At 39.6% G+C, this 144179-nt stretch overlaps 1 pseudogene; it reads left to right on the forward strand.

The window, feature by feature from the left end:
• The first annotated feature begins 10321 nt into the window (after positions 1-10321).
• LOC149227929 (putative disease resistance protein At4g10780) lies at positions 10322-100846 on the forward strand (annotated as a pseudogene).
• The last annotated feature ends 43333 nt before the right edge of the window (positions 100847-144179 follow it).

Below are 144179 nucleotides of genomic sequence, written 5' to 3' on the forward strand. Positions count from 1 at the left end.
GTTTTATATGAGTTGGATTATATATATTTAATGACTTGTTGACTTTATATGGTTAATAACCATTTTTAAATAGTTTTGTTTTTATATAAGATTTATTTAATATTTTTTTTTTTTCTTCTTGCAGGGATAAGAGTGAATGATGGACTTCCATGTGTTATTGGCTAATTGGCTAGTCAACTACTATGTATGTTTTAAGGGTTTCACTTTTATGCTTTAACTTGTGAACTTTTGATTATGATAAGTTAGATATACAAACACAGATTTGGGTGTCGTTTGTGCCACCAGATTCAAAATGACAAGATCTATGACTTGGACTTGATTTCACTAAGAGTAGAAGATTTTGATTTTTGAGCCTCTCTAGAGCCACTTGGATCAGCAATACAAATGGGTGGTGCTAATGTTGTATCAGGGGGCCAATGGTTACAATCATTGGGAACAATGACCTTTATTTTTTAAAATCTCTTCATAAGATTTACCTCAAAAGGAAAGGAAATTGATCTTAGAGGCATCCAAGGGAAATCCTCTAAATTTATAATCTCTAATGGAATAAAAAAACTACTCAAAAGGGGAAGTAGGGTGTAATAACACAATTATGTTCACTAAATGTTCAAACATCAATATCATCTATGTCAGGGAATATCCATAATGTTGTTAACAATCATCCCAAGGTATTTGGATTAATGCCTAAGGGTCTTCCACCTAATCAAGATCATAACCATGTTATTCATTTGTACTTGGGAAGTATACCAAAGATAAAATAAAGAAGGGAAAATCATACTAGAAGTAGAAACAATCCTTGAAATAAGGACTAAGCAACAATGTAACCTAGCAATTATAGACTACATCATCATCAATTATAGACTAAACCAGCACAAATTATAATATTGATATTGATTTTGGATCATTCCTTAAGGCTTGGACTGCCATGGGTGCTTTTGAGATACAAAAAACAGTTGCTTAGGTTCATCGACTTCCTAATACACATCTTTCAATCTAGGTAAAGACAGACACTTTCATGTGGCATGCTCCTGGCTACAAATCACACAAACCTCAATGTGATCTTGTAGGAATTCCTTCAATGGGCGATTTCTCCTAGACATTGGGAAAAATATTTCCAAATCCAACTCTTCTCCTTCCTTATTCTTATTCAATTGTAGCATGTCCAATGGAGAATTTAGTGCATTAAGTATAATATTCTTGAATTATTATAGCATGTTCCCAATCTTAGCTCTAGTTATTTCATTACCAACACCTCTATTAATTTCTTCCATTATATTGCCCATGGGTCTTTAAATTGATGGTGAATGGGTGCATTTTTAAGACACTCCTAAAAATATCATTGATTCAAATCCCACGTGGGTGTTACTGTAACAAAACAAAATAATAATAAGCCCCCTCATGAGGGAGGTCACTTAGCAAGCCTATGAAAATGTAAAGGAAATGTGAGTACAAGGTCCCATGTTTAAATCCTTAGTTTCTTACCTATGGCCATATGTTGCGGGGTGGCATGGTTCATCTAGGGGGTTATAATGGTAGTGGTTGGAATCGACTCCATGTCATGTAAGCATGAGACTAGCTCAATTGTCGATTCCTTTAGACATAAAAGAAAATTAATAATAATAATAATAATAATAATCCAATATATCTCTTGGTACTTTCCTATTATTTGATGTCCTGTTGTGGTCACCAACAACCCCCCTCTTCGTTTGATATTAGTAATAACATCAAGAAAAGGGGGACCCTTAGCCAAAAAATCCAAAAAAAAATTTTTGTTTGAAAATTCTTTTGTATCAGCTCCCTAAAAGCTATATCACGTCGCAACGGAAAAAGGAGCGCTTGCCCAAAGCGCATAAATACACTAAAAAGGAGCGACGCGAGAACCCATCGCATTGCGCGCATTAAGAGCGTTTGAAAAAGGAGAACCTAAAGAAACGCCGACAGCCGATATGCGACGTCGCACGTCGCAATGCCACACGAGCAGCACAAAATGACAAAGTGAAAACCTTGCGATGTTGCGATCTGCGATCTGCGACAATGCAAAGTTGCGATCTGTGATATTAGCGATATGCGATCTGCGATATTTGCGATCTGCGATATCTGCGATCTACGATAACACTTAATAACATCGCAGCCATCGATATTGTGATACCAATCGCAGAAAAAACTCATTGCAAGAATTCTCCGACATAAACGGTAGATCCAAAAATGAAAGCGCGCCTTAAGGGAAATTAATGACCGCATGCTCGAATATCCAAAACTGATTGCATCGCATTTATCGAAGAGTCAAGTTATGATGAATGTCATTAATTTCGCATTCATTAGAATTTAATGCTTTCATGTCAATCTTTTCGTCATTTCCCTTCTTTACGTAAACTGCAAGACATGCGACTTATAAAAATCTATATGCAGGAAACATCTAAGGAGAAGGGAAGAGCGCCAATAAGACAACAGAGAGAAGATGCCTCCGCAATTGGATGCCGCATGCAGCAGAACCGCGGATTCCAGAGTATCGCCCAACAGGCACTGATGAAAATAGACTGTCCAAGACTCAGAGTCAAAGGCGCACAAAAGCAGCGTGTTTAAAAAAGATCCTGAAGCTCAGACTTGGTAAAGCAGAGAAAGAAGCGCAAGAGAAGAAAGACGCTCCAGAAAAGCCTAGAACAAAGAACGGAAACAGTTCTCGAAACAGGGGATTGTCCATACAGCGCAGCTTCTAACTCACTGAGTCATTCGCACGACCGAAAACCGAAATAACAACAACAAAATCAGTTCGAAAAGAAACTGGGTTGTACTAAGTGTGCAAACAGCGAATACACCCAGCTAGAGAAAGGTTTTCGAAAATATCTTCTAATCTAACAGAAAGAGGTGTCAGCGCTTGTTGTTTCTAATTTTCAAGCTCGAACAAAAGGAAAGGACAACCAGCCGACTCTTTCAGGGCGAACAACGCATTGCTTACAGCACTAAGGAGCAGATACAGAAACGGTTAGAAATTAGATTCAGTTTTTAGAAATAATTTTTTTTTTAGTAAAAGGGCGGTCATTTGAAGCCGTTCCCTGAATTTGTGTAAAGTAAAATTAGTCGGTTACTAGTATTTAACCCTTCTCGTTGCATTGGAGAAGGGTCCGAAATTTTGTCAAAAAACTTGTCCTTAGAACATGCACTTTTGCACCCTCGGAGGGGGCTTTTGATGAATGGACGGATCAAAATTTATTTATGTTTGCATTTTAATACCTCCTACTGATGTTGCACTTCTGTACTCTTAGTAGGCATTAGAAGCAAGTAGAAATAGATCATTATTGCTTAAGGTCTGTAAGTTTAAAATCAATCATAAATGGTACTTTTATCTCTTGACTAGTTTCTGCTTGCATTCTTAGAGTAATATACAGCTGATGTTATTTATATGTTAACGTATGAATGAGTGGACTACCATTTGGCACTTTTGTACGGTGGAGTCATTAATTTGTGCTTAATCCATGAATAGTTGATTATGCAATATGCTGTTCACAACCGTTTTGCTTAACTTCTTACGCAAGATGGTTCATCTTAATTGATTTATATTCTCATAATAGCTGAATAATCTTCATTACCAGTTATTCTATGAAATCTTTCTAGATTGCATAATGGAAAAATTCTGTCCCGGGTTAGTGTAGATTAGATGTATTGTTTTTTTGTTAGATTAAAGTAGTATAAAGTCATTTCAGAATTTAGAATTAGATTAGTTAAGGAATAATTACAGATTTTCTACTATCATTTTCCACACACACACATCACCATTTTCTACACACACACACACCCCTTAGAACGGGAAGCTGGTCCCGTCATCCCCAGTCGGACCCGCTACACCAAACGGGCACGGAGCGGCCAACCAGGTTCCCGACCGGGTGGGTATCCCCCTTGTTGTTGACCCGATTTCGGGGCCCTCAACATGTCCCTTTAGAACATTTTTGACACAATTCAAGAATGACATCATAATACTACTAGGATACATATCCCCACCCGTCACGTTCAAGAGATCAATACAATCGTCATTAATTTTGCACAACAACAAGACACGTAGTGTTTCTAGAGCCAATTTTCCTTGTCTTTATTACTCTAGGTTGTGATTGAATCATTCAATATAGTATTCCATGAATTCATATTCATTTTGAGTCATTCTAAAGACTTCCTCCATCCAATCATTGTCCTTATAATAATATTGATATTTTCTAGGAACTTCCCTTCATTTATGCCCAAGTGTGGATACTATCTCTACCAAGACGCATGAACTAAGTTGCAATGCATCATTCTTGAGAACAGAAAGAAAAAATTTCAACTTTTTGGCATCTTATGCATAATCGTAGCACCTACAAAGAACATTGAGCTCAAAGAGGAAGGTGTTTGGATCTTCTTTATATAAACCATGGAAGTTGGGCAAGGTTGAATGCAATATATTCTTTATCATAGTTCCTTCTTATGATTCTCAAATTGGAAATTCAAAAGTGGATGCCTCCTCCTTAATAGGATCCTCATGAGCCAATGAAAATTTCCCTCTTCCACTAAAGTTTCTTTGGGAGAGTTAGGAAGGATCGAATCTTTGGAATGGAATTATTATTCTATCTATCCTTTAGGGGAAAATATCTCTATATAGAAGATGAGACTTACATGATCGCAGGCCCCTCAACAAAAGATTCAAACTTATTTTTGGCAAGAGAGCTAGCTATGGGAGTTAAATAGTTAAGCCGAGTGTGCCCTTTTTCCTCTTGTGATTGTCATACACTAGTACTTTTGTGGGCATTTTTAATAGAGCTAACAAATCTACCTTGTTGATCTATAATTTTTTCCATGGGAATTTAAAGAGACATGCTTTCTAAAACAAACCAACTTAAAGAAAAAATTGAATAAAAACACATCACACCAAGCTTATAAAAGGAATACACTTGGTTGAATCAAGCCAAGCAAAAAAATACTATTGTATTATTAACTAATCCTTGGAAATGACACCAAAAGTGACAGGTTTTTCACTTACCTTCTATTTCCTTAGTAGATAAATGAGAAACTATACATTTAATTGTCATTATGGTGTTTATTTGGAACTTGCAAACTATTGTGCACTATATATACTAATACAATCTTGTAAGTATTGATGAAGTTGCAGTATTGGTTAAGTATTATAGAGTTAGACATTAATGTTCTTTATCAATCCATCAGGAAAAATGAATTGCACACTTGAAGGAATTGAAATATTCACATTTGCAAGAATTGAAATGTTAAATACAACACTCTTGTAGAAAGGAATCAAATTTTGTTGAAAGGAAATAAAACACACTTGTTGAAAGGAAACACAATGGCAGAAAAGGAAATCACACTTTACAAAAAGGAAACACACTTTGTAGGAAATGAAATCAACCTTTCATTGAAATAAACACACTAGTAGGAAATTAAAATGTTGACTTAATCAAGTTGTTTTTTCAATCCTTGACTCTATAACATAAAAACATGTGGTGAAATGGATTGAATAGACACTATAATACTAGAAAATTGTTGGTTGGAATTACAATAGGAAATCCAAATTAATGAGTTAAAATAGAAGTAAAATTGTAGAATTAGAAAATGGAGTAAATCTATAATCAACGCAATCAATAAGCCAGACCACCAATTAAGAATTAGAAAATAGAGTGACTTATTAACAACTTCTTGTGGTTGATACAACAACACCCAAATTTTGGGCTCCCTCTGCTTTTCAAGGTTTAACAGGTGTGCTTATGTCTTGAATTGGTCAAAGTCCTTAATTGACCTAGCTATCATCAAATCCTATGGTTTCTCATGCCTGCACAATGCATATTGTATATATTTGCCTTGATTGATCTTATATCGTGATCTTATTGATGCATTAGGGTTTAGGGAAGTTGCTTCTCTAATGATGCATTTTAAGCCCCATGACCCTCAAGGTTTATGTCTACATGACATGCATTGAAATTCACAAAGCATGAATTTATATTGCATAAGTGAAGATGATGTCCTTTCTTCACCTTGGCTCTTATTCTGTTGAACATGTTAGGTTTTGGAAAATTATTTTTTTACTCATGCACATTTAAATTCCTAGACTATCATGATTATGAATGAAGATCCCAACCATGTTTTAACTTGATCCTCATCCTCTAAGGTGCATCTTCAGGCTTAAATATTCATGAGAATTTCATGGCATTATTACTCAAGTTAATTGCATAATCATTGTGAAGGTTGGATTGTACATTCATTCCATTAAGCTAGTTCTTGGACTTGGATATTGGATTATTTTCAAGCTATTGGATTGGTTTCGAGCCTGAGATTTTATTTCCAAATCTCCAACACTTTATTCTTAACTATTGCATATCATTTTGTTTTAAAGGGATTCAGTGATGGTGCAAGATTTAATTCTCATAAGTCTACTTAATTATGAATAGAGAATAGGATTTGAATATATGTATTGTCATATTCAAGAGTTAATCTTCAATTTTCACACTATGCATCTAATTGGTTTTCAAGTAAATACATAAGAGGCAAAATGATTTCCTTCTCTTTATTTGTGCATTGGGTTGTTACTTACTTTTCTCTTTAGCTCTCATGTTTTGTTTATTGTTTATGCAAGTTGAACAAGGAAAAGAGATGAAAACCCTCAATGAGCCATCAATCACTTCATTTTTATTATTATTTTCACCCATAAACATTTCTTTACATATTTGCAATTGCAGTTGGTCCAAAGTTGGAGTGTTAGGGTTAACAATGTGCAATATCCAACATTCATATTCATTGTTGATAAGTGATTTTTAACAAAGAATTCAATGCTTGACGAATGTAGTGGTTTTTGTAGCAGCCCATGGGCCACAGGCCTTACTTCTTTTTACCTGCAACCATATTTCTAGACAAAGAAAGAGAGCAAAGAGACCTCACCTTCCAGCTGGGTTCTCTCCTGAAAGGGTTTCCCAAAGCATATTTTGTGTCTTATGTGTGTGTGTGTGAGTTTATTTTGTCATTCTCTATTTTTCTACATAATTTCCATTCACATGCATGCACTAATTATAGTTAAATATACATATCTTAAAGTTTAATAAAACTGTAAGTGTAGAATTTCATATTTCTAATATAATAATATTAGATCTATTGTGACAAAATGTCAAGTGGAATATTCATGACAATTTACGGATCATATTGGTATCAGAGACAAGTTTCTTTGGGTATTTTGTGGAGTTTATAGGGGATCTAGGTCGACGGGGTAAAAAATCATAAAACCCTAATCATGGCCAACAAATCTATAAATGACCCTTGTGATCCCACAGAAGTGTGGTTTTTGCGGCTAGAACAACAAGTTGCAGACATAAATTGCAATGTAAACCTCATCAAGAAGCCCTGAGCAATAAGCTTGGGATATTTGGAGAAGATGGGGGTTCGAATGCAGAGGAAAAATTAGAAGTGTGATTGGGAGATCAAGAAGACACGAATAACCAACCGAAGAAAAAACCCCGAAAATATCAACCTGGTTCAAGTGCTATGAATCAATCCCTATTTAAAATGGAAGAAAAAGTCGATATCAAGTTATACCATGACGAGATCGACGCTCTAAAGCTGAACAATTGGTTGCAGCAACTGGAAGTTTATTTTAACATCCATCATATCGAGGAAGGGAAAAATATCTCATTTGCGCGGCTAAAATTAGAGGGTCATGCACTGACTTGGTGGGAGAGCCACATGGAAACCCTAAGGTTGGAGGGAGAACCTCCAGTGTCTAAGTGGGAGAATTTCAAAACCCTCATTAAGTCACAATTTTATCTCATCAGGTACGTAGAGGACCATTGGATCCAGTGGCACTACTTGAGGAAAAATCTGGGCCAAAGCGAGCAGGAGTACACCACATAATTCAGAAAGATGGCCATAATGTTGGGTATCTTTCCAAAGAACCCAAATGTACTCCTTAAGTATTTGGGGGGTCTGCACTGCCATCTGCATGAGAAAGTGATGTTGTTTAAGCCCAAATCGGTGGACCAGACTTGTATACATGCACAATACCTTGAAAACATAGGCCTGAAGAGAGTGAATTAAGTGGGTCGAAGTAGAATGAGCAACATGATGCTTCTAAGGAGGGAAAGAAGAAGAAAAAAGGGGGAAAAGATAAAAAGACAACAACCACAACATACCAGTGCAAAGATCCCAACAACCACTACAACCATTAAAACATTGATGGCCATACAGAGGAGAAGTGTTAGAAGTTGCATCCAAAGCTAAACCCAAAGAATAAGAAGAAATATAATAATAAGAATCCCATGGCCATTGATTCGAGCAACCATGTTGAAAGCAATGTGGATGTTGATGAGAAGATCGTATGTAGATCAGTGCAGAAGGAGGTGAATCTAAGTAGCCTCCATCAACAGGAAGATAAATAAATGACCAAACTCTTCCATATAAAGATACAGGTCAAGAAGACAAAGGTTGATGCTCTGTTTGGCTCGAGATCATAGGAGAATCTCATTGCAGAAGAGCTGGTCAAGAAGTTGGGGCTAGAAGTTTGTGATTATCCAAACCCATATCCATTGGGATGGGTAAATAAGGATGCAGAGTTGAAGGTAACTAAACAGTGCAAAATCAGATTTTCTATCAGTGCTGATTTTATTGATGAAGTAGATCTAGATGTGGTTCCCCTTGATGTATGTGGAGTCATGTTTGGGATTCCATACATGTACATGCGAGATGCAATATTTGTGCGTAGAGCCAACAAATACTGGCTCATCAAGGATGGAAAATCGTTTATCATCAATGCGCACAAAGGCAAGTAAAAAATTTCACTGGTAAGTTCCAACCAAGCCAAGAAATTGATCAGTTCCAACAAGAAATATGTTTTATTGTTTTTAAGAGAAATTCAATCCAAAGAGGAGTTAATAAGAGGCAAGGCATCCCTGGAGGGGTGTAATAAGAAACATAAACAATAATTAGAGGAGTTGTTACAGACATACAAGGATGTGTTCTGAGAGCCTAAAGGGTTACCACCTAAGAGAGAAGTAGAGCACGAGATCCAACTATTTCCAAACTCCCCATTATTGAATATTGTGTTGTACATGAAATCGGTTATAAAAGAAAATGAGGTGAAGAAACATTTGCAACAGCTACTGGAAGAGGGTGTCATTCGACCGAGTACATCACCATGTGGGTCACCCATCATAATTTTGCCAAAGAAGGATGGGACTTGGCAGATGTCTATAGATTATAGGGTGTTGAACAAAATCATGCTCAACAAAATATACCCCTTTCCCAAGATATATGATTTGTTGGATCAGTTGCAACAAGAAAAATATTTCACCGGGCTAGACTTGAAGTCTGGATATCACTAGGTTTGAGTCAAAGAAGAAGATATATGGAAGACCATCTTCAAAACCAGGCAAGGTTTGTATGAGTGGTTAGTCATGCCATTTGGCCTATGTAATGCACAACTACATTTATGATATTAATGAATGATGTATTGCACCCTTTTATAGATTCATTTTTTATTATCTATCTGGATGATATACTGGTATATAGTGCTACCTGGGAGGAGAATATTTCACATTTGACGCAGGTGATGGAAACATTGAAGAAGCATCAACTGCTAGCAAATCTAAAGAAGTGTGAGTTTGTGTAACAATCCTTGGTGTATCTGGGGTATGTGATAGGTGGAGGAGAGTTGAATATATATCCTTCCAAGATGGAGGCCATCATGAAATGGTCAGTTCCTACTAATGTTTATGAGGTCAGGAGTTTCATTGGGAAAACACAATACCTGAGGAAATTCATAGCCTCATTTTCAGTGGTAGCAGCACCGCTCCACGCCATAACAACAAATGAGAAGAGTTTCCAGTGGGGAAAATGTTAGGAGAGGGCTTTCGAGGAGTTAAAGAAGAATATCAATCAAGCACTTGTTATGACATTACCAAACTTGCAATGGCCCTTTTAAGTGGAGACAGGTGTGAGTGGGTATGCTATGGGAGTTGTCTTGATGCAGGGAGGAAGGTCTATATGCTACCATTATGAAGTATTTCATGGGGAAGTCCTTAACTACCCTACCTACAACAAGGAGCTCTATGCCATGGTGCAAGCTGTGAAGAAGTGGAAGCAATATCTGATGGAAAAGGAGACACTAATCCACATAGATCACTAGCAGTTATAGTACTTGTAGGCCCAAAGTAAGCTACAACAGACTAGGCATTACAAGTAGATGGGGTTTTTACAACAGTTTCATTTGGTGATCAAGTATAAGAAGCGAAGCACAAACAAGTTGGTTGACATTCTTTCAAGGTCACCCACATAAAATATTACAGCTTTGGAGACTCTTATGCGCATGGATCCATTCACCCATGATGCATATAGAGAGGCCTATTCAGAGAATGAGGGCTTCAAGGAGGTGTATCAGCAATTGCTTCAAGGAGGTGTTCCTAAAGGTGAGAAATTGTAGATGATGGGCTATGTGTTCCTTAGGAAAGCATTTCCATGGACTTTGTGGGAGGTTTACCGACAACCAGGAAGGGACAAGACTACCTATTCATGGTATTTGACAGGTTCATCAAGATGTGTATTCTTATGCCCTGTAAAAAGACCATCAACAAGAAAGAAACAACAAATGTGTTATTTGGACAGGCCTGGTTGCACTTTGGGATACCAAGGAGCATCCTTTCGGACAAGGATACAAGATTTCTCAGTGCATTCTAGACTACATTATGGGAGAAGATGGACATGAAGTTGAAGAGGTCTACAACATTCCATCTATAAACAAATGGGCAAATAGAAATAGTCAACAAGACTTTGGTGCAGCTTCTGATGGGGTACAACCAGAAGCATCCGAAGACCTAGATGAAAATATGGTATATATACAACATTCTTACAATAGAGAAGTCCACACTTCTATAGGAAAGTCCCCCTTTGAAATTTGTTTTGGATATTTGTTGCCTTCACCATTGGACATTGCATATGGGCAACAAGGAGGATTGAGGGAATATCTTATAGGAGATGCTTTGAGGGCTGAAAAAATTATAGAGAAGATCAGGTAAATCCATCTACAGGTACAAGAAACAATGTAGAAGTCATAGAAGAGGTATAAGGCGAGGCATGATCAACACAGAACAAAGAAATCATTCAAGGTGGGAGACAAAGTATGGTTACAGTTGAACAAGGAGAGGCTGCAGGGGCCTAATAAGAAAATCAAGGCTCTGAGGTATGGTCCCTTTGAGATACTATAAAATGTGGGTGATAGTGCCTATCGACTTAGTTTACCACCATATATGCGCATTTACTCAGTTTTGAATGTAGAGAATTTGAAATTCTATGAGCCTTCCATGCTAGATCAAGAAGAGGAACATGTCCTACCTTCTGTGGAGGATTTGGTACCAGATGCTCAGGCAGAGTTAACAGAAGATACAATTTTGTAGAAGAGGTCCAAAACTACAAGATAGGGGTAGCATGACCTTTTAAGGTAGATTGGGTTGAAGGGACAGCTTCCAGGCAAAGCTAAATGGTACACTAGAGAGAAGGTGGAGGAAAAAATTCCTCACCTCATTCAGTAGAAGCTTTTGGGGACCAAAATCCTCCCAAAATGGGGAGGTGTGATCCAGATTGGATCATTATATTGTTTCTCATCCATCTCGATGCATTCAGAGTGGAAAAAGTCCATGAGTTAGCTCATAGGACCATTTTTACCAAAGGGACCCAAATTGGTGAAACAAGGTTTGAAACCTTCCGGGAGCATTTTGAGGCTCAAACAATGTTTTTTGGAGGCAAAAAATTGTCATTTTAATGCGACACCTCTTCATGTTGCTTTACACACAAAGATATTTCCAATGAAATAAGAAGTGCGTCAATCAATGTTTGTATGTAAAATTTATGCCACTCAGAAGTTGACCTTCCTGTTTTCACACCTATAATTCGGGAGGATGACGCGTTAGCCCCCCATTATTCATGGAAAAGGGGCTAGCCATGTGTTTGTGATGTAAAAGACTCTAGAATAGTCTAAATTGTAACTCTAGTTAAGAGTTGATGTAGTCAAATTTAACCACTAGTAGGTTATCGGGTTGTGTTATAACTGAGCCACTAGAAGGACGAGGCATTCCATTCTTTCAAGAGAATTTTGTTCCATAGTTGAGGAAAGATAGCCAAGAGGGATAGGAGGTAGAGCACACAGGGAGGATTTGTGCACTGTAGTAGCCCACAGGCCACATGCCTTACTTCTTTGTACCTGCAACCATATTTCCAGACAGAGAAAGAGAGCAAAGCACCCTCACCTTCTAGTTGGGTTTTCTCCCGAAATGGTTTCACAGAGCATATTTTGTGTCTTATGTGTGTGTGTGAGCTTATTTTTTCATTCTCTGTTTTCTGCATAATTTCCATTCACATGCATGCACTAATTATAGTTAAATCTACAGATCTTAAAGTTTAATAAAACTATAATAATGTAGAATTTCATATTTCTAATATAATATTATTAGATCTATTGTGACAAACTGTCCAGTGGAATATCCACGATAATTTATGGATCATCTTGTGTGGGAGAGAAAATGCCACACTCACTAATTACGTGGCTTGGGGGTCGTTACTCCTAGAGTTAATACATTATGGCTGAAGCATATGAGAGTGATGGAAACTATATAACTAAGGAGGAATAAAGAGAACAATTGCATTTGAATGATATGAGCAATGGGTCTCATGTGAGAGAGAGCATGCCACACTCACTAATTAGGTGGCTTTGGGGTTGTTACTCTTGAAGGGGAAACACTGAACATGTGTATTTATCTCATGATATTAATTTATAGCATGCATATTTAACCACCTCTAGATCTAGATCCCACTAACTCATTAGTGGATAATGAAAACACTTCATCAATAGATAAGGATGAAAAAATAATAAGAAGGTGATATCTAACATTGATATTATCCAAGTACTCAGAGTCTAATATTCCCACCCAAACTCAATCACAAGTTTGAAAAATTATACATGACAACATGAACTAATGCATAAACTGGTATTACTTCAATCTTCCATCTAAAAAATTTGAACTAAGCTTCAATATATATTTTGAAAAATTTCAGCATGGATGTTGAATGGTTCATTTGAAATGAATATTGAAATAGAGTATAAATTATAAAAGTGAACAACCGTCATGTCTAAACATTCTCATAGTAATTGGTGAACAAATAGGAACACCATTCTATTAGCAGTGAACAAATATGATCACCAAAGTGCTCTTTGAATTTAGATGAAATTAGTTGTCAAATAACATCCTTATCAATAATTGAAGATAAATTAGAGGATTCTATATTCCATGTTAGATATTCCCAAATATGTTGATTTGAACATATTAATTGAGGTTGATTTCATTGTAGATATCTTGTTGAGAAGACTAGTTTTAATTTTGGAATTCCCAAATTCTAATTGAATTTTGATTGATAAGACTTTGAATCTTGAAGATTGGTTGCAATCATTAATATTCCCCTCTATCATGTGCAATGTGATAAGATTATTGTAGGGATCCAAGCTTGACCTTTTGGATTTTTTGTCTCCTTTATGGTTCATCATTGTTATCTAGTGGATTTGTTGATTGATCACTAACCATTTTGACTTGATTAATTAATGTGATAATTTTTTACCATTAACCATTTTTATTTCATCAATGCACTCCCTCATTTAGTGCAAGAATTACCTTTCTCTTTGACTCATGTTTCAATTTAAAATACATATAGAGTTGGGCCTAATCATGCCTGAAATATTCATTTGGAAAAACAATTTGAAATCCTTCAAAGAGAATTAGCTTTCTCTTTGACTCATGTTTCAATTTTTTGTGTAAGATATGTCTTTCTTCGTAGAATGATCATGTTTTAATGACCTAGTGAACTTGAAAATCAAGTTTGAAAATTAAGCACAATATCCATAATGAAGCATTGTTATAGACATTTTTGTGCCTCATAGCATGGAGCATGAAATGTCAATAATCTGAGGGATCCAAAGTCCCCAAACATGTTGTTCTTACCCTTAGAGGAACAAGGTCAGCAAACCACAACTCTGCAAATCAGTCTTCCACTGAAAAAGCACTCAAAACAGGTCAATTTTGGATCAAAGCAGCTGCTCCAAAGGGTACCTGCGTTGCATAGCAGGTGCAACAAAGGCTACCTGCGTTGCAAAGCAGGTAGGACAAAGGCTACCTGCGTTGGGCGTAACTGGACATGTGGAGGAATCTTTTTCTCAAAGTGCCAGTGCCCAGGAAGCTTCCAGAAAGGCATGTGATCAAAAGATTCGCCTAATAATGAGTTAAGAGCTTCTAGAACTCCAAGTGGAAGGTAGAAACTCCAAGTGAAGGACTGAAGAACAACTGGAGTTGAAGAGCACAGCAAGTCACACATCAACATGACTTGCCTTCACTCCAAAACTCTATATAAGGATCTCATCCCATGGGATCTGGAGGGCAGAATTCAGTGCAAAGAATCGCTGTTGGTTTGCAGTTGAGAGTATTGGGTGATTGCTTGAGGGAGGTGAAGAAGAGATTTCTCTCCATCGGGAAGGTGATGCTGGATTGGACCTCTCGTGGTTGTATCACCGCCTGAACCTTACTTCCATATATTAATAAAGCATTTGAGGTTCTTCTATTCGCATGTGTTTCAATGATGAATTGTCTTACTTGCGTCTTTGATTTATGCTAATCCTTAGATCGATTATGAATGAATGCTTCTTGTAGTTTCCTTTTCTTGTCTTATTTGCAGGATCTCGTGTAGCTGGGCCCGTGAAAAGACTTGGATCTGGGAGCAAGCGGCAAACAAAGGAGATAGGATCGACCATTTGCGCAAGACATCGGTAAGTGGATCTATCCTTTTTATCTCTTGCATGTCATAAAGAAGAAACTTTAGATAGCTTTGCTTTCAGCTGTTGCTAAGGAACTGTCACCCTTAGAGTGGGTTAGGGTCATTCCGAGTTGGATACTTTCCCCCACAACAGACTGGCGACTCCGCTGGGGATCGTGTCTTGTTGGTAGCTTGTGTTTCTTGCTATTCATTTCTTAAACAAAAGAGTACCGAATCGAACTGCATGCGAGTCCTTCGAATGCAAAGTAGAGGGCAGCTACTCTAGCCTAGTGCTGGGCATGTTTATGATTTGAAGAGCTGATCCACAAGGACTCTTTTAGCTCTTTGTGATAGTGTTCATCTTCCTTTAATCATCCTCTAGAGTATACTTGACTGATAGCAACTGATTTGGCCAAAAACCGTTCATTTTTGAGCAAACTGTGAGCCGGAATCTGAGAGAGACGAGAGTTGTCTCATCAGTGCAGCTGCAACAAAGGCTACCTGCACTGACATCGCAGGTCCCGAAGGGGCTACCTACGCTGCATCGCAGTTTGACAGTGCAACACCTGCGCTAATCCAGTTTTGCCTTGTGCAACTGGGATTCCCCACTGTCTGTTGCCCAGTTTTCAGTATTGTTTTTGCAGCCTATTGTCAACCTGTATACCCAGCTGAAACCACTTCTCTTTGCCTTCATTCCCCCCTCAGTTGTATGAAGAAATCGTGATTGTTCTTATTGTATTTCTTGCTGTCATTCACTGTTTCCCGTAGCAAAAGTGAACTAGTCTTGCTATGACCTCTTGGATCTAGACTTGTGAGAAAGTGTCGTTGTGATTCTAAGAGCTAGTTTATTGCTGTTCATAGCTGCTTGAGCATTTACTTTCGTTATATGGTTCGAATTTCAGTATTTCTTGTGTTGAAACGAGTGAATCTTAAGGTGTTCTTTTGATTATTGGACCAAACTTGTTTGCTTACGCTTGAAATCAAATTCGAAATTATACAACAGCTTTCTTTTTGTACATCAACATTAAGGAAGAAGAAAAGAAATACTTGCATTGTGCATGTGCATTTTGACAGTTTGCATGTCGATTTAGGAAAAGTGCATCAGTGTGTGCTCTATGATCTGTTCGAAAAGATGATGTCTTTCTTTTCCTTTAGTAGTTAAGGTTTTCATAAGTTGAAAGAATTGAAAAAAGCTTGCTTATCATTCTTAGACTGCATTTAGGAGTTGTATCATACATCACGTGGTGATCCATAAAGGCAAACTGCTAAGCAAGATCAACCTAAAAAGGACTGAATTTATCTAACAATGCTTTGAAACATAACGAAACACAATAGAGGTCTAGGTAGAGACGTGAACCGGCGTCGTTAAACATAGTGACTGTCGATCTCTACGAATGTGGGTGATTCCTCCTGAGGGACGATAGCACTAATACGGACTTGTGCCCCCGCGTACCGTCGCGTATATTGGGGGACCCCTATAGGAATAAAGCCTTTATCCATAGGAAGCCGTGTCGGTCGCCCTACTGATCGCGATGCAGTGAACACAGCATTCACGAAGATCGACCACTTGTACCGTAAAACGTATTCTGTGGTTTCGCGAAAGGTTTGGCACACCCTCTGCCTAGAACTCCAGAGTAGTTTCTTTTGGCCTTTTTCAAACTCTATAACTGAAAAAGTCCATCCGAGCATTTGTCACTTCGGGCTCGTTAATACATCGAAGGAGACTAGAGTCATCTTTAGCTTTTTCTCGACTCTTAAAAAGTGAAAAAGCAAGTTGTGTCTAAAGCGTCGACATAATAAAATTCATTTTAAACGGAACATAATCACCTCCTATTCCTGCGTTGATCTTCGAAGTTAGTCTTTTGGCATCGTAAGTTCTTGTAGAATCGCTAAAATCTTTTGGATAGACTAGATATGTCTGAACAACCGTCGACATCTAGGACTGTGTCGTCTGACACAGCTACAGCAGAACCTCCTGCTGCTACTCCAACGATGTTCGCTGGTATACCATCTGTCCCGGCAAATTGTCAACAACAAGCCGGAGTCCCATCAGGGACGACAATATGGTTAGTTCCTATTTCTTCATCCGGATTATCATCTGGTACTTCTTATGTTGAAACTCAACAAATTGATCCAATGTGTCTTCAAGGACCAATTTGCCCTTTAAGTACTGGATTTCCACCATGTGGAGGGCAGTATGCTCTTTCATTGTTCCCTCCTAGAGAACAACCATATGAGAGTTTGCAAAAAGGATCAGGTCAAACTGGAATTACATCTGGCAGTTGGGTACCAATACTGCCTCAATGATCAGGAGTTGCATATTCAGTGCGACCAGTACACCCTGTGTCGAATATTACCACCACACCTGCTATGGCGAATGCGTCGCAAGTACAAGCGCTACCTGTTGTAATACAACAACCTCTTGTCTCAGCGGCTCAATCACAACCTCAGGGTAGTGCCTCCTTATCTGGAGCGACTCAGGCTCAAACAAGTACTGTGACTCCTCATCTTGGTCAATCATCCAGTATTGGTCAACAGCAAATGGTCCAACAACCACAGCTGGTTCAATCTCAACAACCGCCATTCCAGCAATCATATCAAGGACCTGAGCAACAAGTCTTTGTAAGTAATGGGCAACCATGCTATAATGGTTATGCCCATCAACCTTGTCAAAGTTGTCAGCATTATGCTGGTCTGCAAAGACCCATTGCTCAGGCGATACCATCTTATCCCGGATATGCTTCGCCTAACCTGAACCAACAGTTGCCCTTTATAGCAACTCTAGAATTACCAGATCTAAACCGGCTGACTAATGATCCAATTGCTTATGCCTCTTGGTGGCCAGCGATTCCGCATAAACTTCCATCGGACATTCCTAAATTCAATGGAAATCCAGGTGAAGATCCGTCGAATCATGTGATGACATTCCACCTATGGTGTTCATCAAACACCCTGAATGATGATTCGATAAGACTTCGCCTCTTCCAGAGGACATTGACAGGTCCAGCGGCTAAATGGTACATTGAATTGCCAAGAGCCTCTTTTGACAATTTCAGCTCCTTAGCCACGACTTTCTTAACCCATTTTCAATTACCGATAAGGTATGAAACAGGAACAGAACTCCTTACCAACTTCAAACAGACAACGGCCACTCACATATCTGATCATATACATGAGTGGCGACGTCGTCGTAGGATGGTGAAAACTTACGTTCCCGATCAGCTGTTAGCTGAATGGTTTATAAAGTCGTTACTTCTGGTTATAACGGAAGATGTGGCCAAGGGAGGAGTCGTAACAGAGGAGCAAGTCATTACTCGTGCTCAATACTTAGACTTAGTATATACTCAGTCGCGCACGCTCTACGACAAAATACCTGACGCCCCTAGACCTGCATTTTCAATTCCTCCCCCTCCTGAATCAAATACTAACTCTCACGCCAGTAATGGCGTGACTGGCAAACGCAAAATTTCTAGTCAGAATGCAAATGAGGAACTTCTTGCCTCAGAAGTAAATGCCATGTCGACCGACAAGGGCAAACAACTGAAGCAACCAGGGGGCAAGAAGAAAAAGAAAAGGAAAGGGAGACCCCCGACAGGGTGTCATATATGCAATGAGGATCATTGGACGAAAGATTGTCCACATATACCTGAAGTTAAGAAACTCTTCAAGAGTTCAAAAACCCCAGCAGTATTGACTGATCCGTTCCCTAATCCAAGCCAAAATCTGGTTGCTAATCAAAATGCTTCCCGATCCCAAGTGCTTATGTTGTCCACCTCAAAGCAGCAGAATAATGCTTTGACAAGGAATAAAGGTTACCGGAATCCACAGCGGTCGAATAACAAGGCTGATAAACAACCTAGCAGTTCGACAACAACTTTGAACGAAGTTGTGCCACCCATCGTTCCTAAACCAATGATAAAGTCGCCAAAGGGAGTAGTACACAAGTCTACATTTAATCCTCGTGAAAAAATAACACAGGATTATAATATAATAGAGGACCTGACCCAATCGTCGTCCGCTATGTCGACACTTGAGGTAGCACAAAATTGCACCTCCCAAGAGCAAGCTTTATTATCAGCTATAGGTGGGATTGGCCCAATGGATTCCAATCTTGTGGCCTTTGATCATAAAGGATATGACCCTAAGTTACCAGCTCAACAAGCTTTCCTTATTAAAGTGAAAGCCCTCAACAAAACTGTTCATCGAACAATTATTGATGAGGGGGCATCTACATGTCTTATTTCGATGAGTTGCTGGAAAAATTTAGGCTCACCACCCTTGTCGAAATCGTCAACGACGTTAAAAGCATTTGATGGACGATCATACACTCCATACGGGATTTTAAGTAACTTGCAAGTTGAACTGGGGGGCAAAACAATAGAAGTTGATGTGGAAGTAATCGACGGAAACCTCGATTACAACATCCTACTGGGAAGGCCTTGGATATATGCCATGGCTGCAGTTGTGTCGACCTACTACAGGAGAATTGTATTTGCTTTTCAAGGAAAAATTACAATCGTCGACCAACAAACATTTCTCCCCAACAGTTCTCAAGTTACGGGAAGCAGCACAATGATCCATGAAAGTAATCAATCACTCCAAAATATCGGAGTAGGTCTCCTAAAAGACCCTGCCTTAATGGGTACTTTTGCCCTATCGCCGGCAAGTAATCTGGCGGAAGTAGCCACAGTGGAAACCTACAATATGAAATCTTCTATATCCAACGGATTCAGAAGATTCCTAAATATTTTTTCAGCATGGATCGTCGCCCTAATGGAAATACTGTAAATATAGTGGGCCCCGAGGACGGTTCTTATCTCGTGTCAACCTCGTTAAAAAATGAAACAAGGAATCATGAGGATAGTTCTTTTACTGTGTCAACCTCATTAAAAAATGAAACAAATCCCCTTTTCAAAATTCAAAGGTAAACCTTCATTCCAACCACCAAGTTGAATGCAATGAAGCTTGGGGGGCACCCTCCTTTGACATGCGTTATTATGATGCTGGGGGCATGCAGAACCGAGCAGTTTTAGCACATAGTTCATGCTCGTTAAAAAATAAACATAAGATTGAGCAGTGTTTTGGCGCATTCAAGCTCGTTAAAAAATGAACCCATCTCAGTAAATAACCATTAAGTATGTAACCTGATCAACCATAAAAGCCTTGGTCGTGTCTTGCACCTGCCACCTCCACTTTCATTTGGCCGATCGTTCACCTCCATATGATTGTTTACCCATTTTGAGGAACAGCTGCGAAGAGTGATTTCACCTAGCCATCCTTGTGACACTGCCGTGATTGGAAAATTCCAACCCGTACCTGGAATCTGTAGCTATCCCTGTTTATCACTCGTTCCTCAAAAGACGAGTCTTCTTTAAGCTCTTTTCAACTGACTCGTAAAATATGAAAAGATTGCCGAGTTTTGGCCTTCCAGCTCGTTAAAAAGACCGGAAGAGCTATCCCTCCTCTAGATTTTAATCTTTTTGGACCTGAGGGATTATTGCACAAAAAGATCGAGCGCTTGTCTAGTTCGGCTCGATAAAGCTATCGAACATTCATCCCTTCTGTATTGTTTTATACTTTTTCGGACTTAAGGGATTAGATGACGAAAAAGGACCCCTGGAGTCCACTTTATGTACCCTTTTCAGACTCTCTAAAAATGAAAAGGACCGAGCTGTCTTTGTCGCTGGGCTCGTTAAAAGGGGTGATAAAGCGACAAACTTGTCTGTAGACGAGAACGAGTTTCCCTATCGCTAGGCTCATTAAAAACATAGCGATGGGCTTGCCCGAAGGGCAGGTTATAGAACAAGCATATGTTATCCTCCTCAAGCTTGACAAAAATAAAGAGGTACTGGTCAGAAATGACTGGGGAAAAATTGGGAGAACCTCAAAGCTTAATGGTAGCAGGTCGCTCTTGAACATGACACTTTTGCCTCCGTAAATATCGGGTTGGGTTATTATCATTCACCGGTCCCTTCACCATGGTGTCGCCATACCATCCATACATGGGGTAATGCTACCGATCCATCACATCAGTGTCGTTATATGTTCAAGAGATGTCATTCAGAAAGTGTCAACCGGGTCCCATCCACTACCATATATCATCTTTCGTCCTTCCATGACCGCCACCCTGAATCATATTTCACAGATCGTTTTCACCATCATCACTAGCTCCGTTCCGTGTCACTGATGTGGGATTCGTTAAGGCCCTCCTTTGACGGATCGCTTCTTGTCGACATCAGCTCACTATCCAAGAAGTTGATCTAGGAACACCCCCTCAGTACTTTGAAGCTTGCATGCCTCAATGGCAAGTTTCTCACTTCCGGCGATAGGTATACATTAATGACCTTCGACCAGGAGACTTTGTGTTGTGTTCGACGTCAGATCCTATATTCACGCCACGTGAATTGTGCTGCAGTACCTTGAGGGTCATCATCATTATCGGTGATTCCTCTCGCGCTTGTTAACAGTTTACATTATTGACTGGTAATCAAGCGATGTCTTTCCATGTTCGACTTCAAGAAATTCTCACATGGATCGACTTGTACTTAGTGTAAAGATCGGAAGTTTGAAGACCCCGGATCTAGTTTCATCCATCCGGGCTACGATATATATTCAGGAGATAAAAACATAGACATGTGCAGCAGATGATCATCCTACTAAAAGGATGATAATTAAAAGCAGAGAATTATCAGTCTACTATCAGACGATCGTCTGTTTATGTACAGCAAATGTATTTATAAAGCTGAGCATGGGAAATGCCCGCCTCAGCTAGATCATGAAAAGAAAGTATGAAAAATGATGTATTGTATTGTATTTTGTTACAGGTCACCTCCCGACGATTGAATGAACTTCGGATCCTCCTAATAAAGCATTTCACCCGATAAACGACCTCATACTTTAGGGGGCAACTGTTATAGACATTTTTGTGCCTCACAGCATGGAGCATGAAATGTCAATAATCTGAGGGATCCAAAGTCCCCAAACATGTTGTTCTTACCCTTAGAGGAACAAGGTCAGCAAACCACAGCTCTGCAAATAAGTCTTCCACTGAAAAAACACTCAAAACAGGTCAATTTTGGATCAAAGCAGCTGCTCCAAAGGGTACCTGCGTTGCATAGCAGGTGCAACAAAGGCTACCTGCGTTGCAAAGCAGGTAGGACAAAGGCTACCTGTGTTGGGCGTAACTGGACATGTGGAGGAATCTTTTTCTCAAAGTGCCAGTGCCCAGGAAGCTTCCAGAAAGGCATGTGATCAAAAGATTCGCCTAATAATGAGTTAAGAGCTTCTAGAACTCCAAGTGGAAGGTAGAAACTCCAAGTGAAGGACTGAAGAACAACTGGAGTTGAAGAGCACAGCAAGTCACACATCAACATGACTTGCCTTCACTCCAAAACTCTATATAAGGATCTCATCCCATGGGATTTGGAGGGCGGAATTCAGTGCAAAGAATCGTTGTTGGTTTGCAGTTGAGAGTATTGGGTGATTGCTTGAGGGAGGTGAAGAAGAGATTTCTCTCCGTCGGGAAGGTGATGCTGGATTGGACCTCTCGTGGTTGTATCACCGCCTGAACCTTACTTCCATATATTAATAAAGCATTTGAGGTTCTTCTATTCGCATGTGTTTCAATGATGAATTGTCTTACTTGCGTCTTTGATTTATGCTAATCCTTAGATCGATTATGAATGAATGCTTCTTGTAGTTTCCTTTTCTTGTCTTATTTGCAGGATCTCGTGTAGCTGGGCCCGTGAAAAGACTTGGATCTGGGAGCAAGCGGCAAACAAAGGAGATAGGATCGACCATTTGCGCAAGACATCGGTAAGTGGATCTATCCTTTTTATCTCTTGCATGTCATAAAGAAGAAACTTTAGATAGCTTTGCTTTCAGCTGTTGCTAAGGAACTGTCACCCTTAGAGTGAGTTAGGGTCATTCCGAGTTGGATACTTTCCCCCACAACAAGCATTCAGAAAAAATACATCCATAAGAATAAACTATCCTTCAACTCCCTTATTGTGACAAGATAATTCTAAAACAAAAGTAAAAGCATTTGATTTTATTATGTGCATGATTTTTGCAATTAAAATGACATGCTCAAATATAATAAGAAAGCTTCATTGATTTCTACATACCAATATCTCTTTCACTTTTCATGCCCACAATTCATATTTTGAAAAGATAAAAATAAAAATGTATCTAATCAATACCCACTCAAAATCTCTTTGTGCTTCAATGAAATCTATTACAAATAATTTTATTCTATGATGGCATGGTTGTTTATATGCAAATTCTCCTTCTTATCCTTCAATGAAATTTGTTATGAACAATTTTATTTTATGAAAGCATGAATATTTATATCTAAAGTCTCCCTTCTCATTCAACAATTTTATTATATAAAAACATAAATATTTATATCTAAATTTGTATTTTAACATTAATTATATATATGTGTGTGTGTGTTTGTATCCAAGTTTATTTCTTTATTTAACAATTTTGTTATATAAAAATATAAATGTTTATATCCAAATATAAATATAAATATAAATATATATATATCTATATATATATATATATATATATATATTAATATAATATATATGTATATTTTTTAAGAATGTTAATTTATACAAAATTACAATACTCTATTTTCAAGAACCTTATTTCATAATTTTCTATAACATATAAAAAAACTTGACAATCAACTCAAAATTACTTATTTTTACTTTGTAGTAAATGTGGGTAGTTGGAACTTTCAATGTGATGGAAAGTGAACGCAAGCTTTTATATATGTTTATATATTTCTTTTGCTAAAAATCCCTTGCCGCGGTAAGACCTCTAATCTAATGCCATTGCCACGTATAGATTAAGAGCTCTCAGTTATAGGAGATTTAATTTTAATCCATTGAAGGTGAGTAAATATAAACATAAAATATATAAATACGAAGAATCGTGTAAATTGTTAATCAATTGGATTTGGTATATATAAAGAGATAATATATAAAGAGAGATAATTCTTTATATGAATAAAGAAAAAAAACCATTAAAATTTTTTAAAATGTTGAATATAAATAAAGGAAAATTAAAAATAATTAGAAATATTTAATTTAAAAATTAAAATTATACAGAATAGCATAATTAGATTGGTGACTTTATTTAATGTTTGTTTGTTTGAATTAAACTTAAACCAATTTTACAAATATGTTGATAAAGGTTACATTTTTTTTATAGGAATATGAAAGATTTTTATTTTATTTTTTTCTTTAGATCTTTCTGTTTATTGATTTAATGGTTCTAGCAAAATGAATTGTCAATCTTTTTTGAACATTTGAGGTTTTGTTATATTGATATAATCATAACTGCAAGGCCATCACCTAAAATTGAACGTGGAACAATAAACTCTTTCATTAGACGTTTTGGAAAAAGTATCTTCATTTACCTTAGTTATAAGGACATTTGCTATATTTGAAGGTAAAACAGTCTTTGTGGAGCTTATCTATCCATGCTTTATTGTAAATCCCATTATGCTTTTCTTATTCTGACATCCTCTTTCTGCCTACACCACAGAGCTGCGAGAGTCGAAGCATAAGATGCCAACGCAAAAAGAAACACGCAAAGCATAAGATGTCAAGAAGATTATGGATGTTGTGGTTTAAACGTGGGGACTCCTACTGCAAGGGTTAGGTGGGGAGGTTTAGTCTCCACAGGCTTAGTGATTCAATCAGATTTGGTGGGGAGGTTTAGTCTCCACAAATTTAGTGATCCAATCAGATTAAGTGGAAAGGTTTAATCTCCACAAGTTTAGGCAAAACTGTGTATGATTGACCGCTGATCAACTTGAAAAAAAGCATAAGATGCTTGACAGCTGCTCAAGGTGAAAAAAAGCATCTTAAAAAAAAATTGCAGTTTCTACATCCACATGCATACAAGTTAGTTGCAAATTTCTTCTTCTTAATCTGCATAAATTTTTGTCTACATAACTTAAAATTTGAGCATGCACACTATATTGTATATTCAAATCAAATAAGGTTACGTATAAATAAATTTAGTGTTGTCTCAAGATAGGTAAACTAATCTTGGACACACAATCACCTGGTTGAGAGAATATCTCAACTACACACCAATCTAGGAACATCTAGATATAACAACCCTAAGGAATAGGAACATACTCCTCCAGATAGAAATAATCACAACTGAGACAAGTAGGAATTACAATTTCCAAGTAACCCCCTTAACGACTACTTATCTATCTAGTTGTGGTCAAGCATAACAAAAGAATATGTTGACGTCCATATAAAGGAACAACCATCCACCGAAATGCATAGGTGCCAACCGCTGCAACCGTCAGTCTACTAGGATGCCCTTCGCATACATGGTTTTTTCAACCATTATAACTGCATACATGTACCTGTACTTGCAAAACCCCTCCATCATCATCATCATGGGTTTTATCGGATTACCCATAACCATGCTCTGGGTTTTATCAAATTACCCTCAACCATGCCAATAAGGGCTCTCAGCCACCAAGGCTCAACTCAACCACCAATGATCAACACAACCACAAAGGCTCAACTCTGCCACCAAGGCACTCAATTCAGCCACAAAGGCTCAACACAACCATGAAGGCTCAATTGTGCCTCCAAGGCACTCAATTCAGCCACCACGGCTCACCACAGACCCAACTTAACTAGGCTCAGGGTTTTCTCAGCTCACCCTTAGACATGCCAAGGGTTTTGTTAGCTCACCCTAAACTGTGCCTACAGGAATCCCTGTCCACTTCACTCTCGCACGTGATTTATGTCTTACCACAAACCAACACTACACAGTGGTTTCCGGCTTACCAAAAACCTACAATTACAAAGTGGTTTTAATATTACCACGAAATTTATGGGGGTACATATGCCTTATCAGGCTTGCATTACACACTCCAATTCTTGGAGTTACCAGGTACATACATTATAAAGACCACTACAAAACGACATAGAATTGCTTACTTGTTAGGATGTGTGACTCATAATACAACATGCTAGTGAGTTTGTCCCACAAACTCACACAAACTTTTACTTAGATGTCCATCATCCTTTGAGGTTGCTTCAACCTGTATTCTCTAATGTCATTTTCACTATTTTTCTGTCATTGTCATACAAATAAACCTTCCTATTGTTGAAATGGCCAATTCCAACGCAGACTTATGACAATAGTTGGCCAGACTAATGTCTCTTCAATAACTATGGCATGACCAATTAACAATTCATAAAACAATATTCAATTAAAATTAATCATTTTTTTTAAATCACTTGGAGCATATTTTCCACCAAGATGAAATAAGCTTGGAAGCTATAGAAGTGGTAGCCTCAACACACCTCCCTTTTGATTAGTAAGATTGCCTGATTTGACTGAAACCCATGGTGTCTGCACATTCCCATTCTTTTCTGTACTTATTCAAGAGTTTCAACAATTTTGTGGATTTTTCCCTTGCGCTCTTGCTACAACCAATCTGAACTAAGGCCAGCAACTTTTGCAAGGCACAAGTCATAGCCAAGGGGGACTTGGGCACCCACTATTCCATGCCCCCCATATAATACATTCTCCTTCTTGTAGAAATGCATGGATCCTCCTTTTCCATGAGAGAACCCATCCTTTCTGCACATCCACTCTGCAAAAACCTCAAACAGAGTCCCTCCACGACCATAAAAGAGGCAATGGTCTTTGTAGGCCATGATAATGCAATATTTCCTCGTGATGGAAACCTCCATACCCATGGAGACGGCCTCCTGCCCGTCGTAAATATGAAATAAACCCCTTATCAACTTCTATTTGTAGAGGGAATCTGCCACGATCTCCATCTACCTCATCATGAACATGTCCGCATAGAATTTCATGAGCTCTACAGGGTTGGTTTCCACGATGCGGGAAAGGGGCTCGCATTGGTGGGTTTTGAATGGAAGATTGGTTTCTATAGAGATGGTGGTTTTGTCGTTGTGTGATTCAATCGATCTGGATCTCACATAGGCCTCCCTCAATGCATTCCATGATGGTTGTTTTGCCGTCATTGCAATTGTGCGTAGGAGATTGGAGAGGGTTGGGACCATGGCTCTCCCCATATTTATCTCTCCACTTCATATGACTCACTCCCTGAACAAAACAACAACCCAATACCTCTTTTTTCTGCTCTTACACAAGCTTAACAACAACCAAGAATGGTCGAGCCTTGTCAGGCCTGTTGGGCTTTGTCACCCTCACTATACCAGGAAGTTGGCGATATTCCCAGCATCTCACTCGCTGTAAGAACCTCATTACATCCCAATAATTCTTCTTCCATAGCTCCTCAACGTACTTATACGCCCTCATATCGACGACAACTCTTCCCACATCGAAACAACCCATAATGCTTCTGCACTACATTCCAATTGCCGAACAACATATCCGCTTTCACAACTGGTCAACTTCTTCAACACGTGGGTTGACGACCCTTCCAAAGTCGCAGAAACACAATCACTTAATCCGATGGAAAAATATAAAGGCAAAATTCCCAATACAAATACATAAACTCTTATTTCCCTTGGACCAGGAGGGGCCAATCCCCCAAGCCCATACGGGCTCTGGTACCAACTTAAAATTTGAGCATGCACATTATATTATATATTCACATCAAATAGAGTTACATATAAATACATTTAGTGTTGTCTCAAGATAGGTAAACTAATCTTGGACACACAATCACCTGGTTGAGAGAATATCTCAAATACACACCAATCTAGAAACATCTAGATATAACAACCCTAAGGAATAGGAACAGACTCCTCTAGATAGAAAGAATCACAATTGAGACAAGTAGGAATTACAATTTCCAAGTATTCATTCTGTTTCATTTTTTCTCTGTTGTGCTTTTGTTTGAAGTTGCAAAAGCCACAGAGGTCGTTTTGACAGGAGCAACGACCAACACAGTTAGCGACATTGTTAGCGTTACTTTTGCTCTGCTCTATCAACTAGTAGATGATGTAATTCATTTGGATCGAAATACTCAGCTTCTAGAAGCTTAGTTAAATCGTATGAAGACCCTCTTGCATGATATCGCCAATCAATTTCAACACGATTAGAGATGTTCACCCGACACTGTCAAAAATTGGTTGTAGAGGCTCCACCATTCTCTTGATGATGTCAAATGTCTCGTGGATCGTGCCCAATAACATAAACGATGTCTACAATGTTTCCTCTGTAGACCAACACTCTTAACACAAGTTAGAGAATGGAATACAAATTTCGATCGACTCTTTGTCGATCTTGAAAATGATTTTTCAATACTTGGCAATGCTGAACGAACTATTTCCTCTGCACCAGATCAGGCTTTGTGGGATCGGGGATCGAAGTTGACCAGATGCGACTACAAAGATGGCTGGACAATGAAGATCATTAGTTTCACATAATTGGTGTTTTCGACATGGGAGGCATCAGAAAAACATCTCTTCTCAAAACCGTCCACAACACCTACAAGAAAGGTAACTTGTTCAAAGTCGTAATTTGGACTGTTTTTTATCAAAATTGTAGCATTTCAGGCTTGCAGGTTGATATTGCAAAGCAAATCAATTTGAATCTTGGGAGAAGTTCTAGTGTTGAGATAACAAAGATGGAGCTCTCTGCATGTCTGAGGGAAAATCAATTTCTTCTCATATTAGATGATTTATGGAGGGAACTTCAACTAGACGAAGAATTGGGCATCCTGTGGATAATGATAAAGGTAGCAGAGTCGTAATCTCTACGTGCAGCTTTGATGTGGTGAGAAGAATAGGGGCAGATGACTTCTCCATAGAAATACAACCGTTGTCCAGGGATGAAGGGTGGAAATTTTTCTACAGAGAAGCTTTCAAAACTAGTAGTGCTCAGACAATGATATAGAGAATGTGGTCACAAAAATTGTTGAAGAGTGTAATGGTCTTCCGTTGGCCATAAAAGTTGTAGTGGCAGCCATGAGGGGTAAAACTAGTGTAAATGACTGGCATCTTGCTTTGTGTCAGATAAAAAATATTGATGTTTTCTAGGATACAACAACATTAATCAAGGTCGCTATTGGCAGTTTAAATGTAGTTACGATTGTTTGCTTGACTCTGTCTTCAAGAATTTCTTTTTATATTGTGATACCATTCCCGAAGATTAGCAGATCACTGTAAATGCCTTGGTGGAAATGTGGATAGGGGAGGGGCTGGTCAATAGCAGAAAGACTAGCTATTTAATGGACTTGGGACTCAAGTACGCAGATTTATTAGTAGAACGATGCTTGTTTCAGAGTGTTTATGATGATTATGGGTATAGGAAGATACAGGTTCACGATGTTGTCCATGACTTGGAAATGTATATTGCTAAGAATGAAGAGCAATGTTTCTTCAGGACACGTGAAAACCTCCAAGATTTTCCAACCACTGAAAAGGGATCCATAATTGCAAAAGAATAGCAATTGTTCTGTTTTGCCAACAGATTTCAACTGCCCCAACCTCCTCACTTTGATGTTGTAGTATAATGAAAGTCTAAGAGAGGTTCCATATGTATTTTTAGTCAATCTCACCTCTCTCGGGGTTTTGGATCTGTCAGCCACCAAAATAGAATCGTTGCCCATGTCATTGTGGCATCTTAGATAGCTCGAGTATCTCAATTTGAGTGAGACCTTAATCAAGGTTGTACCTGAGGACATATGTAATCTTTCTTAGCTTCAGTTTTTGCATCTTAATAGCTGTAAAAATTTGGAGTCATTGCCTCCTAAGCTAAGAGAGCTTGAAAATCTCATGACTTTAGATTTAAACCATTGTTGTAGCTTAACGGGGATTCCCCGAGAGATATCTCAACTTACATTATTGAATACATCAGAGAAAGTGGAAAACAATATAATGAGGTGGAGGAAGTGAAGAGTCTCACAAATTACAGTTTGAAGGATCTCACAAATTGCTCAAATTTAGTGAATCTTTCTATACATGTCAAGGCAGGAATTGAAGTCGAGGGAATATGTTCAGGAATTAAAATGGGTATAATGGGAAGTTGGTTGGAGATGAGGGACCTGACATTGGTATTCGATGTGGAAGACCATGATGTGGTGGAGGATCTCCCTGGAGACATGCAAAGCATGAAGAAGCTACAACGTTTTTGGCTTCAAAATTACCATGGCAGAAGTCTACCCAATTGTATTTGCGAGTTTCTACAATTGGAGAGGCTATATTTGCATTATTGTTTTCAACTCAGGTATCTTCCACCCTTGGAGAGGTTGCCAAATTTAAGGTCAATGACATTAGACAATGTTATGAAACCAGCTCAAGAAAAGATAGAAAAGATAGATCAACGCCTTAGAATTCAGCCTCTTCGAGGGGGCAACCTCCTTTACATTACATAAATGAACAATTCTTGGATGATACAAATGAAAAAACCTCCTTTCTATATATAGGAGTCTAAGGAGTCACAATATAATCCAGCCGACCTAACAATAATAATATAAAGCCACAAAAATAACAATAGAGGGATTCTATGGGGCACAAAAATAACAATATGGGGGTAATAGGGGCACAACAATATAAATAAGGGGTATAACTACAATAGTAATGGGGTAATCACTAGTATTATAGGGACCCAACATGCCCCTCTCCTTCAAAAAAGTGTTGTCCTCAACGCTTGAGTAGTTCTGGATACTTCTGCATAAAATTCTCATCCTCCCATGTGGAATCTTCAGCGGATAAGTTCTTCCACTTGATAAGATACTCTGAAATTGATCGATTTCGTAGCTGTCGAGTTCTTGTTTCTGTGACTGCTTCCAGTTCCAATATAATTTTTCCTTCCTCGTCAAGTTCTGGCAATATTGTTTGAATTGGGAGCTTGTCACCTATAACCTTCTTTAAACATGAAACATGGAAAACTGGGTGCAATCGAGAAGCTGCAGGAAGCTCCAATTTGTATGCCATAGTACCAATCTTTTGCAACACCTTGTACGGACCATAATACTTTGGTGATAATTTATTATCCTTCTTAGCTTGCTTTAGGGACATTTGCTTATATGGTTGTAGCCGTAGGAATACCCAATCACCTACATCAAAACTTCTTTCACTGCGATGTTGATCTGCCTGTTGTTTCATTCTATTTTGTGCCAACACGAGGTTATCCTTTAAGAGTTGGAGGACTTTTTGTTGATGTTCGATGTGATGTTCCACTGCCTGAACCTTAGAATTTTCTCTTAAATATGATGTGATGGATGGTGGTTGATACCCATAAAGTGCCATAAATGGGGTCATTTTTGTTGCTGTATGGAAGGAAGTGTTATACCACCATTCAGCCAGAGGCAACCATTTGACCCATTGTGTCTGTTTATCAGATACAAAGCAACGAAGATATCCTTCCAAACATTTGTTTACTATCTCAGTTTGCCCATCAAATTGAGGATGATAAGATGAGCTATGAGCTAACTGAGTACCAAGACAAGAAAATAATTCTGTCCAAAAATTTCCAGTGAAAATGGAATCTCTGTCACTTACAATAATCTTTGGGTTTCCATGTAGCTTTTGAACTGTTTCCATAAATGCATTAGAAACTGTACTGGCTTTAAATGGATGTGATAATGCACAAAAGTGTGCATACTTGGTAAGTCTGTCAACTACCACCATGATGACACTCTTTCCCTCAGACTTGGGTAAACCTGTGATAAAATCCATTGAAACCTCCTCCCAACGTTGGCTTGGAATGGATAAAGGTTGTAATAGACCTGGTGTCTTAATTGTTTCAACTTTATTTTGCTGGCAAACCAAACATTCCGCCACAAACTTTTGAATATCTGATTTAAGGCCATCCCAAAAAAATTCCTTCTTAACCCTATGGTAAGTTTTTAAAAATCCTAAGTGCCCTCCTAAGGGAGAAGTGTGCAATTCCATAAGAATCTTTTGTTTTAGCTGGGAATTCTTACAGAGGTATAAGCGATCTTTGTACCATAATGAATCATTTTTCCAGCTAAATGTATCAGAAGTACTGGAATCTTGTTGTAGCTTTCGAATAAGTGCCCACACTTCTTCGTCGTTCTTCCATTCCTCCCTTGCTTCTTTTATCCAATCTGGTTGGATAATAGAAATGGCACACAACAATGCTTCCACATCCTCATCCTTTCTTGAGAGTGCATCTGCCACCACATTTTGCTTCCCTTTTTTGTAGATGATTTCAAAGTCATAACCCAACATCTTTGTGACCCACTTTTGTTGCTCTTCAGAGGATAATCTTTGTTCTAAAAAGTATTTAAGGCTATCATGATTCGTTTTTACCTTGAAGTGTCTTCCCATTAGGTAGGGTCGCCATTTCTTAAGTGCATGGAGTATTGCCAACATTTCCTTCTCATAAATAGCTTTGCTTAAAAACTTTCCCTTGATTGGACGACTTTCAAAAGGAATGGGTCTTTCATCTTGCATTAGAACAACACCAATTCCATTTCCTGAAGCATCACATTCCACAATAAAGGTTTTTGTGAAGTTTGGTGTAGCTAAGACCGGTGCTTGGCACATTGCCTCTTTCAGATGTTCAAAGACCTTTGTTGCTTCCGGAGTCCATGAAAATGAATCTTTCTTCAATAATGTTGTTAGAGGTGCTGCTATTCTCCCATAATTCTTAACAAAATTGCGATAATACCCTGTCAACCCAAGAAATCCTCGCAGATGCTTTATGGATGTGGGGATTTTCCATTCCTTAATGGCTTTAATTTTGCTAGGGTCTACCTTAAATCCTTCATGAGATACAATATGACCCAAATATTCCACCTCCTGGACTCCAAAGAAACATTTGGATCTTTTTGCATATAATTGTTTCTCCTCCAATAGTTGTAGCACCCTGTCAACATGTTCAACATGATCCTTCCAAGACTTGCTGTAGATTAGTATATCATCAAAAAATACTAACACAAATTTTCTAAGGAATGGTTTGAAAATTGAATTCATCAAACCTTGAAATGTTGAAGGTGCATTGGTAAGGCCAAAAGGCATGACCAAAAATTCATAATGACCCTCATGAGTTCTAAATGTCGTTTTCGGAATGTCTTCAATCTTCATTCTGATTTGATGATATCCCGAACGAAGATCCAACTTGGTGAAGTAAATTGATCCATGCAATTCATCCAATAATTCATCAATAACAGGAATGGGAAACTTATCTTTAATAGTGAGCTTGTTGAGCTCCCTATAATCCGGACACATGCGCCATGATCCATCCTTCTTGTGCACCAATACTACTGGAGCTGAGAAAGAACTTTGACTTGGTTGAATTATACCAGCCTCTAGCATTTCTGCAACCATACGTTCAATTTAACGTTTTTGGGCATAGGGATATCTGTACGGCCTGATGTTTGGAGGAACACTTCCTGGAATCAGATGAATAGCATGATCATGATCATGCATAGGTGGGAGACCTTTGGGAGTCTCAAATACCTTGGAATGATTGTCCAGGACATTTTGGAGATCTGGAGAAATAGATGATTCCAATGTGGAAACATCTAGCGAACATAATTGTGCAATTACACCTCTTTGCTCCTTTTTAAGAAGCTTAGTCATGCCATTAGAGCTGATTATCTTTCCTGGTTTCCCTGCAATACCCCTTAATTCAACTTCCTTTCCTTCCGTAGAAAATTTGATGAAATGTTCTCGAAAATTAAAAGCTATTGTACCCAAGGATTGTAGCCATTGGACTCCTAGTACAACATCAGCACCTCCCATTGGAATGGAAAGCATTGGGCTAGTCAATACATATTCTCCCATGGATATCTTGATATTATGGCACTTTCCCGAGCGATTTATTGTTCCTCCATTTGCAATCATCACTTGACACTCTCGTGTTGGATATAGGAAGCAATTCAATTCTTTTGCTACCCTACAATGAATAAAATTATGGGTGCTTCCTGAATCAATCAACACTATTACCTTTTTCTTCTTGATTTTTCCTTCTCTCTTGATGGTTTGAGGAGTGGTAATTCCCGCCAATGCATTACAAGATATGGTCGGATTTATTTGTTCTTCATCTGGGCTTTTTTCCTGGAGTATATCTTCTTCTTTTGACCTTTCTTTCTCCTTTTCTTCTTCCTCTTCACAATCTATGTAGAATAATTTCTTCTCAACACACCTATGACCTTTAGTCTATTTTCTATCACAACTGTAACAAATCCCTTTTGCTCTTTTTTCTTCCAATTGTTGTGGTGTCAACCTTATAGGTTGTGGAAGACTAGGGGCAACAACACTTTCGTCTTTATAGTTGTGAGTGGTATGTTTCCTGGTTGCCATAATTTTGCTTTACATTTTTCTTGCTAACCTGAATGCCTTCTCTAATGAATCAGGTTCCCAAAGGCGAACATCATGTTGGATATTATCCTTTAAAGACCCTATGAACACATCAATCCTATGCTCCTCTGGAATATCTTTTACCCTTATGTTCAATTTTTGGAACTCCTCAATGTGCTCCATTACTGAACCCTTTTGTTTGAGACTTATCAATTGACTAAAAAAAGTGTTGCTTTTTGTATCTTCATAATGTGCTATCAATTCTTCCGTAAAAATTGCCCAAGTGATAAATTGTTTACGAGAGCAAAGCCATTGATACCATACAAACTGATTTGGTTCCAAATATACAGTTGCCATACGTACCTTTTGTGTGTTTTGCACATTATTGAGATCGAAGAATTGCTCCATCTGTAATATCCATGTGGCGGGATCCTTGCCATTGTTATAGACATTTTTGTGCCTTACAGAATTGAGCATGAAATGTCCATAATCTAAGGGATCCAAAGTCCCTAAACATGTTGTTCCTACCCCTAGAGGAACAAGGCTAACAAACCACATCAATTCATAGAAGTTCTCCACCAGAAACTGCTAAAAAACAAGTCAATTCAGGATCATTTCAGTGGCTCCACTAGCTGTTTGCGCTGAATGTAAAAGTCAACACTGGCTACCTGCACTGAATGTCAAAGGCAACACTGGCTACCTGCGCTGAGCGAGAGTGGACATGTGGCAAGTTCATTCCACAAGGTGTCAAAACCCAGGAAGCTTCCAAAATGACACTTGCCTCAGGGAATTCGACTGGTGATGAGTAAGAGGTTCTAAATCTCCAAGTGGAAGCAAGAACCTCCAAGTGGAATCAAGAACTGACAGAGGGAGAGGACACTAGTCAGATCTCAAGCTGACTCATCCTCTCTCCAAACATCTATATATGGATCTCTCCTCCATGAGATATAGAGGCTGGAATTTTGTTATTGCAAAGAATTGTTGTTGGTTTGAGATTGGAATCATTGGGTGCTTAATGCTTTGAAGGGGGTGAAGATAGGAATTCCATTTGCTGGGAAGGAGATGCTGGATTGGAGCCCTATGGGTTGTATCTCTTCCTGAACCTTGTTATTCATCAATAAAGCTATCTTGGTTTCTCCTATATACTGATGTATTTTTGATGTATGATTGAATTAGTATGTTTAGTTTACTTCTAATCCTGAACTAGTTATGAATATGAATCCATGTCTTGTGTAGTGTTCTCTTCTTGTGATCTTGCAGAAACCTCTTGAAGCTGGGCGAGCGAGAAGGCAAGTAGCTGGGAACTCTCCAAGAGAAGGGAAACTGGATCGAGGGACAAACGGAAGACACCAGTTAGTCCATCCATCTCTCTTCATTCTTAATTCATAAAGGAAGAATACAAGAATAGTTGTCTCTGTTTGTTGCTAAGGCACTGTCACACCTTAGGTGGATAGGATCATCTTGCATAGGCATTTTTCCCCACAACAAATTGGCGACCATACTGGGGAGATCTGTTTAGTCATTTTATTTGTGTTTCCATCATTGTTTGTTTCATAGACCCGACAGCAACAATCGAACTGCATCTGATATTCCCAGATGCAAAGTAGACAGTTGCTGCTTTGATCCAATCACTGGACTTGTCTATGATCTGAACAATGTACTCACAAATGATTTGATGATCCTTTGTGACAGATCTTAGTACTCCCTCAAAGCATCCCTTTGATTGCACCTTGCTTGTTGCTTTTATTTGGCCTGAAACAGTAGATTAAATAGCAATCTGTGACCCAGAACCAGTGAGAAACGAGAGTTTCTCCTTCAGCGCAGACCCAGTGAAGGGATTCTGCATTTCAACGCAGGTCCCGTGAAGGATACCTGCGCTGAATGTCAAAACCCCTGCGTTGAGGTTGCGCTGAACCAGTTTGCCCTTGTGCAGCTGGGGTTCTCTGCTCTGTTTTGCCTTGTTTTAATCTCTGATTTTTGCAGCCTGTAACCAACATAGGTACCAGTCTGATAACCCCTTTTCTCTGCTTAGATTCCGCCTCCTTTTGTACAAAAAGACTGTGAGTGTTTTTATGTGTTTGTGGCATCATTTGCAGTTTTCCTTTGCATGAGTGAAATAATCATCCTGTAGCCCTTGATTCAGATCTGTTGATTGTGATCTTAGGAGAGAGTTCATTGGCTGTTCACAGTTGATTATACATTGCTTTTGCTTATTGGTTTGAGTTTGTCTCTTTTAAAGTGTCGAAACAAGTTTTCATTTCGAAAATCGTTAAGTGTTCTAATCTCTTCTACCCTCTCTGATTTCGAAAAAAGTAAACTTGTTTGTATTGGTCATTTAAAATCGAATTCAAAGTTGTACAAAAAGCTTTCTGTGTAGGCATCAATACTAAGAAAGCGGAAAACAAACACCTGCATTGTGCATTTGCATTTTGATAGTTTGCATGTTTGATTTAGGAAAAGTGCATTAGAGTGTGCTGGTTTCTCTTTGAGAAAAGATGGTGTCTTTCTTTTCCCTTAGTAGCTAGGATTTTCAAAGTTGAAAAGATATAAATCTTGCTTATCATCTTTAGACTGCATTTAGGAATTGTATCATACAACTCGTGGTGAACATTGAAAGGCAAACTTCTAAAAAGATCAACCTAAAATAAATTGAATGAACTTAACAACGCTTTGCAACATAACGCACAACATAGAGGTCTAGGCTAGAGACGTGTTCCGGCGTCGTAAAACCTGGTGACTGTCGATCTCGTGGATGGTGGGTGATTCCTCCTGAGGGACGATAGCGCTAGTATGGATTGTGCTCCCACGTACCATCGCGTATATATTGGGAGACCCCTATAGGCATAAAACCTTTATCCTTAGGAAGCCGTGTCGGCCACCCTACTGATCGCAATGCATTGAACACAGCATTCAGGAAGATCGACCGCCCGTACCCTAAAAAGTGTTCTGCGATTTTGCGAAAAGTTTGGCACACCCTCTGCCTAGAACTCCAGAGCAGTTCCTTTTGGCCTTTTTCAGACTCTATAATGGAAAAAGTCCATCCGAGCATTTGTCACTTCGGGCTCGTTAAAACATCGAAGGAGACTAGAGTCATCTTTAGCTTTTTCTCGACTCTTTAAAAGTGAAAAAGCAAGTTGTGTCTAAAAGCATCTAAAAAATTCATTTAATTTGGAAACACACTTTCCCCTTTTGTATTTTGGTTGATCGAGTAATCCGCAATCGTGGAAGAAAGTCAATTGAAACCCCGTCGTTCACGGAGGCTTACGAGTCAACCATCTTTGTCTCCGGAATCGAAAATAGTACGGACAAAGCGAACTCGTTTAATCGGCTCGAAATCTCCTATCAAAGTTAGAACAAGTGTTCTGACGACATCGAAGGTTCCGGTTACTCCAAACATTTCTGGAATCCCTGCCTCTATAGAAGAAGTTCAACAGCCACAAAGGGACAGTAACACTGATCCTAGTCTGGGAGCAAATACTTGCGTTACTGAACCAGTTCCATCTGTAACCGGTTCAGAGAGTCTTGCTCCTCAAACAACTGTCGCTGTCGATTCAACCCCTTCTTCGGCACCAGAAATATTTTACGGACCTGACGGTCTTCCCCTTCCACCTGGTTTGATTGCGATAGAGGAAATTGTAGAGGATCCGCAAGCAAGTACTCCAACACATTTTGGAGTATGGGTCACTCTATTTCCTTCTACATCAGAAGTTAGTCTATCACCAGTGGAAGTTCCTGTAGAATCGACAGGCAATCTATTGGATAGACTCAAAATGTCTGAACAAACGTCAACATCTAGGACTGTGTCGAATGACACAGCGACAACAGAAGCTCCTGTCGTCACTCCGACAATGTTTACCGGCATACCATCTGTCCCGACTAGCTCACAACCGCTAGAAGGAGTCCACCCAGGGACTATTTCGACAGTGTGGTCCGTTCCAGTTTGTTCCTCCGGAATAATATCCGACAACTCTTATGTTGAAACTCGCCAGATTGATCCCTTTGGAGGTCAATTTGGGCAATCCAGTCCCCAAGGACAAACAATCCCCTTGAGTTCCGGATTGCTACCGTATGGGGGGCAGTATGCCCTTTCATTACCCCCTCCGGGAGGGTATCTATACGGGAGTTCACAACAATATTCAGGTTATACTGGAGTTACATCAAGTGGTTGGGTACCTATGCTACCTCAACAACCAAGGGTTGTATATTCTATGCAACAGTGTGTACCTATGTCGAACATCTCGACCACACCGGCCATTGTGATAGTGGCGCAAGTTCAAACGTTGCCTGTTGTATGTCAACCTCAGATTTCTTAGGTTGCAATGCAACAGCCCCTTGACCCTGTGACTCAACCACAATCGCCTACTGGTGGGGCGACACAGGTCCAAGTGGGTACAATTACCCCACACCTTGGTCCAACAGTTAGTATAGCGCAACAGAACATGGCTTCACAACCATGGCTGGTGCAATACCAACAACCACTATTCTAGCAAGTGTACCAAGGTTCTGCGCAGCAGATCTTTGCGAACAGTGGACAACCGTATATCCAAAACGGTCAAAACCAACCGCTTTACAGTGGTCAAGTCCACCAACCGTATCAGTCATACCAACATCAATTACATTATGCTGGTATGCAAAGGCCCACTGCTCAAGCAATTCCATCATACCCTGGGTATGCTTCACCTAACCTGAATCAACAGTTACCATTCGTGGCAACTTTAGAGTTACCCGATTTACACTGGTTAACCAACGATCTGATTGCTTACGCCCCTTGGTGGCCAACGATTCCTCACAAACTTCCATCAGACATTCCTAAATTTAATGGAAATCCAGGTGAAGACCCATCGAATCACGTGATGAATTTTCATCTGTGGTGTTCATTAAACACCCTAAACGATGATTCGATAAGGCTTCGAATTTTCCAGAGGACGTTAATGGGTCCAGCGGCAAAATGGTATATCGAATTACATAGATCCTCGTTCGACAATTTCAGCTCCCTAGCCACAACTTTCTTAACCCATTTTCAATTACCGATAAGGTATGAAATGGGAACGAAAATCTTAACCAACTTCAACCAGACAACTAGCAATCATATATCCGATCATATACATGAGTGGCGTCGTCGTCGTAGGATGGTAAAAACGTACGTTCCCGATCAGTTATTAGCTAAATGGTTTATCAAGTCGTTACTTCCTGCCATAACATAAGATGTGGCCAAGGGGGGAGTCGTAACGGAGGAGCAAGTTATTGCTCGTGCACAATATCTAGACTTAGTCTACACTCAGTCTGGCATGCTCTACGACAAAATACCTGACGCCCCTAGACTGGAATTCTCAATTCCTCCTCCTCCTAAATCAAATAGTGACTCTCATGCCGGCGATGGTGTGATTGGCACGGCAAACGCGAAATCGACAAAGGCTTCGTCTAAGAAAGCCCGTAAGAATTCGGATCAAAATGCAAAAGAAGAAATTCTTGCTTCGGAAGTAAATGCCGTATCAACAGATAAAGGAAAAGAAACCAATCAACCAGGAAGCAAGAAGAAGCAAAACAAAGGGAAGAAGAAGAAACAGGGTGAGTCATCCCCTGAAAAAACTTCTTCAAACCCTCCTGGAAATCGGAAACCACCCCCCTCAGGGTGTCAGATATGTGATGAGGATCATTGGACGAGAGAATGTCCATACAAAGCTGAGCTTAAAAGGTTCTTCAAAAGTTCGCAAACCTCAACTGTGTTAACTGATCCGTTTCCCAATCGAGGTCAAAATCTGGTTGATAGTGGAAATGCTTCCCTGTCGCAAGTGCTCATGTTGTCGGTTTCAAAGCAGCAGAATGATGCTTTGATTTCGACAAGGAACAAAGATTACGGGAATCCGCAGCTGTCAAACGGCAAGGATAAAGATCAACCAAGCAGTTCGATAACAACTTTGACAGAAGTTGTACCACCCATCATTCCTGAATTAACAATAAAACCGCCAAAAGGAGTAGTACACAAGTCGACATTTAATCCTCGCGCCAGAGCGGCGCAACATTATAACATAGTGGAAGATTTGGCCCAATCGCCATCCGCTATGTCGACTCTTGAAGTACTACAAAATTTTCCATCCCAAAGGCAGACCTTGTTATCGGCTATTGGTGGGGTTGACCCTAAGGATTCCAATCTTGTATCCTTCGACCACAAAGGATATGATCCTCAGTTACCAGCTCAACTAGCTTTCCTTATTCAAGTGAAAGCCCTCAACAAAACTGTTCACCGAACAAGTATTGATGAGGGGGCATCTACATGTATTATGTCGATGAGTTGCTGGAAAACTTTAGGGTCTTCGACCTTGTCGCGATCTTCGACGACATTGAAAGCATTCGACGGAAGGACCTATACCCCGTGCGGTATCCTTAATAACTTGAAGGTTGAACTGGGGGGGAAAACAGTAGAAATAGATGTTGAAGTCATCGATGGGAATCTTGACTAGAACATCCTACTAGGAAGACCTTGGATCTATGCCATGGCAGCTGTTGTGTCGACTTATTTTAGGAAGATCGCATTCCCTTTTCAAGGAAGGATTACGATCGTCGACCAACAAGACTTCCTCCCTAATGGTTCACAAGTTACAGGAAGCATTCCCATGAACCATGGAAGCAACCATTCGCTTCAAGATATCGGAGTAGGCCTACTGAAAGACCCCACATTAATGGGAACTTTCGCACTTCCACCTCCAATCTATATAGGAGAAGTAGCATTGATAGGAGCCTGCAACATGATATCTTCAACGAAGATCTCAGAAGACGATATCGACATGGATCATGAAATGGTTTTGCCGCCAAGCCCTATAGAAATATTGTAGCAATCAATGTTTCGAGCATGGGAGGCAAACCCAAATCAACGCTCATCAAGCGTTTGGGTAGATAGGTCTAGAGAATATGGTACCCCATTAGATCCTTGGTCGAAAGTACATGGGACTGATGAAGGAATCCTAGAATCAATGTTGATTGAGGGGGCACCATGGAATGATTGCCACCATCGTTCCCTTCTTCCAGAATATGAAGAAGATACTCAGCATGACCTTTATCACCCTTCAGTTTTTAAATTCCTATCAAATACTGTAAATACGATGGATTCCGAGCAGTTTTAGCGCATAGTTCATGCTCGTTAAAAAATAAACATAAGATCGAGCAAGTGTTTCAATCCACGTTTAAGCTCGTTAAAAAATGAACTACCCGGTAAATAACCACAGTGAATGTAATATCATCAGCCATTAAAGCCTTGGTCGTGTTTGCACCGTCACCTCCACTTTTCCATTGGCCGATCGTTCACCTCCATATGTTTGTTTACCCATTTTGAGGAACAGCTGTGAAGAGTGATTTCACCTAGCCATCCTTGTGACACTGCCGTGATTGGAAAATTCCAACCTGTACTTGGAATCAGCTGCTAACCCTGTTTATCACTCGTTCCTCAAAAGACGAGTCTTCTTTAAGCTCTTTTCATCTGACTCGTAAAATATGAAAAGATTGCCGAGTTTTGGCCTTCCAGCTCGTTAAAGTGACCAGAAGAGCTATCCCTCCTCTAGATTTTAATCTTTTTGGACCTGAGGGATTATTGCACAAAAAGATCGAGCGCTTGTTTTGTTCGGCTCGTTAAAACTATCGAAAACTCATCCCTTCTATATTTTTTTATACTTTTTCGGACTTAATGGATTAGATGACGAAAAAGGACTTTTGGAGTTAACTTTATGTACCTTTTCAGACTCTCTAAAAATGAAAAGGACCGAGTTATCCTTGTCATTAGACTCGTTAAAATCATTAAATAGCGACAAACTTGTCTTTAGACGAGAATTAGTTTCACTATCGCTAGGCTCGTTAAAACATAGCGATGGGCTTGCCCGAAGGGCAGGTTATAGAACAAGCATATGTTATCCTCCTCAAGCTTGACAAAAGTAAAGAGGTACTGGTCAGCAATGACTAGGGAAAAATTGGGAGAAACTCAAGAAAACTTTGATGGTAGCAAGTCGCTCTTGAACATGACACTTTTCCTCCGTACCACAATCGGGTTGGGTTGTTTCATTCACCGGTCACATCCATGGTCTCACCATACCATCCATATTTGGGGTAATGCTACCAATCCATCGCATCAGTGTCGCCATATGTTCAAGAGAAGTCGTTCAGAAAAGTCAACCGTGTCCCATCCACTGCCATACATTACCTTTCATCCTTTCATGACCGCCACCCTGAATCATATGTCACAGATCGTTTTCACCTCCATCAAAATCATTAGCTCCGTTCCATGTCACTGATGTGGGATTCATTAAGGCCCTCCTTTGACGGATCGCTTCTTGTCGACATCAGCTCATTATCCAAGAAGTTGATCTAGGAACAACCCCTTCAGTACTTTGAAGCTTGCATGCCTCAATGGCAAGTTTCTCACTTCCGGCGACAGGTATACATCAATGACCTTCGACCGAAAGATTTTGCGTGGTGTTCGACGCCAAGTCCTTTATTCACACCACGTGAATTGTACTGCAGTACCTTGAGGGTCATTATCATTATCGGTGATTCCTCTCGCGCTTGTTAACGGTTTACATCATTGACCGGTAATCAAACAATGTCTTTCCGTGTTCGACTTCAGAACATTTCTCACATGGATCGACTTGTACTTAGAGTGAAGATCGAACGAGTTTGAAGACCCCAGATCTAGTTTCATCCATCCAGGCTGCGATATATATTCAGGAAAGATAAAGACATTGACATGTACATCATTGCAGCAGATAATCATCCTACTCAAAGGATGATAATTTCATCAAAATTATCAGTCTACCATCAGACGATTGTCTGTTCTATGTACATAAAAATGAATTTATAAAGCTGAGCATGGGAATGCTCGCCTCAGCTAGATCATGAAAGCAGTATGAAAAATAATGTATTGTATTGTATCTTATTACAGGTCTCCTCCCAGCATTGGATGAACTTCGGATCCCCCTGATAAAGCATTTCACCCGATAAACGGCCTCATACTTTAGGGGGCAGCTGTTATAGACATTTTTGTGCCTTACAGCATTGAGCATGAAATGTCCATAATCTAAGGGATCCAAAGTCCCTAAACATGTTGTTCATACCCCTAGAGGAACAAGGCTAACAAACCACATCAATTCACAGAAGTTCTCCACCAGAAACTGCTCAAAAACAAGTCAATTCAGGATCATTTCAGTGGCTCCACTAGCTTTTTGCGCTGAATGTCAAAGTCAACACTGGCTACCTGTGCTGAATTTCAAAGGCAACACTGGCTACCTGCGCTGAGCGAGAGTGGACATGTGGCAAGTTCATTCCACAAGGTGTCAAAACCCAGGAAGCTTCCAAAATGACACTTGCCTCAGGAAATTCGACTGGTGATGAGTAAGAGGTTCTAAATCTCCAAGTGGAAGCAAGAACCTCCAAGTGGAATCAAGGACTGACAGAGGGAGAGGACACTAGTCAGATCTCAAGCTGACTCATCCTCTCTCCAAACATCTATATATGGATCTCTCCTCCATGAGATCTAGAGGCTGGAATTTTGTTATTGCAAAGAATTGTTGTTGGTTTGAGATTGGAATCATTGGTTGCTTAATGCTTTGAAGGGGGTGAAGATAGGAATTCCATTTGCTGGGAAGGAGATGCTGGATTGGAGCCCTCTGGGTTGTATCTCTTCCTGAACCTTGTTATTCATCAATAAAGCTATCTTGGTTTCTCCTATATACTGATGTATTTTTGATGTATGATTGCATTAGTATGTTTAGTTTACTTCTAATCCTGAACTAGTTATGAATATGAATCCATGTCTTGTGTAGTGTTCTCTTCTTGTGATCTTGCAGAAACCTCTTGAAGCTGGGCGAGCGAGAAGGCAAGTAGCTGGGAACTCTCCAAGAGAAGGGAAACCGGATCGAGGGACAAACGGAAGACACCGGTTAGTCTATCCATCTCTCTTCATTCTTAATTCATAAAGGAAGAATACTAGAATAGCTGTCTCTGTTTGTTGCTAAGGCACTGTCACACCTTAGGTGGATAGGATCGTCCTGCATAGGCATTTTTCCCCACAACATCCATCAAACTTCCTCATATCGATTTTTAGAATATGGTGATTGTTCGATCCAACATTAGCATCTATGGAATCATGATTAACATTTCTTTTGTTCTCATCATGAGTTTCCTTTACTACCTTTTCACCATTAGTGACCCTTTCTTGTAGCAACTTCTTCAATTCTTCCATGTCTGTCTTCAAATCTATCTTCAAATCTGCCATTGAATCCTCCATCTTAGCTTCCATGCCCTTTATCTTATATTCCACGCCATTTATCTTAGATTCCATGCCACTTATCTTAGCTTCTGTTAGCTTTTGTGAGCGTGACATTTGTTGCACTTGTTCTTGTAATTTTGATATATCATGTTGCGTTTCTTCCTCTTCTTCATGAGTCATGCTAGAGCTTTCAGGTTCCTTACTAGGTGTTTGAATTTTCTTTCCTCGGGGAATCAGTTACCGATAATAATGCTTTACTATGCCCTTTGAATTCCGTTAAACCATGCTTACACAAAAATTAAAAAAAAAACTACACACCTTTTTTCACTTTATAGAAGCCTGATATTGAATCTGACGTATCTCTGTAATTTCAGATCATAAAGTTCTGAAATTACTACCTGTAGTAGCCTTTTGTGTCCTCTTTCCAATGCCACAAGTATGAGCCAAATTGGATTCTCCAAGGAAGAGTTATGTGAAATCTCCCACAGTGACTATCTTTTAGACTGGTTCAGTAGAGTGAACTTGTATGACGTGCCACGAGTCACTGTTTCAACCTTTGAATCTGAAACACACACACAGGAAACTACAGTCAGTTCTCTTTCCGTAACTTCTTACGAAATTTCAATTCGATCCCCAGAGAGAAATATATGACAATGTTCCCCAGGTCACCTGTTTTGAATGTAATTCAGGAATCTGCAAAAAGACCAACTTCCTCAGATCATATCTCCGTAAATGTCGCGCTAAAATCTCCGAAATTTGGACCCAAGGTTCAGCGCAATTTCTTCTCAAATGGGTTTCTTTTGCGACTTCTGAAACGTCACATAAAAAAAGTTATAGCGAAACTGCCACAATGACCTGTTTGGCACAGTGAAACCCTAGAATCCAAAGCTCTGATACCAAATGTTATGAAACCAGCTCAAGAAAAGATAGAAAAGATATATCAACGCCTTAGAATTCAGCCTCTTCGAGGGGGCAACCTCCTTTAAATTACATAAATGAACAATTCTTGGATGACACAAATGACAAAACCTCCTTTCTATATATAGGAGTCTAAGGAGTCACAATATAATCTAGCCGACCTAACAGTAATAATATAAAGCCACAAAAATAACAATAGAGGGATTCTATGGGGCACAGAAATAACAATATGGGGGTAATAGGGGCACAAAAATATAAATAAGGGGTATAACTACAAATTTTCCACAACTGATTACATCTAAATATGGTGGCTAATAAAAAAAAGAAATTGCTCTGAGCGCTTCGAGCCTGCGATTGTGCCTCCGAGCCTGCGATCGTGCTTCAGCATGGATCCTCCGGATCCACCCTGCGGGGATCCGGATCAGCAACGAGCCTTCTCCAACCTTGTGAGTTCCCTCCCTCCGCAGCGACCCAGACCAGCAGCAACAAAATTTGTAAAGAAGCTTGACATATTGCAAGAAGTTCAGCTACCGCCTGCTATCCCACGCATGGCAGCCCTTTCCCTGGCTGAGAAAGGATTAATAGGGCAATTTACAGGACTTTGGCCATCGCCCAGAACAGTTCAAAGGTGGGTCGAACGAAACTGGTCGGACAAGATTCAGGGTAAAATATCCATCAGATTCTGTGGCAGAGGATATTTCACATTTCATTTTGAGACAAAGGAGGACAAAGATCTGATATTCAGGAACGGACCATATTTTATGGACTCCAGGGGTCTCTACCTCAACAAATGGACCCCGGACTTCGATCCAGAACTGGATATTCCGAGTGCTGTTCCAGTATGGGTTCGCCTGCCACACCTTCCCCTTCACTGCTGGGGGGATGATTCAGTTAAGGCAATAGGGAATGCGGTGGGAAAATACATAGATCGCAGCGAACCCAAAGACAACATGCAGGCATGCGCAAGGATCTGTGTGGAAGTTGATCTAGGTCGAGGATTACCAGAAGCGATAAAGCTGAAAGTGGATGACTGGAGCCATATCCAGCAACTGGACTACGAGCAGATACCCTTTAAATGCAAGGTATGCCACGAATACGGACACTTTGCAAATAGATGTACAAAAATTGTCAATGTAGATAATGATGAGCAAGATGGTCACTGGGAATCTGTTAAGAAGAAAAAAACATCTCCTCCCCTCAAATCTGTTATGGAACCTGATGTCCCTGGATCCTCCAATCTGCGCCCTCCCTCCCCATCCCTTTTGATCCCCGATCTGCCTCTTCCCCCCTCTTCCAACCCCTTTGCGATCCTCTCTGAGGCAGAATCTGGCCCTGATCTCCCTTCCGCCGATCCTCCTCCCCACCAATCTCCTCCTCTCCCCTTGCAACCCCCACCTGAACCTCCTTCATCGAGAATTACCAGGAGCTCCTCAAAGGATCATGGAGCGCCCAGTGATGCCCCTAAAAAGCAAGGACCTGGAAGAAAATCAGCTAAACAACAGAGGGACGAAAGCGCTCAAAAAGACATAGCATTGGGCACTCAAACTCCAATAGAAACCTTTATTCTTGGGCATCTGGAAAAAGAAACCAGCAACAAAGGCCAAGAGAGGCGAGCACCTCTCCATATATCCAGTATATCATGATGAAAATCCTATCTTGGAACAGCAGGGGATTAGGGCACCCCTCCAAGTTAGCTGCCCTCAAGGATTTAATCCACAGTGAGAAACCAGAAATCATGCTTATACAGGAAACAAAGCAAGATCAGTGTGAGATGAATAGAATAATTAGCCAACAGAAACATTTCCTTGGAAGCACAAGTGAGGCAAGAGGAGCCTCAGGCGGCATTGTAACCCTATGGGACAACAACAAATGGATGTGCAATTCTACCAATGTTCACCAGAACTGGATCCGAACCGCACTTGAAAATAGAACCGGAGACCAATCAGTAACGGTTTATAACGTTTATGCTCCAAATCAATATAGAGAAAAAGAGATATGCTGGGACACTCTGAAAGCAAGTATAGAGGGGGATCAGAATTCCAATATCATTGTAGCAGGAGATTTTAATCTAGTTCTGCATGCTAATGAAAAAAGAGGAGGTAATTTTATACCAGATCCCTCCAGAGGCCGTTTGGAGACCATTATACAGGAGCAAGATTTAGTGGATGTCATACCCAAAAACCGTAGGTATACCTGGAGCAATAGAAGAATCGGTGCCAGCAACATAATGGAACGGCTTGATAGATTTCTTATCAGCATAGCATACCTCTCTACCTACTCAACAGGCTACTCAAATATCCTCAAATATAACTTGGATTCATGATGTGGAATCTTAGGTTCAAGAAATATAACTTTAATACAATCTTCCAAATCAACCCTTATGCATGTATTACAACTCGGAGGAAGAATAAATCATGGTCATTCAACAAGACATGATTATGCATAAATACTTCCTTCCTTTGCCAACTCAACAACAACATCAATGGAAAATTTATCATAAATATACTATAGCTAGCATTGCCTATAACATGATCATACTCCTACTACCATAGTCAAATGTATTGCTAACATGCATATCTTATGTAGTATGCACAATTATTTAAAATACTTTCATTGGATGAAATTTCCCTCCCCCATGATGCATAATGCATAACTTAGATAACCTGAACCATAAGCTATACAATTTCAAGCCTTAAACATAGTTACCCAATTTACCTAGTTGTCTCAAAAATAATTATTCACTATCTTAAACAAAAGATGGGATAGCACCAATACTGCATAAGATCCACATATTATGTTCCTTTAATAATCTTAACTTGGATTGAATATGCAATGGATGTCACATGCACCCATATATAATCATCTCATGCCCAAAGTTAACACATGCAATTCTACTCATGCATAGTGGTCACATGCACATTATTCAATCAATTCATATGCAAGAAAAACATAAGAAATTTCTCTTAGATGTTTACAAAATTGAAAACATAGAGTAAGGGGTCAACATACAAAACATATCATGCAAACCAAATTATATGAAAGGATGTCACTTGGAAAACTGAGCAACGCAACCCAACCTAGAACTGGCTTTCACCAATTCACCCCCGAGATGAGAGTTCTTGCCATGGATCAACTGCCTCCAGTTGATCTCTTACATGGGTATTTAATACCCCCTTTTATGATATGGTTTCCATTAGCGGTGTCCCACTTTTATGGATCTTTTTATCCATTTGCCTAGGATTTTTCCAAAAAAGCTCACCTTTATCTCCCGCAAGGCTTTTCCTCATAAAATCTTTCCTTTCTTACCACAAGGCTTTTATGTTTTTCTTAACTTAGCATATTTCTTCATCTAAGTATTTTAATGGATATTTATCTCCAATCCATTAAGCTTATCTAGAATTGGATCCAGAAGTCTTATCATGAAATAATTATCACTTCCCATTCACCAATGGGATTTGGAAATAATCTCATATCTTGGTGTCTCACTTTTCCAAGTGATTAAATTATTTTTTATATTTCGTAATAAAGTATTTACTTTTCTTTATTACACATCAGACCTAGCTTTTCTTAGCTTAGGTTAGCAAAGTTTTACATACAATGGAGGGGTGTTACACATCTCCATAGATATATTCCAACCTATTTCATATAATTCTAATCTAAATATCCACCAATCCCTTCATTCTATAACGTAGAAGAGTGTAGTACCAAAGGAGTGTTATAGCTAGAAGGACACACTAAATTAAGAGATTCATCTTTCCAAATATCTTTTAGGTAGCATTTTGAGATCCACGAGAATAAAAATTCTAGATATTTAAACATATAATGAGTAGAATTGTGAAATTAAAAAAGTAAGTCATACTAATTTTTTTTAGTGATGTTATAGCTGATTACTTTAGAGAGTTTGCTTTGGAAATTTTTGATTTCATTTTTGTTTCTTTTTGAGAAACATTTTAGGAAGATCATTTCTTTGCAAGATCATTTCTTTGGATGTGTGAAATAATTTCATTAAAAGCATTAAAATATGTATACAACATGGAAGCGACATAGCCCCAAGGGTTATCTCAACTGGTCGAGTCCATGTTGTTAAGTACCTCGCTGATCGGGAGGTCACAAGGCAATTTCTCCTCAATGCCCTTGGGGTTAGGCCCTGCTAGTATGGCCATAGGGCTTTAAAAGATTCCCTTCGGGGTTGACATGCCTAGATTTTCCATGGACATAGTGGCCCCCGTGTACCACCTCTAAAAAAAAATGGAAGCGACTTATGTGTTTAAGATTTGTGGAGAAGAAATAAGTAAAAAAAAATTAATTTTTTATCATTACATTTAATTTTGACACTTTTAAATTTTCTAGTTAAATTGAATCTATTTGCAAATTACATATATTTCCAAATATATATTCCAACCTCTTTAATATAATGTTAATCTAAATATCCACCAATCCCTTTATTCTATAACCAAGAAAATCGTAGTACCAAAGGACACGCTAAAGGAAGAGACTATTAAGAGAAAGAATGTGCTAAAGAGGAGACTGTGAAAAGAGGAAGAATGTATTAAAGAGTATATTGTGTTAAGGGAGAGAGTGTGAATAGAAAGAAAATATACTTTCAAAAATCTACACATTTAGATGATTTTTTTTTTTTTTTTTTTTTTTAAATCGATAAGAGGAAGAGTGTACTAAAGAGGATTTTGTAGACAAGTACGTAGACCTAAGATGACCCCATTTACTATGTAAATATTTTACCATGGGAGGGAATTAACATGGGTAAGTAAATTATAAGTATTATTCTTGACTTGATAAAAAATAGTCCAAAAGATTGAGTCAAACTTAACAACTTTAGCTTAATTTTCTCATGTGTCAATCCCTTTCACGCATGATTTCCTTCTAAAACACTTCTACGTGTTGATCCTATTGTAACATTGCTTATTCTTTTGTGGTGTTAATGTGAAAAAATCCATCAAAACAGTCAAATCTTCCACAAAATTCTTCCAATTATTTTTACCCAAAATTAGCCTCAGTAGCCCCAATAGACACCAACACTTACTTGTGGCCCATCCTAAGCCACTTAATCCTTCTTCTATTCCAAGCTTCTTCTAGGACTCCATCTTTTGCTTAGTTTCATGATCTTATAATGTACCCTTATCCATCCACCGCTACTGCTTCTTCTAGTGGGCACTATTGCATTTCTACAAATATTTGGATGCCACTTGTTAGCGCATGTAGGTTCAATTCCTTTTGGATATTGTAGCCCACTAAGGTTGGTCAATGTGACCCTACATTTCAAAACTATAACTCAACTATGGGCTATGCACAACATCCTCATGAATTTGAACTAATGTTATTCATGACTTCCTTAATGGTACATATCTATCTGAAAATTGTCTCTATGTTTCCTTGCCTAGAACTGATGTGTTAATATAAATTTCCATAGACTACACAACATCAATCATGACTCTTGAGATCTCGAGTCAAGATTTTATCTAATACTCCCTTCCTTAGTTCTGCGTGAAACTTCCAGTGGTACATTACTCTATAATTACTAACTACTCTAACTCCCTCTCGTGTTGTCTTCCATACTTCATAGAAAGAATAAACAACATAGCTACTTGTTTGTGCTATATAGATGGTTTGATGTTTTGTGAGATAATTTGAGCCATATCCATTTAGAGATGACTTTTTGTGGCATGTGATTTTAACAGAGTAACTACTATTATTGCATGTGCTTCTCCCAATGATTGTCCCACCATCCACAATCACATCTTTGAGGTCTGCTTCCCTGAAGATACCTTATGATTGTGGATAACTCATGAAGTGTGGATGAAATGGATTTTCATTCCCTCTACGGGCATGCCAACCCTTTGATGTGGCTCAAAATTTCATTTCCCTCTACTTCATCATATTCTTGTTCCAGGCCTCTACTCATGCAATTTCACAATTGATTACTTCATCACATGCCTATCCTTGCTCCTCGTTATGCTTGAAAATTGTCTTCCACCTAGACATAATTCTCCCATGCCTGTCCTTGTTCCTCGTTATGCTTGAAAATTGTCTTCCACCTGGCCACAATTCTCCCTAACACTATGTGTTGCACACATCCACAACAAATATGCATGATACACTTCTTCATGTGTAGTATTTTCCTTCACGAAGTGTCTTTAATTCTTGTGACAAAATATACATGTACTATAATACTACCTTTTCCACAACAAAAACAAAAAAACTATTAACTGTACCAATTTATTTATATAGAGAGAAAATTAATTATAGTGCACTTTCTGAGTTGTGCATGGAATATTGACTGTCCCAATATAGTTTCATTTGAATTCCATTCACAAACCCTTCCATAGGTTCACCATTAAGCTTCTCCATTTGCACTGCTCCTACATCTATCACACTTATGAACACAAAGGTTTGTAGCCAATGCATCTAGAACTTCCCTAGATGATTTGAGAATTTGCTGTCATATAGTAGGACTAAGTCTCATGTTTGAAACCTCTTCTATTTGATGCATCTATCATAATAAGCTTTTTCTTGTGATTTCTAAAGATTTTGATGAAAACATGCAAGTGCACGTTATTTTTCCATCTGCAACAACTCTTGAAGCATTTGTTCCACTTCACAAAATTCAATCATTTTTTGTGAAGGCAACAATGCACAAACTTGGTACAAGAAACTCCATAGGAATTACCACTTCTTGTTTATATACTAGCTTGAAAGTTGTCCATCCTGTCAGCCTTTTTCATGTGGTATAATATTCCCAAATTATTACTAGTATCTCAAATCCTGGTCATCCCTATTTATATTACAGACCTTAGTAAAGGTATTCTATAATATCTTACTGAATGCCTCCATAGTTTTAGTAGCTTGGGGATGATAGGATATGGGTTTTTGTTGATATATTTCAAATTCCTTAGTCAAAGTACAATTGTTTTATTTAAAAATGGGTACCTTGATCAGCCATTAAAATTCTAGACATCCAAACCTCGTCAATACATTCTCAAATAGAAACTACCTAGTAGTCTCTGCATTGAAATCTTTCGTATATGCTAGTTTTGCATATCTTGTTAAGTATTATGATGTTGAGAAAATGTATTTGGCTCTAGATATTTTTGTTTGTGGGTTAATGGGACCCACAAAATCTATTTCCCATTTATGAAAGTCCTTAAGTGTAATTTAAGGAACTAGAGGAATTTTATTCCATTTGAAAGGTCTTCCTACTCTTTATCAAACATCAAAACTCTTGCAGAATTCTTTAGAGCCATTATGTAATGTAGTCCACCACAGTCCTGTGCATAGAATATTTTACACAGTAGCTTTTCCTGCATAGTTTCCATCTGTAACTCCTTCAAGAGCTTCTCCTAAAATAATTGGTATTTCATACTGTAATACACATCTACACAATATGCTATTGTCTACCAAGTTGTATAAGAATCTTGCTATTAACTGGTAATTTGCATATTTTATTTCCAACTACTTTTTCTGCATGACAATATACTCTACTAGAGAAAATCTTGTACTCAGAAACTGTGCAATCTACAGGAGGTTAATCCAAGGTAGTGTCAAAATTTTTTCAGAGAATATACCATTACTAGCCCTTCCTTCTTTGTGGTTGTGTACTTTTGTTTGACCATGGGCAAATTTATACTAGTAAAATAAATTTGATTGTCTCTCTCTCAACAACAAAATTATTTGGGGATGGTCTGACCTGAGTTAGTGCATAATGTGCAGCCAAAGAAAACCCACTAGAAACCATCCCTTTCGATATCACCTGACGAACAAATGAAGAATCACCATTAGGGGAATTTTGAGGTCTAAAATGGGCCTCCTAAGGAAATTATAAAATAATAGTGGAAACAATAAAATAAGATTAGATTACATCATCAAATTTTAGAGGGAAAAAAAAAGCTAATTTTTCAACTTATCTCCATATGTATTTACTCAAATTTTGAGTGAGAACACTCGTTGGATGCAAAATTTGATTCCTCATCCAAGGAGTGCCCATGTTGCATACTTTTGATAGACCTTGCTACACGAAAAATGAGAAATACATGAAAAACATTACTGCAATAACAATTTTTCATGTATTTCTCATTTTCATTTAGTAGGGTCCATCAAAATTATGCAACATGGGTACTCCTTGGATGAGGAATTAAATTTTGCATCCAACGAGTACTCCCCCTTGAAATTTGAGTAAAACCTTAAGGAGATAAGTTGAAAATACAAGTTGAAAAATTGGTTTTATTATTTTATTATTTTTTAATATTTTTACTTTTTTACCCCAAAAATTGTGAATCATCCCCCATGGTTAACATCATGATCTTGAATCCTATTGGTTCTTATAAAGTTTATTTCGGTTGTACATTTTTCTTACGAGGTCCATTTTAGACCTCAAAAGTTCTCTAATGCCTAAGGCGCCTATGGGGACTTTGGTAACTAGCATTCTTGTAGTAACTAGGATTCTACTAAGACAAAGGGAAATGGAATCAAATGTTTGGAAACATACTAAAATATTTACCTCACGGTTCTAGGCTAGATCTAGTTGTGGACATTTATACATCCATGACATATATAAAACATTAACCAGTTTGAAAGGGGCACCTAAAATATTCAATGAACTGTAACATACTTAAAGTGTAATATCGCTCCCCTTAATAATAAATAATAAAAATAATAAATAATACAAAAATAATAATTAATAATATAAAGAATAAATAATAATAAATAAATCACTTAATAATAAATAATAAAAATAATAAATCATAAATGTTAAATAATAAATGATATTAAAAATAAAAACAGTAATAACTATACTAAAGCTCTAAATAAGAATAAATAGAAATAAAACAATAAAACTATTAAAAAGAATAAAATAAAAAAAGAAAGCTAAAAATCGAAAGAAAAGTAAAGAAATAAAACAAGAAATCTAAAAATCAAAAGAAAGTTGCATGTAGACACATGGAGTGTGTGCATGTGGTTCCCCTTCCAATGTTTGTTCTATTTAATAGATGGTGAGGAAGACGAGAGGCATTCCTGCATTCCATCTTTCTAAGATTTTATCTTTCATTCTATTGGGAGAATGGTGTTCTAAGACATAGGAGTCACTGGCAGTAGTACGTTGATTGAGGGCTCGGGGGTGGCCAGTTGTAGAAAATCTTTGCATTATGCCTTCATCTAAAGATGGCACCAGAAGGAGCAGAATATGTTGATGCTGGAGCTGAAAGGACTTTAGTCCTTTGTTTGGATGCTCATCTGTTTATGTTAATTCCTAAAGAACCTTAGTGTTGAATTAGGCTTTTCTGAAAATTTTCAAAGGGTGCCTAAAAGAAGGCCTAGGAGGACCATAATAAGTAGATATAGGACAGAAAAAGTGGACTGGTCCAAGACTGTTCAGAGGCATCTTATTTTTGTACCTTTTAAAAGGGCAGTCTAATGTATTTTCTGATTTCAAACTTGAAATATCAAATATAAAGATCTTTCCCATGGACAAAAAATTACACTCCATTGCACAAGAGTTGCCAACATCTGCTACCAATTGCTAAAAACAATCAGAGGTGTGCTGCGTTGTATATGCAGGATCCAGCTAATGAAATAGAGCAGCTAAAAATAGAATTAAATAAGTCTTAAAAAAATTCTTAAGAGCCTGGGGAGAAAAGATGATTGCAAAACAAGAAACTAGCACAAATGGCATGTGGCAAATGACACCAAAATGAAAGTTAAATGATATTTGTTTGTGTGGATGTGAGGATGATGAGGCTTGTGCAAAGCACATCTGATCTGAAAGTAAACCAAACAATTCCATCAACATAATCATTGATTGAGAGGATTAATATCAACTTTGTAAGTTATCCAAATGATAGAGACTGAATTACAAAGAAGAACAACCCCATATCGATTGAGCACCAGCTACACCTTTGGCAATATCTCCAATGTTTCCCAGAAAATTTAGCCCCTGCTTATGGAATGAAATCTGTATTCATAGAATGCATAAATGTGAAATTGCAAATTGTATGCATGCGCTTCATCAAACAGGGAAAACAGAGGGCACGACAGTTTAGTTTCTGCAGCAATTGGTCAGTGACTCAGTAGTGAAAGGGTACCGTAACAACAATTGGAAACAATTTACACTGATTATTTATACCAGAAAAATCTTTAACCCAGGAAACTAAATTATTTCCATCAGAAGATTTCCACTAGAAAATCCTCCGGCCCACTTAGTCCTGCAGAATGTCACCATTAATTAGCTCAATAATGGCTTTTCAGAGGTTAAAAATAAGCACTCATTGCTTTTGACCAAAGAAAGTTCATAGAGAATAAAAATGACATAAGGATGTTAAATTTAGCACAGTCCCGAAATGAAGGTGCCTACTGGAGCACTAGAAAGGATGACCTTCACGCTCCAACCCTTTTAAAAAATTATGATGCCTAAAGGCTTCCAAAATCACAAGGATTACTACTGATGCAATAAGCTGCAATAAAGGATAGAAACCTTCATTACAGAAAAACCTTCAGGTTGACATTTTTTTAGATGCGGTCTAAAATCGAGCAAAATGTGTAGTCTGGTGCAAATCTATATCTCTGTAAATCTAAAACATAAAGTGACGCTTTTACAATAATATTTTATGTGTACAGTTAAATCAGGGGAATTGCAGCTAGACTTCGATGCTGAAATTAAATGAGATAATCCTCACTCGCCAATAGTCACCTCATGCAAGTAATAAATATCAAGAAATAATCAAAATTCTCTACATTAAAATGCCCATAGGCCCTAAGTGTTTGAGCCTTGCTCTGATACCATATGTAACAGTCCAAAAATAAATATCTAATTTAACATTAAATTTAAATGAGAGTGGCACTTACCTAGCCCAATAAACATGTAATTAATAAGACTAAATTCAACTATGAATAGTGCTTACCTGTGGTAGAAGTAGGCTTACCGCAACAAGGTTTTGGGGACGACTCTCCACCCAACCGTAGGCTCAATTGTGCAAAGATTTGTTGCAACTGGCCACCCCCGAGCCCTCAATCAACGTACTACTGCCAGTGACTCCTATGTCTTAGAACACCATTCTCCCAAGAGAATGAAAGACAGAATCTCGGAAAGATGGAATGTAGGAATGCCTCTCATCTTCCTCACCATCTATTAAATAGAACAAACATTGGAAGGGAAACCACATGCACACACTCCATGTGTCTACATGCAACTTTCTTTTGATTTTTAGCTTTCTTGTTTTATTTTATTCTTTTTAATAGTTTTCTTGTTTTATTTCTATTTATTCTTATTTAGAGCTTTAGTATAGTTATTACTATTTTTATTTTTAATATCATTTATTATTTAACATTTATGATTTATTATTTTTATTATTTATTATTAAGTGTTTTATTTATTATTATTTATTCTTTATATTATTAATGATTAATTTTGTATTATTTATTATTTTTATTATTTATTATTAAGGGGAGGGATATTACATAAAGCTATACTACAAATTACTGAAAATAAACATAACCTAATCAATCATGAAACCATCTCATAAAACACATAAATTGGGACAAACCAACAATTTTCTATTAATATTCAAAAGGAATTGAGTGAAATATTACAAAATTGCTCCTTTACCCATGTTTGGTTTACCAACTTATCCAAAATACCATTATAACATTACAACAAAAATCATGCTTAGAACATTTCCCCTACAATCATAACCCACAAATTAGCCAATCCAAATCCTCTCAACTTCCACCTATTTATAGATAGGTATGTAGACCTAATCCGACCCCATTTACCATGGGCATTACTATGGGTAGGTAATTTACAAGTAATATTCTTGACTCGATCAAAATTGGTCCAAAATATTTAGTCAAATAACCACTTTATCTCGACTGCCACAAGCCAACCATTTATGCACATGTTTTCCTTATATGAAAAATCTACGTGTTGATCCTCCTGTAAAATTTTCTATTCTTTTCTGACATTCCTACATGAAACTCCATCAAACTAGTCAAGGCTCCCTCAAAATTCCTCTAATTCCTTTTACCCAAAACTGGCACCAATGTGTACCCTCGAGGCCCATATAGGGAGACCCATCCCTACACTTCTTTCTCCAGAGATCTAGCCTTCCCCAAGGTAGCCCAAGAAGAAGAGCACATGAACCATGACATGCCTAAAGCCGTTGGGGTGCAATAGCTAGAGATGTTTGGTTCTCCCTAGAACTACGACCACAATCATACCGTCGTTGTATCTGAGGAAAAGGAAGGATGAATGTGTTTCATTCCCCTCCCTTTACCGTTTATTTATAGTTTAGGATAATCATTTATTATAATATTTTAATAATATTCCTAAATTTACTTTAGGAATGTTGTAACCATAATAATTATCTGGATTAGGAACCATATCTAGGTACCTTGACAATTGTGGTGCACTCAGAGTTGGGGATATTGTATCAAATTGGTGTATGAGATTTTTTTTTAATATTATTTTTTAATGTTAAAAATCCAATATTTTTTTTATGATTTAAATTATATGTAAATGTTTGTTTTTGTGTGTGCAATTTGCAACTGGGATGTCCTCATACTTGCTTGGTGTCAATTTCATCCATTACCACTGTAACTACAAGGTGCACCATGCCATCCACTATCACTATAACAACTAGGTGCATTGCACTATCCTTAACGTGGACATGGGTAAATAAAGGGATATAACAAAAGGACTTTATGCATTGAGCATGAAATAGAAGAATGGATGAGAAGCCTATTTGAGCAAAAATCTCTTTTCACAATATAGTAAATGCATAATATGAGATGATATCTAAAATTTGGTTTCATTGGTATATATGGGAGACAAATGGTATAATAATATTTAAAGGGTTTAGAAAGACATTAAGGCTTAGTTAACCAATAAGGAAAAATATAATATAACTATAAAAATTCAATAACTCACTATATAGCTCTTAACATAACTCTCCCTTTCAAACATGCATTTCCCTTAATAATTTATTAGATGTGGACATTTTTACATGAAGTAATCATTTTCCTATGTCACCACTTCTACTAGTAGTTTTTTCCACTTGATGATATAGTCAACAATTTCTTGATTCTATACTTAAACCATGTTTTAATGATTATTTCCATTTCTAATATTATTTTTCTTTCTTCATTAATCTTAGGTAAAATATTTTGAACTACGATTTTGTCATGGATTACCTTTTTAAGAAAGAAACATGGAAGGATATATGGACACACGAAGACGAAGAAAAATTCCAATTTGTAAGCCACACTTTCAATCCTTTATAACACATTTTAATTATCATAGTACGTGGGTCATAATTTAGATCATTCTTTTGTTTCTTGAAGGACATCTATTTGTATAGTTATAGCCTTAAAAATATCCAACCCTCACTTCAAATTCCATTTCACTACAATGTTGATTTACTTGTTGTTTCATTCTATTTCATTACATAACCAAATTTCCCTTTAATACTTGGAGAATCTCTTCTTGGTTCTCTATGTGGTGATCTATTGCTTCAACTTTCACTTTTCCTATCATGTTTTGTGTGATGGATGCATGATGATAACCACAGAGTACTATAAATGGGGACATTTTTTTATGAAGTAGGGAAGGATGTGGTGTATCACAATTATATGAAATGAAACCACTTGACTCATTATGTCCTTTTACCAAATAAAACGAAATAAATTTATCATTTTAGACAATTGCTCACAATATAAAATGTCCTGTTAGCTACCTATACCAATAGGTTTCATATTTCATGATTGGCAAAGAAAGGTCCAAATATGCTCTGCTTTGGTGATGCAAAGATCCCATATTTCCAAGAGAAAACAATGTGTGTACATAGCTTGAGGTTGACTAAATTTTGATGGGTGGTCCAACAACCTAATCTGGATCATACCATATTTCAATTTTCTGTTGTAAAATAGAGAAAGAAGTCTGTCCAAACTGTTTAACCTTGGTAGACAAGTAGTTTAGGTAGAGAAGTAAGGTTCCCAACTGCTTAATCTGGGACCTTGGAAGCAATAAGGGTAGTTCTAGATAGAAAATCAAAAGAAAAGAAAAGAAAAGGCACATAAGGGTCTGCAAGTCTAAGTGCACCCTCCAGGAAGTAACAAAAAATGCTAGGAAATAGATGGGTAAGTAAATGGGGTTGCAGAAATCTCATTCCTTTCAAGTGAGTGTTTGATAACATGTTTGCAAAGGAATATCAGTGGATTGAGAAGATTCTCTTCCCCATCATGTTGCAGCAAAACAAAGGAGCATGTCTAACTTCCCATTTTCCCCTTTCACATCCATTTACTAACATCCCTTCATCAGTACAGATTCATGGAAGAATTTAAGGTTTTATGTTGGTTCTTATTCCTTTAAAAAGCCACATTTCTTGTCTAAAATTCTTTTTATTTTGATCTACTTCCTAACTAAGTTTAAGCTCCATAAAGCTTAGTAAACACCATTTCCCATTCTCATTCCCCCCCCAGTACTAAAGACTAACTCTATCTATTCTAAATCCCTTATGTTCCCCTTCCCCCTACTATAATAACACCATGGTGTATAAATCCCAAACAATGTATAGATATCCTCCCCTTTTAGCACTATAGCTAATAAAGTTTGTCTAAGGGAGACATTAGTCCACCAGGGACTATGGTCAACCCTGTCATGGGATTGCCCTGACCTCTGGTTGGAGTAACAACCTCCCCCTAAGCCCTCACTTTTCCTCTGTTCAAAAAATTCCCCAAAGAACCCCCTTACCTTTGCTAAAACCCACTAAAAACTCTTTTTCCTACAGAAAAAACCCAAAAAACCCATCAAAACCCTTAAATCCTAAGTTCCACGCATAAATATTAATTTGAATATTTTAATATGCCGGCGGGACACCCCCCAACATGCACGATCCGTCGGGAGGCCTGCCAGTCGTCCATCATCTGCCACCCCCAATCCAACGGTGGGAGGGTATTTTCAGATTTGGATCTACCGACCTTTAGCGTCCGGGGAACGGTGGTTTTCCGCCCCGTACATGGGACGCGTGGCAGGCGGCGGGGTTGTTCGAAGCCCCCCTCCCCGATACCGCCTTTGCCCAAAGGTGGTGCGGGGAAACCGCTTACCACCATCCCCGTTACCACCTCCCCCTTATGTCATCCATGCGTCATCATGACGTAGCACCATCTCCCGCCCCCACGCCGCGTGGCCCTCCACGTAGCCTTGCCACCTTATCCGCCCGCCACCGTGTCCGGCCACGCTGGCCTACACCTCAGTAGCCACGTCACCCTCCGTACCTGGGCCCGCCATGACGTCATCAGCAGAAAGGCGCCAATTACTCATTTTTTCCGAATTCGTCGTTAAAAGTCACGGTTTGGGCCGTTTTATGTCATTTTCGAGCGAAAAAGACATAGCCGTTGCCGCTGGTTCACTGCCAAATCGCCTCCGGACCTCCAAATTCAAACTTGCGACCGTGCCAACTCATCAACTCAGCTACATTCAGCCTTCACAGTTCGGCCCGCAGGCTTTCTAAGCGATTTTATACAGGTATTCACCATAATTCTCCCATTTCGCCCATGCATACCATTTCTCTGCAAATTCACCATTATAACACCTGTCAAGTTCCACAATTAAGCATTGTCTGCTACTTAAATGAGAGCTAAAGAAACCTGCATTGCCCCAGCACTATAATTCGACATTGAAACAGTCAATTCGCGGACCAAAATTGTAAATTTGTCCTCCAGGTGCCCAGCATTGTTCCCTTTTGCTGGGTGTAGACCAGCTGCAGCTTCTTACCAGAGTAAATCTCACATACCCTCTGCAATTTACCCCTAGCAATTCACAATCCCTGTGAATTTACCAAAAACTGCAGAAACAAGCCTGCCTTTTCCACTGAGAAAAACATTTCAAACATTGTCTACAGTGAGTCTATCACTTAAGCTCTGAGGAACCTTGCAATCCATTGCACTCACCTTGTTCAAAATTAGATTATACAATGGCTGCCCCTGTACCCTCAGCCCTCAGTGTTGCTCCATTAAATCCACCAAATAAAGACCTGGAGTCCTTGCCTCTTGCTGAAAAGGACTACCTCATTGAAGACTTTGTGGGTAACAGGGACTTCTTGCAGACCTTCAGGCAGTTAAGAGATGACTATCTGAATGGCAAGGACACATATGGGATATGGGAATCAAATCTGCCATACTACTGTCTCCCCTCTGTCAATGTTTTTCCGGAGATTATTCGCCTATGTTCTGAGAACTATGATGTGCAGCAAAGAGCTATTAAGTCTCCATCTGGGAGCATCCTCTTTCACATCAATCCTGAAACCATCAATAAGATGCTCCACTTTGATCAAACTGAGCTACTGTTCCCATTTTCCATGAATTACCTGCTGGACAATGGTGCCAAGATGACCAGTGAAGAGATCCAAAGAATCACCAAGACATTTATGAGGCCTGAGTGCCAGCCCACAGGGCCACCTCCCTACCTGGATGTCTGTTTCACTGATGTAGGCAGGCTTTTGCTGGACATGATTGCCTATGTGTTGGGGTATAGAACCAGTGAGCATGTGGATGCAACAATGCTGGTATTGTTAGCTGCTTACAGCCCAGGCCAGCCCCCTGCCCGCAAGTACAACTTTGCTAAGTTCATAGCTAACAAGATCCATGATCAGTTGAGCAAAGTGAACAGACAAGGTGTCTTCAAGTACTCGGCCTATATCTATCACCTTTTCATGTACTATCAGTCTGAGGCTTTTCCATGCTACATCAAAAAGCTAGATTATAGAGGGGAAAGAAGATCTGTTATCTTCTGGACCTCTGTCTATCACAAAGTCTCAAATTCACCATATTCCTATTGTGAATTTGTTGACCAATTTGTATACCCAGTCTCTTGCCTATTGATGAGGTCCCCTCCTCCCAGAATATCAACTGAGATACAGAAAGCTCTGCAGCTTTCCAAAAAATACAAAATAGGTGATTGGTACCTATATGAGAATCATACAGTCATCAGAGTCTATGGCTGTGAGCTCTGTCCATACAGGCTCCCAAAATATGTGCCTATGAGGTTATTTGCCTTGGAGTATTACAGGCAGTTGATTCAGTCCGACCTCACCCACTTCCACAGCTCCAAAAAGAAGGCCCACCTCAAGTTCAAACACCAGTTGGGCCCCTTCATCATGAATAAGAAAGAAGGACGGGAATATGCCGACTTAATCCTCAAAGATAAATACAAGCTGTCATATAGTTTTCGGTGGGTCCCTTATGACCCTCAAGGCTTCATTACTGCTAGAAGAACCAAGTACAGGCTTCTAGGTTATAGGCATCGTCAATACCCACACATTGAAAGATATGCCAACCAGCAAGAATGGCAGCAGGGTACTCTAGTTGAAAAACTAACTGAAGAAGAGACAATGCTAAAGAATGTAAAGGAGCTTGAAAAAACTATTGACCTAGACTCTGTGCAGCAGGTACCTTTCAAACGGCCTTATTCAGCAGGAGAAGGGACCTCGGCCTCAAGGACTGCACCAGTCGCACAGGCACCTTCCACAGCAGCACCAGCTACAGACAAAGGCAAAGGGATAATGGGTGCAGAAGAAGAAACAGTGAAAGAAAAGCCTGCCCCTTCAAAGGAGCAGCAGCAAGAGCCCCAACAAGGGCAGCAAACAGAACAACAACAGGAGCAGACTGCCCCTCCACAAACGGAGCTACTGGCAGCTCCAACAATGCAAACTCCACCTCCACAAACTGAGCCATTGACTACTCCAATTTTGCAGACCCCAGCACATGAGGAAAGGGGTATGAAAAGAGATAGAGAAGAGTCCACTCCTATTAGTGGATCCTCCCAACAACCAGGAGCCAAAAGGCAAAGGGTAGACTCCCCAGAGGTAGAAGACACCACTGAAGAATTCCTGGACAGTGCAAGGAAAGACAGAGAGGGCAGCCAACAGACAGGTACAAGCTCCTTTCAGCAGGAGCAAGGATTACAACTTGGTTTGGAGGTGTCTTCCTCCTCCCAGCAGAGCAAGAAGCCCAAGAGCACTAAGACTTCTTTCAAACAAATAAAGGCTCAGAATGATCTGCTGAGGGCAAAGGTCTACAAACAATTTATAGATGCAACACCAGCCCAGCAAGAAAGGCTAATGTCTGTATATGACATTAAAGAGGAAAAAATCATCCTTAGTCACTTTAAGCCTACAATACCGCAGCCTAAGTCAGCTGCAGATTTTGTGAAGACAAGGGTGGAGGTCATGGCCAAAGACATCCATCCCATGGACCAAATTGAACTCCACAAGCAAGATGGAGAGATGGTCTATGCAACCTTGGTGGAGAGGGCAACCATGGCCCATGAGCTAAAGGAGTCTCTGAAAAATACCAACACACAGTTGGATTTTGAGAGAATGTCCTCCCTGGCCAAAGACAATAGAATAAAGTCACTTGAGGACATCATTATTGATCTAGGACATGATCCTAGTGATCCAAAGGGTGTAAAGGCCCTTCTGAAGAAGAAAGAAGATGACCTAAATGCATTAAAGAAGAGGTTAAAGCTGCTGCCCACAGAGCACCCTCAAACAGCAGAGCTACAAAAGGAAAAATGGGTTGATGACCAACTGGACCTCATAATGTAGCTAAACCAGAGGGTCCTGGATTTGGAGAAAGAGCTGGAAGGAGCATTACAAGATAAACAGGGAGAGTCCACATCCCAAGCTTCTCCAACTACTTCAACAACAGCAACAACTACAGAGGCAGCAGTGGCCCCCACAATAGAAGCAGCAGCAACAACAACAGCTCCAGATGCCAGCACAAGTGTAAAAGAATTGACTAAGGCCATCAAGGAAATGGAGCTCCAGGCAAATGAGATAAAGAAGGCCAAGGAAAAATTGGCAGAACTAGATGCCAAGTATGACTAATCAAAAGTAACTGTAGAAGAGCAGGGTAGAGAAATAAAGGCCCTAAAATACAAGATAAAGGCCTTAGAGAAGGAGCTGAATCTAGATACTGCCATGGCCGACATAAAAAGGATTCTATGGGCCAAAATTGGCCAATCCATCAGTCAACAATGGAGGTCAATCAAAACAATACATGAGCAGATGGACTTAATGGGCCAAGCACAAGCAGAACTCCATAAGGCCAAAACATTACTGGGAGACAGACCTGAACAGGCCAACAGAATGATAGACTTCCTGAACAGGCAAGAAAAGGAGGAACTGGCAGCCATAGGCATTGCCAACAGAACAGAGGCTGTCCTCACTGCCAAGAAGGTACTAACTCTCAGGAATTATGTACGAACAGTGGAGAGGAAGTGCTATGAGATACAGGTTGATGTGGAGGAATATAAACTCAAGATGGCAGTGCTGCAAGCAAAGGGCCTGCCCAGCCTCCTAAGCGGTGCAGGAAGATTGGTCTCCCGAGATCAATTTGCCAACAGAATGGCAACTTTCATTGAAAATCAGATCACTGCATCTGGCAGTACATCTGAGCAAACAGTGCCTCCTACAGGACAGAGCTTATATGACAAACTTGAAGGCCTGTTCTTTATTGAAAATGAGGTAAATCATCTTTTTGAAACTCCTCCTAACTTTTATAGATATACAGAAGCCGATGAGACCTTGATAAAGATTCGGAGACATCAAATGCCTAAGGAGGATTGGTGGCAAGCAATGCTTCAGATTTTGCCATGGTAGCCTCAGTTGTTCGGCCACTGCCATCTCCAGGTCACTACAAAACAAACAGCATGACAAAGTCAGCATTAAAGGCAGCTGAAAGGTGACTCAGTACATGGACAATGACAGCTAGCCTAAGGGATAAGACAATACGCAAATTTTGACAGCGTATCCTCAGCCGACTCCAACAGCGCCAAACCAACTGCTTCTGACTATTTTTGACAGCTAAGGCACTAAAGAGTTATTTCAACATTAACTCTCTCAGCTACAATGCTCCAGGAGTTGGCATAACATAAATGAGCCATTAACTCATTCTCTGATATTTTTCTTATCTAAATTTTGTATATATACCCCTCTTGGCAACGCATTAGGGGTTGGTGATTTTGACTCTAAGGCAAATCTGTTGTATACTTTCAGTTTATCTAATACAAAGGGCCGGACCAGCTCAGTGATTTCCTGAAATATTTGATGTCTGGATGATGCTATGTGTGCTGATGCAGAATTCCTGTGCTGCCTGATGAAATAACAAGTTTTCCTCAATCTCTGTTCTTGTCTTCTTATGTTTATTAAATCATACTCATGTTACACTAAACTAGCAGTAAAGAAAAAGAATAGTGCAGGATTTGTTTTATTACACCTTGCGCTCAATTTTTACTGCTGTAAATGTTTGTCCTCAGAATTAACCATGGACATGAATTCTTAATTGCTCATGTTTCTATTAATTCTATAAGTATGAATGTTATCTAGAAATTCTCCATTGCTTCTAGAATAATATTCTCACTGTTTTTCTTTAGCAGTTTATTGTAAGATTCTTAATTTCCTTGCATAAACCGGATACACCACATTCAATCACCATTTCAAAAAATTGTTTCACAGACACTAATCTGGCTCTGTAGCATCACTTCATTACCACACAGCACATCAAACAAACTAAAGGACCACTGACTCCATGCCCAATGGACTGAGACATGCTAGTAAGCACCTATATATATTGACTGGAATCATCACCAAACACATTCCAAAAACAAAACCTTGAACATCATAGCTAGCCTAAAATACTATCAGAACAGAGACAAATCATAAAGAGAGAGCCCTCTCTGATTACAGTTTGGCTAGAAACTGTAAATCCAAAGATTGGTTAGTGGTTACCCCGGCCGTATTCCCTTGGGAGTCATAGGGAACAACCTGGGTGTTAACATAATTGGCGACTCCACTGGGGACATCTTATTTCTCAACTGTTGTCTGTCTCTAGATAGTGGTTCTAAAAATTTGAGCAGTCCCTTGAAACAGTTCTAAAAATATCCTAAAATATCAAAAAACAAGTTCAGAAGTTGGCTCCTAAAAGGGAAACTAGACATACTAGGTCAAACCCTGACCCCAATCCACCAGCTATTTTTGAAAATCCTAATACCATCCCCAAGATCATTAGGAAGCAGCAGGAACAGGAGACCCTTGCTGACTCAAGTCCTGAGACAGCTCGTCCAAACCCTGTGCCAACTCCAATCAAGGTTTTATTTCGGTCTACCCTTGGTTCCCCCAGCTCACCATCCACAGCTCAAAGCCCTCCTTTCACACCTTCATCCACTGCACATATTCCCTTGACCAACACTCTAGTTTCTACCGGTCCCATCAACCCTGTAGTACCCATCGTCCCTGTTATCCCGTTTATCCCTGTCAATCCCATAAACCCTGCAAATATGGCCAATAGGTATGAACCCTTGCAGTTACCTGCTAATGCTGCAGCTCTACTCCAAGACTACCAATCTAAGATCTCATATTTTGACTCCACTGGCCCCTTCACAGCTATTCAGCATGGCAAAAGGATGCAAGACCATTTTGAGACCTGTGAAATAGATGATGACAGGGTGAGAATGAGGATGTAAGAACTTGGTTTAGATCCCTGAATGCAAATTCCATCACAACTCCTGATGAGCTTTATCAAGCCTTTACTAACAGATGGGAGAAAAAGAAAGATCCTCTGCACATACTTGGTGAATATGACACTATCAAACGAGGTCCTCAAGAGACCGTTCTGGAGTATTGTGCAAGATTCAACAATGTATATAACGCAATCCCACAAAATTTAAGACCTCCTCCTGATTTGGACTTGTACAAATTTCCTGATGGTTTTGACCCTGATATGGCCTATCAGTTGAAGGAGAGAGCTCCTGAAACCCTTGCAGATGCCCAAAAGGTTGTTGTCACAGTGGAAGCTAACCTGATTGCCAAAAGAAACAGAGCAAGGTTGGAAAAGAGAACCACCTTCAAAGAAGAACCCTCAGCCTTTGATCAAAAACTGGATGCAATACTCACTGGTATGAAGAGATTGGGTGATAGAGTGGAATCAGTTGAGACAAAGTCATCATGGGAAGCACCACAAAACAACCTTCCTAGGAATCCAAATTTTAGGAGAACTCGAAATCCAAACGTTGGCAAGGCCAGTTCTGATCCAGACATAAGACCCCATTTCCAAGAGAATTATGCTGAGACTTCCACATCAAGTGAACCCAATGAAGATCCCCACATTAATTTAATGGGTTTGGATGGTGAAAGTCAAGTCTTTTTAACACAAGAAGATCATGAGAATGATGAAATCAAGCTGTTCCGAACCAAATCAGGTGAGTCATTTGACTTTAAACAAGGCTATGACACAGCTGTTTATGAAGTCCATAAACAATACAAGTTAAGGAGTAGAACTGTAAATGTAACACAGCCTGAAAAGATAAAGGATAGCCAGCAGCCCAAAAGAGCCATAGTCACAGAGCCAAATGACACAAGGGAATCACTTGCAAAGGAAGTAACCATTGAAGAAGTCACTGAACCATTTTCTTCAAAATAGCAGCCCATGGCTACATCATCCTTGCACCCTAACCCAAGTGTCACTCCTCAAGAGATGAGCAAGAACGACAAGCCTCAAGATCAAGATAAGAATCAAGAAGAAGAGTTAGTGAACAAGGAAAGAACTGTCATCCACAACCAAAAGACCCAATCTGAAAAACCCTTTGACCTCGAAACTGAAATTGGTAAATTGAAGGTAGCTATTCCTCTTTCAGAACTAGCCAAGCATGACATTTATAAACAACAAATCAAGAAGTCCCTTCAACTTACTAACAACAAAGATGATGTCAATGTGTTGGATGATACCCCAGAATTTCTGTTCGGTCCAGAAGTTGATGGAAAAACAGTAGTCACAGGGATCTTACCTTTTTATGTCAGTTTACATGTTCATGATAAGATATTGCACAATGCAATGTTTGACTCAGGTGCCTCTCACAACCTCATGCCTAAAGCAGTCATGGAAAGATTGAATCTAGATATTACAAGACCATATAAGGACCTATTCTCCTTTGACTCCAGCCAAGTCAAGTGCTTAGGTCTAATAAAAGATCTATGTGTGTCCCTTGTTCAGTACCCAAATAAAACAATTCTAATGGATGTTGTAGTTGCTGATATCCCTCCCAAGTATGGGATGTTGTTATCAAGGTCATGGGGGGCTAAACTTCAAGATTCCCTACAACTGGACATGTCATATGCCACCATCTCTATTTTTGGGCAACCAAAGAGACTGTACAGAGAAACACTAATGAAATACATGGTCAACAGTGAAGAAAGGCCCCAAAATTTTCCCATATATGCTGTCCATTCAGACATAGACTCATACATTCTCTTCAATGATAATACAACTCCCTCAAACAAGGATGTTGAAACCAATACACTCATACAAGAGGAGGACACTGATGAACAAACCGCTACCCAAGAAACAATGGTTAAACCATCTCTAAACAAAGCTGTTGTTCTAGAAATCAAGCTAATTCAATCAAGTGATCAGACTGTCCTAGAAGACAAACCAGGTGAAAAACCAGAACTTCAACTTATGATCCCAGATCACAGGGAAGTTATTAAATCTCCCCTAGAAAAAGAGAACCTATGGTTTCTTGAATTTGATGGGTCATTCAACAAATTAGGGGCGGGAGAAGGGGTTTGGATACATAATAAACAACACAGTCATGCAGAGGGCCGAGCCTATAGGTTAAACTTCAGATGCACCAACAATATGGCAGAATATGAAGCTCTCTTGTTAGGCCTTAAGCTAGTAAAATCCTTACAAGCCATAAAGGTTTCAATTATGGGAGATTCAGACTTGATCATCCAACAAGTAAAGGGAAATTTTGTTACTAATGATAAAAGACTGAGATCTTATAGGTCTGCTGCTGCTGAACTACTACAGTCCTTCACTGAATTCCAGTTTACCAAAATTCCTAGAACCCATAATCTGCATGCCCATAGCTTGGCCACATTTGCAAGTACCTGCAAGCTACCTTTTGAACCCCACCACTGCTTTTCAGCCGAGATAAAACACAGATCATCTGTCCCAAACAATGTAAAGGATTGGCAAGTGTTTGATGATGATACACAAATAAACAATTTCTTGACTTTACAGCAAGAATTTTCAGGACTAAACATTGACACTGAAAGAGCAAGTCAATCACAAATACAGAGTAGACACAATAACAAAGCAATATCACCCAAAACAGCTAACCAAATGCTAAATCCTACAATTTTCAACAAAGACAACATACAAGAAATCCAACAAATTAGTTATGAGGAGACAGCCGAAGATGAAGCTGAAGTGATACAATTGAAGGACAATTTTCTTCCAACAGGCTTAGCTCCTTTAGAAGACATTTTCGACTCCAATGATGTTCCCAACAAACCAAAAATGCAGCCCCTCAACACTGCCATAGAAGAATGTAACATTGGGACTGCTGAACAACCCAAAATAATAAAATTGTCTGCTTCCTTACCACCTGACCAAAAGCCTAAATACATTGACCTTTTTAAAGAGTTCCAGGATGTCTTTGCATGTAGTTATGAGGATTTAAAATCCTATGACACCTCTGTAATTCAACACACTATCCCTCTCAAGCCAGATCAAAAACCCTTTAAACAAAAATTGAGGAGAATCAATCCTATGCTTCTCCCAGCAATGGAACAAGAGGTACAGAAAATGTTTAAGGTAGGCATCATAGCACCAATCAGATTCTCTGATTGGATTTCGAACTTAGTCCCTACAAGAAAGAAAACCGGTGAAATAAGGCTAGGTGTTGACCTAAGGAACTTGAATCAAGTATCCTTGAAAGATAATTATCCCTTACCCAAGATGGATCACATCTTGCAGAGAGTAGTAGGGGCCTCAATAATTTCTCTACTTGATGGATTCTCAGGTTTCAACCAGATCTTAGTTCATCCTGATGATCAGGACAAAACAACATTTACAACCCCATGGGGAACTTTCAAATATGTAAAAATGCCTTTTGGATTGAAGAATGCAGGGGCAACATTTCAAAGAGCAATGGATATTGCTTTTGCCAAAGAGATTCATGACTTCCTTGTCATTTATTTGGATGACCTCACACCTTTCTCAAAATCAGACCAAGAACATTTGAAACATTTGAGACAGATCTTCCTAACATGTAGGAAATATGGAATCTCCTTAAATCCTAAGAAATCCCTGTTTGGTTTGGAGGAAGGTAAACTGTTGGGCCACATCATTTCTAAAGATGGCATTAGGATTGATCCAGACAGAATCCAGGCCATCTTACAAATGCCTCATCCAAGAAATGTAAAGGAATTACAAGCCTTTTTGGGTAAAATCAACTTCCTAAGGAGATTTATCCCAAATCTGGCCGAATTAAGCAGGTTACTAAATAACATGTTAAAAAAGGATTCAAAGGTAAAATGGACGATAGAAGCAAGTCAAGCCTTTGAAGGAATAAAGCTGGCCCTCACCCAAACTCCAGTCCTAACTAATCCAAAATTTGATAGGGAATTTATCATATTTTCCTTTGCTTCCCAACACACAATTGCTGCTGTCTTATTATAGAAAGATGACCGAGGAAATGAGAAACCCATTGCTTTCTTTAGTAAAGCTCTTAGAGATGCACCCCTGAAATACCAGATTATGGAAAAGCAAGCATATGCCTTGGTCAAAGCTATTAAAGACTTTAGGATCTACATCCTATACTCCCATGTTATAGCCTATGTACCAAGCCCAATTGTGAAAGACATGCTTACTCAAGAGAACTTACAGGGCAGAAGAGGAAAATGGATTGCAAATATTTTAGAATTTGACATTGAAATAAAACCTACAAAACTGATAAAAGGACAAGGTCTGGCTAAATTAATGTCTGAAACAAATTTCCAAGCCTTGGACATCAACCAACTGGACAGTGAACCGGAGCTGGCGACTCCAAAGATCAATGTAGCCTTTGAACAATCCCCCTGGTACTCTGATATCGGTTATGTGTTACAAAACCTGTGTGCTCCCCCAGGATTGTCCAGAACTAAGTGTAGGTTCCTGAAAATGAAAGCTTCTAAATTTTGCATTATAAATGGCAATTTGCTTTGGAAAAACCATGAAGGTATACTGTTAAACTGCTTGATTGAGAATGAGACTAACAATGTCACCAAAGAATTTCATGCAGGTGACTGTGGTGGACACTTGTATTGGAAGTCCACTGTGGATAAAATATTGAGGGCTGGTTACTATTGGCCCACTGCTTTCTCTGATGTCAAGAAATTCACCACCTCATGTCATAAATGTCAAGTGTTTGAGGGAAAGAGAAAGTTACTGCCACTTCCTTTGAGGCCTATTGCAACAGAGAGACCGTTTCAACAATGGGGCTTGGATTTCATTGGGGAAATTCATCCCTCATCTTCAAGCCAACATAGATGGATTCTAACAGCTACAGACTACTTTACTAAATGGATTGAAGCTGTTCCATGCAGACAAGCTAATGATTCCACTATCAGTCAGTTCCTTGAGACCAATATTCTTTCTAGATTTGGTTGTCCTGATAAGATAATAATAGACAATGCTGCTGCTTTCAGATCTAAGAAGATGGTGAATTTCTGCCACAAATTTCACATTACCTTGGGCCATTCTACTGCATACTATCCCCAAGGAAATGGCCTTGCTGAGTCATCAAATAAAAGTCTGGTTAACATCATAAAGAAAGTGTTAGAAGAAAATAAAAAGAATTGGCATAAGAAACTTGTGAATGCCTTATGGGCAGATAGACTAACAACCAAGAGATCAATTGGGGTCAGCCCATACGAGTTAGTCTATGGATTAGAAGCTAAATTCCCTTCATCACTAGGGATTCCTGTCATGAAACTTCTTCAAGAAAGTCAAGCTGAACCAAATGACATGCAAAGAAGGATCAATCAAATAATATGTTTGCAGCAAACTAGAGATCAAGTTTACAGCAGGGTTCAAATTTTACAAGAAAAATTAAAGAAAGCTTTTGACAGAAGGACTAAGGCAGAAGATTTCAATATTGGAGACAAAGTCCTCAAGTGGGATTCAAGAAGAGAAGATAAGGGAAAACATGGAAAATTTGACTCCCTTTGGAGAGGGCCTTTTGTCATACAAGAAATACAGGGAAATAATACTTACTTTTTGGAAAATTTGGATGGCACTGACTTAGGTGAAGGTCCTGTGAATGGCAGGATGCTGAAGCACTATTTTGACTACCATCCATGAGTGCAGCCTAATTTTCCTTTGTACATAATCAGCTGTATATATTTTCTTTCAGCAGATAAATAGTTCAGTTTGAGAAGTCACTATAAATAAACAGAAAGGGGGCTTTACATGCCAGAAAGTCCACAAAGGTGATAGCTTCTAGTTTTGAAATACAAAGAGAGAATTTTCAAATTCTGGCAAGAATAGATCAAGGGCCAAGGCATTCTGACCTGTTGTTCTTGGTCTTTCAAGATGAAAAACCATCCCCAAGTGGAGCCACTGTTAGCTACCTATACCAATAGGTTTCATATTTCATGATTGGCAAAGAAAGGTCCAAATATGCTATGCTTTGGTGATGCAAAGATCCCATATTTCCAAGAGAAAACAATGTGTGTACATAGCTTGAGGTTGACTAAATTTTGATGGGTGGTCCAACAGCCTAATCTGGATCATACCATATTTCAATTTTCTGTTGTAAAATAGAGAAAGAAGTCTGTCCAAACTGTTTAACCTTGGTAGACAAGTAGTTTAGGTAGAGAAGTAAGGTTCCCAACTGCTTAATCTGGGACCTTGGAAGCAATAAGGGTAGTTCTAGATAGAAAATCAAAAGAAAAAGCCAAAGAAAAGAAAAGGCACATAAGGGTCTGCAAGTCTAAGTGCACCCTCCAGGAAGTAACAAAAAATGCTAGGAAATAGATGGGTAAGTAAATGGGGTTGCAGAAATCTCATTCCTTTCAAGTGAGTGTTTGATAACATGTTTGCAAAGGAATATCAGTGGATTGAGAAGGTTCTCTTCCCCATCATGTTGCAGCAAAACAAAGGAGCATGTCTAACTTCCCATTTTCCCCTTTCACATCCATTTACTAACATCCCTTCATCAGTACAGATTCATGGAAGAATTTAAGGTTTTATGTTGGTTCTTATTCCTTTAAAAAGCCACATTTCTTGTCTAAAATTCTTTTTATTTTGATCTACTTCCTAACTAAGTTTAAGCTCCATAAAGCTTAGTAAACACCATTTCCCATTCTCATTCCCCTCCCAGTACTAAAGACTAACTCTATCTATTCTAAACCCCTTATGTTCCCCTTCCCCCTACTATAATAACACCATGGTGTATAAATCCCAAACAATGTATAGATATCCTCCCCTTTTAAGCACTATAGCTAATAAAGTTTGTCTAAGGGAGACATTAGTCCACTAGGGACTATGGTCAACCCTGTCATGGGATTGCCCTGACCTCTGGTTGGAGTAACAACCTCCCCCTAAGCCCTCACTTTTCCTCTGTTCAACAAATTCCCCAAAGAACCCCCTTACCTCTGCTAAAACCCACTAAAAACCCTTTTTCCTACAGAAAAAACCCAAAAAACCCATCAAAACCCTTAAATCCTAAGTTCCGCGCATAAATATTAATTTGAATATTTTAATATGCCGGCGGGACCCCCCCAACATGCACGATCCGTCGGGAGGCCCGCCAGCCGTCCATCATCTGCCACCCCCGATCCAACGGTGGGCGGGTATTTTCAGATTTGGATCTGCCGACCTTTAGCGTCCGGGGAACGGTGGTTTTCCGCCCCGTACATGGGACGCGTGGCAGGCGGCGGGGTTGTTCGGAGCCCCCCTCCCCGATACCGCCTTTGCCCAAAGGTGGTGCGGGGAAACCGCTTACCACCATCCCCGTTACCACCTCCCCCTTATGTCATCCATGCGTCATCATGACGTAGCACCATCTCCCGCCCCCGCGCCGCGTGGCCCTCCACGTAGCCCTGCCACCTTATCCGCCCGCCACTGTGTCCGGTCACACTGGCCTACACCTCAGCAGCCGCATCACCCTCCGTACCCGGGCCCGCCATGACGTCATGCTGACGTCATCGGCGGAAAGGCGCCAATTACTAGTTTTTTCTGAATTCGTCGTTAAAAGTCACGGTTTGGGCCGTTTTATGTCATTTTCGAGCGAAAAAGACATAGCCGTTGCTGCTGGTTCACTGCCAAATCACCTCCGGACCTCCAAATTCAAACTTGCGACCATGCCAACTCATCAACTCAGCTACATTCAGCCTTCACAGTTCGGCCCGCAGGCTTTCTAAGCAATTTTATACAGGTATTCACCATAATTCTCCCATTTCGCCCATGCATACCATTTCTCTGCAAATTCACCATTATAACACCTGTCAAGTTCCACAATTAAGCATTGTCTGCTACTTAAATGAGAGCTAAAGAAACCTGCATTGCCCCAGCACTATAATTCGACATTGAAACAGTCAATTCACGGACCAAAATTGTAAATTTTTCCTCCAGGTGCCCAACATTGTTCCCTTTTGCCGGGTGTAGACCAGTTGCAGCTTCTTACCAGAGTAAATCTCACATACCCTCTGCAATTTACCCCTAGCAATTCACAATCCCTGTGAATTTACCAAAAACTGCAGAAACAAGCCTGCCTTTTCCACTGAGAAAAACATTTCAAACATTGTCTACAGTGAGTCTATCACTTAAGCTCTGAGGAACCTTGCAATCCATTGCACTCACCTTGTTCAAAATCAGATTATACAATGGCTGCCCCTGCACCCTCAGCCCTCAGTGTAGCTCCATTAAATCCACCAAATAAAGACCTGGAGTCCTTGCCTCTTGCTGACAAGGACTACCTGATTGAAGACTTTGTGGGTAACAAGGACTTCTTGCAGACCTTCAGGCAGTTAAGAGATGACTATCTGAATGGCAAGGACACATATGGGATATGGGAATCAAATCTGCCATACTACTGTCTCCCCTCTGTCAATGTTTTTCCGGAGATTATTCGCCTATGTTCTGAGAACTATGATGTGCAGCAAAGAGCTATTAAGTCTCCATCTGGGAGCATCCTCTTTCACATCAATCCTGAAACCATCAATAAGATGCTCCACTTTGATCAAACTGAGCTGATGTTCCCATTTTCCATGAATTACCTGCTGGACAATGGTGTCAAGATGACCAGTGAAGAGATCCAAAGAATCACAAAGACATTTATGAGGCCTGAGTGCCAACCCACAGGGCCACCTCCCTACTTGGATGTCTTTTTCACTGATGTAGGCAGGATTTTGCTGGACATGATTGCCTATGTGTTGGGGTACAGAACCAGTGTGCATGTGGATGCAACAATGCTGGTATTGTTAGCTGCTTACAGCCCAGGCCAGCCCCCTGCCCGCAAGTACAACTTTGCTAAGTTCATAGCTAACAAGATCCATGATCAGTTGAGCAAAGTGAACAGACAGGGTGTCTTCAAGTACTCGGCCTATATCTATCACCTTTTCATGTACTATCAGTCTGAGGCTTTTCCATGCTACATCAAAAAGCTGGATTATAGAGGGGAAAGAAGATCTGTTATCTTCTGGACCTCTGTCTATCACAAAGTCTCAAATTCACCCTATTCCTATTGTGAATTTGTTGACCAATTTGTATACCCAGTCTCTTGCCTATTGATGAGGTCCCCTCCTCCCAGAATATCAACTGAGATACAGAAAGCTCTGCAGCTTTCCAAAAAATACAAAATAGGTGATTGGTACCTATATGAGAATCATACAGTCATCAGAGTCTATGGCTGTGAGCTCTGTCCATACAGGCTCCCAAAATATGTGCCTATGAGGTTATTTGCCTTGGAGTATTACAGGTAGTTGATTTAGTCCGACCTCACCCACTTCCACAACTCCAAAAAGAAGGCCCACCTCAAGTTCAAACACCAGTTGGGCCCCTTCATCATGAATAAGAAAGAAGGATGGGAAGATGCCGACCTAATCCTCAAAGATAAATACAAGCTGTCATATAGTTTTCGGTGGGTCCCTTATGACCCTCAAGGCTTCATTACTGCTAGAAGAACCAAGTACAGGCTTCTAGGTTATAGGCATTGTCAATACCCACACATTGAAAGATATGCCAACCAGCAAGAATGGCAGCAGGGTACTCTAGTTGAAAAACTAACTGAAGAAGAGACAATGCTAAAGAATGTAAAGGAGCTTGAAAAAACTATTGACCTAGACTCTGTGCAACAGGTACCTTTCAAACGGCCTTATTCAGTGAGAGAAGGGACCTCGGCCTCAAGGACTGCACCAGTCGCACAGGCACCTTCCACAGAAGCACCAGCTACAGACAAAGGGAAAGGGATAATGGGTGCAGAAGAAGAAACAGTGAAAGAAAAGCCTGCCCCTTCAAAGGAGCAGCAGCAAGAGCCCCAACAAGGGCAGCAAACAGAACAGCAACAGGAGCAGACTGCCCCTCCACAAACGGAGCTACCGACAGCTCCAACAATGCAAACTCCACCTCCACAAACTGAGCCATTGACTACTCCAATTTTGCAGACCCCAGCACATGAGGAAAGGGGTATGAAAAGAGATAGAGAAGAGTCCACTCCTATTAGTGGATCCTCCCAACAACCAGGAGCGAAAAGGCAAAGGGTAGACTCCCCAGAGGTAGAAGACATCACTGAAGAATTCCTGGACAGTGCAAGGAAAGATAGAGAGGGCAGCCAATAGACAAGTACAAGCTCCTTTCAAGAGGAGCAAGGATTACAACTTGGTTTGGAGGTGTCTTCCTCCTCCCAGCAGAGCAAGAAGCCCAAGAGCACTAAGGCTTCTTTCAAACAAATAAAGGCTCAGAATGATCTGCTGAGGGCAAAGGTCTACAAATAATTTATAGATGCAACACCAGCCCAACAAGAAAGGCTAATGTCTGTATATGACATTAAAGAGGAAAAAATCATCCTCAGTCACTTTAAGCCTACAATACCGCAGCCTAAGTCAGCTGCAGATTTTGTGAAGACAAGGGTGGAGGTCATGGCCAAAGACATCCATCCCATGGACCAAATTGAACTCCACAAGCAAGCTGGAGAGATGGTTTATGCAACCTTGGTGGAGAGGGCAACCATGGCCCATGAGCTAAAGGAGTCCCTGAAAAATACCAACACATAGTTGGATTTTGAGAGAATGTCCTCCCTGGCCAAAGACAATAGAATAAAGTCACTTGAGGACATCATTATTGATCTAGGACATGATCCTAGTGATCCAAAGGGTGTAAAGGCCCTTCTGAAGAAGAAAGAAGATGACCTAAATGCATTAAAGAAGAGGTTAAAGCTGCTGCCCACAGAGCACCCTCAAACAGCAGAGCTACAAAAGGAAAAACAGGTTGATGACCAACTGGACCTCATAATGCAGCTAAACCAGAGGGTCCTGGATTTGGAGAAAGAGCTGGAAGGAGCATTACAATATAAACAGGGAGAGTCCACATCCCAAGCTCCTCCAACTACTTCAACAACAACAACAACTACAGAGGCAACAGTGGCCCCAACAACAGAAGCAGCAACAACAACAACAGCTTCAGATGCCAGCACAAGTGTAGAAGAATTGACTAAGGCCATCAAGGAAATGGAGCTCCAGGCAAATGAGATAAAGAAGGCCAAGGAAAAATTGGCAGAACTGGATGCCAAGTATGACAAATCAAAAGTAACTGTAGCAAAGCAGGGCAGAGAAATAAAGGCCCTAAAAAACAAGATAAAGGCCTTAGAGAAGGAGCTGAATCTAGAGACTGCCATGGCCGACATAAAAAGGATTCTATGGGCCAAAATTGGCCAATCCATCAGTCAACAATGGAGGTCAATCAAAACAATACATGAGCAGATGGACTTAATGGGCCAAGCACAAGAAGAACTCCATAAGGCCAAAACATTACTGGGAGACAGACCTGAACAGGCCAACAAAAGATAGACTTCCTGAACAGGCAAGAAAAGGAGGAACTGGCAGCCATAGGCATTGCCAACAGAACAGAGGCTGTCCTCACTGCCAAGAAGGTACTAACTGTCAGGAATTATGTACAAATAGTGGAGAGGAAGTGCTATGAGATACAGGGTGATGTGGAGGAATATAAACTCAAGATGGCAGTGCTGCAAGCAAAGGGCCTGCCCAGCCTCCTAAGCGGTGCAGGAAGATTGGTCTCCCGAGATCAATTTGCCAACAGAATGGCAACTTTCATTGAAAATCAGATCACTGCATCTGGCAGTACATCTGAGCAAACAGGGCCTCCTACAGGACAAAGCTTATATGACAAACTTGAAGGCCTGTTCTTTATTGAAAATGAGGTAAATCATCTTTTTGAAACTCCTCCTAACTTTTATAGATATACAGAAGCCGATGAGACCTTGATAAAGATTCGGAGACATCAAATGCCTAAGGAGGATTGGTGGCAAGCAATGCTTCAGATTTTGCCACGGTAGCCTCAGTTGTTCGGCCACTGCCAGCTCCAGGTCACTACAAAACAAACAGCATGACAAAGTCAGCATTAAAGGCAACTGAAAGGTGACTCAGCACATGGACAATGATAGCTAGCCTAAGGGATAAGACAATACGAAAATTTTGACAGCGTATCCTCAGCCGACTCCAACAGCCGCCAAACCAACTGCTTCTGACTATTTTTGACAGCTAAGGCACTAAAGAGTTATTTCAACATTAACTCTCTCAGCTACAATGCTCCAGGAGTTGGCATAACATAAATGAGCCATTAACTCATTCTCTGATATTTTTCTTATCTAAATTTTGTATATATACCCCCCTTGGCAACGCATTAGGGGTTGGTGATTTTGACTCTAAGGCAAATCTGTTGTATACTTTCAGTTTATCTAATACAAAGGGCCGGACCAGCTCAGTGATTTCCTGAAATATTTGATGTCTAGATGATGCTATGTGTGCTGATGCAGAATTCCTGTGCTGCCTGATGAAATAACAAGTTTTCCTCAATCTCTGTTCTTGTCTTCTTATGTTTATTAAATCATACTCATGTTACACTAAACTAGCAGTAAAGAAAAAGAATAGTGCAGGATTTGTTTTATTACACCTTGCGCTCAATTTTTACTGCTGTAAATGTTTGTCCTCAGAATTAACCATGGACATGAATTCTTAATTGCTCATGTTTCTATTAATTCTATAAGTATGAATGTTATCTAGAAATTCTCCATTGCTTCCAGAATAATATTCTCACTGTTTTTCTTTAGCAGTTTATTGTAAGATTCTTAATTGCCTTGCATAAACCGGATACACCACATTCAATCACCATTTCAAAAAATTGTTTCTCAGACACTAATCTGGCTCTGCAGCATCACTTCATTACCACACAGCACATCAAACAAACTAAAGGACCACTGACTCCATGCCCAATGGACTAAGACATGCTAGTAAGCACCTATATATATTGACTGGAATCATCACCAAACACATTCCAAAAACAAAACCTTGAACATCATAGCTAGCCTAAAATACTATCAGAACAGAGACAAATCATAAAGAGAGAGCCCTCTCTGATTACAGTTTGGCTAGAAACTATAAATCCAAAGATTGGTTAGTGGTTACCCCGGCCGTATTCCCTTGGGAGTCATAGGGAACAACCTGGGTGTTAACATGTCCAATGGATTGAGGCTAATAATAAGATTTGTGGGATAATTTATTAACCAAATAAGAAAATGATTTTGTCGAAAAAATGAAATGAAACCACTTGACCCATTATGTCCTTTACCAAATGAAAAGAAACATATATATCTTTTTATATATTTTCTCACCATATTAATCGTCCAATGGATTGACATTGATAATAGGAGTTGTGAGATAATTTACTAACCAAACAAGAAAATGAATTAGTCCAAAAATCACTAGTGAAAATTTGATCTCTATCACTTACAATAATATTTGATATTCCATGTAGATTTTGAATTGTTTCCATATATCCTATAGCTATTGCACTTTTGTTAAAATGAGGAGAGAGGGAGAGAGAGTGTGCATGTTAGAGAGAGATGGGCATACATTGTCAGTTGATATACCATCACCATGATGTGATTCCCTCCTTTAGGCTTTGGTATACATGTAATAAAATCTATCAAGGCCTCTTTCCAACAATCAATTTGTATGAATAATGATTGTATAATTCTTGTGGTCTTGATTGTCTTTTCCTTATTTTGATGGAAAACAACACATTTAGTCACAAAATTTTGAATATTAGTTTGAATACCTTCCTAAAAAATTCTTTCTTGTTCTTGTGGTAATGTTTTAGGAACCCCAAATTTCCTCCTATAGTAAAAGTGTTGAATTCCAAAAGAATGTTATGTTTGGGTTTTGAATAGGCTTGCAAAATTATAGATGTTATTGTTGCTAGAGTGAATTGTTTGAACATAAATTCATCTAATAACCAATAGCCCTTTTTATTTATTGAGTGATTCTTAATACCTTCTAATATTTCTATCATTTTAACCATGATTCTTTCACCAAACCAAAGGTAGAATGAAACAATACACAATAAACCCTATGTTTCGTATTCCTTGAAAGTGCATCTATTGCTACATTTTGTTTCCCTTTCTTGTAGATAATTTCAAATTCATAAACTAGAATCTTTATAACCCATTTTATTTGTCTCTTTTAAATATAGTTGTTGTTCGACAAGTAATTTAGAAAATTATGATTAACTTTTACCTTAAAGTGTCTTCCTATATGGTAAGGGTGTCGTTTCTTAACTACATGAAATATGGCCAATATTTCCCTTTCATAAATGCTTTTGAATATGATCTTTACTTTAAATTGTTGCTTTCAAAGAAAATGGGCCTTTCATATTGCATTAAAACAACAATAATTCCATGCCCTAAAGCATTACATTGTACAATAATTTTTTTGTGAAGTTAGGCATAAGGAGTACATGAGTTGTACACATAGCCTTAAAATTTTCAAAACCTTTGGTTTCTTGTTGAGTCCAAGAAAATTTCTCCTTCCTAAATAGTTAAATTATAGGTTCCATTACTTGAGCATAAATACTAACTAGCTCATGGACCATGGTAATATCCCATCATGCCTAGGAATCTTCTAGAATTATATAAGATTTTGGCAATTGGTCATTACATTATCACTTTAATTTTGTTAGGGTACATTTCAATACCTTTAAGAGATGCAATATGATCCAATATTTCCACTTCTTGAATCCTAAAGATACACTTTTCAAATATTTAAGAACTTGTCAAAGTGATATATTTTCTTCTTATTGAAAACTAGTATATCATAAAAAATAGTAACATAAATTTTTTAAAGAAGGGTTTGAAAATATGATTTGTTAAGCTTTAAAATGTAGAATGTGCATTAGTAAGGCCAAACTACATCATGAAAAACTCATAATGACCTTCATGTGTTCTAAACACCATTTTGGGGATGTCTTCTTTGATGATATGAAAAATGAAGATCGAAATTGGTAAAGAAAACTACTTTTGTAATTAAATTAATAATTCATCAATTACTTTTTAAAAAGATGCCCGATAGCAAAGAGGGAAGTTATTTAGTAGGTAAGGCCTTGGAGATATTTTCCTACATACAAATACCAAAAACTGTATTTTGGTGAACCAATTCTGGAGTCCCACCCAGAATGACCCGATGTGGAGAACTTGGAAAGGTGCACGAGATTGGATAAACCCGCAAATAACCAATCAATGGAAGCCACTAGAAAGAGAACTCTAGTATAGGAAAATCGCAAAACAGGAAGGCCCTAACATCCTTAGATGGGGTTACACTACCAAAGGAATGTTCAATGTGAGGGAAGCATACAAATTGGAAACTCATGAACTCTAAGACTACCACAATCCTATATGGAGAAAGGTATAGACAGAGCATCTACGGAAAAATGGTGCTCATTTCGTATGGCTGGTTTGTAAAAAAATAATCCTCACATGGTATCTGTAGGAAATAACACTGAGAGGGGGGGTGAATCATTATTATCAAGTCAAATACTTCCTTTTTCAACTCCAAATAATATACGCTACTTCAGTTAATAAAAACCACGTATATACGCAACTACAGATAAAGTAACCCGCGTATGTAGAGCAGACTTATAATTAGATTTATCTTTCAAATGTCAATTATTAATATGTGAATCAGAAGTAAATAAACAGTACCAGAAACAGTGAAATAGAGCATAAGATAGTCACACATAAGAACACAAGATATAAGGAGGAAACCCAATGTGGGTGAAAACCCCCTGCTACAAATCATCTCTATCTTCTTTTTAATTAGAAACTTCTCTTTACAATGTTTTGCATTGGTTCATTCTTTACCAGTACGCAGGCTGCAACCTGCAGAGAGCTACAACTCTCTCTCGTTCTCCAGCTTTCCTGGAAGGGAGCTCCAACCCCCTTAGTTCTTGTACTAGCTTGAGATACTAGTACGCAGGCTTCTACCTACAGAAGGCAGCAACCTTCTCTTCGCTTTCAGGGACCTTGTTTCATTAATTTTCAGATTGGATCCACAGATAACATCAATCAAACATCAAGAATTTCTGCATCAACCAAACTCCTTTTCACCAATCAAAAACTGAATCAAATAAACACTTCTCTGACCGCTGTACCCAGAACACAGTAACTGTAATCAAACACCAATTCTGAACCCAGAACACTGCAGAAATAAAACAGAAGCAACTAGAACAGAAATCAAGATATGTACGCTACTTCACTGTTCAGCAACCTGCGTGTATACGCTTCTGTACCACAACCAACCTCCATATACGCTTCTTTCATTCACAGAAAAAGCATGTATACGCACCTACACTTCACTGAACCTGCGTATAGATCTATACAGGATAATTCATTCTTTTAAACATTCAGTCATTAGTTAACCCAGATTATCAGATTTATAGATCAAGAGTGTGCCACATATAACAGATCAAAATCATACAGAAATATCAATGTTAAAGCCTTGATATTTTGATCCATCAATAGACCTTATCCTTCTTGTGCTCAGGTTCCTCCTTCATTCAGATCTAGATCTGCACCAAAACCCAATCATCAATATTACAAATCTAGCACAATATCAGATATTTAATAAATCAGATCATACTTTTCCACATGATCTCCTTCCCCTTTTATAGTTTTAGGCCTTCCACAACACCACGGTCCAAAACCATAAGAAACCAATACCAAGGACCCAATACCTGGGATCAACACGTCTGACGAGGTGTCACGGTCCAAAATCACAGGTTCAAGTACCAAGGACTAACTACCACAGACCAAAGGTAAGTTCTCCAACATATACGTGTTTTTCCTTGCATGAAAGTGCGTGTACACGCACACGCGCCTTTGAAACGTCTAACCCGCGTGTATACGCGACTTCGACTAGATGAACCTGCGTATATGTCTTTTTCTTCATTCTGAAAGCCTGAACTGAGATCTGTTACCAAAGAGAGTTGCCATCAAGGACAACACCTGAGCCATAGCTCCAAACTTATGCCATAATGCCAAAAATCTCCCCCTTCAGACTTGATGGCAACACAAAATCCTCAAAGTCAATCTCCCCCTTTGTCATCAAGGGCAAAGGGTTGTGCTCCCCCTGAGTACATGCTGAAAGTTATACCTTGCTGTGCTGACCATGCTCCCCCTGACTGTAGGCAAGATCTGCAAAAGATGTTCTTCAAGAAGAACCAAGACATATACATTATGAAAGACCTTCCTATCACCAAAAGACTCAATACATACATCCATCACCCAACCAAGTGGGATACATCAAAATTTACATATGACAACCAAGTTCATTACATGTTCATCCCAGGCATAGTGGGGAAACCAAAATAGGTCGTTACATGACCTTGACACCATAAAGGAGATACCACAAAAAGAGATACATGACATAGAGACAAGACTTATGAAAGTCACAGGCAGCAACATCTGTCCATCATTATTCAGATTAGCAACCAAGATTTCCTTCTGTTCACCTGCTGCCTCTGTTCCACCTAAAACTAACAACAACTTGAGTACTTGAACCAAGGTCTTCTAAGGTAATGCAAACAATGCATTATTAGAAGATTATCTGCTCCCCCTGAACCTGTGCCAGATGGTCTCTGTCAGACCCATAACAGACTCTCTTCAACCAGAGTCTGTCCTTGCTGATTTTCTTCAGAACTCCATATACGCGAGTGCACCGGCATAAATCGGCGTATGTACGCGGATGCCCCTCATCCAACTCACGTACACCATCTTTTCTCTGAAACAAACAAGCTTCAACAGCAGGATGAAGCATCAACTACTCCCAGCTTCTGTCTGAGATATTCAAAAGTTTCCCTGCGCAGTGGTTTGGTAGTATATCAGCAACTTGTTCCTTAGAAGGAACATACTCCAACTTGACTTTTTACTCAAGCACTTGTTCCCAAAGAAAGTGATATTTGATAGGTATGTGCTTGGTCTTTGAATGTATGACAGGATTCTTTGAAATGCTTATTGCACTCGTATTATCACATAAGATAGAGACAGGTGGAGTACAAGTGATTTGAAAATCTTGCAAGGTTTGCATCATCCAAAGAAGTTGAGTGCAACAAGATGCAGCAGCCACATATTCCACTTCAGCTATAGATAAAGCAATCGAACTCTGTTTCTTGCTGAACCAAGATACTAATCTGGAACCCATAAAGAATGCACCCCCACTTGTGCTCTTCCTGTCATCCACGCTTCAGGCCCAATCTACATCTGTAAGCATGAAGTGTGAGATCTGTATCTGTAAGCATGAAGTGTGAGATTCTCTTGACTGCCTGAAGATGAGTTTCCTTCGGATTTTCCTGAAATCTTCCAGCTATTCCCACTGCGTGCATGATGTCTGGTCAGGTACCTATCAAGTAAAGTAGACTTCCAATCATAGATCTATAGGTTGGTTGATGCATTGCTGCTGATTCATCATTTTCACTGAGGCTGCATCCTGTAATCATGGGGGTACATACTGGTTTCAAATCTTCCATGCCATACTTCTTCAGAATCTGCTTGAGGTACTTGGTTTGAGACAAGAAGATTCCGCCTTCATTTTGTTGGATTTGCAATCCAAGAAAGTATGTTAGTTCTCCAGAAAGGACATTTCGAATTCTTTCTGCATCACCAAGGCAAAGCTTTGACTCATAGCTTCTTCATTGCTTCCAAATATAATATCATCTACATACGCAACAAGTATTAGCAATTTGTTATTTTCAATTTTTATATAGAGATTGCTATCTACTGATCCTTTTGAAAAACCTTGTTGATGAAGGTATTTATCCAAACGATAGTACCAAGCCCTTGGAGCTTGTTTAAGCCCATAGAGAGCCTTTTTAAGTCTGCATACAAGATTTGGATCATTCCCAAGGATGAAACCATCTGGTTGCTCAATGTATACTTCTTCTTCTAAGTCTCCATTCAGAAAGGCTGACTTCACGTCCATTTGAAATACTTTGAACTTTTGAAAGCTTGAGAGAGCAAGCAAAATTCAGATGGCTTCAAGTCTAACCACGGGAGCAAACATTTCTTCAAAGTCTATTCCTTCTTGTTGAGCATACCCTTTACAAACAATCCTGGCCTTGTTTCTAATAATTTCCCCATTTTCATTCAACTTGTTCTTGAAGATCCATTTTGTTCCTATGACATTCTTATCTTTTGGTCTAGGAACCAACTACCAAGTGTCGTTCTTTTCGATCTGCTCAAGTTCTTCATCCATTGCCTTGACCCAGTATTCTTCTTTGCACGCTTCTTTTACATTTTGTGGTTCAGTGGAGGAAAGCAATACCAAATAGCTTGAGGCTTCTGCAATTGTTCTTCTAGTTTGTACACCTACTTCTTTCTGCCCCAAAATCTGAGATTTTGGATGATTCTTCTGAACGTACCTGGATGGAGTCTTCTCTTCTATCCTTGCATGTCCCTCTGGTGCCTCTTGAGGTTCTTCTTCATCATCTGTCTAATTTTGAGAGTAGTCTTCATCCTCATTGATATTTTCATGATTTACTTGCCTAGGGATGTATCCTTTTTCATCAACCACTACATCAATGCTATCAACAATTCTTCCAAGTCTTTTATTGTAACACTTATATGCTTTGCTATGGGGAGAACAACCAAGGAGAATGCCTTCATCTGCTCTAGGTTCAAGTTCGCCAAGCTGCTCATCAGTATTCTTAATATATCATTTGCTCCCAAAATTTTTGAAATGCTTTACCGAAGGAGTCTCACCATACCAGAGCTCATGAGGAGTTTGAGTGTTGTTCACTCGAACATTTGTTTTGTTGAGAATAACAACCACAACATATGCATCTTCACCCCAGAAGGTTGCGGGAGTTCCAGACTCATCAAGCATAACACGAGCCATTTGTTGGACTGTTCTGCTCATCCTTTCCACCACTCCATTTTGCTGAGGAGTCCTAGCTGTAGAGAATTCCCTTCTTATTCCATGTTCTCATAGAAATCAAAAAGTTCATTTGAGGTAAACTCCCCACCTCTGTCGGACTTGAGGCACTTAATTTTGTAATCTGATTCATTTTCAGCCAAGGCTTTGAAGGATTTGAATTTTTCGAATGCTTCACCTTTGTGCTTCATAAGTCCTAACCAAACAAACCCGGAGAAGTCGTCAATGAATAATATCAAGTATTCTTCTCCTCGAGGTGACCTTGTCCTAAATGGACCACATACATCTGTATGAACTAGTTCAAGAGGCCTGCTAACTGATCCTTCCTTCTTAGGAAAGTTAGTTCTGGTTTTCTTACCAAACTGACATGATTTGCATATGGTGTTATCTGGAATTTTGATATCTGGAAGACCAAAAACTGCCTGGTATTTGCATGCTTTCCTTATTTCTGAAAAGCTTAGATGCCCCAACCTCTGGTGCCATAACCAGTGTTCATCATCCTTGCTCAAATAGCATTGTTGTTGCCCTTCTTCAAATATGTATAGATTATTTGGAGTTCTTTTCCCTTTGATCACTGTTTTTTCCGTATGAAGATCACGAACACTACATCCATTTGATCGAAATACTACCTTAGTTCCTTGATCGCACATCTGACTAACACTCAGCAGATTATGCTTCAAGCCGTCAACATACAAAACATTTCCAGCTTTGACCTTTTCTTTCAACTGAGCAGTGCCTTTTCCTTTTATGGCTGCAGGGGTATCGTTTCCAAAAGAAACCTTCTTTCCCTGCAGTATATGATTCAAGTTTTTCTTTATCCCCTGTAATATGCTTCGAAAATCCGTTGTCGATATACCATAGATTTTGCTGTCCTTCTGCATAAAAAGCTATCCCACATCTTTCTGGTTGTGGTTCCTTCATTCTCCATGTTCTGGCACTTGAGGTTTGTTCCTTCTGAGTTCTCTTCCAAAACCTGCTCCTGCATTCAGAATCTTCATGGCCAAAGTTATTACAAATAGAACATTCAACTTCATTTTCAAGGGCCGAAAATTTGTTATAAGTCCTTTTCGTGGTTCCAGTCATATTCCTTTGTTTTTGAGCTTCTCTAGTCATGATTGTCTTATAGGCAACACATTGATCTGCTTTGTGACCAAAGTTATGGCAAGAGAAACATTGGCCATTGAAGAAACTCCTGCGATTATCATCCAACCGATTGTAGTTTCTACTGACATCCATTCTTGAGGCAAATTGGGAAGATTTTACCTGTGGCTGATTGTAGCTTATGTTTGTCCTTAAGGTAGCTTGCCCCTAATTTTCTTGATAGTCTTTGTTCATTCTTGAGGTAAATTGTCAATGATTTACCTAATGATTTCTATTAGGCCTTTTCTCGCTTCATAATCTATTAGAATTCCGTGCACCTGTGACATTTTAAGGCTTTGTAGATTCTCTTTTTATTCTATTGCAGAAACTTTAGATTCAAACCTAGGGGAAAAAGATCTTAGAACTTTTTCAACCACAACAGCCTCTTTTATTTCTTCACCCAAATTTTTCGTACAATTAAAAATCTCATCTACACGCAGAAAATAGTTAGCCACACTTTCATCATTATACATCCTGAGATTTTCATAATGAATCCTGAGGGTTTGAAGTTTTGCTCATTTTACCTGATCATCTCCTTCATAGCTCACAACAATCTTGTACCATATCTCTTTTGCAGATTTAAACTGCATTACTTTGACAAATTTTGATTGAGATATGCATCCTAATAGAGTATTGACGCCTTTGCATTTGTTTCATTTTTCTTCTTCTCAGCTAGATCTGTAGGAGTTGCTGATGGAATAGTATACCCTGTATGTATGATATCCCAGACTTCTGTACCAAGAGATTGAAGATAGGCAGTAACTCTTACCTTCCAATAAATGAAGTTTGTCCCATCAAAAATCGGTGGCCTGATTGATGCTTCCCTCTCGTAGTTGCTCATGATGAAAGATCTTTCTTCAAGCGATCAAGCTTCTTCTGAAGAACCTGGCTCTGATACCAATTGTTGGAAATAATATTGAGAGTGGGGGGTGAATCAATATTATCAAGTTAAATATTTCCTTTTTCAACTCCAGATAATATACGCTACTTCAGTTAATAAAAACCGCGTATATACGTAACTACAGATAAAGAAACCCTGGTATATAGAGCAGACTTATAATTAGATTTATCTTTCAGATGTCAGTTATTAATCTGTGAATCAGAAGTAAATAAACAGTACTAGAAATAGTGAAACAGAGCATAAGAGAGTCACACATAAGAACACAAGATATAAGGAGGAAACCCAATGTGGATGAAAACCCCTTGCTACAAATCGTCTCTATCTTCTTTTTAATTAGAAAATTCTCTTTACAATGTTTTGTACTGGTGCACACTTTACCAGTACACAGGCTACAACCTGCAGAGAGCTACAACTCTCTCTCGTTCTCCAGATTTCCTGGAAGGGAGATCCAACCCCCTTAGTTCTTGTACTAGCTTGAGATACTAGTACGTAGGCTTCTACCTGCAGAATGCTGCAAACTTCTCTTTGCTTTCAGGGACCTTGTTTCATTAATTTTCAGATTGGATCCACAGATAGCATCAATCAAACATCAAGAATTTCTGCATCAACCAAACTCCATTTCACCAATCAAAAACTAAATCAAATAAACACTTCTATGATCGTTGTACCCAGAACACAGTAACTGTAATCAAACACCAGTTGTGAACCTAGAACATTGCAGCAATAAAACAGAAGCAACTAGAACATAAATCAAGATATGTATGCTACTTCACTATTCAGCAACCTGCATGTATACGCTTCTGTACCACAGCCAACCTGCGTATACGCTTCTTTCATTCACAGAAAAAGCGTGTATACACATCTGCACTTCACTGAACCTGCGTACAGATCTATAAAGGATAATTCATTCTTTTAAACATTCAGTCATTAGTTAACCCAGATTATCAGATTTATAGATTAAGAGTGCGCCACATATAACAGATCAAAATCATACAGAAATATCAATGTTCAAGCCTTGAGATTTTGATCCATCAATAGACCTTATCCTTCTTGTGCTCAGGTTCCTCCTTCATTCAGATCTACATCTACACCAAAACCCAATCACCAGTATTCCATATCTAGCACAGTATCAGATATTCAATAAATCAGATCATACTTTGCCACATGATCTCCTTCCCCTTTTATAGTTTTAGGCCTTCCACAATACCACGATCCAAAACCATAATAAGCCAATAAAAAGGACCAAATACCTGGGATCAACACGTCTGACGAGGTGTCATGGTCCAAAATCATAGGTTCAAGTACCAAGGACTAACTACCACGGACCAAAGGTAAGTTCTCCAACATATACCCGCTTTTCCTTGCATGAAAGTGCGTGTATATGCACACGCGCCTTTGAAACATCTAACCAGCATGTATATGCAACTTCACCTAGATGAACCTGCATATATGTCTTTTCCTTCATTCTGAAAGCCTGAACTGAGATCTGTTACCAAAGAGAGTTGCCATGAAGGACAACACTTGAGCCATAGCTCCAAACCTATGCCATAATGCCAACAGTATCAATTACGGAAACGGGGACTCCAAGGACCATCATACTGTATGCTATGTCGTCTCTAGAAGAATGAAGATCTTGGACACCTTTTAAATAAATGTACCTTTGCTAACCAGTTATGGAGCAATCTAGGTAGCCTCTTCGACCATGAGGACCATTTTATAAACATCTCAGAATCTATTGAAAATTTGAGAAAATGATTTTTCTCCAGCCTAGTTATGAATCGCGCTTGGAGGTTGTCAATTGGTATTTTACTATGGGCTATCTGGAAAGAAAGAAACTGAAGAATCTTTAAAGATCAATTGATACCCTAGGAGGGAGTATGCGAAGGGATTATAAAATTATTCAAGAAACATTTTTTGTTGATCAATGGCATCCTAATTACTAGCAGGTCTCCCCTCATGAGGCACATATTCTCAACCATCTGAAAGATTATTTCAGCTTCTTCCTGGAAACTCATGATTTTTCCTAGTCACTAGCCTAACCTTTATCATGCTCCACATGATGGATTTACAAAGCTAAATTTTGATGGTTCCTCCAAAGGGAACCTAGGGGACGTAGGTTTTGGGAGATTATTTAGAGACTCCCAACGTTGCACCAAACTAATCTATGGAGAAAATTGTGGATATACTAGCAATAATTAGACAAAATTCAACACTCTTCTGAAGGGCTTACTAAAAGCTAAAAGGGAAGGTTTTAAGAAATTGGTGATAGAAGGTGACCTTAACTTAGTGATTGAGATCATTAAAAAAATGAATCATGGATCTAGCAGTGAGAAGATAAGTCACCGTTGAGGACAACCCACTTGGTGCAAAACATATGGGATCTTCTTCTGTTAGGTCCCTATACTACTAGTGTAACCCCTTATTGTTATTAGTACAAGCCCCTTCTTATATTTTTGTGCCCATGTAGTTCCCATATTGTTATTATTGTGCCCCATAGAAACCCACTATTGTTATTGTTGTGCACTTACATTATTATTGTTATGTCATCTCTGAATATATTATGACCCCTTAGACTCCTATATATAAAAAGGAGGTCTTGTAATTTGTATCATCCAAGAATTGTTGATTTGTGTAATGTAAAGGACGTTGGCCCCTCAAAGAGGCTTATTTTTAAGGCGTTGATATATCTTTTCTATCTTTTTGTGAGCTGGTTTCCTAAGATTTGGTATGAGAGCTTTGGATTCTAGGGTTTCGTTGCTTGAAACAGGTCATCACAGTATTTTAGCTATAAATCTTTTTCTGAGATGTTTCAGAAGCTAAAAAACAAACTTATTTGAGAAGAAATCTTGATGAACCTCACGTCCAAATTTTAGATCTTCTCTCACTATATTTTCAGAGATATGATCTGAGGAGGTTAGGGTTTTTGAAAGCTCTAGAATTTCGTTTAAAATGGATCATCGTGGAATTTTCGCTATACCATTTTCTCTATGATGTTTCAGAAGCTAAAGAAAAAACCCATTTGAGAAGAAATCAGTCTGAATATCAGGTCTGAATTTAAGATCTTGTACCGCTATAGTTTTGGATATATGATGTGAGGAAATTAGGGTTTTTGAAGACTCTCGAATTACATCCTAAATAGGTGACCTTTTGAAAATTGTCTTAACGTTCTCTCTGAGCATTGGATTGAAATTTTGTAAGAAGTTACAGAAAGAGGATGAACTGTATTCTGTTTGGGTATAATTTTCAGAACCTAAGGTTGAAATAGTAACATGTGGCACATCGTACAAGTTCACTCTACTGAACTAGTCTATAATTAGCTCATCGCAGGAGATTGGGAATAAATATTTCTTCAGGAATCCAATTGTGATCAGAATTGTGGAGTTAGAAAGAGGACTTAGAGGCATATTATAGATCAAAATTTCAGAACTTAAAGATCCGAAATTACAGAGTTACAGTCATTTCAAGATTGAGCTCCTAAAATCAAGAAAAATCGAGATGAGGAAGTTTGATGGAAAGGATCTGGTAAATTGGATACTACATATGGAGAAATATTTTGATCTACATGGCGAACCACTATTAAAAAAGATACGTATTGCATATAATTATTTAGAACTGAATCAATTTTTATGGTATAAAGGGTTTTGTTCTCATAAACCACTTATTACGTGGTCAATTTTCACGAAGGAAATGATAGCACATTGTGAGGACACAAAGAGAAACACCTTCTTTAGCTAATTGATAAATCTCATGCAAAAGTGTTTAATGGCAGAGCACATTGAGGACTTCCAAAATTGAATATAAGGGTAACTGATATTTTGGAGAAGCAAAGGATTGATGTCTTCATAGGGACTTTAAAGGATAACATTCAACACGAGGTTCATCTTTGGGAACTTGATTCATTGGAGAAGACATTTAGGTTGGAAAGAAAAATTGAAAGCAAAATTATGGAAACAAGGAAGCCCACCACTCACAACTATAAAGACGGAAGTGTTTTTTCTCCTAGCCTCCCACAACCTACAAGGTTTACACCACAACAATTTGAAGAAAAAAGAGAAAGAGGGCTTTGTTACATTTGTGATAGCAATTAGACTAAAAGTCATAAGTGTGCTGAGAAGAAATTATTTTACAAATATTGTGAAGAGGGGGAAGAAAAGGATCAAGAAATATCAAAAGAAGAGGATATACACCAAGAACCAACCCTAGAGAAAGAAGAAATGAATCTGACCATATTTTGTAAAGTATTCACAAGAATTACCACTCTTCAAACTCTCAAGATAGAAGGACACATCAAGAAGAAAAAGGTTCAATAAGTGAAAGATCACATCAAGAAATAAGAAATGAATCCAACCATATCTTGTAATGCATTAGCTAGGATCAGCACTCCTCAAACTATCAAGATAGAAGGACATATCAAGAAGAAAAAGGTAATAGTGTTGATTGATTCAGGCAGTACCCACAATTTTATTAATTGTAAGATAGCCAAGGAATTTAACAGCTTCCTATACTCAACACCAAAGTGTAAAGTGATGGTTGCAAGTGGAGGAACCATAAATTTCTATGGAAAGTGCCATAAAATCAAGCTATCCATGGGAGAATATGTATTGAATAACCCAATGCTTTCCATTCCAATGGGTGGTGTTGATGTTGTAATAAGAGTCTAATGGCCACAACGTTTGGGTACAATAGCTTTTAATTTTCAAGAACTTTTCATGAAATTTTGTGTGGAAGGAAAGGAAGTTGAATTAAGGGGTATTGCAGGGAAACTAGGAAAGATAATCAACTCTAATGGTATGACAAATCTTCTAAAGGAGGAACAATGAGGCTTAATTGCAAAATTATGTTCGCTAGAGGTTCCCACATCGAAATCATCTATTTCTCCAGATATCCAAAAAGTCTTGGACAATCATTCCAAGGTATTTGAAACTCCCAATGGCCTCCCACCTATTCGTGATCATGATCATGCTATTCATTTGATTCCAGGAAGTGTTCCTCCAAACATCGGGTCGTACAGATATCTCTATGCCAAAAAGAGTGAAATTGAATGTATGGTTGCAAAAATGCTAAAGGCTGGTATAATTCAACCTAGTCAAAGTTCTTTCTCTGCTCCAGTAGTATTGGTGCACAAGAAGGATGGATCATAGCACATGTGTCCGGATTATACGGAGCTCAAAAAGCTCACTATTAAAGATAAATTCCCATTCTTTCCATTGATGAATTATTGGATGAATTGCATGGATCAATTTACTTCACCAAGTTGGATCTTCGTTCAGGATATCATCAAATCAGAATGAAGACTAAAGACATTCCAAAAACAACATTTAGAACTCATGAGGGTCATTATGAATTTTTGGTCATGCCTTTTGGACTTACCAATGCACCTTATACATTTCAAGGTTTGATGAATTCCATTTTCAAACCGTTCCTTGGAAAATTTGTGTTAGTATTTTTTGATGATATAATAATCTACAACAAGTCTTGGAAGGATCATGTTCAACATGTTGACAGGATGCTCAAACTATTAGACGAGAAACAATTATATGAAAAAAGCTCCAAATGTTTCTTTGGAGTACAAGAGGTGGAATATCTAGGTCATATTGTATCTCATGAAGGTGTTAAGGTAGACCCTAACAAAATTAAAGCCATTAAGGAATGAAAAATCGCCACATCCATAAAGCATCAACGAGCATTTCTCAGGTTGACAAGGTATTATCGCAAGTTTGTTAAGAATTATGGGAGAATAACAACACCTCTAACAACATTATTGGAGAAAGATGCATTTTCATCTACTCCATAAGCAACAAAGGCCTTAGAACATCTTAAGGAAGCAAGGTGCCAAGCACCAGTCTTAGCTACACCAGACTTCACAGAATCCTTTATTGTGGAATGTGATACTTTAGGAAATGGAATTGGTGTTGTTTTAATTCAAGATGAAAGACCCATTGCTTTCAAAAGTCATCCAATCAAAGGAAATTATTTAGAAAAATCTATTTATGGTATAAAGGGCTTTTTTCTCGTAAACCACTTATTACGTGGTCAATTTTCACGGAGGAAATGATAGCACATTGTGATGACACAAAGAGAAACACCTTCTTTAGCTAATTGATAAATCTCAAACAAAAGGGTTCAATGGTAGAGCACATTGAGGACTTTCAAAAATTGAATATAAAGGTAAATGATATTCTGGAGAAGCAAAGGATTGATGTCTTCATAGGGACTTTAAAGGATAACATTCAACATGAGGTTCATCTTTGGGAACTTGATTCATTAGAGAAGGCATTCAGGTTGGAAAGAAAAATTGAAAGCGAAATTATGGAAAGAATGAAGCCCACCACTCACAACTATAAATATGGAAGTGTTTTTGCTCCTAGTCTCCCACAATCTACAAGGTTTACACCAAAACAATTTCAAGAAAAAAGAGAAAGAGGGCTTTGTTACATTTGCGATAGAAAATAGACTAAAGATCATAAGTGTGCTAAGAAGAAATTATTTTACATAGATTGTGAAGAGGAGGAAGAAAAGGATCAAGAAACATCAAAAGAAGAGGATATACACCAAGAACCAACCCTAGAGAATTAAGAAATGAATCCGACCATATCTTGTAAAGCATTCACAAGAATTACCACTCTTCAAATTCTCCAGATATAAGGACATATCAAGAAGAAAAAGGTTCAAGAAGTGAAAGATCACATCAAGAAATAAGAAATGAATCCAACCATATCTTGTAATGCATTGGTCGGGATCAACACTCCTCAAACTATCAAGATAGAAGGACATATCAAGAAGAAAAAGGTAATACTGTTGATTGATTCAGGCAGTACCCATAATTTTATTAATTGTAAGATAGCTAAGGAATTTAACAGCTTCCTATACCCAACACCAAAGTGTCAAGTGATGGTTGCAAGTGGAGGAACCATAAATTTCTTTGGAAAGTACCATAACATCAAGATATCCATGGGAGAATATGTATTGAATAGCCCAATGCTTTTCATTCCAATGGGTGGTGCTAATGTTGTACTAGGAGTCCAATGGCTACAATCTTTGGGTACAATAGCTTTTAATTTTCAAGAACTTTTCATGAAATTTTGTGTGGAAGGAAAGGAAGTTGAATTAATAGGTATTGCAAGGAAACCGGGAAAGATAATCAGCTCTAACGGTATGACAAAGCTTCTAAAGGAGGAACAACGAGGTGTAATTGCAAAATTATGTTCGCTAGAGGTTCCCACATCGAAATCATATATTTCTCCAGATATCCGAAAAGTCTTGTACAATCATTCCAAGGTATTTGAAACTCTCAAATGCCTCCCACCTATTCGTCACGGTGATCATGCTATTCATTTGATTCCAGGAACTGTTCCTCCAAACATCAGGTTGTACAGATATCCATATGCCCAAAAGAGTGAAATTAAACGTATGGTTGCAGAAATGATAGAGGCTGGTATAATTCAACCTAGTCAAAGTTCTATCTCTGCTCCGGTAGTATTGGTGCACAAGAAGGATGGATCATGGCACATGTGTCTGGATTATAGGGAGCTTAACAAGCTCACTATTAAAGATAAATTTCCCATTCTTGCCATTGATGAATTATTGGATGAATTGCATGGACCAATTTACTTCACCAAGTTGGATCTTCATTGAGGATATCATCAAATTAGAATGAAGACTAAAGACATTCCGAAAACAACATTTAGAACTCATGAGGGTCATTATTCATTTTTGGTCATGCCTTTTGGCCTTACCAATGCACCTTATACATTTTAAGGTTTGATGAATTCCATTTTCAAACCCTTCCTTGGAAAATTTGTGTTAGTATTTTTTGATGATATAATAATCTACAACAAGTCTTGGAAGGATCATGTTCAACATGTTGACAGGGTGCTCAAACTATTGGAGGATAAACAATTATATGCAAAAAGCTCCAAATATTTCTTTGGAGTACAAGAGGTGGAATATCTGGATCATATTGTATCTCATGAAGGTGTTAAGGTAGACCCTAACAAAATTAAAGCCATTAAGGAATGGAAAATCCTCTCATCCCTAAAGCATCAGTGAGGATTTCTTAGGTTGACAGGGTATTATTGCAAGTTTTTTAAGAATTATGGGAGAATAACAACACCTCTAACAACATTATTGGAGAAAGATGCATTTTCATGGACTCCATAAGCAACAAAGGCCTTTGAACATCTTAAGGAAGCAAGGTGCCAAGAACCGGTCTTAGCTACACCAGACTTCACAGAACCCTTTATTGTGGAATGTGATGTTTTAGGAAACAGAATTGGTGCTGTTTTAATTCAAGATGAAAGACCCATTACTTTCAAAATTCGTCCAATCAAAGTAAAGTATTTACACAAATCTATTTATGAGAAGGAAATGTTGGCAATACTACATGCACTTAAGAAATGGTGACCTTACCTAATGGGAAGACACTTCAAGGTAAAAACAGATCATGATAGTCTTAAATGCTTTTGAGAACAAATATTATTCTCTGAAGAGCAACAGAAATGGGTCACAAAGATGTTAAGTTATGACTTTGAAATCATCTACAAAAAAGGGAAGAAAAATGTCGTTGTAGATGCACTCTCAATAAAGGATGAGGATGTGGAAGCATTGTTTTGTGTTATTTCTATTATCCAACCAAATTGGATAAATGAAGTAAGGGATGAATGGAAGAATGATGAAGAAGTGTGGCCACTCATTCAAAAGTTGCAGAAGATCCCATTTCAAATAATATTGTCATAATTTGATGAGGAAGGAAGAATCATACTAGGACTTGAAGCAACCACAGAAACAAGAAATTGATAGCTACGAAATCGATCAATTTTAGAGTATCTCATCAAGTGGAAGAACTTGCTGAAGATTCCACATGGGAGGATGAGAATTTTATACGGAATCATTCGGAACTACTCAATCATTGAGGAAAACACTTTTTGAAGGAGAGGGGCATGTTAGGTCCCTATACTACTAGTGTACAAGAGATCCCCTCACCGTGTAGAAATGGAATAGTGGGGATCCATGTCATGGTTAGCATATTGAGGAAAAAATATGTGAGAGATATTGTTTAGGCCCTCACACACTCACCAACCTTTTCAAGTCATTTGTATTGGTAAGATGAACCATAAAATATAAGAGCTTGTTTATAGAGAATATTGAAAGAAGAAAGAAATTATTTTAATGTCCACGAGGCTAAAGATAGCCTATGGGACATATTGCTTCTTCATCTACTTGATGTATTCAGCCCTTTTCTGTGAAGCTTCACAATATATGCTCCTAGCTTCTCGACAAACCCATCGTTAAATAGATTATCCCAAGAGCTAGCTGCCAGTGTATATGCATAACTTTTCCTGTTTTCTTTGAAGGCCTCACATTCTAAAATGAAATGTTTTTCTGTTTCCACTTTTCCAGAAGAACAAAAAATGTGTACCCTTTCATCCCACACATCCTTTGCCCTTTTCCAGTGCCCTGTTTCACAACGGAGTTGATGTGAATTATTCCTTAACTTAAGAATAAGAATTTTGGCTCTCCAAGAGATATTGGCATCTATGTATGCTTTTGGTTGATGATTATGAGAGGGATTAAACACTTCAATATAGTAATTTTTCTTTCTTCCTGGCTCCTTATCCCAAGCACGTTTGTGGAACTTTTCCATAACAAAAGATTTTATCTCTTTGTTGTTTATGGGACACGCTTTCAAGAAAATACTCCATTTACTAAACCATTTGTTGTTTTTTTGAATCCAAGTTTTTTTTCTCTTGCACAATCTATCATTAAAGACAACATTAGGCCATCTACCCTCTTCCATTTGCTCAATTTATTTTAAATACCCTATGACTCGCACCGTAGCAATTGCTTCAATAGGAGCAGTCCCTCTTTCACTTAAAAAGATATCATAAGGAACTACAGTTTTAATCTTAAATTTGTTTCTAATCAAACGCTTCTGAATTTTCTCAATTTGTCTCCACTGCATGTCGGAGGTACTGCTAGCCCACAGTTCACAACCATAGAGAATCACCAGAATCACTAGAAGCTCAAGAAGAGTTTGAGTGGTCTTCCAGTCCCATAACTCTGCCTCTTTACACTTATTTTGAAAAGAATAAAATTCTTTCCAACCCTACAAAGTTCTTTTCTTTCTATAACCATTCCAGCTTAGATTTTTGTTGAAGTCAATTCCGAGGTATTTGTAATCCACAACTTTTTCCAGAATGTTGCCTTCAAAGTAGAACTTATGTTTTTTATGTTTTCTTTTCTTAGAGAAGACCACTACTTTCGTTTCGCTGATATTGAATTGCATCCCCACACTTCTACAAAAATTCTCAAGGGATAGTAAGTGCTCTTGCAAACCAAGAGCCGATTTAGCAATAAAAATAAATTCATCTGCATACAAAATAAGCCTTGTAACAAACTTGCACAAATAGATACCATCACCCCCTTGCGAATTTAACCACTCCTCAAGCTTGTTGATATATAAACCAAAAAGGGTAGGAGACAATGGGCAACCTTGCTTGAACCTGATATCGCTTCTAAAAAATTTCAGAAATGCCTTCTGAAGTTCTAATTTTGATTTTCACCTCTTCATACAGCCTATGTACAACTGCTCTCAAATGTTTAGGAACCCCAAGTTCCTCCATTCTCTGCCAAAGTTTATCCCTAGGAACCGAGTCAAATGCTTTTCTGAAATCAACAAAGCAACAAAAGACTTCTTCCTTTTTCTCCCAAACTTTTTTAATAATATGCCTTAAAATTATGCAATGATCAACTATGGAATGCTCAAATCTTTATAGAAATTTTCAATAAGCATCAGTGTGACTTGAATGATGTATATGTTTATTTGGCTAAACATATTCTAAATTTAGGGAAAATTTATTAATTCGTCAAATAGATGGAATTTATAATCATAAATAACCAAGTAATATTATTGAACTTTAGGAAAATCAATGAAACGTGTGTTCAAAACTAGTACATTAAGTTTAAAAATAAATAAAAGAAAATCAATGAAACGTGTGTTGAAAACTAGTACGTTAAGTTTAAAAATAAATAAAAAACAACGGTTTAGAGAAGAAAAAAACAATAATAATTCAGAAGAAAAACAATAAAATTTCCGGATAAAAATGAGGATAAGAGAAAATAACACCATCATTGCCACTCTGGATGTGAAAGGCCCCAAAATACCATATTAACATGGAGAACGTGGTAAGTTGGTGGACATTTGATGAACGTAAGCGGCTTCTAAGTCGGCCGGGGGGCGTGATATACCTATGCTCTGCTATAAATAACCAGTGGTGATGTTAGTGATAATTCAGGCGCTGAGATAAATGTTAGACCTGCTGATTATCAAGTGGAGGTGACAATAATTGGAGGCACTGACGTGAAGGAGAAATTCAATATGTTCTTTGAGGATGTGAATGTGAATGGGATGCACACAAATATGTTTTTCCATCATAGATATTGTCTTCGTTGTATGGGTCGATACGTTGAGTCCAAGATGGCCTATTATGGCGTTGTGCCTAAATTCCCACATCCCTGGTGTAATTCCAAACTCAGTAAATATGGTTGTGAGAAATTTTTGTCATCTAAATGGTTTGAGATTTTTATGAAAAGGTTTGAAGAGGAAAAATTGCAGATTCGGAGAAAGTATATTTCCCATATCCTGATTGCTCGTTTTTTATGGCTTTATCGGAATTAAATAAGTGCCCAGAAGTTCCTTCTCCACATTCTTCTCTAACAACAACAACAGCAACAAAATGTCAGAAATGCTCCTGCTTGTTTTGTATTGAGTGTAGGGTTCCTTGGCACACAGACACGTCTTGCCAAGAGTATGCTCCTCAGTTGGGCATTGTAAATGCAGAGTTGAATTTGCTTGTAGAGTACAACAAGTGGAAGCGGTGTCCGAACTTCAAACATATGATTGAACACACCCAAGGTTGCATGCACATAGTTTGCAGGTACACGGTTTCTGAGCAATGGAGTTTTTGTTTATAAGATTTTAATCATAATGTAATAAGAAAGTGCTTATGTATTTTATTTTTTATATAGGTTTTATGTTCTAATATTAATTTTGTTTATTTTCAGGTGCGGTCATGAATTTTTCTATGAATGTGGAATTCCATGTGATGATGATAATCATGATTGTGATGAGGAAGAAGAAACTACTGATGATGAGCAGGGCGGTAATGATGATGAACATAATTATGAAGATCAAGATGATGCTATATATATCAGCAATGACTATGAACATAATTTTGAAGATTAAGATGACTTTTGGAAAAAAAACTAACTAGTTGGAGGCTAAGGTGGTAGTCAAGGGCAAAGACTAACTAGTTTTCATGAAATCAATCCTAGATGCTATTCTTGTGTTTTGGATTTTAGTCACTTGCATTCCTAAGGGAGTTTTAGAAAGATCTATAAGTATCTGTTTTAAATTCTTGTGGGATGAATCTAACCATCATTTTGTCTTTTTCTTATCTATTGGGGTGTTTATCTATCAATAAATAGGGAAATTTTTCATAACTAGCACTCCCTAGATTGAGTGGCTATTGAAGTTTTCCCCATTCTTTCTCATTTTCAACAACCCTCTATCCCTTCTTGGAATAGGATCAAGATTCTATAGGAAACTAACAAATCTTTTCCATGGGGTTCTTTTATAGGGTTGAGCAAGAGGGAAATTTCTCATGTAGTGGCGGCTCTGTTATTTATTTATCATATAAACACTATTTTAAAGTCAATATGAGACTTGGAAGGGGTTCAAAATATTTGGAAGAGCTATTATCTCATCACTCATTAATGGATTTTGCTTGTGATAAGGATTGCCATCAACTTTAAGTGTTAAGTGATTTCTTGCTAGTTATAAATTGGGTCAATGATATTCAACAATGTTACTGCTTGCAACTTAATCAAATTTTTGATAATTTATAAAGGGTAAAGCTTTTCTATGTTTATTTTTTGTGCACTCATATTTAGAGGAAGAGGGAGTGAAACAGTGATGTAGAATTTTTTTTATAGAGAGCAATTTAGTTGGAATGGGGTCTTTGGTACATTGAGGCGGTCTTAAATGATGAACACTATAGGTTATTTCATAGTCCTTTCATGGACAACCTAAAAAAGCATAAATATAGGCTCTTTTTCATCTATGTTTTTTATCTTCATATTCAATAGGTTGATGTTGATTTTGTTGATAATGATGCTATAGTAATTTCAAAAATATATTTTGATTTTAAATTATAATTCTCATAATTTGTAAATTCTACTCCTTTTTGTATTTTTTTGTGTGTGGACCCCTCGGGTCAAATGATGTATAGATGTATGTTTAAATTATGGGAGAGCTGGTTTCTTTTTGTGTCCAATACATGGATATGGGTAGATATTGCATGAATACACACTTTGTTTGTGTATTTACAAAATGAAATTTTATTTATTTATATAAATAAGTTATGCTTTTTTCCTCTGAAAAGAAAGAAAGAAAGACATATGACATTTGGTTCTAAACATTTTTTACAGAAGAATGTATTGCATGAATTCCCATCCCAAAATTTAAAATTTTTTCTTAAAATAAAATTTTTAACACATTTGTATTAATATTCAAATTTAGATTTTGATAAATATATCTCACATCTTCCCTTGAGTTAAGTGATAACTAAAAAAACTAGATTGTAAGATCTCCTCTGGAATCCTTCATGATTGCTTGGTGGAGGAAGACCTCCTCTGGAATCCCTCAAGATAGCTGGGTGGAGGAAGATCTCCTCTAGAGCCCTCATGACTCCTCGGTGGGGTAAGACCTCCTTTGGAATCCCAGAATATGCCTATAAACTAAACATCCTTAATGTAGAAGGGTGGAGGTGTGGAAGGAACCTATGGAATCCCAAGTACATCTCGAGGTCTAGTCAATGGGATGGGATCCACATGCTAGGGGGTGACAACGACATTAATAGAAGTTTGTCGATGATTTGGAGGAGAGTAATGTGCTTGGTCCCATTGTCCACCCCAAGTCATACAATATTAAGTATCTTAAATTCTTGGTTTTCCCTATACATCTAAAAAAGGTTACAGGATTACATTGCCATGTTTTTAGGTAGGGTTAAAGAAGTGAACTCAAGAATGACTACATACAACTCCCTTAATGTTGACCTAAAATTCGAGAGCCTCAAGGTCAGAATAGTACTTGGACACATCCCTGTTAACAAAGGAAAGCTATGTGCCCTATTTCATACATCGGTTTAACTATAGGGAATTTCAGTTTCTAATTTTTGCATCATGAGAGTGTACCCAATGCCCAATCTATATTACACATTGTTGATTGTTATATTGATTATGGAATACCTCTCTCTGCAAGGGTTCTACTATGTATTAATTGTTGGGTATTTTATTAATTGCAGTATACCCATCTGTGTAAGGGTACAAACTCACAATACTTGTGTCTTGGCATTGGAGTTAATTAAAGAGGTGGACTAGTGGATGACAATTAGGAGTGTCTTGTTAACTCAGATAGGATGAGTCAGGCACTGACCCTTGAAGATAGAGGTTCTAAAGGTTCATTCAGAACCTATTGTAATGAAAACACATAATCTCGATGCTTAAAGGCTAATGGTATAAAATAGATTGCACATACATTACATATTATATTAGGCTGTCACATAGAAAACCCATGGCAAAATCATGACGCGTTTGTTGAGAGGTGTAACTGAAGAGCCCTTACTGGTTAGGTAGCTAGGCATAGGTTCCTCTAGTGACTTATGTATACATTTACACACCCAAGTTATCCACTTAACGCCCGCATTGAGGCTGATTATGTGTGTACAAAGTATTTCTATGAATAGATTAGAGGATATTGTGGAGAGCAACTCACTTCTCTTACTTGCTGAAGTTTTACATAGGTGAAAACAAATTATAGGGATTTTTTGCCCAGTATAGAAGGTGCACTAGCTAGATGTACCCATAATTCCATCCTCTCAATCAATGGTTGGGGTTGTTGCTATTATTTTCTACGAAGCTGAATGACAAGGACAAGTTCACTTAGGTCACAACACACAAAAACACATTAAAATTAGTCCTTGAGTGCACATAGAGCTGAGTTAGTCATTGTGTTGGATGGGTATTGGTGTTAGACTGATAAATTGGAAGGGAATCAAGGGTCAACATCCTAGCATAACTCTAGGTATGTGTGGACGTTGATTATTGCATCTTCAACCACTGAAAATTAGTTCAAACTTATATAAAAGGTCATAATTTTCTCTTGTTATCCAATGAATGAAAAGTTTCTTATTTGATGTGTTCAATCTATTTAGATTGGTGTCGTTTACTGCCAATAGCATTAGACTGTAATTAAATCTTATTATTTGAACTATAAGTTCATGACTTACATAGACAAATTTAGTTAAGTGACAAATTTGGAGGAATAATTTGTCAAGATACATCGATGAATTCGAGGCATGCTAGTATTCATAGATCAAGGCCACCCTTGCAAACTATGTCATTGAAGGTGACCTAGAGAATTTTCCGTGTGATGTGAAGTTAAGACATGGTTTGCTTGTAGTTTAGTCAATGTTTCTTAATATTGACCATATAGATGCATGATTGCCTAGAATTATTATGCTGCCAGAGCTTAATATTCAGACCAGGTTTCATATTTTATACCATATTTTATATCAACCAAGTATGGTTGTCATAAGTCTTAGAAAAGTCACTTATAGTCTTATATATATTGTGAATTGAGACTGTAACACCTTGGGTTAGGGTTAGAGAAGTAAGAAGAGGCTTTGGAGAGAAGGAATACATAATGAGATGCATCCCTCCTGAAAGCTAGACAAGAGCCAAAAACTGCTATTAATGTGAATCAATCAAGAAGAGTGATCAAGATCACTGTATGAATGTAAATTGGATGAAATGCATTGATATGGAGTCCTTGAACAGATGTTCAATTGTTTCCATGACTGATCATCAATGCCACAAGAAAACCTAGTAGCTGATACTAGCAACTCACTTGACAGCTTCTCACAAATTGCATTAGTGGATTTGAAAGTTATGTTCAAAGTATTTAAAAAATTTGCAAATGATGGAGTGTTATAGACATTTTTGTGCCTTACAGCTCTAAGCATGAAATGTACATAAACCAAGGGATCCTAAGTCCCTAAAAGTGTTGTTCTGGCCCCTAAAGGAACAAGGTCAACAAATTACATCTTCTCCCAGAAGTTCTCCACCAGAAACTACTCAGAATCAGTCAAATCAGGATCATTTCAGCTGCTCCACTAGCTAGCTGCATTGCATAGCACCCAAGTACACTAGCTAGGTGCGTTGCAATGCACCTAAATGCACTACCAGGGTGTGTTGAGCGGGAAATGACGAATGGCAGTGTCATTCCGCGAGGTGGACAGACAATGGAAGCTTCCAGAATCTTCCCCAATGACACTTGCCTCACTAAGTTCGACCAAGGATGAGTAAGAGGCTCTCAGTCTCTAAGTGGAAGCAAGAACTGACAGAGAGAAGCCATTAGTCAGATCATAAGCTGACTCATCCTCTTTGCATACATCTATATATGGATCCCTCATCCTAGAGATCCAGAGGCTGGAATTTTGTACATTGCAGAGAATTGTTGTTGGTTTTGAGATAGATATCAGAGTATTGGGTGATTTATGCTTTGTTGGAGGTGAAGAGGGGATTCCTTTGCTGGGAGGTTGATGCTGGATCAGGAATCATCAGTTGTAACTCCTCCTGGATCTTCTTGTTATATCAATAAAACTATTTGAGTTTCTCCTACATGCTTGTATATCATTGATGTTTGTTATATTTGCATGTTTAGCTTAAATCTGATCCTAAGCTATTTATGAGTAGAAATCCATGTCTTTTTGTAGTTTTCTTCTTCTGTGATCTTACAGGAACTTGGTGAAGCTGGGAAAGTAAGGGAGCAGGTAGCCGGAAGCTGTCAAAGAGGAGAGAGATTGGATCAAAAGGACTAGCGCAAGACACAGGTTGGTTCATCCCATTCCTCTTCGTTTATAGTTCATAAAAAAGAATATGAAAGTAGTTTTCCTTGTTTGTTTCTAAGGTCACTATCACACCTTAGTGGGATAGGGTCGTTCCGAGTAGACACTTTTCCCGTTAAAAAAATGGCGACTCTGCTGGGGATCGTGTCTAGTTAGTTTGTTTGTGTTTCTATTGTTGTTTGTTTCATAAACTTAGGAGTAGCAATCGAACTGCATTTGCCATTAACAAATGCAAAGTAGACATCTGCTACTTCAATCCATTCACTAGATCTGTTTATGATCTGAACAGCTGATTCAAAAATGATTTGATTGCCCTTTGTGATAGCTCTTAGACCTCCTTTAAATCTACCCTCTGATTGTGCATTACTGATTGCTTTTACTCGGCCAAAAACCATAGATTAAACTGCAAACCGTGACCCAGAACCCGGATATAATTCTCGTTTCTGCCCCAGCGCAGGCTCTGTGAAGAGATTCTGCATTTCAACTCAGTTCCCGAGAGGGCTACCTGTGCTGCAATCCAGTTTCTCTGTGTATCAGGTCCGTTGATCAGCCTAGCCTTGTGCAGCTAAGGTTCTTTGCTTCATTTTTTTCAGTTTTGTCTCTGATTTTTGCAGCCTGTGATCAGTGTATGTGTCTGTTTAAAAACCCCTTTTCTTTGCCTTAATTCCACCTCCTTTGTACAAAAAGACTGTAGATGTTTTTTTGTGTTTGTGTCATCATTTACAGTTTTCCATTGAAAAAGTAGAATAGTCATACTGTCGTCCTTTGATTTAGATCTATCGTAACTGTTGATTTTGATCTTAGGAGAAAGTTTATTTGCTGTTGACAGTCGATTATGCTTTTACTTTTGCCTTTGGTTTGAATTTATGACTTTCTAGTGTCGAAACGAGTATTTCAAAATCATAAAGTGTCGTAATCATCTCTACCTTTTGATTTCGAAAAGAAGCTTGTTTGTGTTTGTCACTTGAAAGCAAATTCAGATTTGTACATCAACTTTATTTTTAGGCATAAATATTAAGAAAGTGAAAACAAATACTTGCATATGTGCATTTGCATATTGATAGCCTGCTTGGCTTGATTTAGGAAAAGTGCATTTACAGTGTGCTCTTTGCACTTTGAGGAAATATTTTGTCTTTCTTTTCCCCTTGTAGCTAGGGTTTTCATTGCTGAAAAGAGATAAAAGTTTGCTTATCATCTTTAGATTGCATTTTAGGAATTACATCTACATCTCGTGGTGATCCCAAAAGGCAAACTTCTAAGAAAGATCAACTTAAAATAAATTGAATGTGTTAGTGTCAGTCTTTCTAGCCTTCCTACAGTGATCAAATATGCTCTTACAAAGTGGTCTCACAGTGTTAAGGTCAAATTTTGTCATTTCAAAGAGTTTTCAAGCAAAATTTGGTCACTAGGTATTAGGTCTAGGGTTTGCTTTCACTCCTTCTAAAGTTGTCCAAATGTCGGTCTATGTCACTATTCAGGTGAATCTATCATCATTCATAGGGTTTTCATTATCATTTCAGTGTTTAATGAATCATTTTACACCTTTTTCATGCTTCAGTTGCGCCTAGGGAGGGTCATTTCCCTCTCCTAGGGTTTTGAAAGCTAGTTTCTCTTGAATGGTCAAATCATTAGCAAAACTTGTATCCTGATGTTCATACACCTTCCCTTATCCTTAAAATACCTTACCAAATGCTTCCCATCACTGAGATCCCCCAAAATCCTCATTTTTGCACAAACCCTAGTTTCTAGCTACAACGTGGCAATTTTCTAGGTTTGGCCTCTGTTTTTCCCTTTTGGACCCCTTCCCCTCGCTCAATCTCTGAGATTCCACATTCCCCTACTTCCTAACATCCCTCCCTACTCTCCTAAATTTCCTCAAGAATTTAGAAGCCCCCTATCCCCTTCATTTCGCTCCATTTCGACAAAATTCCTTGTTTCACACATCGGGACAAGTCGCACTCAAATGATGTTCTAGAGAAATAAAAGATGAATTTTGGAAAACTGAGAGAGGTTTTTGTCCATAACATGCCAAATACGAAAAACCTCCTTCACTTTTGTCACAGGTGTCATGGTTTTAGAGAAATGTCAAAATTACAATCTCCGGATCCAAGGAGGTTGGCCAAGGCACAAGAAAGGAGAAAGAGGCATGATCCCTTTCATATCTTGGCCAAGGCTTCATTGAAGGACCAAGGCACTAAATAGTGTAGCCACAGCACAAATCCCAAGAAATTTTGAGCATTTTGGGTAAATTTTGGTTTTTCAGGCAATTTACAGGTTTTTCCCCATTAACGGGTCTCACCCCCCGCCCGACCCTACATCATGGCAACTCCATTTTGCAAAAACTAAGCATTTCCAGATTTTGCATGAGAATTTACATATGCTCATCAATGGACTTGAGATTGAATGAAGTTTTGGGCCTCCAGAAAGTCAAAAAACAAGCAAAAATTGACTTTCTCCCACATTTTTGAGTTGCAGAAAGCAGTCTTGGGAGATTGCCATTTTGGAGGGGAAAATGACGACCAAATTCAGAAATTTTAGTTGGGTTGGAAAGTATACTCACATACCTTTCCAAAAAGCCTACTCTTTCTCAATTTGGCCACCCGGAAGTGCCCCAAATGTGGTCCCAAAGGCGCGCGACCCGTCAGGCAGAGGCGCGCGACCCGTCAGGCAAATTTCTCCAAATTTCACTGTACAGCTAAGAAAAATGCAGTTTGACCCTGTTTGACTTTTTTGGGTGGATTATTATGCTCTTTGATGTAATTAATGTTCTTTTATGACACTTTTACACTTATGTACCTCTTCTAGAAGATTCATTCATGAAAAAGGTGAAAATTAGATGAATGAATTGGTTTCCTAACTTATAGAGGCAAGTTGTTTTGACTGCCTAGTTTGTAGTTCTTAGTTTAGAAGTGGTTGAAACAGCTCCTATGATAGTGAGCTTGACCCATGGAGGTAGGGAAAGAGGTTATATGATCTATATTATGTACTTTCTTGCTCATTTTCATGGTTGTACTCTTGAGGGAGAAGCTATCATTGTATTATTCACTGTATCTCTACAATTTTTGGCTAAGGAAGACCAGGGTTTTGCAGTCCTTTTTGGGATTCTTGTGGTTACATGTATTGATGGTGTGTTTCTCTATGTACCTATAAGTGTTTTATGTGAATCATTTCCTTTCTTTTCCTTCTGCACATTAAACAAACGAAGTGTTAAAGTAAGAATTCATGACTATCATGCTCTGCTTTTAAGTTTGTTTAATTTCAATGTTTTCTACTGTTTAAGGAGAATTCAAATTTATTGTTTGCTATCCTGAGCTCCTCACCTGTCATTCCAGACCATCCACCTCAATCAAAAGCATCAATACTGTCTCCTACCTCGCCCCAAAGAACTCCCTGCAGAAACTGTGTCCAATCCCCGCACCCAAAATTGCTATCCCCTCAATTTGCCACCAAAAACCCTAAAAACCATAAATCAACCTTTTGATCAGTTTACTAACCTAAAATCAGTGTTACCCTATTGGTCATCTCACCCATTGAAAATATTTACCAAGATAGACCGGAGAGAGCCCTCTCCCGCCCCGTAGGGCTAGCTACGAGGCGAAGTGGTTTGATGTTGCCCTGAGGTTTGCCTTTCTCAGCCTGAGGTGAAATTTCAAGCGCTAACAGAATGAATCTAACAACGCTTTGGAACTTAACGCACAACATTTAGAGGTCTAGGCTAGAGACGTATTCCGGCATCGTAAAGCCTAGTAACTGTTGTCCTCACTGATGATTGGGTGATTCCTCCACTTTGAGACGATAAGTGCCAGTACGGACTTGTGCTCCCACGTACCGTCGAGTATATATTGGGAGACCCCTATAGGCTTAAAACCTTTTATCCATAGGAAGCCATGTCGGCCGCCCTACTGATCGCAATGCACTAAACACAACATTCAGGAAGATTGACTGTTGTACCGTAAAAATTATTCTGCAGTTTTGTGATTGGTTTGGTACTCCCTCTACCTAGACCACCAGAGCAGTCCCTTTCATTCCTTTTCAGACTCCTTAACGGAAAAGGATCTGAGCACTTGTCACTTCAGGCTCATTAAAAATCGAAGGAGACTAGAGTCATCTTTTGTTTTTTCTCGACTCTTTAAAACTGAAAAAACAAGTTGTGTCAAAGCGTCTAAAAATTTATTTTAAATGGAATATTCATACCCTTTCCCTACGTTGATCTTAGGTTGAGAAAATGGAGTCTACCAACCAAGGAATTCCCCTTGGTGGAAATCCTAGTCCCTTCTCCTCTTGGGGAGATGTTGGTGCACCCCATATGGCCACATTGTCGCTTCCAGGACTGACAATTGGTTTTCCAGTATGGCTCTTCTCAACCAATGTTGTTCAGAACACCACTATTCCTGAACAATCGAATCAGCAATTAGACGAGTCCAGAGTTGCCCACCAACCTTCTACTTCCTCTAATTCTTCCTCTCCTCATTCCTCTTCGCTTGATGGGGCTAGCAAAGCCAAAAGTCAAGTTCCTAAGGAGAAGAAGGAGAAGAAGAAGAAAGAGAAGAAGAAGAAGGAGCCAAAGGCGAATGGGGGAAAACGAGTGTCGTCTAATGAAAATCCACACACTGCACTGACCAGGCCTAAATCGCCATGTGTCATTTGCAAAGGAGACCACTTTCACAGATATTGTCCTTGCATCCCTCGGATTCTAAGGGACTGGTCTCCTTGTTTGCACAATCCGGCGTGATCAACCTATGTTGATCATGTTGAAAGCACACCGTCAACTAGCGAAAGTGAAGTCCCAGGACAAAAAGGGAAAGCTAGATTTCCCTGTAAACTATGCGAAAGAAATCATGCCGTCCACCATTGTCCCTTCTTAGAAGAAGCGAAAAGAGTTTTGGATGATCGTCCGGTTTCACTGTTACGACTTCCTCCTGGATATAAAAAACTCTTTCCGAGTCCGTCGCTAGTTGAGAATTCAGCTGGCCCGCTCAAGTGATCGGTTGAAGTGCCTATCATCGAAGATAAACCATCTGAATCCATACCAGATGAAAGTCAAAAGGTCGAGGCGGCAGTTGACCTGGTCTTGCCTTCAGAGGTTTTATCTTCGGATGATACAGTCACTAAAGAGAACAAGGATGACACCATCCAAATTCTCTTCATCAACACAGACTCCGACGAACATGGGGGCAATCTACCCATTCCCTTACCGCAGGAGGGAAGTTCGTCAGAGCCATACCCGGCCGTCTACTCGGTCCCACCTCCAAGCAATCTAGTTGTCTCCTTCGACTAGAATCAACTAGGCAGACACCGTTTACCAGCAAGTGTACCATTCCGAATTATCGTTCAAATATATAGAATGGTCATGGCTGGCACCATCATAGATGAGGGGGCTTCTGTGAGTATCCTTTCCTCTACTGCTTGGAAAGCGCTTGGTTCGCCATCGCTTTTGCCTGAGATGAGAAATCTGACAGGCTTTGATAAAGGAACCAGTTGACCTTTAGGGATCCTTCCCAATGTGCCCATAACATTGAGAAGGAAGACAGTTCAAATGAACGTAATGGTTGTTCAAGGACCCTTGGATTATAATATACTCCTTGGACGAGACTATATTTATTGCATTGGAGCCATCGTCTCCTCACTCTTTAGAGTAATGTGTTTTCCGCACGAAGGAAGAGTGGTCAAGCTCATGGACCAGCTTTCATTTCCCGGATCACGCATAGCAAATAGTCATATACCATCCCTAAATGGTCTCTTCACGCAAGAAATGTCTCAATCCCCAGTCCGTCCTCCCGATGAGCACGAGTAATTCGGAAGGATATGACAAAAACCCAGGGGGCATGCATCCTTGTCTGCTTCGGCAGGAAAACTTTGGGTATAGGGTAGGTTTCTGCGAGAGAATATGACTAGTCTATACCCCGTCCGTCAATGGAAGAGGGGTTATTCTAGAAAACGATTCTCTTGTCAAAGTTATGTGAGTTGGCGGGTATTGTCACTCACCTTTGTTTATTTCGAGCAACATCGCCAAAGAAGTGTTTTGTTTACACCGTAAATAGAACAATCTTTGGGTAACCTGTAAGAGGTGGGCCTCTCTCGGTAAAACAAATGTTTTGGCGGAAGGAAGTAGAGGTAACCTTGAAACTTTGTTTTATACCTGGGGGCATGCAAACCTTTTGGAGTGCAAGCGAAGAGAGACTATTTATTTTTTTAAATTTAGAGGACCTCTAACCTTTTAAACTCGTAGGATTGCTTATTTCCTAACTTGCATAAAGAAAGGATGTGAGGCAACACTCGAAAGCTTGTCGTTTTTATATGAGACTTTCTTATCATATGACTGGATTAATCGAGCAGTTTTAGCGCATAGCTCAAGCTCGTTAAAAAATAAACATAAGACATGAGCAAATGTTTCCACCCACGTCTAAGCTCGTTAAAAAATGAACTATTCCTCGGTAAATAACCACCGTGGATGAAGCATTTCAGCCATTAAAGCCTTGGTCGTGTTTGCACCGTCACCTCCACTTTTTCATTGGCCGATCATTCACCTCCATTTCATTGTTTACCCATTTTGAGGAACAGCTGCGAAGAGTGATTTCACTAGCCATCCTTGTGACACTGCCGTGATTGGAAAATTCCAACCCTTACCTGGAATCAGCTGCTACCCATTTTATCACTCGTTCCTCAAAAGACGAGTCTTCTTTAAGCTCTTTTCAACTGACTCATAAAATATGAAAAGATTGCCGAGTTTTTTCCTTCCAGCTCGTTAAAGCGACCAGAAGTGCTATCCCTCCTCTAGATTTTAATCTTTTTGGACCTGAGGGATTATTGCACAAAAAGATCGAGCGCTTGTTTTGTTCGGCTCGTTAAAACTATCGAAAATTCATCCCTTCTGTATTGTTTTATACTTTTTCGGACTTAAGGGATTAGATGACGAAAAAGGAATTTTGGAGTTACCTTTACGTACCTTTTCAGACTCTCTAAAAATGAAAAGGATCGAGTTATCTTCGTCGTTAAGCTCGTTAAAAAGATTAATAGCGACAAACTTGTCTTTAGACGAGAACGAGTTTCATTATCGCTAGGCTCGTTAAAACATAGCGATGGGTTTGCCCGAAGGGAAAATTATAGAACAAGCATATGTTATCCTCCTCAAGCTTGACAAAAATGAAGAGGTACTGGTCAGCAATGACTGGGGAAAAATTGGGAGGAAACTCAAAGAATCTTTATTGGTAGCAAGTCACTCTTGAACATGACACTTCCACTCCGTGCCTGAGTCGGGTTGGGTTGTTTCATTCACCGGTCACATCACCATGGTCATGCCATACCATCCGCATTTGGGGTAAATGCTACCAATCCATCACATAAGTTTCGCCGACATGTTCAAGAGAAGTCACCCGTGTCCCATCCACTACCATACATTATACTTCATTCTTTCATGACCGCCATCCTGAACCATATATCATCAGATCGTTTTCACCTCCATCAAAATCATTTGCTCCATTCCGTGTCATTGATGTGGGATTCATCAAGGCCCTCCTTTGACGGATCAGTTCTTGTCGACATCAGCTCATTATCCAAGAAGTTGATCTAGGAACACCCCATTCAGTACTTTGAAGCTTGCATGCCTCAATGGCAAGTTTCTCACTTCCGGCGACAGGTATACATCAATGACCTTCGACCGAAAGATTTTGCATGGTGTTTGACGCTAAATCCTTTATTCACACCACATGAATTGTAATGCAGTACCTTGAGGGTCATCATCATTATCGGTGATTCCTCTCGCGCTTGTTAACAGTTTACATCATTGACTGGTAATCAAGCGATGTCTTTCCATGTTCGACTTCAAAACAATTTTCACATGGATCGACTTGTACTTCGAGTGAAGATCAGATGAGATTGAAGACCCCGGATCTAGTTTCATCCTTCCGGGCTGCAATATATATTCAGGAAAATAAAGACATTGAAATGTACAACATTGCAGGACAGATAATCATCTTACCAAAAGGATGATGGCTCTATCAGAATCATCAGTCTACCATCAGACGATTGTCTGTCCTATGTACATGAAAATGAATTTATAAAGCTGAGCATGGGAATGCCCGCCTCAGCTAGATCATGAAAACAGTATGAAGATAATGTATTGTATTGTATCTTATTACAGGTCTCCTCCCAACATTGAAAGAACTTTGGATCCTCCTAATAAAGCATTTCACTCAATAAACGGCCTCATACTTTAGGGGGCAACTGTTATAGACATTTTTGTGCCTTACAGATCTAAGCATGAAATGTCCATAAACCAAGGGATCCTAAGTCCCTAAAAGCGTTGTTTGGCCCCTAAAGGAACAAGGTCAACAAATTACAGCTTCTCCCAGAAGTTCTCCACCAGAAACTGCTCAGAATCAGTCAAATCAGGATCATTTCAGCTGCTCCACTAGCTAGCTGCGTTGCATAGCACCCAAGTACACTATCTAGGTGTGTTGCAACGCACCTAAATGCACTACCAGGGTGCGTTGAGCGGGAAATGACAAATGGCAGTGTCATTCCGCTAGGTGGATATACAATGGAAGCTTCCAGAATCTTCCCCAATGACACTTGCCTCACTAAGTTCGACCAAGGATGAGTAAGAGGCTCTCAGTCTCCAAGTGGAAGCAAGAACTGACAGAGAGAAGCCACTAGTCAGATCATAAGCTGACTCATCCTCTTTGCATACATCTATATATGGATCCCTCATCCCAGAGATATAGAGGCTGGAATTTTGTACATTGTAGAGAATTGCTGTTGGTTTTGAGATAGATATCAGAGTATTGGGTGATTTATGCTTTGTTTGAGGTGAAGAGGGGATTCCTTTGCTGGGAGGTTGATGCTGGATCAAGAATCATCGGTTGTAACTCCTCCTGGATCTTCTTGTTATATCAATAAAACTATTTGAGTTTCTCCTACATGCTTGTATATCATTGATGTTTGTAATATTTGCATGTTTAGCTTAAATCTGATCCTAAGCTATTTATGAGTATAAATCCATGTCTTTGTGTAGTTTTCTTCTTCTGTGATCTTACAGGAACTTGGTGAAGCTGGGCAAGTAAGGGAGCAGGTAGCTGGAAGCTGTCAAAGAGGAGAGAGATTGGATCAAAAGGACTAGCGCAAGACACAGGTTGGTTCATCCCATTCCTCTTCGTTTATAGTTCATAAAGAAGAATACGAAAGTAGTTTTCCTTGTTTGTTTCTAAGGTCACTGTCACACCTTAGTGGGATAGGGTCATTCTGAGTAGACACTTTTCCCGTTAACATGGAGGGAGACCATTTAAATTACAACCTTTCCTTCTTCATGTACTTGTCTTCGTACAACCAGTATTTGATCCCTAATGTCTTTCAACTTCATGAAATGTTATGAAATTGACTCTCCTTCCTGCATTTGCATTGAAAAAGACATCCTTTTAAGGAAAAAATCATCTCTATTTCTCAATGTCGTTCAAGCAGCCAAGCTTCATTTAGAGCCTCTTCCCCACTACCCTGGATGTTAGGAGCATTAGGCTTCCTTGCTATTGTGCTCTCCCTAGGATGATATAGCCAAGTGGTCTCATCCCTAGACTCTCCCCAAAGCATATAATCTACTAGTGCTTACTTGTTGAAGTTTTACATAGGTGAAAGCACATTATAGGGTTGTTTTTGTTGGAAATATTACTGAGAGGGGGGGTGAATCAGTATTATCAAGTCAAATATTTCCTTTTTCCAACTCCAGATAATATACGCTACTTCAGTTATTAAAAACCGCGTATATAGGCAACTACAGATAAAGAAACCCGCGTATATAGAGCAGACTTATAATTAGATTTATCTTTCAGATGTCAATTATTAATCTGTGAATCAGAAGTAAATAAAAAGTACCAGAAACAGTGAAACAGAGCAGAAGACAATCACACATAAGAACACAAGATATAAGGAGGAAACCCAATGTGGGTGAAAACCCCCTGCTGCAATTTGTCTCTATCTTCTTTTTAATTAGAAACTTCTCTTTACAATGTTTTGTACAGGTGCAGTCTTTACCAGTACGCAGGCTGCAACCTGCAGAGAGCTACAACTCTCTCTCGTTCTCCAGCTTTCCTGGAAGGGAGCTCCAACCCCCTTAGTTCTTGTACTAGCTTGAGATACTAGTATGCATGCTTCTACCTGCAGAAGGTTGCAACCTTCTCTTTGCTTTCAGGGACCTCGTTTCATTAATTTTCGGATTGGATCCAAATATAGCATCAATCAAACATCAAGAATTTTTGCATCAACCAAACTCCTCTTCACCAATCAAAAACTGAATCAAATAAACACTTCTCTGTCCGCTATACCTAGAACACAGTAACTGTAATCAAACACTAATTTTGAACCCAGAACACTGTAGCAATAAAACAGAAGAAACTCGAACATAAATCAAGATATGTACGCTACTTCACTATTCAGCAACCTGTGTGTATACGCTTCTATACCACAACCAACCTGCGTATACACTTCTTTCATTCACAGAAAAAGCGTGTATATGCACCTGCACTTCACTGAACCTGTGTACAGATCTATAAAGAATAATTCATTGTCTTAAATATTCAGTCATTAGTTAACCCAGATTATCAGATTTATAGATCAAGAGTGCGCCACATATAACAGATCAAAACCATACAGAAATATCAATGTTCAAGCGTTGAGATTTCGATCCATCAATAGACCTTATCCTTCTTGCGCTCAGGTTCCTGATTCATTCAGATCTAGATCTGCACCAAAACCCAATCACCAGTATTCCAGATCTAGCACAATATCAGATATTCAATAAATCAGATCATACTTTTCCAGATGATCTCCTTCCCCTTTTATAGTTTTAGGCCTTCCACAATACCACAGTCCAAAACCATAATAAGCCAATACCAAGGACCCAATACCTGGGATCAACACGTTTGACAAGGTATCATGGTCCAAAATCACAGGTTCAAGTACCAAGGACTAACTACCACGGACCAAAGGTAAGTTCTCCAACATATGCACGCTTTTCCTTGCATGAAAGTGCGTGTATATGAACACGCGCCTTTGAAACGTCTAACCCGCGTGTATGCACGACTTTGCCTAGATGAACCTGCGTATATGTCTTTTCCTTCATTCTGAAAGCTTGAAGTGAGATCTGTTACCAAAGAGAGTTTCCATCAAGGAGAACACCTGTGCCATAATGCCAACAATCTCCCCCTTTGGACTTGATGGCAACCCAACATCCTCAAAGTCAATCTCCCCCTTTGTCATCAAGGGCAAAGGGTTGTGCTCCCCTTGAGTACATGCTGAAAGTTATGCCCTGCTGTGCTGACCATGCTCCCCCTGACTGTAGGCAAGATCTACAAAAGATGTTCTTCAAGAAGAACCAAGACATATACATTATGAAAGACCTTCCTATCACCAAAAGACTCAATACATACATCCATCACCCAACCAAGTGGGGATACATCAGAAATTTACATATGACAACCAAGTTCATTACATGTTCATCCCATGCATAGTGGGGAAACCAAAATAGGTCTTTACATGACCTTGACACCATAGAGGAGATACCAAAAAAAGAGATACATGACATAGAGACGAATTATCTAGAACAATACTTATGAAAGTCACAGGTAGCAACATCTGTCCATCATTATTCAGATCAACAACCAAGATTTCCTTCTATTCACCTGCTGCCTCTGTTCCACCTAATACCAACAACAGCTTGAGTACTTGAACCAAGATTTTCTAAGGCAATGCCAACAATGCATTGTTAGAAGATTATCTGCTCCCCCTAAACCTGTGCCAGATTGTCTCTGTCAGACCCATATCAGACTCTCTTCAACCAGAGTCTGTCCTTGCTGATTTTCTTCATAACTCCGTATACGCTAGTGCACCGGCATAAATCGGCGTATGTACGCGGATGCCCCTCATCCAACTCACGTACACCATCTTTTCTCTGAAACAGACAAACTTCAACAGCAGGATGAAGCATCAACTACTCCCAGCTTCTGTGTGAGATATTCAAAAGTTTCCCTGCGCAGTGGTTTGGTGAGTATATCAGCAACTTGTTCCTTAGAAGGAACATACTCCAACTTGACTTTTTTCTCAAGCACTTGTTCCCGAAGAAAGTGATATTTGATAGGTATGTGCTTGGTCTTTGAATGCATGACAGGATTCTTTGAAATGCTTATTGCACTTGTATTATCACATAAGATAGAGACAGGTGGAGTAAAAGTGATTTGAAAATCCTGCAAGGTTTGCATCATCCAAAGAAGTTGAGTGCAACAAGATACAACAGCCACATATTCTGCTTCAGCTGTAGATAAAGCAATCGAACTTTGTTTCTTGTTGAACCAAGATACTAATCTGGAACCCATAAAGAATGCACCACCACTTGTGCTCTTCCTGTCATCCACGCTTCCGGCCCAATCTGCATCTGTGTAAGCATGAAGTGTGAGATCTGTATCTCTAGGATACCATAAGCCATAGTTTTGAGTTCCTTGAAGGCACTTGAAGATTCTCTTGACTGCCTGAAGATGAGTTTCCTTCGGATTTGCCTGAAATCTTCCAACTATTCCCACTACATGCATGATGTCTGGTCAGGTACCTGTCAAATAAAGTAGACTTCCAATCATAGATCTATATGTTGGTTGATGTACTACTGCTGATTCATCATTTGCACTGAGACTACATCCTATAACCATAGGGGTACACACTGGTTTTGAATCTTCCATGCCATACTTCCTCAGAATCTGCTTGAGGTACTTGGTTTGAGACAAAAAGATACTGCCCTCATTTTGTTGGATTTGCAATCCAAGAAAGTATGTCAGTTCTCCAAGCAAAGACATTTCAAATTCTTTCTGCATCACCAAGGCAAAGCTTTGACTCATAGCTTCTTCATTGCTGCCAAAGATAATATCATCTACATACACAACAAGTATTAGCAATTTGTCATTTTCAATTTTTATATAAAGATTGCTATCTGCTGATCCTTTTGAAAAACCTTGTTGATGAAGGTATTTGTCCAAGCGGTAGTACCAAGCCCTTGGAGCCTATATAAGACCATAGAGATCGTTTTCCAGTCTGCATACAAGATTTGGATCATTCCCAAGAATTAAACCATCTGTTTGTTCAATGTATACTTCTTCTTCTAAATCTCCATTTAGGAAGGATGATTTTACGTCCATTTGAAATACTTTGAACTTCTGAAAGCTTGAGAGAGCAAGGAACATTCGTATGGCCTCAAGTCTTGCAACAGGAGCAAAAGTTTCTTCAAAGTCTACTCCCTCTTGTTGAGCATACCCTTTACAAACAAGTCTGGCCTTGTTTCTAATTACTTCCCCATTTTCATTCAACTTATTTTTGAACACCCATTTTGTCCCTATGACATTCTTATCTTTTGGTCTAGAGACCAACTTCCAAGTGTTATTCTTTTCGATCTGCTCAAGTTCTTCATCCATTGCCTTGACCCAACATTCATCTTTGCATGCATCTCTTACATTTTGTGGTTCAGTGGAGGAGAGTAATGCCAAATAGTTAGAGGCTTCTGCAATTGTTCTTCTTGTTTGTACGCCAGCCTCTTTTTGCCCCAAGATTTGAGATTCTGGATGATTCTTCTAAACATACCTGGATGGAGTCTTTTCTTCTATCCTTATCTGCTCCTATGGTGCCTCTTGAGGTTCTTCTTCATCATCAGTCTGATTTGGAGAGTAGTCTTCATCCTCTTCGATATCTTCATGATTTACTTGCCTAGGAATGTATCCTCTTTCATCAACCACTACATCAATGCTATCAAGAATTCTTCCAAGTCTTTTATTGTAACACTTATATGCTTTGCTTTGGGGAGAATAACCAAGGAGAATGCCTTCAACTACTCTAGGTTCAAGTTTGCCAAGCTGCTCATCAGTTTTCTTAATATAGAATTTTCTCCCAAAAATTTTGAAATGCTTTATCGAAGGAGTCTCACCATACCAAAGCTCATGAGGAGTTTGAGTGTTTTTTACTCGGACATTTATTTTGTTGAGAATAACAACCGCAGCATATGCAGCTTCACCCCAGAAGGTTGCGGGAGTTCCAGACTCATCAAGCATAGCACGAGCCATTTGTTGGACTGTTCTGTTCATCCTTTCCACCACTCCATTTTGCTAAGGAGTCCTAGCTGTAGATAATTCCCTTCTTATTCCATGTTCTTCACAGAAATCGAAAAATTCATTTGAGGTAAACTCCCCACCTCTGTCGGACCTGAGGCACTTAATTTTGTAATCTGATTCATTTTCAGCCAAGGCTTTGAAGGATTTGAATTTTTCGAATGCTTCGTTTTTGTGCTTCATAAGTCCTAACCAAACAAACCTGGAGAAGTCGTCAATGAATAATATAAGGTATTCTTCTCCTCGAGGTGACCTTGTCCTAAATGGACCACATACATTTGTATGGACAAGCTCAAGAGGTCTGCTAGCTGATCCTTCCTTCTCAGGAAAGTTAGTTCTGGTTTGCTTACCAAACTGACATGATTTGCATATGTTGTTGTCTGGAATTTTGATATCTGGAAGACCACGAATTGTCTGGTACTTGCATTCTTTCCTTATTTGTGAAAAGCTTAGATGGCCCAACCTCTAGTGCCATAACCAATGTTCATCATCCTTGCTCAAATATCATTGTTGTTGTCCTTCTTCAAATATGTATAGATTATTTGGAGTTATTCTACCTTTGATCACTGTTTTTCTTGTATCAAGATCACGAACACTACATCCATTTGATCGAAATATTACCTCGGTTCCTTGATCGCACATCTAACTAACACTCAGTAGATTATGCTTCAAGCCATCAACATACAAAACATTTCCAGCCTTGTCCTTTCCTTTCAACTGAGCAGTGTCTTTTCCTTTTATGGCTGCAGGGGTATCATTTCCAAAAGAAACGTTCTTTCCCTTTTCTAATGCAGTATATGATTCAAGTTTTTCTTTATCACCTGTCATATGCTTCGAACATCCGCTATCGATATACCATAGATTTTCCTTTCCTTCTGCATAAAAAGCTGTCCCACGTCTTTCAGGTTGTGGTTCCTGTTAGCGCTTGAAATTTCACCTCAGGCTGAAAAAGGTAAACTCCAAGGCAACATCAAACCACTTAGCCTCGTAGCTAACCCTACGGGGCAGGAGAAAGCTCTCTCTGGTCTATCTCGGTAAAGATCTTCAACGGGCGAGATAACCAATAAGGAACACTGATTTTAGGCTAGTAAACTGATAAAGAGGTTTGAATTGGAAGTTTTAAGATTTTGGTGGAAAGTTGGGGAAAGGCAATTTTGGGTGCAGGGATTGGACACAGTTTCCACAAGGGGTTCTTTGGGGCAAGGTAGGAGATAGTATTGATGCCTTTGATAGAGGTGGATGGATGAGAATGACCGGTGAGGAGTTAAGGAGAGCAATCAATAACCTTGAATTCCCCTTAAACAGTTGAAAACATTGATATTAAGCAAACTTAAAAGCAGAGCATGACAGTCATGAATTCTACTTTGACACTTCATTTGCCTAATTTGCAGAAGGAAAAGTAAGGAAATTATTCACATAACACACTTACAAGTACAAAGAGAAACACACCATCAATACATGTGACCACAAGAATCCCAAAAAGGACTGCAAAACCCTGGTCTTCCTTTGCCAAAAATTGCAGAGATACAGTAAGTAATATAATAAGAGCCTCTCCCTCAAGAGTCCAACCATGAAAATGAGAAAGAAAGTACATAATATAGGCCATCTAACATCTTTCCCTGCCTCTAGGGGTCGAGCTCACTATCCTAGGAGCTGTTTCAACCAATTCTAAACTAAGCACTGAAAACTAGGCAATTAAAACAACTTGCCTCTATAAGCTAGGAAACCTATTCATTCATTAAATTTAACCTATCTTATGAATGAATCTTCTAGAAGAGATAAATAAGTGTATAAACATCATAAAATTACATCATTTACAACAAGGAGGATGAAAATCAACTCCAAAAAGTCAAATCCAATCAAAACTGCTTTTTGCTGAGCTGTAGGTTGAATTCCCGTGCAAACTGCCTGATGGGTCGCGCGCAATTCCTGGATGGGTCGCGCACCTTTGGAGGCACTTCTAGGTGTCAAAATGAGGCAAACGTGGGCTTGCTGGAAAGGTCTGGATGTCTACTTTCTAACCCAAGTGGAATTTCTGAATTTGGTTTCCATTTGCCCCTCCAAAATTGCAATCTCCCAAGACTGCTTCCTGTGTGTCAAAAATGTGGCAGAAAGTCATTTTTTGCTTGTTTTTTGACTTTCAAGAGGCCCAAAACTTGGTGAAATTTCTTGGTAATGGCTGAGAAAGTGTAACCTTCCATGAAAAATCCAGAAATGCTGAGTTTTTCCAAAATGGAGTTTCCAAACGAAAGGGTCGCGTGTGGCGCGCGACCCATCGGTGAAGAAAACCTGTTTTTTGCCAGAAAAATCACAAATGACCCAAAATGATCAAATTTTTTTGAAATTTGTGTTGGAGTTGAGTTATTTAGTATCATGCTCCTTCAAAGAAGCCTCAGCTAAGATATGTAGGGGGTCGGGCCTTTTCCTTCGTTTTTGTGCTTTGGCCAACTGTCTTTGGAGCACTTTCATTCTTGCCTTGCATACGTGCATCCGCGCCCAATAATGATTTTTCATGTTCCTGAGCAAGTCCTTATCTTGGTTGGCCTTGGCCAACAACCTCTCCAAATGAGCATTGACCTAGAGAAGCATAGCCTTTTGCTCAACGGGTACCAAATCGCCAGGTCTCTTTCGAGCCAAGTTGCGGTCCTCATGAATCCTACGCAACTCATCAAGAGTGTGCTCATCCTCCAACTGCTTGTTGTGCTGCTCTAAATATGTGATCATCCATTGTGTCCCTTCCAGTCTTCACTGCAATGAATCATTTTCAGCTCTTAGGTGCTGAATGATCTCCTTTGACTCTAGGCTAGGAGAACTAATATCAAGGTCAACAACCTCTATGTCCGGAACACCTGATGGCCCCTCATCAATCCTGGGCTGTTTGTCCCTCTCTGATACCATTGCTGCTATCGGAGACGAGACCCCTTCCACCTGATGTGGAGATAACACTCGTGGTGCTGATGAAGAAGGCGAGACCCCCTCCACCTGGTGTGGAGAAAATACTCGCCGAGCTGCTGCAAATAAGGCCCTGTGGCCTCTCTGATAAGTGACAAATGGAGGAGAGCTGACATATCTAGTCTTAGGGATATCATGCTGCTGTGATGGTCCTCCCTCCTCATGAACAATCTCAGGATGTGGTGCTGGTACTGTGAAAAACTCACGAGAGATAAACTCCTCCCATGGGATGCCATGCTGATGAGCCCCAATTTTTGGTAACAAATTGGGCTCATTTGGCCTACTTACCTTGCTCAACCCTTCATATTTTATCACTTATGCATTCATTTCTTGGTATATTCATGTTATTTGTAGGAAGAAGGGCAGGCATTATATCTATGTGGCTAATACATGACGATTTCATGTTTTTTGGCATTAAAGGGAGCAAAGACCACGCAGAAGGAGACAAGGAGACAACAAAGGTGGCATTGCAGGTTTACAGGGAGGTTTTCTACAGCCTTAATGACCTCCCTCGTGATCTCCACCCTAACTCCGAGCTCCAACAGCTCCCCCCACCGAGCTTAAAGGCAGCCAACAGGTTCTACAGGAACAGCAGTTTACAACAGTTTAACTTTTAGTGGGACAGCCGAGCTCCATTAATTGACGAAGCCAACTTGATCCTCATCATGTATAAATATTAAGGCCGTGGCCTTTGATAAGAGCTTTTTGAACTTTTGAACTACTGTTGCAATTTCTAAGCACGAGCTACAACTCGTTTTTTTGCTCTTTGTAAGCCAGTTTTGGCATGTCATTAGACTCATGATTATTCAATAAAGACAAGCAGCTTTTGATTCAATTCTGAGTTTCTAAGGGAGCTATAGCTCTCAGGTTAGGGCCCAACCTGAGAGCAATAGACCTCCTCTTCCTTGTATTGTTACTTGTCTTTCTTTCCAGCACTTTATTCCTCTGTTTTGACATGCATTTAGAAATTACAATTTGCTGATTTGATTTCTTTTATGTCATTGAGTAGGATTAGTTTATGGTTCAAGTGCTTTTAGTTGCTTAGATTAGAGTAGAAGGATCAGCATTTATTAGAGCTCCAAGAAAAGGCTGATAGTGCACTCACTGCCATCTATGTTTAGAGATTGGGGGTGTAGACCATACCAGCCACCAAAAACGCAGTCATACACTTTCATTCAAGCTGCAACACACTCATTTCAATTATAGATCCATCCATGCATTCTGATCTTGAGCAGTATTTACTCATTCCAACTCCATGCACGATTTTTCTCCGAAGTATACATTGTTGTTCGTTGATTTAATAACACAGTTAGGAGAAGTTGATGAATTCTCGGTTTTGTGCAGATTTGTTTCCTTTACATTGCGTTGCATCACTCTGTTATCTTCTTCTTCTTCTCAACCACGTCTAAAGCCACCTACCCAACCTATGTTCAGATCGTTTGCCTTCCAACACTTCCACTGTTCACGTAGCTCCATCCTTTCGGACTTTTCATTGCTTCCACCCTTCCATTCACTAACTAGCTGCAAGCACTCTTTCCTCATCTCATATCTCCGTCACTGAGCCATCATAAGCCCCCTTCCCATCCTACCTATCCACCTGTACCACTCCTCCACTCCTCCAACACCCAAAACTCCAACCATAGAACATCCTGTAGAAGTTAGCAGACTTCCTGTAGAAATCCCAAGCTTCCTGTAGGATCCCCTGCAGACATCCTGTAGAAACCTGTAACCTCGGTTTCCGAGCACCTGAACATTGTGGACTTCTATGGAATGATGTTTTGGATCCTTTGGAACCTCTCCTAGCCCTCCTGACCTTTCCCAAGCTTTCTTTCCCTTCGAACTACCCCTGCGCAGTCAAACTCTAATAAGAAACAAAATCACAATAACTCCAAACCACTTAAGCAAAAATACAAAAACAATGTTCTTTTCAGTAGAAGTAGCTTAGTTTCATGCATCTCATATCACTAGAAGTAATGGCATCATTTCTAGAAGTTTGCACACCCACCATTGCATCATAGAGATTAGACTAGTCAGATTAGGGTTTACTAGGGTTTCCCTGTTTTGTTGGCTTTCAGTTCATTATTGCAAAGTAGGTTAACTTCCTTTGAGGTAGTCTTCGTCCATCATTTAGAAAGCTTCTTCTGAGAGCATATAGAAGTTGGCTTGAGCCCTAACGGACTTGTGCCAGCTGACCAAGTGACAGCTGCGACAAGAGCTAGTACTTGTGCATACAGAACCGTCGCTTCCAAGTTTGTTACGAACTACCGGGTTGATAAAATTAGAGATAGGAAGCTCCAGGAGTTGTAGCATTATTGCTACAATACTGGAGCCCACCATCTTTTTGGCGCCATTGCCGGGGAAGCGTCAGCGTATTAGTAATTGTTGATTTTCTTCTATTTTCTTACTCTTGCCTTCTGCTAAGTAGTTTATTTCATTTCCATTCTGCAAAAGTAGCATAGACATTTCCTGCTTTCATAGATTAGCATTTCCTGCTTTCATAGATTAGCATTTCCTGCTTTCATAGATTAGAATTCCCTGCTTTCATAGATTAGCATTTCAATTCTGCAGTTTCATTTCTGCAAGGGTAGATTAGCATTTCATTTCTGCAAGCGTAGATTAGTGTTTCAATTCTGCAAGCGTAGACTAGCATTTCCATTCCTGCAATTTCATTCGAGCAAAGTAGATTAGTTCTTTCCTGCTTTCAGCTTAATTTACATCTTTATAGTTAGTTGTAGATCAATCTGTTTCAGTTTTGCAGGTACCACAAAAAAAAAACAAAAGCAATCAAAAAGTCTTTCCATTTCATGCCTCGTAGGAATCGAGATAAAACAGGCAAATTCTTACCCAACACCCCCACCACATCACTGAGTCACCCTTCTCTCTTCTTCGGTGCCAGTGATCTAGAAGAACCTATAGGTGAACCTCCTGAGATATACGAAGATCCTATAGCAGAAGAAGAATTAGAGACCATCCCATCTGAAGCTATGGCTGACAATAGAAGAGAAGATGAGAGAATAGAAGGTGCCTTCCCCATCCGAGAGACCAATGGAGAAATGAAAATGAAGAACATTAGCCCCTCCGCTTTACCTCACTTCCATGGACTGACTACTGAAGATCCTGATACCTTCCTGTTTGAGTTTGCTGTCCTTTGTAGAACTTATGACTATACTGAAGATGAGCAGAAGCTGAAACTCTTCCCTTCCACTCTTAAGGATGCAGCATTACGCTGGTTCATGGGCTTACCTGGGAATAGTATCACCACCTGGGCTCAGATGCAGCAAGCTTTCAATACCAAGTACAGGGATTACTGTAGGTCCAAGGAAACCAAGGGAGAAATCTTTCGGATGACCATGGGAAATGATGAGTCCTTAGAGGATTATGAGGAGAGGTTCCAACTTAGCTATAAGCGGTCCAGGTGCACACTTGACCCTGAATCCCTCAAGTTGGTCCTGCTCCGAGGAGTCCCTGAAGACCTCTTAGATACCCTTCACATGTTAGCTGGGGGGGAAATTTACCAACTGCCTTATGAGGACATCAAGATTGTGTTTAGAAACCACTCCAGGGCAGCTCGGAAACGAGGTAGAGGAAACCTCCTCTCAACTGGTGTCCCTTTCTCCAAACATGAGTTTGCAAATCAATTGGAATATCTTTGAGGTGAGACAGACCATTGCCATGCAGCTGGACACATTCAGGATCCAGCAGAAGAAGGAAGAAGCTGAGAGAGCCTTGGTTATCTTCTGCCCTAGATGTACCCGGAGACACCCTAAGAATGAATGTCCATTGCATTCGGTTGAAGTGTGTTTTGTTTGTGAGGAGGACCATCCCACAAACCAATGTCCAACCTTACCTGGATTTAAAGCCATGTACCAAGGGACAGAAGCTCCCACTGAACCTCTCTATTACCTCAACCAAAGGAGGCCACAAGGACCTAGAACTTACCAGCATGGGATGCAAGGGGCACCTCAATCTTATTACAGCCCCAACCAATCGACTCCTATGCCTTCCTGGGGTCCCCCTGCTCATCCTTCCTGGTCTATGCCTCCTCCATGGTCTTATCCACCTCAGTACCCTACTCAACCCACTACTCATTCTTATCACTCACAGGCCCAGCCACAGCCTCAGTGGAATGCACCTCAGTCGGGGTGGAGGCCCCAATACAACACTCCTCCTGCCATTTTGCCTCCACCACCTGTTCAACCTCAACCATTACCTCCTGCTCCTCCAAGGCAACCTCAAATACCTGCTCAACCGAACCCGAACCCCAACAATAGACAGGCCCAGCAGGTATACACTGGGGAAACATCATGCCCTACTTATGCTGTGGAGATCCAGGAGATCAATCTTCAATCTGGCAAGAATCTTCCAGATCGCCAACCTCCTCCCCCAGAGGATGAGGAAGATAAACAGGAAAGTGAACCAAAGGCTATTCCACCCTTTCCTGAGAGACTAACAGCCACCACACAACCCAACCCAGAGGAGGATGAGCTTCTGGGTGAGCTCAAGCAGTTGTGTGTGAAAATACCACTTCTCCAAGCCATCAAGGATGTGCCAATATACAACAAACTGGTTAAGGAAAAGTGTTTCAAACACCCAGGCAGGCGAAAGAGAGATGCTTCAACCATCAATGTCTTAGGACAACTGTCTGACCTTATGTTAGGACAAGTCATCTGCCCAAAGTATCTAGATCCTGGGAGTCCTGTAGTAGATGTCCACATCAATGGCATCATCATACCTCACACTTTGATTGATTTGGGGGCCGCCATTAATGTGATGACCAGGGATACTATGCTCAAACTCAATCTTCAGGGTTCCTTTAGGAAGACCTCGACAGTTCTGCAACTTGCAGATCGCTCCACTGTGACTCCCGAAGGGATTGTGGAGGATGTCTTGGTCTCTGTCGACTCTTGGGAATACCCTGCAGATTTCTTGGTTCTGCAACCCAAGGCAAAGCTTACTGGATATCCTCTTATTTTGGGAAGGCCTTGGTTAGCCACTGCAGATGCTTACATAAGTTGTCGTGTAGGAAATATGACCATCAAAAATGGTCCTATGTCCAAGCAGCTAGTCCTATATCCTCCTGCCCAACCTTCCTTAGAGCATGACTTACCACTTTGGTTGGAGGAAGGAGAAGAGGATGAAGTGTACTCAGCACCTTTGTGCACCCTAGATACCACCAGAAGAGACCCCCCAACCGAGGATGACTTGATTGAGACCTTGATCCAGAATCCACCTTCCAGTGCACTCTCCTTAGAGAAATTGGTGGAGGATGCCCAAGCCAGCACCTTAGTGGATCTTTGTACGACCAACCCTGTCACTCCCAGAGTCAAAAATGTGGAGTTCGGCCCTGAGAGAACGTTAAAGATCAACTCCTCCCTATCTCCTTCCCAGGAAAAGGAGTTGTGTAGCCTGTTGGCCAGTCACCTAGATGCTTTTGCTTGGAGCTATAAGGAGATGAAATGAGTCCATCCCTCGGTCTGTACCCATCACATATACATCAAAGAGGGTTGTAAACCAGTTAGGCAACCTCAGAGGAGAATGAATCCAGCCCTTAAGGACATTGTCAAGGAAGAATTGCAAAAACTGTTGGATGCCAGATTCATTTACCCCATCTCAGATAGTGAATGGGTGTCCCCTCTGGTATTGGTTCCCAAGAAGAATGGGAAGTGGAGAATCTGTGTGGACTACCGAGAACTGAACAAAGCTACCAAGAAAGACCATTTCCCTCTACCTTTCATAGATCAAGTGTTGGATGGACTGGCAGGAAAGAAGTTCTTCTCTTTCCTGGATGGGTTTAGCGGGTACAACTAGATCCAAATCAGCCCGGAAGACCAAGATAAGACCACCTTCACTTGTCCTTGGGGTACCTTTGCCTACCGAGTTCTTCCCTTTGGGCTATGCAATGCTCCTGCTACCTTCCAGAGAGCTGTCTTGAGCATCTTCTCGGAGCTGGTCCATGATGCAGTGGAAATCTATATGGATGACTTCACTCCTTATGGGGCCAACTTCCAGGAAGCATTGTCCAATCTGGGAAAAGTCCTAACCAAATGCATTGAGATGAACCTGTCCCTTAGTCCTGAAAAATGTGAATTCCTGATGACTGAAGGAACCGTGCTAGGTCATAACATTTCTTGCCAAGGGTTACAGGTGGATGCTAACAAAATTGCTCTCATCAAGAAGGTTCCACCTACTCAAAAGGTAAGGGATGTTCGGAGTTTCTTAGGATTAGCAGGGTATTACAGGAGATTCATTAAGGACTTCAGCAAGCTAGCCTCGCCATTGTTTGGCCTGTTGGCAAAAGATGTGGAGTTTAAGTGGACTGATGAATGTCAGAGGGCTTTGAATGAATTAAAGGACAAGTTGGTGTCAGCCCCAATCTTGAGAGGTCCAAACTGGGCCCTACCTTTCCACATCCACACTGATGCCTCGAACAAAGCCATAGGTGCAGCTTTAGGACAAGTTGAACAAAAACTTCCATATGCCATTTACTTTGTTAGTAAAAACTTGTCCAAAGCTGAGCTGAATTACACTGTAACTGAGAAAGAGTTTTTGGCTGTGGTCCATGCACTGAACAAGTTCCGACACTATATCACTGGCTATCAAACATTTGTACATATAGACCATGCTACAATTAGATATTTAATGAATAAACCAGATGTGAATGCTAGTATTATTAGATGGTTACTTTTGTTGCAGCAGTTTGATTTGACCATTGTTGACAAACCAGGTAAAGAAAATATTGTTGCTGACTTTTTATCTAGATTGGATTTGTCTGCAGATGAGGATGGAACAGTGGATGACCAGATGCCTGATGAACATCTGTTTGCTATCTCAGCACTCTCTCCATGGTTTGCTGATATAGCAAACTACCTTGTTTCAACACAGTTCCCTCCGCACCTATCGTCAAGAGAGAAGAGCAGAATCATCAGAAAAAGTGCCTCATTTACTTGGATCGGGGGCAATCTGTTCAAGCTTGGCCCTGATCAGATCTTAAGGCGTTGTGTAAGGGAGAAGGAAGTCTTTGATATCCTCCTCACCTATCATGATGGGCCTTGTGGAGGACATTTTGCAGCAAAGAGGACTGCCTTCAAGATCCTGCAGGTAGGCTACTATTGGCCCACACTTCATCAAGATGTCAGAAGATATATCAGCCAATGTGACCAATTCCAAAGAATGGGGAAACCGACTCAAAGGGATGAGATGCCTCTCCACCCTCAAGTGACTCTTGAGCCATTTGAGAAGTGGGGCATGGACTTTGTGGGTCCAATCAACCCTCCTTCGAGGCAAAGGTCTTACATCATTGTGTGTACTGGCTATCTGACAAAGTGGGCAGAGACTAAAGCAATCAAAGCAGCAACAGAAGAAAAGGTGGCCGAGTTCTTAAGAGAAAACATCTTCTACAAGTTTGGCTACCCAAGAGAGCTGGTCACCGATCAAGGGAGCCAGTTCACATCCAACCTGGTTGAAGACTTACTAGCTCACCACAAGATCAAGCATAGGACTTCCACCCCCTATCACCCTCAAGCAAATGGGCAGGTGGAAGTCATCAATAGAGCATTAGAAGGGATCTTGACTAAGGTGGTGAGCAGCAGCAGAAAGGACTGGGTAGATCGCCTGGTTGAGGCCACATGGGCTTACAACACAACCTGGAAGACCACCACCGGCTTCACACCTTATGAGCTGGTCTATGGGAAGAAAGCTTTGCTGTCCATTGAGTTTGAATACAACACTTTGAGGATGGCAGCTCAGCTAGATCTAGATCTCAGCCATGCACAACAAGAAAGGTTATTGCAGCTGAATGGACTGGATGAGCACCGAATGCAGGCCCTCCTTCACTCAGAAGTGGTTCAACTTCAGAGAAAGGTGTGGCATGACCAACATCTCCATGACAAGCAATTCCAGCCGGGAGATTGGGCTTTGTTGTATGACTCCAGATACAAAGATTTCAAGGGGAAGCTGAGAACCAGATGGCTGGGACCATATGCAGTGGAAAAATGTCATGACAATGGGTCTGTGCTTATTCGGACCATTGATGAGGAAGCCATCCCCATGCTTGTCAATGGGCATCGATTGAAGATCTACAGGAAGCCTCTCTCAAGACAAGAGTTCATCAAAACTATGGAGAAATCAGTGTTGGTCATAGAGAAGGGTTCTGCCTCTCCTTTGGGCATACCCTGAAAGATCCAAAAAAAGAAAAAAAAAAAATAATAATAATAAAGATCCTTCGGTGAAAACCTTTCTGAGGCGCCCAAGGCAGGCGGTAGGGGTGAAAACCTCATTGAGGCGCCCCTATTGTCTTTCAAAAAAAAAAAAAAAAAAGAGATTTGAAAAAAGATCCTTGAGTGAAAACCTCTCTGAGGCGCTCAGGGCAGATGGCAAGGGTGAAAACCTCATTGAGGCGCCCCTGTTATCTTTAAAAAAAAAAAAAAAAAAAAAGAGAAAAAAAAAGAAAAAAAGAGAAAAAACAAGGTCAGCAGATTCATAATGTAAAATTGCATGCAGGTTGCAGGTGTTCTATGGAGGAGAGGAAGCCTCTCAACTCAAAGCTAAGGGTCCTTATCATGCTGTCAGGAGACCTCACCAGCACCTCCTCCAAGAATACTCATTTTCTCTAAGGTATGTGCAATTTTATTACAGCTTGAGTCTTCTACAGGAAGACACAGATTTTCTACAGGAAGACGCAGATCTTGTACAGGAAGACGTAGATTTTCTACAGGAAGATGCATATTTTCTACAGGAAGGTGCAGACTCTCTACAGGAAACGCAACCTTTCTACAGGAAGCTTTGTATTTCTACAGGAAACTTCCTGTAGAAGTTCAGGACGGCCCAGAATCCATTTTATGAGGAGATCTAACGACTAAGGATCGGTTTGGACGCATGCAAGCTATTGTTATCTCCCTTGCACATTGTTGTCAACTCGTCCTGCCATCCTTGTCGACATGCATTGAAGTTACCTGCACCAGCAAAGAAGATCGATGAGTTCTCAAGAAAAAGCAATTTTTAAATGAAAAAAACTCTGAGATCTCATACCATATCCATCCTAGTCATCCCGAAGCCCTGGGAGCGTGATCGGGAGGCCAGATCCTTCGTCTTGCAGCATGCACCCAAGGAGGAAGAACTGTTACAAGACATCCCGTGGGAGTCCTGTAACAGTTGAGCCCGCTAGAGTGTATACTATTCACAGCGCTGGCCATATGCAATGAACGCGGACGCATGCAGCCAAGCATCAACTCCATCGTCGGCAGCCTGTAAACGTGAACCTCCGGGCCTGTGCAAATTCACCAGCAGCAGGTAGATCCATTCATCATCGTCCAAAACCCAAAAAATCGTGTTGCAGCCGCGCAGGTAAGTGTCTCGACCCTTTCTTCCGTCAGATCGCATGAATTTTACTTTGAATTGTTTGCAAAGTGTAAAGTGAATGGGTTGAGCGGCTGTATGGCCAGTTGGCTGGCCACATCGACCGGTTAATGGTCCAGTCAGATGTTTGGGCGGCGACCGTGACAAAAGGAATGATCAGCACACACGTGAGAACAATCCCCGTCAGAAAAAACGGATTTAGCAGAAGAAACAGCGGCGGATCTGCTGAGAGGGATGATGCGGTAGTAAGTGAACGCGCAGTCAAATGATGGAACGACGTCATCCAACGGTCCGGCGGGGACAACTCACCCCCGTGCCATGGATCCCGCCGATTCAAATCTAATCGGCTAGATTGGCCGCATGCATTTATCATTCACCGTTCGAACCTCGAGTGAACATTCAGATCTCTCTGCAGTTCGAAACTCCGAGCCTTTGGCTATCAAAACAGCTGAGAAGCACCACCGAGAGCGCAGACCAACTGCAGTCTTCCCCAGGAATCACGCATTGCTTCTACAGGAAAGCTGCTCCTACAGGAAAGTTGTTTCTACAGGAAGGCGGGTTCCTCACGTAAAAAGGTGGCAGATAAAAAGGTAACCCTGAACTCTCCATGCAATTGGTTTTTAAAGGTGGCAGGATCGTCGTCTGCAGTCTGGTTGTAGGAAATGGTTGAAATTGTTGTCTGTTGCGCATAGACTGTCGTTCTACAGGATGTCAGTAAATTAAACTGTGTTAAGGTCCTCAGGGATAAGTTTTGTGGATTATTTGCACGACGGAAGCGTAATTCTACGCTCTGTCCTAATAAGCTAACCTTCTTCCGCATTCGCCACCTGTAGCAACAATTTTTATCATGCCGGGTGGGTTTATTAGACGGGAACCCACTGATTCATCAAAATTAAGAGAAAACCAGGAGGTGGTGGAGCTCTCCACACGGGCACAATGGATATCCTTTTGTGACAAGTTGCAGGGTCATGACGACGAAGTGGCAGAAGAATTTTTACAAGCCTTTAGGCCGAAATCCAAAACACTGGCCACCGTGAACTTCAGGGGCCTAAGCCTCAAGCTCACCCCGCAGTATATCAGTCGAATTACTGAACTTCCAATGGGTTTGCCATGGGATAAGGAAGAAAGGAAGTTGAGCCAGCAGGCAAAGAAAGAATTCTTTCCACTTGAGGAGGAATTCACGGAGGACAAAAATGGGGTGCGAAGAACCAGCTTGCTGCCACCATGGAATGAAGTTAGCCTGCAAATTATTAAGTATATAACCTGTGAAGGCCGTTTTAGCATCGTGTACACATATCACTTCAGGTTGCTCACTGAATTGAGACACCAGATTGATCTTCCTGTAGAAAACAAACTGAGCATTCCTTATTTCTTGCTACAGTCTCTAATGGATTGTGACACAAAGTTAAAAGAAGGCATACCAGATCAGGTAGCCCACCATGGATTGATCAAACTTCTTGTGGAGGATGCGCTTCATTCATATAAGGTTCCCCTCTCCTGGGAATCATTCAGAAATTTGACAAGAGATGGAGACATAAGGATGCTGACCGAGGAAAGTGGTTCCTCCAGCAGTGAGGAAAAAGAAGCAGTGGCCACGGAAAAGAAAGAAACAGGCCAGAAGACCCCGACCACATTGCAGAAGAAAGAACAAAGGAGGAAGCACGAGAAAAAGGATGCTGAGGAAAAAGGTGACACACCCATTTTGTCAGCAAGAGAGAAAAGGTTGCAGAGCAGAACGGACAAAGTTGAGAAGGTCCACATCAGCACAAGTACCTCATCAGCACCCACAACCAAACCAAAAAGCAAAACCCATGCAGCAAAGCAAGCCAAGGTGGTGACACCTGTGTCTACAGGAAAGCAGAAACAGGCTTCTACGAGAGCCCGAAAACAGAAAAAGGGTCTTCTACAGGAAGCCCGAAAATTATTGAAAAAGGGGCTTCTATAGGAAGCCCGTAAATTACCAAAGCAGGGGCTTCTACAGGAAGCCCAAAATTGGCTAAAACAGGGTCTTCTACAGGAAGCCCTGGAAAGGTGAACCCCAAGGAGAAGGAGGCTGATATTCGTGAAAGAGAGGCAGTAGCTGCACTGGCTGGCCTCAGCACGCCACCTAAGCCAAAAGAAAAGAGGAAGAGGGAGACCCCTCTATACTTTGAAGTTCGAAGAAGTTCGAGAATAAAGACAGGCAAGCCACAGCCCCCATCCAGTAGCCAAGTCACTACAGGGGATGCCCCTACTTCACCCAGTGAGAGGTCCCCCTCGAAGATATCGGTCACCTACGAGAAGGGGAGCCCAAAAGCAACTACTTGGAAAAGAGGGATAGACCAATCGCCTTCAAAAGCCCGGCTCAAGGTCAAGGAAGCAGAGAAGAGGGAAGGAGCGGCACCCTCATCGCCACCAAGGGCAGAACAGGCAGAGCCACCGAGAGTAGGGAAGAAAGAGCGTATTCCAGAGCCTAGTTCTTGGCCAAGGACAAGGAGCTCGAGCAAAATTGCTCAAGGATGAGCAAATATTTTAGCTGGGGGGTGATGATGAGCCCCAATTTTTGGGAACAAATTGGGCTCATTTGGCCTACTTACCTTGCTCAACCCTTCATCTTTTATCACTTATGCATTCATTTCTTGGTATATTCGTGTTATTTGTAGGAAGAAGGGCAGGCATTATATCTATGTGGCTAATACATGATGATTTCAGGTTTTTTGGCATTAAAGGGAGCAAAGACCACGCAGAAGGAGACAAGGAGACAACAAAGGTGGCATTGCAGGTTTATAGGGAGGTTGTCTATAGCCTTAATGACCTGCCTCGTGATCTCCACCCTAACTCCGAGCTCCAACAACTCCCCCCACCAAGATTAAAGGCAGCCAACAGGTTCTACAGGAACAACAGTTTACAGCAGTTTAACTTTTAGTGGGACAGCCGAGCTCCATTAATTGAGGAAGCCAGCTTGATCCTCATCATGTATAAATATTAAGGCCGTGGCCTTTGATAGGAGCTTTTTGAACTTTTGAACTACTGTTGCAATTTCTAAGCACGAGCTACAGCTTGGTTTTTTGCTCTTTGTAAGCCAGTTTTGGCATGTCATTAGACTCATGATTATTCAATAAAGACAAGCAGCTTTTGATTCAATTCTGAGTTTCTAAGGGAGCTATAGCTCTCAGGTTAGGGCCCAACCTGAGAGCAATAGACCTCGTCTTCCTTATATTGTTACTTGTCTTTCTTTCCATCACTTTATTCCTCTGTTTTGACATGCATTTAGAAATTACAGTTTGCTGATTTGATTTCTTTTATGTGATTGAGTAGGATTAGTTTATGGTTCAAGTTCTTTTAGTTGCTTAGATTAGAGTAGAAGGATCAGCATTCATTAGAGCTCCAAGAAAAGGCTGATAGTGGACTCACTGCCATCTCTGTTTAGAGATTGGGGGTGTAGACCGTACCAGCCACCAAAAACGCAGTCATACACTTTCATTCAAGCTACAACACAGTCATTTCAATTATAGATCCATCCATGCATTCTGATCTTGAGCAGTATTTCCTCATTCCAACACCATGCACGATTTTTCTTCGAATTATACATTGATGTTCGTTGATTTAATAGCACAGTTAGGAGAAGTTGATGAATTCTCGGTTTTTTGCAGATTTGTTTCCTTTACACTATGTTGCATCACTCTGTTATCTTCTTCTTCTTCTCAACCGCATCTAAAGCCACCTACCCAACCTCTGTTCAGATCGTTTGCCTTCCAACACTTCCACTGTTCACGTAGCTCCATCCTTTCGGACTTTTCATTGCTTCCACCCTTCCATTCACTAACTAGCTTCAAGCACTCTTTCCTCATCTCATACTCCGTCCATGAGCCATCATAAGCCCCCTTCCCATCCTACCTATCCACCTGTACCACTCCTCCACTCGTCCAACACCCAAAACTCCAACCACAGAACATCCTGTAGAAGTTAGCAGACTTCCTGTAGAAATCCCAAGCTTCCTGTAGGATCCCCTGCAGACATCCTGTAGAAACCTGTAACCTCGATTGCCGAGAACCTGAACGTTGTGGACTTCTATGGAATGATGTTTTGAATCCTCTGGAACCTCTCCTAGCCCTCCTGACCTTTCCCAAGCTTTCTTTGCATTTGAACTACCCCTGCGCAGTCAAACCCTAATAAGAAACAAAATCATAATAACTCCAAACCACTTAAGCAAAAATACAAAAACAATGTTCTTTTCAGTAGAAGTAGCTTAGTTTCATGCATCTCATATCACTAGAAGTAATGGCATCATTTCTAGAAGTTTTCACACCCACCATTGCGTCATAGAGATTAGACTAGTCAGATTAGGGTTTACTAGGGTTTCTCTGTTTTGTTGGCTTTCAGTTCATTATTGCAAAGTAGGTTAATTTCCTTTGAGTTAGTCTTCGTCCATCATTTCGAAAGCTTCTTCTGAGAGCATATAGAAGTTGGCTTGATCCCTAGCAGACTTGTGCCAGCTGACCAAGTGACAGCTGCGACAAGAGCTAGTACTTGTGCTTACAGCACCGTCGCTTCCAAGTTTGTTACGAACTACCGGGTTGATAAAATTAGAGATAGGAAGCTCCAGGAGTTGTAGCATTATTGCTACAATACTGGAGCCCACCACATGCTGAGCCAACTGATGTATAACCACAAGCTGGATCAAACCATAATGATAAAGGCTCCTATATTGTTGTGCTGGGCTTTTCCTCTGCATCAAGGGCACCATCCTCTCAATATTCTGGCACAAGAAAACCGGGATGTTCATCATCCGTACCCGTGTGAAATGCATCAAAAAGCGAATATGGTATGAATACACACGTGAAAATCTGCCCTCACAGGTGAAATAGCGCATGATAAGCTTCATCAAAGGAGCATACTCATTCCTCAAAAATGTGAAAGGAAATACACCTGGCAAGAGTCTCATAAATGCAAGTTTAATGTAAGGCTCGTACTGAAAACTGTCCAATATTTTGCGCTTGTTCCACACTTCTCCAACATTTGGTATCCCTCTTCCTTGAGCAATCATCTAAGGTGTGAATGTAAAATCCACCCCTACAAGGTTCACATGCCCATCATGAAAATGCAAAACAAACAAGCGAGCCAACTCCCTGTGATGCTGAATCTGAGAGATCCTCTCGCAAAACTCATAACATGAGAGGTAACGGAAACATGTGACTGCAATTGGACAAGCCTGCAAATCGGTCAAAGAGGTGGGCTCTTCTCTCTTATGGTGACCGCTCTTACCACCCCTGTGAGGCCTCCTATGTACCTCAAACTCTGAAGCTGACTCATGGTCATCACTTTGCTCATAATCGGTTTCGGTTTCTGACATGGTTTCAGGAGAAAAGTGGCTGAAATGTACTGCTTCTTCTGCTTTAAAATCTGCTGTTTTAACTGTTTGAGATGCTGCAAGCTTGAAAAATTCCGGGGTCGTTTGGCAGTTCACTGGAAAATTTCTATGGAGAAAACCCCAACGGGTCGCGTGCACTTCCCAACGGGTCGCGCGCACTCAATGGGTCGTGCCCTTGTAATTTTTGCACTGGCTAAGGCACTCTGATGGGTCGCGCTTGCCTGACAGGTTGCACGCCAGTCTCGACGGGTCGCGCGCACTCAGACTTCACAATTTCGCCCAAATTCGCTCCAACACAATTCTCTCTATTACTTTGAGGCACAATGAAGACTAATGGAGGGAGAGAGAGGTTTTATATTCTTGTTTTAAATTGATTTCATTTCAAAACCCTATTTCTAATGTTTATCATGAGACCTTTTCAAAATTTGAATGCTATTGACTTTATAGTTTCTTTTTGTCCTGAAATTGGTTGAATTGATGTTTTTCCTTGAAAACTTTTGCAGGGATAGCTTCTGAGGAGTCTTGGCAAAGGGGACCAAGGCTGCATGTTGTCTCTCAAAAAATTTTGAGAAATGACCTTGGCTTTAAAAACAGGGTTTTTAAATCCAATGTAAAAAATTAGTTGTACAAGATGAAATCTTTTAAAGAAACACTTTGATAATCATCCCTCTGGCCTGCTGGGCATTTATTAACTTTTAGAGACATGACCTTGAAGACAAATTGGACCTAAACCCTAGACCTAGAATTTTGACCTCAAGACAAGACAAGTAACCTTGAAAAAGTTTAATGACTGAAACAACTTGATCCAACAGTGCCAAGAGGGGAATAAAGGCACCAGCTCCTCCATCAGGGTTATGGCATGCCTAGTGGAATGCAATAAGATGACACTGATGAGACACCTACTTATGCACATGCAAAGAGCTTTGATCGCTGATAGAGGGCTACTAGACCGACTCTAACATTGGCTCCAATGGGGATGGTAGGTCCTTGGAGGTACCAAGAACCTTAGACCTTTGGGAGAGCAAACCAGTGCTTTATAATCATTGGGCAATGGAGTCATTATTTACACATGTGACCCAAATTTGGAGAACTTTATTGACTTTGACAATTGACTGAAAATCAAACGAACTTCGAGACAAACTAACTCAACTTTGTGCAGAAAATGGACTGATTAAAACAACCTAAAAAACTCACACCAACTAATCTCCATCTTCAGAATTATAGCCTTCAACGTGGGCCCCAGACTAAAGATGAAAGATCAGTTCACACTTGCAACAGAATATAAGTAAAATGGTAATTACAATGATAATGACTAGAGCAGAAAATGCTCAAACATGATACCTTTTGAGCAGCCGGCCATTTACCGACCCATCGAGGCAATCATCACCGTTCATTTCTTCGAGAAGAAAGGAATTTGGACCACGGTATGCTGCAATTTTGTAGGGGCCTTTCCACAAGTTGTCGAATTTTCCATGTTTCCCTTTGTCTTCATTTCGCATCCCATCTCAAAACAACATCATCTATCTGAAAATCATCCGGTTTAGCTTTTCTGTCATAGATTTTCTTTATGCGCTCTTGCAACTTAAGGGAATTTTGAAGAACTTCCTCTCATGTCTACTGTAAATGAATCATTTGACTAATCTGCCGTCGCATAGGATCCTCCTCACCATCAGCTTCTTGAAGCAACTTTGCTACCAGAATAATAAGTGAAGTAGGAAACACTGCATCTGTCCCGTAAACCAGTTCAAAGGGTGACATACCAATTGACTTCTTTTGACTTACACGATCAACACATAATGCATTTACTAAATTTTTGTGCCAGCTCTTCTTATTGATTTCCAACAATTTGTTTATGATGTTTACTAGAATTTATTCGAAGATTCGGCCAGCCCTTTTCCTTGCGGATGGTAGGTGGTCGAATGCCCCAAGCTGATGTTATATTTGTAACAAAAATCAACCATCTTCTTTGATTTAAACGCTGCTGCATTATCTGTAATCAACTTATGTGGACAGCCGAAACGTGACAATATGTTATTCTCAAGGAAAGAAATAATTACCGAGTCCGTGGCCTGCCGGGTGGGAATGGCTTCAATCCACTTCGTGAAGTAATCAGTGGCGGTCAATATCCATCGATGCTGCCCGGAAGATGCTGGGTGGATTTCGCCAATAAAATCCAAGCCCCATTGCTGAAATGGTGCACTGATTTCAATGGGCTTGAGAGGTAACGACTGTAATTTTTGCCTTCCTTGAAAAATTTGACATTCATGACAACTCTTAACTGCTTTATATACATCAGAAAAAAATGAAGGCCAATAGAAACCCGCTCTTAGGATTTTATTAGTCGTGGTTTCCAAAACAAGTGGCCCCCGCAGTCACCTTCGTGAAAATCCTCAACATCTTTCTTAGCTTCTTCCTCGACTAAACAATTCAGCAATATGCCACCGGGATCTTTCCAATAAAGTGCAGATTTGATGATGCAAAATTTGGCAGCATTTAATTTCAATGTCCTAGCTTTGTTTCGAGGCATCTCAGGGGGTGTAGACAAATTTTGAAGCACATATACAATATTAGCATACCAAGGAGAGGAAACAAAGATATCGGATACCTGTAGAGCTAAATTTTCTTCATCTTCATCGGATAAGGCAGCAATCAAATTGATGTCTAGGACATGGAGATTTGTTTCAGCCATCAACTTAGCAAGACCTTGACCCTTGATCAATTTGGTAGGCTTAATTTCCACATCATACTCTAATAGTGCAGTGATCCACTTACCCCTCCTTCCTTCCGGTTCCGCTTGTACCAAAACATCTTTAACAACCGCATTAGGAACATATGCCAAAATATGAGAATTTAATATGTACACACGGAAATCTTTCAAAGCTTTTACCAATGCCAATGCTTGTTTTTCAATGATATTGTACTTCAGCACTCCATCCCTTCTAATACTACTGAAAAAAGCTATGGGCTTCTCAACTCCATCTCTCTTTTGCATCAGCACAACTGCCAATGTATGCTCTGAAGCAAATGAAAATAAAATAAAGTCTTGTGTATAATCCGGGCTTATTAGAGTTGGGGTTGAAGATAAAATTAACTTTACCAAATTGAAAGACTTTACCGCCTCTTCGGTCCATTTGAGCTGGCTATCCTTTTTGAGCATGTTGGTTATTTCTCTGAGATGTTCGACAAGATTGGGAATAAAGCGACGCAGAAAATTCAACTTTCCATTAAAGGACTGAATCTCCTTCTTGTTTCGGGGCTGCTATACCTGCTGAATTGCTTCCACACGTGCAAGATCTATACGAATGCCATCTTTAGAAATGATATGGCCCAACAGCTTGCCTTCGCTCATAGCAAAAAGGCTCTTCTTCGGATTCAATGAGATACCATATTTTCTACACTTTTGAAACACCATTGTTAAATGATACAAATGCTCTTCATCAGATTTAGAAAACACAGTTAAATCATCAAGATAAACGATCAAGAAGACATCCTTCTCATTAGAAAAGGCCATGTCCATCGTCCACTGAAAGGTAGCACCTGCGTTTTTCAATCCAAATGGAATCTTGGCATAATGAAATGTCCCCCAAGGAGTTGTGAATGCAGTCTTGTCGTGGTCATCCTCATGCACCAAAATCTGATTGTACCTGAATAACCATCAAGTAGAGACATCCTTGATGCGCCAACTACCCACTGCAATATATGATCCATCTTGGGTAGCGGATAATTGTCGTTTAGCGACACCTTATTGAGATTTCTGAAGTCTATACACAAGCAACTCTCGCCAGTCTTCTTTCTCACGGGCACTAAGTTGGAAATCCAGTCAGAAAATCTGATTGGCACTATGATTCCAGACTTATACAACCTGTTGACTTCCTTCTCGATCAATGGAAGCAGCTTAGGATTAATTCTTCTCAACTTTTTTCGGAGAGGCTTTTGATTTGGCTTTATGGGAATGGTGTGCTGAATGATACTTGTGTCATAAGTTTTCAAATCTGAATAGTCCCATGCAAAAACATTAGAAAACGAGGACAACAATCTGATATATTCTTTCCTTACCTTGGGCGACAATGCTTTTGATAGTTTCACCATCTTTGGATTCTCAGCTGTTCCGAGATTCACTTCTTCGACACCTTGTTCCGTGGGCCTTAAGGTGGGTTTGCGGGCCACATCATCTTGATCGAACAACTCTTCCAAAGGAATTAAGCCTTTAGGAATGAAATTGTCCTTAAGCTGCAACACATCCATCTGATTTACTCCTTCAGCCTCCGTGTCTATGGAGATGTCTTTGAAATCACCTTCAACTTGCAGAAAATCCTTGATTTCTTTGTCATCTTGGAAAACTTGCCAACATCTTTGATTATCTGGAACTGTAGGACGATGTTTCACATAAATCTCAAACTTATTACTGGAATTCATGGGGATTTTTAGATTGCTTGTTGCCTTAGCCAACGCATCCGCAACACCATTTTGGATACGGGGCACACATGTCAAAGTATGTTCAGAAGACAATTTCAAGATATCTAGGACAGCATTTCGATATGCTCGCATATGAGGATGTTTGGCCTGAAATTCACCTTTCACTTGCTTTATAACCAACTCAGAGTCACCATATACTGCTATCTTCTTTGCCTTCAACTTCCGAAGGATCTTCAGACCAGCAATGAGAGCCTCATATTCCGCCTCATTGTTTGAACAATCAAATGCCAGTTTGTAAGAGCATACTCATACCTTGCTTGGGACTTTGTTTCGGACAAAAAATGGGCTTCGAATCCACACACCTATACCAACACCATCGCTGCCCACAACGCCATCAAAATCCATGGTCCAAAGACCATCCTCATCGTCCTCTAAGTGCTGAAAATGTGATGTCTCTACATTTTTTGTTTGCTGCCCATTGATTTCAGCTATTGGCTTCATGACAACAGACCTTTCTTCACTTTCCTTTCTCAAAATTTCTCTAAAATTTTCTAAAATGTCTGGTATATCTTCTGCTTGAACTAACTGACTATCTATCTCATTGAAATTATCCGCAAACAAAACAAATGACTCTCAATCTGTATGTACATAATTTACAGGATGATTGATTGGCTTTTCCTTACTAGTGATCATGTATTTCATCTTTTGTTCCCGATATAACTTCTTCATCTGACCAAAGACCGGAATTGTAGCATAGGAAAAATCAAGTTGAAGTGTACCTTTGAGTTTCGCTCCCCAAGATCTAGAAAGAAACATCCTGAATCGCGGAGGAATATCTGCCACCACCACATCCATCAAAACATTCTTTGCTGGGATTTGATCTAAGCTCACCACCAAGTCCTTGATCAAACCAATACGTTTCACCCGGCTGGAATCAAATGAATACAAATCATGATATTTCCTTGTGATGTCTAGTCCCAGCTTTTCCATAATTGCTTTCGGCATCAAATTACGTGAAGCTCCCGAGTCAAACATGGCATTATGTAAAACATATTCATGCAATCGCAGACTGATATAGAATGGAGGAACATCACTTTCGGGAGACTCACCATTTAAAGCAGGCCCAAAGATCAATTCCGGTTGATCATCTTCTACATTCACCGTGTCTAGCATTGGATCAAAATTCAGCATCTTGGAAATTTGGCCTCGGTAAGTGGTGTTCTTCATGATTTCCGTTAAAGGAATGGACACTTTCAACTTTGAAATTTCATTCCCCAAACTGAAAACTGAAACCTTCTCACCTTCTTTAGCCGGAACCTCTCTTTTTTCAATTTTATCTCTCGGTGTGCTTGATAGCTGATCTATCTTGCTTGCTGATGATGTTTTGTTTTTTTTTTGTTTGTGCTTTTGCAGAGACAGGAGCTGAGGAAGCTGCTGCCTTTTGAAGAGCTGGAGAATTTGATACATATTCTAAAAAACACATTTAATGATTTCTTCTTCAAAACAGGGTTTTGAAGAAGAATCAATCTCACATTTGACTTGTCAAGATGGAGTCTAACATCGGCTCCACTTGGAATGGCAGCTTCCGCTTTTTGGAGGTGCCAAGAACCGCAGAACTTTGGGAGAGCAGACAGTGCCTCCATCCATTGGGCAATGGAGTCATCATCGACACAACTAAAACTGAACTCAAATTTATTTGATCTCAAGACTAAAATGAATGAAAAACGACTTAAAAATATTCAAGCAAACTAAAACAAGATGCTGCCCTTATGGCTGCTTATTTATTTACAAAATCTACTCTAATCTGTTGTACAAACAATAGATCACGTAATACTAAAATGCCAGATTAACCATTCAAGTAAACCTGAAAATGATGCCGCTCGAGAATGCTTCCACGAGGACACAGATGTAATTGCTGGCAGCCCTTCATGCACGTAATGAGCCTGGTCACGGAAAAGACAACCTGATCTGTCAATCAAACTGAAAAACATGTCCATGTATGCCGCAATAGGATCACAGAAGCGAGACTCTGTTGGCTGCCCCAACTCTGAAATGCATACTTCCAGCTGCACACTGTCAATATAAACATCTGTAGGCGACTCTATGATTTCTTGTTTCAATGGAGGAAGGATTTCCAAGAACTTTTTAGGGTCTTGGAAATCATATGACTGGATCTGCTCATCTAAAGTCTGAATCTCCTTTTCAATTCTTTCAACAATTAACTCACAAAATTTAGTTTTGAAGAACTTTGAAGATTTCAACCATTGAAGCAAGGCACTGAAAACATCTTCATCAAATTCAGTATCTGCTAACTCCTTTCTTATTTCTTCTACAGCTTCACACAGGGTAAGGTTTTCCACATACCCTACCATTGCATAAATGGATCAGCGAGCGTTGGAATGTCTAGAT

The sequence above is a fragment of the Pinus tabuliformis genome, chromosome J (assembly GCF_031772625.1).
Source record: "Pinus tabuliformis cultivar Carrire ecotype Pingquan chromosome J, CPIR1, whole genome shotgun sequence".
Taxonomy (NCBI): Eukaryota; Viridiplantae; Streptophyta; class Pinopsida; order Pinales; family Pinaceae; genus Pinus; species Pinus tabuliformis.